This window comes from Marmota flaviventris, chromosome 19 (genome assembly GCF_047511675.1).
Source record: "Marmota flaviventris isolate mMarFla1 chromosome 19, mMarFla1.hap1, whole genome shotgun sequence".
Lineage (NCBI taxonomy): Eukaryota > Metazoa > Chordata > Mammalia > Rodentia > Sciuridae > Marmota > Marmota flaviventris.
The window spans coordinates 11,051,669-11,195,153 of NC_092516.1; the positions used below are offsets into that span (position 1 = coordinate 11,051,669).

Consider the following 143,485-nt stretch of genomic DNA (forward strand, 5'->3'; position numbering starts at 1 on the left):
GTGGTGCTGAGAATCAAACCCAGTGCCTTGCATGTGCTAGATGAGTGTTCTACCGCCAAGCCACAATCCAGCCCTGCAATTTAGTTTTAAGTGTGTCCCTCTCATTCTGCACCCCTACCTCCCTGGATCAAATCCAGGGCCTGTGCTACCACTAATCTAACTCCTCAATCCTATTTTAATTTTCCCCAATGTTATGTTCAGGGATATATATATATATATATATATATATATATATATATATATATACACACACACACATACACATAACAAACACACACACACATAGCAGCCTAGTCTTATCTGTGTTTGGAAGAATAAGCATGTATGATGAAGCTTAAGGAGAGGATATTTCTGGGAGTGTACAGCCACTTTGGAAAACTTTTTTGTATACTCAAGTAATGGAATGCATTATGACAAAATAAACCACAACTACATACAACAGGGATGTGAATTTTAGAAATATACTATTGAAAACATGTAGCAGTATGATATAGCATGGAAATAATTTTTAAAAATTTAAAGATAAGCAAAAATGAATAGTACATGGGTGGCTGGGTGTGTAGCTCAATGTTAGAGACTGTGCATGCTCTAGGTCCTAGGTTCAATCCCCACCATCAAAACCAACAAAACAAAAACCATTGTTTAGGAATATATGGGGTATTTACATAAAAAATGATTTTAAAAAATCAGGATAGTGATTACCTTTGAGAGAAAAGCATGGAGAAAATTATATTTAGGAGAAGTTTCAATAGTACAGATTAATCTGTTCTTACATTGTATGGCACATTCACAAGTGTTCTTTTTTAAATAACTTTCTTTTTCACACGTTCAACTTTTAAAACGAAATGATGAAATGAATTGCATGAGACTTTAGTTCCACTTCTACTGACATGAACTGTGCCCATGAACTGTATTTATTTCGCTTTTGTTTTGGGGGTGGAGTGGAAGAGATTTTGGGAAAACAGCTCTCTTGAAGTGCCCTTGTGAGCTAAAGGGCAGTTATTGTCTCTGTTCTTGGGACAGAGACAATATTTTCTAGTATTTTCCTGGAACTCCAAAGCATTGTCAACTGGAGACAGCAGAAAGTTAGTGATTTCACACTGTTGAAAACAGAACTAACTAGGCTTTATATTTAATAGGTTGCTGTAGCTGGTTTTATGCATTAATAGTTCTACACAGCTTCCCAAAGTCCTCTTTACCCCTCTTAGGTCCTGAGGGGAAGGGCAGTCCGCAGGCCTTGGCCTCTGCGGTTCCCTTCGCGTGGAAAAGCCTCTCCGGGCTCGGTGGGTCTGGATGACTGCGTTCCTCCTCTGGGCGCCCCTAAGGATGGTACGCGGCCAGGCTCCTGGGACTCGCGGTAGGGTTCCAATCCCCTTCCTCTGCGGGGTCTGGGTTGATTACAGGGCTGCAGTTTCTTCTGTTTAACTGAGGGAGGTTCTGACTCCGCAAAATTAATACGGGGGAGCCCCGCCACGGCTTAGCGCTCCTTTGGGTGTCTCGGCACTTTTTCTGGGGTCCTCAGATCCCTGCAGAGGCGGCCCTCCGGGTTTCCTTTCTGCCCAGAGCAAAGAGGCCGGGAACACGCCCACACTGCTGGGGCAGAGAAAGTCCTCCGAGGAGAAGGAGGGGCCTCGGGCGGGGCGGCGGCGCTCTAGCTCGGCGGCATCACTCTGCTTTCCCCACGTAGGGGCTCTGATTGGTCGAAAGCCGCCGCTCGCCAGAGCGACTTCCGGGACGGAGGCTCAGGGGAGGAGAGGTGCCTGGAAAGAGCACGATTTCCGGCGCGAAGCGCAGCAGTCGCGCAAGTTGGGCGCGATGGCGGCCCAGCTACTTCACACGCGGTTGCCGGGGGAAGGAGCCGCTTCAGCCTCAGCGGTCACGACGCGGACTGGGTAAGATTCGGGCCGCTTGCGTCTGTGACTGTGGGACCAAAGCTCAGGACCTGGGTTGGGGGAGCAGATCCGAAAGGATCAGGGAAGAAGCTAATGGAGCATGGTGGGAGCAGGGATAGAGGACCATTTCAGCTCCGCGAGAGTGAGCGTATTCCCGCCTCGTGGGTAATGGAGATGGGAGGGACAAACGAGTCCATTCTCTAGCCCGGTATCCCCCATTCATCCCTCTGGGCTCCCTCAGTGGGTCCCAGGCCTAAACACTGCCTTTGCTTCTGACCTCTTCCCTCAAGCGTTTTCTAGGTGGTGGGTTTTCAGCTGAATGCTGTCACTGATGACAGATCCTAAAAATTGATTTGAAATGTTTCAACACACCTATGTATATTAACAGTTTTATTTTGCTCGACTTTAAAAAAGTCCTTAACCCCTGTAAAACACCTGGGGTTTAACTTCAGAGTGAGTAGAATGCTGTGCTCCCCCTTGCTCTGTTTAAATAAGCAAACCTTGTAAAACATTTATCCTAATATTCATATTTATGTAATTATTTGTAGCACTGGTATTGAACCCAGGCGTGCTCTACCATTGAACTAAAACTCCAACCCTTTTTATTTTTTGAGACAAGGTCTTGCTAAATTGCCCAGGCTCGGCGACAACTTGCCATCTTCCTTGGCTCCGCCTAGAGTAGCTGGGATTACAAGTGTGCACCACTGGCACCCTCTCACCATCATTTAATGAGTGCAGACTTAAACTGTGCTCGACACTGGAAACAGTGGATATCCAGAGACTAAAGTTCTTGCTCTCAATAGTGCTTACAGTGTGCCAGTGGGACAGTAAATAGGCCAGTAAATAAATGAGTGAGATGATTTCAGATGGTGATCAATGTTGTGAAGAAGTACAACGGGAATGGGAGGTATAAGGGAGAGGTAGAGTACATTAGAGTTCTGATGGGGAAGGCCTCCAGTATTTGAGCTGCAGCTTGAATGACAAGTGTTTCTGATGTAGTGAATAGCAAGTGAAATGGAACCAGCTTGACAGGTTGGAAGAACAGAAAAGACGCTATGCCTACAGTAAAACAAGTGGTTGAAGATGAGGTCAGAGAGGTAGGCAGGGGCCAGATTGATATTTGATCTTGTAGGATTATTGTAGGAATTTGGATTCTTATTCCAAGTGCAGCAGGAAGACCATTTTCACTGAGTGAAGAATGGTTTTTTGGGGAATAAAAGTGGAGATCATTTAAGAAACCTTAGCATAGTCTTGCAAGAAAAGGTTGTTGGCTATTATTATTATTTTTTTTACAGTGCTGGGTATCTAACTCAGGGACTCATGTATGCTGGGCAGACACTACTGTTAAGCTGCATCTCTAGCTGTGCCTATTATAATTTTTATTTTTCTGTGTTATGAACTTAGTAGTGTGGTAATCTTGATTCTACAGGATTTCAGATATGCTTGCATTAGAGAACGATTTCTTCAATTCTCCTCCAAGAAAAACTGTTCGGTTTGGTGGAACAGTTTCAGAAGTGTTGCTGAAATATAAAAAGGTAAGAGGAGATGACATGTGAGGTTTGATTTTGTTGGTCACAAATACAGCAATAGCTTTAAAACTAAAGACCAATGTAAGGATGGGGATGTAGCTCAGTATTAGAGCAAATGCTTAGCATGAACAATGCCCTGGGTTCAATCCCCAGTGCCAATAAAAGAAAAGCCCTCTATACATTTAAAAATGAATTTTAGGTACCAATATTGCAATCAGATATTTAATAATGTGTATGATGCTTTTCAAAATTAGAGTAATAAAATCTTTGCTGAGGTTTTAAAGTTTCAAATGCTGTACTAGTATTTCTTGCAAACATTTATAAGGGTTAGAACATTTTATTTCTTAAGAAATTAATTACCTAAGCACTATTTTGGAACAATAAACCAAATAGAGATTTTTGTTTTTGTGTTAACTTTTCTTTACCAGTATTATTTTTTAAATGAATTGCTTTTTTTTTTTTTAAATATCATTTTTATTGTTGTTTATTTTTTACGTGGTGATGGGGATTGATCTCATGGTCTCATGCGTGCTAGGCAGGTGCTTTACCAATGAGCTATCTCCCTAGCCCCTTCTTTGCCAGTATTAGAGTTTTAACCCAGGGCCTTGTGAATGCTGGGCAAGTGCTCTATCACTAAGCTACATCCCTAGCCATTTCATTTTTTATTTTGAGACAGGGTCTTACTATGTTGTCCTGGCTTCCATCTTTCTATCCTCCTGCCTCAGTGTTATAAACAGTTGGTGTTTTTATGTTAGTTTACAGGTTATTCTACTAGGTCTCCACAGTAGAAACAAAACATAAATGACTGTAAATTTATATATAATATCCATACATTTGAATGTTTACTGTCTTAGTTCCCTTTGTGTTAGATCAGTATAGTGCTTCTCTCCCCTTTATTTTGAGAATTCTCAAGAATATCAACTGTAATATTCAAATGTCAGTACAAAGTGTAGCTAAATATGAATGGCTTCTGAATTACTTGTCATTTGCTTTTTTCTGATCCCCCTTTCCCACTAACATGAGTTTTTCCAAAAACAATTTTTTAAAATATTTTTGGTTGTAGATGGACATAATACCTTTATTTTGTTTATTTAGTTTTTTTACATGGTGCTGGGGATTGAACCGAGTGCTTCACACTTGCTAGGCAAGTGTTCTACCGCTGAGCCACAACCCCAGCCCCGAGTTTTCAAATTTTTGAAGTCGTGATTTTATAGTAACAAGGGATGTGAAAGTTATAAGGTCTATTTTTTTTGCAGTCCATCTCATGTTAAGGTATAGGTAAAAGTTCTATTTTACAAGAAACCATGAGTATAATGAATTTTTTCCCTTTCTCGTTTAGGGTGAAACAAATGACTTTGAGTTGTTGAAGAACCAGTTGTCAGATCCAAACATAAAGGTAACTTTCCTTTCGCCAATAGCAAAGTCATTGCCACTTTGACAGGCATTAGTTTGTACTTTCGGTGCTATTCTGTCCTCAGAACTTCTCTATAATCCCATCTTACTTTAACCCAGTAGTTTCTCAACTAGGCTTGACAGTTTGACCACCCAAAGGACAATTTAGCAAAGATTGGAGACATTTGTGGTTGTCATAATTGGGAGAGAGGGGTGTTGTTGGCATCTAGCTGGTGGATGACAGAGATACTGAAAAATCAGAATAATAGAGGTTTTTTTTTCAACATGGAGGTTTTAAAAGAGGATTCAATGAGTTAATATACAAGAAACACGTAGAACAGCCTCTGACCCAAAGTATGGACTTTGTAATATAATTGTTAGCTATTGCTTTGTTCCTGTTGACAACCTGTGCTTCCTCATTTCTCATTTACATCTCAATCCACTATTATCACTGGTGTAATTACCCTGACAGAGGTTACCAGTGATTTCTTAAGTGTGCTAATTTAAAGCCTCACACTAATTCTTCATAGAGTTGGCACTGTTGGGTGTCCACTTCTCAACAACTGACCTTCAGTACCTGTGTGGATCCTCTATTCTGATCACTTAGCTCAATTCACTCTTTTTTTCATATATATATATATATATATATATATATATATATAGTTTGTAGTTGTAGTTGGACACAATACCTTTATTTTATTTATTTATTTTTATGTGGTGGCTGAGGATCAAATCCAGGCGAGTGCTATACCTCTGAGCCACAAACTCAGCCCTCAGGTCACTCTTTTGACAGCTTGTTAACTTTGGTGTTGATTGAATTTCCAAAGTCCCTCCCTTTTCTCACTGCACACTCTTCCTGTTTGGTTGCCTTATGCCTCATGGCTTTGGAATCTGTGTCCTGGTAGCTCCCCAAAATTTGTTTCTGTAGCTCATAGTGCTCTTTCAGGCTCCAGACTTGTTTCTTAACTATATGTTGGATATATTTACTCAGAATTGTTATAGGTACTCCAAATTAGCAAGTTAAACTCATCTCCCTCCCAAACCTACTCTTCTGTAGCCACCCTCCCTCACCACCCCCAGTACTGCAGGCAGGGGTGCTTACTGATGAACTGCATCACCCCAAAGCTTTTATTTTTTCTTTTTCCTTGCCAGGGACCAAACTAAGGGTGTTGTGCATGTTAGGCAAGCGCTCTGCTACTGAGCTAAATATTCAACTCCTCTTAATGCTTTTTTACATTTTGAGATACGGTCTTGCTCCAAGGCTGGCCATGAATGTGTGGTCCTCCTGTCTCAGCTTCTGGATTCACTGAAGTTATAGGTGTCACCACCACACTAACTTTTTTTTTTTTTTTAAAACACGGATTACATCTAAGGGTGCATCCTCAGCCCTTTATAAGTTTCTTATTTTGAGGCAGGGTCTTACTAAGTGGCTTAGGGCCTTACTGAATTGCTGAAGTTGGCTTTGAACTTGGAATCCTCCTGCCTCAGCCTCTGGAGCTGCTGGGATTACAGGTGTGTATCACCACACCGACTTTTAAAAAAATATATTTTAGTTGTAGTTGGACACAATACCATCCATCCATTCATTCATTCATTCATTCAGTGGTGCTGAGGATTCAACACAGGGCCTCGAACGTGCTAAGCGAAAGCTCTTATGCTAAGCCACAATCCCAGCCCACCATGTTGACTGACTCTTAATGCTTTACTGTTTATTGCTTATCCAGTTCTTGAACTGGGAACTGTGGAGTCTTTCTGAACTTTCTCACCCCTCATATCAATGAAAAAAAAAAAAAATCAGATCTTTTGTTTTGTTTGTATTCTTTCACCTGGATTTTTCCTGTTACCTTTTACAAGAAATTTTTTTTTTTTAAATACTTATTTTTTAGTTCTCGGCGGACACAACATCTTTGTTTGTATGTGGTGCTGAGGATCGAACCCGGGCCGCACACATGCCAGGCGAGCGCGCTACCGCTTGAGCCACATCCCCAGCCCCTTTCCTGTTACCTTTTAGTGGTCTATAGGTCCTATCTCCTGTGTATCCCTCTTCCCCCCAGATTTATCCTTAGTAGTGAAGCCTGATTCTTCTCTCCAGAGCACATGTTTACGTTGCCATTCCCCTTTCTAAAGAACTTCAAGGCTATGGAAGAATAAAGGGCCAACTTCTTGGCACAGCCTGCAACATTTTTCTGTGTGCAGTTTCACGAGATGCTTTATTCCCTGAGGTTGCTGCTTTAATTTTTGTACCTTTTCATGTGACTTTTCTGGAAGAGCTCCTCTGTATCTGCTTCATTTGAGCAGGCTCTGGCTTGCCTCTCTTACTAGCTGTGTGATCAAGGGCAAGTTACTGCTCTTTGCTTCAGTGTCCTCATCCATAAAATGGGAATCAGAAGTAGTCCCTATTTCATGAGGTTGTTGTAATGTGTTAATATATGTTAAAGTCTTAGAACACTGCCTTGTACACAGTAAGTGCAGTATTAGTGTTTACTGTTGTTATCAACACCATTATTGTGATCTACAAAGCTACTCACTCTGTCAGACAGACTCAGTTGAATTGTTGGCTTCCTGACTGGAGCTTTTTCTGATTCTCGGTTTATCTTTTGGCTTGCTCATTATATTCTCCAGCCATACTGAAACGCTTCAGTTTTCTGAAAACATGCTTTTCCCTTTGTAAGGAATATTACCCTCAAAAAGTATTACCATTTAAAGACAACTGAAGCCTCACTTTCTCTTTTCAAATGTACAGAGGGTCAATTTTTGTGTGTGTGTATTTTCCACTGTGCTTTATATCAGCAGATTCTTGATATACCCCTTGTGTGTCTGCTACTTCAGCAGAGTGTTCCAAGTTGTTTGCTTCTAAACGTTTACTGTGAAAGCATTAAAGTCTGTGAATGGTTTATTTTTTATTTTTACTTTTAATTTTTTTGCAGTGCCAGGGATTGAACTCAGGGTCTCATGCATTCTAGGCAAGTGCTCTACCATTGAGCTACATCTCTAGTCCTTGTACCTTATTCCCCTCTAGTACTGAGGATTTCACTCAGGGGTACTTTATCATTCAGCTACACCTCCAAGCATTTTAACTTTTGACCCAAGTTCTCACTAAGTTGCCCAGGCTGGTCTCAGATTTGGAATCCTCCTACCTCAGCCTCCAAAGTTGCTAGGATTACAGGTGTGCGTCACGATGCCTAATCTTTGCACTTTTTTTGGTGGAAAGGAGTAGGATAGATATTTATTTATGTATTTATTTATTTACCTTTTCTTTTTTTTAATATTTATTTATTGTTTATTTTAGTTTTTGGTGGACACAACATCTTTGTTTGTATGTGGTGCTGAGGATCGAACCCGGGCCTCATGCATGCCAGGCGAGCGTGCTACCGCTTGAGCCACATCCCCAGCCCCTTTATTTACCTTTTCGTTGCTGGGTTGCAGTTGCCGTATACATGCTAGGCAAGTGCTCTACCACTGAGAGGTAGCCCCTCTGTTCAGTATTTGTGTTTATTTTTTTTGTGGTACTGTATGTTGAATTTATTCATCTTTGCACACAGCCTGGCTTGTCTTCTCTATGTCTCTGGTCTCAGTGAGCTGCCATTAGTGTTATTCACAGTGGTTGTGTTATATTATAAAATTATCACAATGTGAGTTGTGATTTACTTAATTTTCCTGCCAAGTTATTTGAGGAAATGAGGAAATTTTCTCATTTTGAGAAAATGCTCAAACGCTTGGTGTCACATGTTCATGGCATAGAAAGCACTGAGTAATTGGATGAAAGTTGGGGGAAAAGTGGCAGTTCCTTTGATTGATGGAGAAAGGCACTATGGGAGAGTGGGCTGAACTAGATTTGACCTCAGCAGGCAAGTTTGACCTGGTTTTTTATCGACTTCATGGTTGGGTAAGTTGCTTATCAATCTCTGTTAATCTCAGATTCCTCTACTGTAATATGGGACTAAATAATCAGCTTGCTGAGTTTTTAGAATTAGAAAAAGATATATTTACAATGTGAAGCACCATGTCTGTTTCTCATTAGATGGTACTTTCTTCTATTGAGTCTTAATAAGTATTAATTATTTTCTTTAACAAATTGGGGCTTTTCCTTATAATTTTTCCCTCTGCATGTTATATATATGTATAAATATAAATAATGTCTTTTGGGAGCTGGGAGTGTGGCTCGGTGGTAAACTGCATGCTTAACATGCACAAGTGTTCCAGCCGCAGCAGCAGCACCACCAACAAAAATAGTCCTATTTTCTATAATATGATCATTTAGCTGTTAAACATGGGTGGGTGTTCTTTTTTTTTTTAAGTAGTTTTCTTGTTGCTAAAAATTATTTTGGACAATAATTTTATTACCTGAAAAATGTTTTATTGGCAAAGTGGAATGGAACCTTTATTTGTACAAACACGTTCCAGTGCATTTTTAAAGCCAGCCTAATGGATTTAGAAAAAGTTATTATTTGATGACTCTAGTAAATCAGCTCATTCCTACTATCCACATACTTTACAGTCAGCTTAGATAGAGGAATAGAGGTAGATATTGGTCCTTTGTGGTCTTTTAGCATTTAAATCTGATAAAATTCCACAATTTAAAAAAGTCCCAGATGTCAGCATTTGAAGTGCTTTCACTGGTAAAGGGCAAACAATGTTCAAGGTGAAGTATTAAATTTAGTTCTTCTGTATTTTAGAGTTACTCTACTACCTTTTCTCTTTTTTAAAATATTTTTTTTAGTTGTTGATAGACCTTTATTTATTTATATGTGTTGCTGAGAATTGAACCCAGTGCCTCACACATGCCAGGCAAGTGTGCTACTGCTGAGACCGAGCCCCAGCCCTCTAATACCTTTTTTTAAAACAGTAAAGTTTATTGTGATTTTTTTTTTATCTGTTTTGATACTCAAATTTTGGCTTAATTGCAAATTTGTGACTTTTTTTCACCTAGTTTAAATATTATTTTTTAAATATTTTACTGTATTGGAATTAAATCCAGTTCCTGTGCATACTAGGGCCTGAGCTACACCCCCAGCCTTTTTAAATTTGAGATAGGGTCTCACTGAGTTGCCCATGCTAGCCTTGAACTTGCAATCCTCCTGTCTCAGCCTTCTGAGTCGCTGGCAGTACAGGCATGCACCACCATTCTCAGCTCTTCAGTCCCTAATTGAAATGTTATCAACAACTGACCAATACAAAGTAGATACATTTTCTGTTACTTAGAAGATTTGTGATTTTGAAAATACTTTTCTTTGTTTCATTAAAGGATGACCAGATTATTAACTGGCTGCTGGAATTCCGCTCCTCTATCATGTACTTGACAAAAGACTTCGAGCAGCTTATCAACATTCTTTTGGTAAGTTTACCATTTATTTTACTTATTGATTCACTACTTTGAAAATAGTAAGTACCAGTGAACTGTTTTCATTATCTTCACCCAACACCAGAGATTGCCTTGGTTGAATAGAAGTCAGACGGTGGTGGAGGAGTATTTGGCTTTTCTTGGTCACCTTGTTTCAGCACAGACAGTCTTCCTCAGACCATGTCTCAGCATGATTGCTTCTCATTTTGTACCCCGTAAGTGGTTACTCTTTTCTTCTCTCTCCCTTCTTCCCTTCTTTCTTTCCTCTCTTTTTCTATTTTGGCCCACAGTTCTGGCCCAAGGTCAAGGGGTTACATCTGCTGATGGCTGCCTTGCTGACAGTTCTGAGGTAGTATAGGATATCACCTGTAGGCAGTAAGCAGGCAGTGTGTGCACACATGTTTGTGTGTACGTGTGGGTTAGAAAAATAAAAACCCTCTTAATAAAAATATTTTCTTCTCTTTTCATACTGACATATTTTCACCATGGAAGATTCCAGGGTGCAAGTTAGCATTCTGATCATTTGTTCCCTTGGAGGCCTCTAGATTCATGTTGAGCTATGGTTTTGTTGAATTGAAATTTGCTTTAGTGAATCACTGACAGTCTTAGAACTCGATTAGGAATTTGTAGCTGTTTAAAAATGATCCAGGGCTAGGGTTGTGGCTCAGCGGTAGAGTGCTCGCCTAGCACATGCAAGGCCCTGGGTTCGATCCTCAATACCACATAAAAATAAATAAATAAAGGTATTAAAAAATGATTAAGCTGGGTGAGGTGGCACATACCTGTAAACCCAATGATTTTGGAGGCTGAGGCAGGAGGATCATCAGTTTGAGGCCATCCTAGGCAACTTAATGAGACCCTGTCTCAAGATAAAAAAGGTCTGGGGATATAGGTTATTGGTAGAGTGCTCCTGGGTTCAATTTCCAGTACTGCAAAAACAAAACAAAACTGTCAAGTTGCTTTACCTTTTTTTTTTTTTTCTTTTGGTTGTAAATGTAATCATTGTACTTAGTTTGGACTGTAGAGAAACAGCTTTTTTTTGGTATAGCTGATTATTGTCTAAGTCTGTGACATATTTTTTTTGTTGTTGTTTTAAAAGCCCGAGTGATCATTAAGGAAGGTGACATAGATGTTTCAGATTCTGATGATGAAGATGATAGTAAGTATAAAAAAGGATTAAAGCAAAAAATGCCTTCTTAGAGAATATATCCTTAGTGATAGAATATACTTGTACCTGTTCTATTAAGTAGATGGCAACAAATGATAACCTTTGGTAGAATCTTTTTGATACATTTAATACATTTAGCATTACTATGTAATTGGTTGGCATAAATTTATTGCTGATACAGTCTACTTAATCTTCATTGATAGTGAGTTGTAGAGAAAAATCTTGAAACAATTTATCTCATAAGATCTTTAGTTTGGGGGCTGGGTTGTAGCTCAGTGGTTGAGTGCTTACCTCACAGGCATGAGGCACTGGGTTCAATCCTCAGTACCACATAAAAATAAATAAATAAATAATTTTTTAAAAAGATCTTCAGTTTTGCTTAGCAAGTGCTTTCATCTTCCTAGTTTTAAGTATTGTGTTGATGTTCATGCTCTTGACTTTTTCTCCTTTTAGATCTTCCTGCAAATTTTGACACATGTCACAGAGCCTTGCAAATAATAGCAAGATATGTCCCATCGTGAGTATATTTTTCAATAGTAGTGTTTAATACTTAAGAAATTATGGTTAGACCAGAGACGTAGCTCAATAACAGGGTGCTTGCCTAGCATGTGCAAGGCCCTTGGGCCAATCCCCAGTGCTGTAAAGAGAAAGAAAGAAAATTATAATCAATTAGTAGGAAATTATAAAATGCACATTCGCACCAAAACTCAAGTGGTATGGTGTGGTTTTGTATTTTGTTGATGAAATCACATTTTTACAAAAAATGATTTTTCTTTTTTCTATTCATTATCTAATTATTTAAAAAACTTCTATACAGATTCTCCCCCAGTTTTTGTATAGTGGTTGGAATTTTGCTTTTATCTTCAACTGATGTGCTATCCAAATATTTTCAATAAGAAACCTCTGTATTTGTGTCATGCCATTATGAATAAAAATTGCAGTTCTAAGAAAAGCTTTGCAGGTTTGTGGGTTTCTTTTGGAGGGGTGGACTTCTAGTTTCCTCTGTAGGTTCATTGTTTAACTTATATGCAAGTTGATGATTTATTTTCCCTTTTTGAAAAGTGTGTGTGTGTGTATATATATATATTTTATATATATATATATATATATATATAAATAGGTAGACATAGATATATGTGTATAAATATATAAAAATATCATGTGGAATATTTTGATTTTTAAACTGAAGCTCTGTTAAAACTTGTAGAGGAAAAGCTTTCCCTTTGATTTGCTATCGATGTTAAAGTTAGTAAAGCTTATTTTTCCCTAAGTTAATTTAGATTTTCTCTGAAACTATGCATTCATTTTAACTTTGAATTGTTTGAGGTATAGGGGTTCTTTTTTCCCTTGTGATCTATCCATATTTGCTCTTAGAAGAAAAATGTTCCTTTCTAGAAAATTTAGTTAACATGGATTGATTATTATTTATTTTTTTTTAATAGGACACCATGGTTTCTTATGCCAATACTGGTGGAAAAATTTCCATTTGTTAGAAAATCAGAGAGAACATTGGTAAGAGATTTTTTTCATGGCAGAAATAATGGAAAGATTGTTTTATGTGGTGTTGTCTTTTTCTTAAAAATTGCTTTCTAAAGGTAATTCCTTTTCTTTTCTCTTTTTTTTTTGGGGGGGGAGGGTACCAGGGATTGAACCCAGGGGTGCTTAACCACTGAATCACATCCCCAGCCCTTTTTATATTTTATTTAGAGACGGGGTCTTGCTGAATTGCTGACGCTGGCTTTGGAGTGAGAATTTGATTCAGATTTTTTTCTTAGCAAGTATCTACTGAGGATTGCTCTTAAATGGTCAGAGTCCATTTGAGAAATATCTTTAGAGGCTTAATGTTTATATAGACAAGAATTACTAGAAGATAACAGTTTATATGTTACTAATTGTAAGCATGCCTTATTTGAATACGAAAGCAGAGCCTTGTGTAAATAAATTATGTGTAAGTAGATGGGCATGGTGGTGCCCATTTGTAATCACAGTGACTTAGGAGGCTAAGGTAGGAGGATCACAAGTTCAAGGCCAGCCTCAGCAATTTAATGAAGCCCTAAGCAACTTAGGGAGACCCTGTCTCTCTCTCTCTCTCTCTCTCTCTCTCTCTCTCTCTTTTTCTTTTTTTTTTTTTTTTTGGTACTGGGAATTGAACTCAGGGGCAGTTAACCACTGAGCCACATTCCCCAGCCCTTTTTATATTTTAATTTAGAGACAGGGTCTTGCTGAGTTGCTTAGGGCCTCACTAAATTGCTGATGCTGGCTTTGAACGTGATCCTCCTGTCCCAGCCTCTCAAGCTGCTGGGATTACAGGTGTGCGCCACCGTGCTTGGCTGAGACTCTGTCTCAAAAAACAAAAAGGGGTGGGGATGTGGCTCAATGGTAAAGCATCTCTGAATTTGATTCCCAGTAACCCCCCCACCCCCAAAATTTCTGCCTAAGTATTTGTGCAACTTTCTTTTTTCCTCCTGCAGTGCTGAGGATGGGGCTGAGGGTCTTGCACATGCTAGGCGAGTGGCTTACTATTGAGCTCTATTCCCACCCAGCCCTGTTCAATATTTATATATTGGTGTAGGTTTTGATAAATGACAGTGGTTACCTTTTAAGCATAGAGTTTTCCCTAAAGTATTAACATGTTAAATAAGTAGTTAATAACTTTTGTTAATATTTGTGATAGTGTGCTTCAAGTGAAACATTGTAAACTATCATATTGTTTGTGAAAATAGATGCAAAAATTCTCAAAAAATACTAGCAGACTGATTTTAGCAACTTAAGACAATTTATGTACCATAAGCAAATGAGGCTGATTTAATAAATTAACATACACTGTATCAGTAGAATAAAGAATAGAGGGGCTGGGATGGTGGCTCAGCATAGAGTGCTCATCTAGCACATGCGAGGCCCTGTGTTCCATCCTCAGCACCACATTAAAAAATAAATAAAATAAAGGTATTGTTTCTAACTACTTCCAAAAAATGTTAAAAAAAAATAAAATAAAACAATGGAAATCAGATGGTCCCCTCAGCAGATGCAGAAAAAGTATTTGACAAACACTCTAACCCTTTCAGGTCAAAAGCAGAAATGAATTTTCTTAATCTGATAAAGGTCATCTATGAAAAACCCACAGATTATCATCAGACTCAATGGTGCGAGACCAGTTTTCCCTAACATGAGGAACAGAACAAGGATATCTGCTTTTGTTTCTGTTTCGCAGTGGTGTCTCATTATGTTACCCAGACACAAGCCATCCTGCTACTTCAACTTTCTGAGAAGCTGTGACTATATACATGTACACCACAGGGTACCTATTCTTGCCATCTATCTAACCAGGGCATTTAGGCAAGAAAAGAATTGCAAAGAATCCAGATGGAAAGCAGGACATAAGGCGGTGGCTCAGCCTGTACATAGACAAGAATTACTGGAAGATAGCTACTTGGAAGACTGAGGCAGGAGGATCACAGGTTTGAGGCCAGCCTGTGCAACTTAACCCATTCTTAAAATACAAAAAGGATTGGGTGTGTGGGCTGGGGCTGTAACTCAGTGGCAGAGCACTTGTCTAGCATGTGTGAGGCATTGGGTTCGATCCTTAGCACCACATTAAAAGAAAAAAAAAGAAAGAAAATAAAGGCATGTTGTCTATCTACAACTACAAAAAAAAAAAAAAAAATTAAAAAAAGGGATGGATGTATAGCTCAGTGATAGGCCACCTCTATGTTCAATCCCCAGAATTGCCCCCCCCAAAAAAAAAGGGAAGGAAAAAAAGGGAAGAAATAAAACTTAAATATAACCTTTTTGTGGATTTTAAGGAATCCATTAAAAACCTACTAGAGCTAATGTACTTGGATATTCGTAAGCAAAAGAATGAAGTGTATGGATATCAGCATATAAAAAATCTCAAAATGGATAAGAGCCTAAAAATAACAAAACTGTAAAACTCTTGAAAGTTGGGTGGGTGGTGCAGGCCTCTAATCCCAGCTACTCTGGAATCTGAGTGAGGTAGGAGGATCCCAAGTTCGAGGTCAGCTTTAGCAACCCAGGGTGACCTTATCAAAATAAAAAGGCCTGGGGAGATAACTCAGTGGTAGAGCATCCCTGAGTTCAGTCTCTAGTTTTATAAAAAAACAAACAAAGCAAGAAAACCAAAACCTAGTCAGAAAGGCCTTAGAAGAAAACATACATGTATAAGTTTTCATGGCATTGAATCAGGCAATAGTTTCTGGATGTGATGTCTGAAGCATGAGCATCAAAGAAAAAATTCATCAATTAGACTTCAGAATTAAATGGTTTGCTTCATAGGATGCTTTCAAGAAAATAAGAAAACACTCCAGATAATGGGAGAAAATATTTGCAAATCAGGTATCTGATAAAGGATTTTTATCTATTAAAAACAAACAAACAAAACCCAACTTACAACATAGTGAAAAGAAGCTCATCTCAGGGAAATGTAGATCAGCACTGCTTCACGCCTACTAGCATGGCCATGATAAGATCACCACAGGAACAAGCGACGTTAAGGATAGGTAGAACCTGGAACTCCATTGCTAGAAAACTGAAATGGTGCAGTCCTGTGGAAAACAGTCTTGGTAATTTCTTCAGAAGGTTAAATGTAGAATTACTATATGGCTTCATTGTTTCCACTGTGTACCCAAGATAAATGAAAATAAGTCTACCAAAACTAAACTTATATGTGAATGTTCATAGCAACATTATATTCACAACAGCCTAAAAGTAGAAACAACTTTAATGTTTACAGACTCACAAAACAGGTTAGATCTGTACAACAAAATATTCAGCAAATAAATACAGGCTATAATATGAGTGAACCTTAAAAACATTACAGATGACCACATGAGTCCATTTATATGAAATATCTAGAATACACAAATTAATAGAAAGTAGCTGCTTAAGGATGGACTTCTAGGACATGGGGTTTCTGTTTAGGATGATGTTTCAAAATTGAACATGGTGATGATCACACAGCTCTGAGTATATTAAAACTGTTTTACACTTTATTTTTCATAGTATAGTTGGGTTTGAACTCAGGGTGCTTTACCACTGAGCTACATCCCCAGCCCTTTTTATTTTTTAGTTTGAGACAAGGTCTCACTAAATTGCTCAGTCTGACCTTGAACTTGTAATCTTCCTGCCTCAATCTCCTAAGTAGCTGGGTTCACAGGTGTGTGCCACCACACCTGCCCTGTGTGTACAATAAATGTATAAATTACATGAGATGCATTATAAAAAGGATAGCTTTTTAAAACACTGTGAAAGTATGTAAATTATAGATTCAGTTTAGTTGGAATAATTGGAGTGATTAAATTATGCTGAATGTAATATATAGAAACAGTAAAATTTTTGTATTGTTAGATAATCTTATTTGTGTTTAAACATATAAAGATATAATTTATGTTTTGCTTATATAATAAACATTCTGTTGAAATGTGTATTTTTTGTTTTATGCTTTTAGGAGTGTTATGTTCATAATTTACTAAGGATAAGTGTGTATTTTCCAACCTTGAGACATGAAATTCTGGAGCTTATTATTGAAAAACTGCTTAAGTTGGATGTAAGTGTTGAATAATCTACTTTTTCTTGATTTCTTGTATTGGATATATTTTGTTTGTTGGCAGCAGTGGAAAAGAATCTACAAATTTCACCATCCTTTGCTGCTTTGCTCTTGACATATGTGAACTCTGTGCTGGGAGTTCTGGACAGTGATGGGGGAAAGGCATTTACACAGTCACTCAAAGGGAAAAGTACATCAGAAGAAGCACACGTGTTAGGAGCTGGAGTACCTGATATGGAGGGGTGGCACCCAGCAGGGCCTTCCTGAGGAAGTAATGTTGAAATGGGGTTCTTTTTTTTTTTCATTTGAAGTTTTTTTAAAAAAGGCAAATTGCAATGCTAAACAAGTAAAAGTACTGTGAGGAGACCTGTAATAAGAGGCAGAAAATGTGAAAGGGGGTGGTGGATTCTAGTGGTATTGTGGAGGAAAGGTGAACTGGTCCTTGAGACCGAGTTGGAAGTGGGAAAGCAGAGGGTATGGGAAGGAAATCCTTCAGAGGACAGAATCTTGGTGTTACCATTAGTAGCAGAAAGAAACATCACGAGGAAGAAGTTGGAGGATCTATGTTCCCTTTTGGACAGGTGGAGCTGAGTGTCGGGGTGCTGGTGGACAACCTGTGGGGTGATGCAGTTAGGGCCAGGAGAGGAAGGCCATAGAAGCGGGGGAATGGATACCTGGGGTATCTGGAAGAAGGAAGGGTCCAGTTGGCACCATGATAATGCTGACCTTTGAAGAAGACTGAGCAAAGCAAGTGCTTGATTTGTGATAACAGGAGGTCTTTGCTGCCTTTTGGAGGGCCTCATCACTGAAGAGTGAGGACCGTTCCAGGAGAAAGTGGGTGGTTCGGAAGCAAGGCTGTGAGAAACCTCTGTGAGTGGGGGGAAGACAGCTGCCTTGGTGAGACAGAACAAAGTGAGTCTTCAGTGGTATAGAATAGAAGACAGACAGATACAGCCATTTGTAGTCACCTGATCCTTGACAAAGTTGCCAAATACGTATATTGGAGAAAAGAGCTTTTTAAATAAATGGTGCTGGGAAAACTGTTTATCCACATGTAGAAGAATGAGACTAGACCCCCATCTCTCTCTCTCTGCACAAAACCTAACCCTAACTCAAAAGGATTGAGGGGGTTGGGATTATGGCTCAGAGGTAGAGTACTTGCCTAGCATGTGTGAGGCACTGGGTTTGATTCTCAGTACTGTATATAAATAAATAAAATAAAGGTCCACTAACAGCTAAAAAAAAAAAAAAAAACAAAAAAAACTGGATTGAGGACCTAGGAATTAGACCAGAAACTATGCTAGAAGAAATATAGGGTCATCGCTCCAGCCTGTTACATAGGCAACAACTTCTCAGTAGGAGCCCTATAGCTCAGGAAATAGTGTGAATAAATGTTAACAAATGGATAGCATCAAATTAAGCTTCTGCACAACAAAGGGAGCAATTAGGAATGTGAAGAGAAGTTACAGAATTGGAGAAAATTTTTGGTAGCTCCTTTCTGACTGAGAATTACTGTCTAGAATATATAAATTATAGAACTCAACATCAAAAAATCAAATTACCCAATTAATAATAATAAATAATAAATGCTGGAGAGGATGTAGAGAAAAAGAAACGCTTTTGCACTATTGATGGTACTATAAATTAGTACAACCATTATGGAGATCAGTATGGAGCTTCCTCAAAAGACTAGGCCTGGAACCAGCATATGACCCAGCTCTACCACTCCTCAGTATGTATCCTGAAGAATTAAAATCATCTCACTGCAGTGATACATGCATACCATGTTTATAGTAGCACAATTCACAGTAGCCAAATCATGGAACCAGCCTGGGTGTCCATCAGTGGATGAATAGATAATGAAAATGTGGTGTATATAGTGAAGTTTTATTCAGCCATAAAGACAAAATAAATTATGTCATTTGCAGCAAAATGGATGGAACTTGAGAACATTATTTTGTCAAGCAAAGTAAGTTATTCAGAAGGACAACGGTGGTATATTTTCTCTTATACAGAAGCTAGATGGGAAGAAGGAAAAGAAAAGTGGGGTTAGATTTCATGAAAATTAAAGGGAGATCAGTAGAGGAAAGGGACTAAAGGGTACAAGGATGAGAGGGAGGGGAGAAATGTTGGGAAGTGATGTTAGTCAAATTACGTTGTTAACACTGTGCATGTGTGAATATTTAACAGCAAATCCATCATTATGTATAACTGTATTGTACCAATAGAAATAGTAGAAAAACAAAACCAAAGTAGGTCTTGCAAGAGCTGGCAGTTGTGCATGCTGGCAGCATTTCCTTGGGGTTACCTTACTGTTCAGCTGCATTTGGAATCTGTTGTCTTTTTCTAGTGTATTCTGAAGGAACATTCCGAAGGTTGTCTATAGGTATCAGGCAAAGATAATTGAAAAGGCATGATTTGGGTAGTATGCTGAACAGGATGTGTGAGGTGTGAAGAGTAATCATTCACTTGAGCTTGCAGCTTATCCTTTTTTGCTCAGGTGATTGACGACATGGTTCTGAAAGAATATGTGAGTGTCCAGAGCATAGAAAGAGATGCGTATGTTGATTTTGATGAGGCTGATTGAGTGCATGTGTCACATTGCAGTTCATGTTGATTTCATTCAAGTATGTAGTGAAAGAAGCTTGGATTATAATATTTAGTATTGGCATAATATTAGAGTATGACACTTAAATTCCTTCACAATCCAGATCAGTTCATGGATCTGTACCATAACTGTGGGTTTTTTAAAAATATTTTCAGTTGTAGCTGGACACAATACTTTTATTTATTTATTTTTATGTGGTGCTGAGGATCGAACCCAGAGCCTCGCATATGCTAGGCAAGCATTCTACCACTGAGCCACAACCCCAGCCCCATTATTGTGTTTTAACAATTTATCATACAGATACTTCTAAAGTATATGTAGCATAGGAACTTCAGCCCTCAGATGTATTTTGAATGCTTTCATTTTTTGTCTTTTGTGTTATAATGTAGGTGAATGCATCCCGGCAGGATATCGAAGATGCTGAGGAAATAGCAGCTCAAACTGGTGGTGCCACAGATTCCACAGAAGGATTGTTTAATATGGTCAGCATTTCTGTTAATGAGAACGGACATGGGAAGTTCACTGTTTCAGAATGTGGGAAGAGACAACTAGTAGTGTCTCACTTTTTCAAGGGTTAACATAATTTAGCAAAACTGAAAACAGTTCCTTCAGTGAGTAGTTTGTTACCATGTGTTTACTGCCTGGGGTAATTGGTTTGTTTCCAAGGATTTGAATTTGGATTTGGTGAAATAGGTTTCACATCCATCCATAAAATTTTTTTCATTGTGTTACTGTGAACCACACACTGTGAGGGAGTAATAAATAGAAGAGCAGGAGTCTGGGGTGGTGTTGAGGTGGGTTCAGGTCCTCTTGGGAAGTGTCAGGGAGCAGGACAGGGTGAGGATGGGGCTCCGTGAGGCCAGGCTCTCCCGGGAAGTGTCTGCAGCTCATCCTGCCAATTGCTCTGAAGAGGAATTGCTCCTGGAGTTTGGTCCCAGCTTGACACCAGGATCTGACCCTTTCCGACCGCCTATCAGTCAGTCAAGTATTGGTCCTCAGACATTGTCTTGGGCTACTTTTCTGCTGAAGAAGGGAAGCAGCTGTTAGTTTGGTAGACAACACGCCTACCAGCATGAGGTGGATACCCTGATTTGGGAAAGCGGACCCAGATATTAGCACCAGAAGTATGAGCTGGGGGAGTCGGATGTTTGCATGGCCAGTTCTTTGTGGTTGTTCCTGAGGCCTTGGGTTCCATCCCAACACCTAAATAAATAAATGGGATATAATCAGCTGCTGCTCTGGATCTGGGCTTCTGTTTTTTGACTTGCATCGCTGACTGAGAGCCCATGCCTGGGAAGGTGTCTGCATTTTCTCTCACAGGAAATAGTCGCTGTGAAGGTTTTCTAAGTAAAACCTTAATTTTTTAATGTCAATTTTTACTTCTAAGGATGAAGATGAAGAAACTCAACCTCAGACCAAGGCTGATCATCCAGAGCAGCTTGACCAGATGGTCCATCCTGTGGCTGAACGCTTGGACATCCTGCTGTCCTTGCTGTTGTCCTACATCAAGGATGTCTGCTATGTGGACGGTAACCACTGTGATAATTTCCATAGCTAATGTACCTGGCTCTGTGCTGGGTGTTTTCTATACATTTTCTGTAGTAATAAGAAAAATCTCTCAGGCTATCAGATAGGAAGGTTTTAGAGAGATCAGCTTACTTGCTAATGAATATAACTTGCTAATGAATTACTTGCTAATGAATATACCAAAAAATATGGCTTGAAAATGGCGGGACTGGTATTAAGACTTAGTTATAGGGCTGCAGCTATAGCTCAGTAGTACAGCGCTTGCCTAGCATATATGAGGTGCTGGTTCAATTGTCAGCACTACATATAAGTAAATAAAATAATGGTCTATTTGCAACTAAAAATATTTATTAAAAAACGTTACATTTGGGCTGGGGTTGTGGCTCTGCAGTAGAGTGCTTGCCTAGCATGTGTGAGTTGCTGCGTTCGATCCTTAGCACCACATAAAAATAAATAAAATAAATGTATTGTGTCCAATTACAACTAAAAAAATATTTAAACAAAAAACTTATATTTATCTTTGGAGGCTGTGGTCTTTTTACTAATGTGTTAAAAGATGATATATGGAATTTGGTCAATTTTAGTCAGAGGTCAGACAGCACTCAAGTTGCTCAAGATGTGTGAGAATGGTGTAGTAGCTATCACAGTGTGGTGCTTACATTACATTCTGAGTTTAGAGGGTCTTTGCTTGGTACCATTGTGCCAGGTTTTGGGACTGTACTGAACAAATCTCGTGCTGCTTGCCCTCGTGAAACAGCCTGGAGATTTTGCCAATGAAGAACAATTTTTGTCCCTGCGTTTTGCTAACATTTAAGAATAAGCTTACTTAACTGCGTAATCAGATTTGAATCTACTTAACTCTGCTACTAGTTTATTGCTGTTACTTTTTGGTACTGGGTATTGAACTCACAGGCACTCGACCACTGAGCCACATCCCCAGTTTTGTATTTTATTTAGAGATAGGGTCTTACTGAGTTGCTTAGGGCCTCGCTTTTGCTGAGGCTAGTTTGAACTCATGATCCTCCTGCCTCAGCCTCCAGGACTGCTGGGATTACAGCTTTGCCCCACCATGCCTGGATACAATGCTATATTTCTTATTGGTATCTTTAAAAAAAAAATATTTATTTTTTAAAATTGTAGTTGGACTCAGTACCTTTATTTTTTATTAATTTTTATGTGGTACTGAGAATTGAACCCAGGGCCTCACATGCTAGGCGAGTGCTCTACTGTTGAGCCACAACCCACCTCCCTTCCCTTTTAATTTGACAAATGAAACTGGTAGCTTGAAAATAGTTTTTATTCATGAAACTGAAATGCCAAATTTTCTTTGCAGGTAAGATTGATAACAACAAAACAAAGGATTTATATCGCGATCTTGTAACTATCTTTGACAAACTCCTCCTGCCTACTCATGCTTCCTGCCATGTACAGTTTTTCATGTTTTACCTCTGTAGCTTCAAATTGGTGAGTGAAAAAAGTCACTAACATTATTTTATTCTTGCCCACAATTTTTCCCTTTAAAATTGCGTACAGAAAGACCATGAGGGATTTCTTTTCCTTGAGTGCAGTTTAGTAGTACTTTTATTTATTTATTTATTTATTTATTATTTTAAAATATTTTTTAGTTGTAGATGGACACAATATCTTTATTTATTTTTATGTGGTGCTGAGGATTGAACCCAGTGCCTCACACATGCAAAGCAAGAGCTCTACCACTGAGCTACAGCCCCAGCCCTTACTAGTACTTTTAAATAAAATTGCATTCCCCTTTCAATATCTGGAAAGAAAAGGGAATTGGCTGCTGTCATCCTGAAGTTGTCATCCTTAGCTTGATCACTAGGTGGTGCCCTTCCCTTCAGTTCAGTCCGTTTTATTAAAATCTCATATGGGATATTGAATAACTATTTTCTTTATTCCCTCTTAGGATTGAGTCCTACCTACCTAGATCCAGCCAATTTTGTTTATGTGTGGGCGGAGGGGTGCTGGGGATTGACTCCAGGGGTGCAGTAATACTGCTCTCATAGCTACATGTATTGCCCATATAGCTACATAATATGTTCTAATAGCTGTATCTCCAGCTTTTATATTTTTTTATTTTGAGACAGGGTCTTACTAAGTTGCCTAGACTAGTCTTGCACTTTTGATTCTCCTGCCTCAGCCTCCCCAGTTGCTGGGATTATAGGCATACACTACCACACCTGGTTCCAATCAGCCAACCAGAATTTTTTAATCCAGAATTTTTTTGGCTTTCTTATTGGGAGGACAAAGGAAATGCAGGAGACTCTTGTAGTTGCTTACAAGAGTGTAAAATATGTAAGACTTTAAAAACAGTCTGTCCAAATCCGCCCAAATCCGAGTGTTACTAACTTTAGAAAAGAGCTATTTGCTATTTGGGAGAAGTTGGAGAAGTTGGAGGTTGTGCCCTTTGTTAAGAAGCTTAGTCAGTCTTTTTGTTGTTGTTGTTGTTTATTTTATGTGGTGTTGAGGGTTGAACCCAGTGCCTCACATGTGCATGGCAAGCACTCTGCCACTGAGCTATAGTCCCAGCACTAGTCAGTCTTTTTTTCCAAAATTAGCATGATTAATCAAACACCAGCTGTACTTGAATCCTTACTTCTGTGTATGATTAAGTCAATGTGGGCAGAGAGACGGGAAGGGTACTTTGCACGCTCAGGAGGAATTCCCATGGGGAATCCCAGGGAGTGTGGATCATCACTGGTTTCCAGGTCTGGCTGAGCATTTTAGATTCACTTGAAGAGTTTTCACAGTGTGCAGATTCCAAAACCCTGTCTCAAACCTACTGCATGTATACACTCAGAGTAGATCCCTTTTTCTTTCTTACTCGAGAGGCTGTTTGGCCTGGCCTTAATTACCTGGGTTCAAGTGATTTTTCCTGCCTCAGCCTCCCAGGTAGCTGGGTTGATAGGCATGGTGCAACCAGCACATCAGACACTTCAGTGTTGCTTTTGATGCTTAGCTAGGTGAGGGATCCATTAGATCAATAATACCAGGGTGCTTTTTAAGCTGTGTTAAATAGCATTAGCTTAAAACTTAGGAACCATGATCATTGTATTTATTATTTAGCAGTACAACTGAGATACCAGAACTTTCTTCCCACATTGGTGAAGTAAAAATCTGAGGATTCTGATAACCAAAGTATATTAAGCATTTAAAAAAGATAAGGTCAACACCTTTTCTTTTTATAGGGATTTGCAGAAGCATTTTTGGAACATCTTTGGAAAAAATTGCAGGATCCAAATAATCCTGCCATCATCAGGCAAGCTGCTGGAAATTATATTGGGAGCTTTTTGGCAAGAGCTAAATTTATTCCTCTTATGTAAGTAACCTAATTTTCCATGTACTTTTTAATACCATGTTTTAAAAAAGATTATAGCATTGTCTTGAGGCAAAAAAAAAAGGTCTCTTTTTTGGGGGGGTCTATATTTAAAATGAATAAAATCTGTTTTCCCCATTCTGTTCAAGATGTTTATGTTTTCAAAAGGCAAATTTCAGAGTAAAGTGTCTCCTGTTTTAGATGGCAACCCCATATTGCAAGGCTTTTGTTATCGGTTTTGTGTGTGGTTGCGTTGGAACGTGGAAATCCATTTGTCTTCATGGGTAGCATAGTGCCATATACTATTTTCACTCTTGTAGGTTTGTCTTTTTTTTTTTTAGTACCGGGGATTGAACCTAGGGGCACTGAGCCACATCCCTGACCCTTTCATTTTTTGTTCTGAGACAGGGTCTTACTAAGTTGCTTAGGGCCTCAGTCAGCTGTTGAGGCTGGCTTTGAACTTGGGATCCTCCTACCTCAGCCTCCTGAGCTGCTAGAATTACTGGAGTGCTCCACAACACCGGTTTTTTGTCATTTTTCATTTGCACTTCAACTCAGATTGTATCTGTTGAAGCTGAAGAAAAACCCTTTAGAAAGGCAATAGGAAGCGCTGGGGATGTAACTGAGCATGTGCTGAGCAAGGCAGTTGGGTGGGGCGGGGAGGAAAGGTTATACAAATACCTAACTAGGAGGCCAGTTTTTTCAAATAATCCATGAAAACATCCTTAGGCAAGGATGCTGCTAAAAATCTTTCCCCAACAAATTAAGAGCAATCTGGCTTAAATTGTTGATCTTAGGACTTAATCAGAATCCCATGGGCACCAGATTGTCTTCCTCTTATGAGATGTTGGTGCTTGAGCCAATTATTTGGCTATATCACCTTAGGGCCCTGTTTCTCCTCGAAGGTGGCTGCTGCTCTGCCTTGTGATTGGAGTGTTACCTTCCCCTGTCCTTTATCTTCTGCTTCTTTCTGCACATGGTGGTCTGTTTCCCCTGGTCCTGGGGATAGAACTGGGGATTTTATCATGCCAGGCAAGTGCTCTACCACTGACCTATGTCCCTGGCCTGTGGGAGGTAATGTACAGGAGTTTGTGACGTTTTCATGGTTTGTGATGAATGGCTGTTGTGTGGTTTTTGTCAGTCTAGTTTTCTTCTGAAATAAGTAAAGTTGACTTGAACTTTTCTTCTCTCCAGTACTGTAAAGTCGTGCCTGGACCTTTTGGTTAACTGGCTGCACATATACCTAAATAACCAGGATTCAGGAACAAAGGCCTTTTGTGACGTTGCTCTCCATGGACCATTTTATTCAGCCTGCCAAGCTGTGTTCTACACTTTTGTTTTTAGACACAAGCAGCTTTTAAGTGGAAACCTGAAGGAAGGTCAGTGATGTGGGATCGATGGTCTCAGACTGGATTTTCTTAGAAAACCAAATTTTGATTACTTAATTACTTAATCACTCTTTAGAATAATGATACTTTGCTTTTTGGAGATGTTGGTAAAAACTATGGGTTAGGAAAACTGCATGTGCACTCACATTGTTACAAATAATTTCAAGTTGCTCAAAGGACCCTAGAATCCCTTCAGTCTCCTTTTTTCTGTTAATGGACTTGAGGTTGAGATTCCTGCCTCGAAGACAGTGAAATGGGAAGTCATCTTCACAATTGGGGCTGCTTGGGATGGGCCAGTGCCCTGCACAAAACTTCTGACACCCCCTTTCCTTGTCCTCATAACAACCCAGTAAAGGGTGTGGCTTGCGAGTATGCATCATTGGCAGTAAATCAGTTTAGGCTGTTTTGTTTATTTTCATGAAAAAGTTAAATAGTTTTGGAGCTATTTTCTTTAAACCAGGGCTTCTCAGTCTTGGCATAATCCTTCATTGCGGGGGTTGTCCTGTGTGTTGTGTAGCAGCACCCCTTACCTCCACCTGCTGGGGTCAGTAACAACTCCCTGCACACCCCCAGGGTGACAGTTAAAACTACCTCTGGACACTGCACATGTCCTCTGGGCATAGTCTCCTTGGGTGGGAATCACCACTCGGCTGAAACTTGAATGTTGTTATGTTTGTCATATGTCTACTTAGACCCTGCCTGTTTTTAAAAGGATGTAGGGGTTAAAATTAGTTGTGAACTAGTAGAAAGTTAGGGTTTATTACAAGGTAATCAAAATTTGGTTTTCTTTGTATACATTTTTTTTTGTATAAATTTGTATAATTTTTTTTCTTTGCCAGGAATCTTGATTTGAGAGGAAATATTTCTTAAAAGCCATGATGTTATATATATGTAATTTTTTTTTTTGGTACTGGAGAGTGAACTCGGGCACTTGACTGAGCCACATCCCCAGTCGTATTTTGTATTTTATTTGGAGACAGGGTCTCACCCAGTTGCTTAGTGCCTCACTTTTGCTGAGGCTGGCTTTGAACTCTTGATCCTCGTGCCTCAGCCCCTAAGCTGCTGGGATTACAGGCATGCACCACCATGCTTGGCTTCTAATTTTTTTTTTTTAACCAAAATATATGTTGAAAAAATTCTGTTAAGGACCGAGGCAAGAGGATTGCAAAATATATAGTGTTTACATGTATTTTTTTAGGAGTTGATTATGGTTCAGATTTGGAATGTCCCACAAAGGCTCATGTGTTGAAGGCAGCAATGTTCTGATGTGGGGCTTTTAGGAAATGACTGGATCACCATCTTGTCACTGGATTAAGTTGCCTCAGCAACTTAGACTCTCTCAAAGTAAAAAATAATGACTGGGGTTATAGCTCAGTGATAAAGCACCCCAGATTCAATAGGGGTTTATTACAAGGTAATCAAAATTTGGTTTTCTTTGTATAAATAAATGCCAGGAATCTTGATTTGAAGGGGTGGGAACAAACCAAAACAGAACAAAAAATTGGGCATGGTTGTACATGTCTGTAATCCCAGTTACTCAAGATGCTGAGACAGGAGGCTCACAGGTTTGAGGTTAGTCTGGACAACTTGGTGAGATGCCATCTCAAAGTATGAAAGAGATTGAGCTCAGTGGTAGAGTTCCTCTGGGTTCAATTCCTAGTACCACCAAAAGGTGAGGGAAGGCTCTTAGTCAGCTTTTCAGTGCTGAGAAAATACCTGAGAAAAACAACCTAAACAAGGAAAGATTTATTTTAGGTCATAGTTTCAGAGGTTTCAGTTCAAGGTTGGCTGGTTCCATTGCTTGGGGTTGAGGAGGTAGAACATCATGGTGGAAGGCATGGTGGAAGAAAGCAGCTTACTTCATGGTAGCCGAGGAGCATAGAGAAACTAGGGACAATACATTCCCTTCCAGGGCATGTCCCCAATGACCTACTTCTACCAATTAGGCCCTACCATTCAAAATTTCTACCACCTCCCAGTAGTCTGTACAGATTATGAATCCATCAGTGATGAGATTAGAGCCCTTGTGATCCAGTCATTTCCTAAAACCCCCACATCAGAACATTGCTGCCTTCAACACATGAGCCTTTGTGGGACATTCCAGATCTGAACCATAATCAACTCCTAAGAAAATATATGTAAACACTAGTTGGTCTGCTTGCTTCTTAAATGCTACATGTGGAGTCTGAATTTTACTAAGCAGAAAGGTTTTTTGTTTTTCTTGAGATGAGGGTCTTGCTACGTGGTACTCTCACCTCTGCCTCCTGAGTGGCTGGGACTGCAGGCATGTGCCACCACCTATAATTATACTAATTCCAAGTCAAAAGAAATACCAACAACTAATGCATACTGAAAATGTTGTTCACCTTCACTGATAATTTAAGACATGCAATTGAAAACGAGGTTGCTGTTTTGTTTTGTTGCCCAACATGATTATAACTGCAGTCAGATCCCAAGGTCTTTTCCCTCCCTATGAACTCAGCACATGCTGAGCTTACAAATATGGTAAGTCCAGATTGCCCTGTTATCTCAGCCCACTAGGAGCAGGTGCTTAAAACTCCTGTTCAGAAAAGCGGCCTCAGGCACGAATGGATGCTATCAATCTGGTGTGTTCTTCTGAGCCACACATTGTGAGGCTGTCTACCTTTATTTCTGCAAATAACTAACTTGTTGAGATTGTTTTTTCTTGAGGTCTGCAGATTGAACCCAGGGCCTTGTTCATGCGAAGCACATGCTCTACCACTGAGCATGTGTGATGATTTGAGCTGTTAAAGTTCAGATTTTCTGTTATATTTGTATCTTAAATTTCTTTTTTTTTTTAAATCAAAGGTTTGAGGTATCTTCAAAGTCTCAATTTTGAACGTATAGTAATGAGTCAGCTAAACCCTCTGAAGATTTGCCTGCCATCAGTGGTTAACTTTTTTGCAGCCATTACAAAGTAAGTTAATTACACTCTCTTTTATGAAATTATTTAACAATAAATTTATGAGATTGACACAAGGTGTGAGAACCAAATTTATGTTCATATTAGTATTGTAAATTCCATTATATTTCTCAGAATTAGTAACAATAAAACATTGCAAAAACAACAACCCAGCTCTTGCAGGAAATATTGCATTGTAGCTATTGTTTTTCTATTTTGGTGCCATTGGTAGTTGCTACTACTTTTTATTCAGAGATAAACTCCACAGAAACATAGGCCTTTTTTTTTTTTTTTTTTTGTATTGGGGATTGCACTCAGGGGCAGTCAGCCACTGAGCCACATCCCCAGTCCTATTTTGTATTTTATTTAGAGACAGGGTCTCACTGAGTTGCTTAGCACCTCACTGTTGCTGATGCTGGCTTTGAACTCGTGATCTCCTGCCTCAGCCACCTGAGCCACTGGGATTACAGGTGTGCGCCACTGCACCTAACATCATAGGCATTTTGAAGTAATTAATGAAACCAGTAGGCAGAGAGGTACAAACCAAAGATGTCTGGTAGAGTGACAGCTGGAATAGTAATAAAAATAAACTGAACACAAGGTAAGTGTCCAGAAAAAGGAGGCGACTGTGAGAAAAGCACCTGCTATCTCAGGCCTAGTCACTCTGGCATCTCTGACTGTGTGCCAGACAAAGGTCCACGCACTTTACATAGGACTCATTTAGTCCTCCCATAACGCCCTGTGACTGTCTCACCAGCCCCCATTTGTAACTGGAGAGATGGGGGCATGGGGTAAATTCCTTGCCTGAAGTCATGTATCTAGATTGTGGAGCTGGGATGTCAGTGCAAGCTGTGGGGCTCAGTGGCAGAGTGCTTACCTAACGTGTGTAAAGCCCTGGTTTCATCCCCAGGACCAAAAAGAAAGAAAGAAAGTAATATGTAGGAAGCCTGTCTCCTCTGTCCACTCACTAAGTGACTCTGCTTCTGGGAGGAAGTGATTCAGACTTTTGGCATCTAGTGGGGGTATTCAGGCAGGGTGGAAGCTGAAAGTCTTCAACAGTGAGGACTCTTCTCTTGTCATTCCTCAGCCTCGTTCAAGGTCTCTTCTCTCCCCTGAGATGGCAAAGTGGTAGTGGGACTGGAGTGTGGCTGATGACAGAGTGTTCCATTCCCAGCACCACACACACACACACAAACATAGTGAAGGTTTAGAAAAGGAATAAAAAACCCAATTAGTAATAGCATTGAAAGGTTTCTGCACATTGCCGAAGCCAGGAAGCAGCTGGAAGGGTGTGGACTGAGGAAGTAAAGCAGAGGCAGCAGCCTCTGGAATGTTCTTGAGGTGGGGGTAGAGGGCTGCAGCTGATGGTGCAGCTGGTCAGAAGCTCTGGGTTTGGGGTTGGCACATGCAGCAAGGGTCAGGGGCAAGTGAACGTGAGCCTGAGAGCAGGGGTTGAAATACAGGCCGTGTCTGGGAGTCTGCACTGGTCCACAGCTGTCAAGAGATTTGAGCTGCTGTTCTGGTGATTGCTTTTTTATCAAGTTTTTGTTGAGATTTGTTAGTTTTTCAGTATTGGGAGTGACATAGGAACATTGTTGCATGTGTGTCCTGGTGTATGTGCTCATAGTTCTTGTCACACACCCCAAAATGTGGTGGCTGGGTCCAGGAGGGACAGAAGTCACCAAGTAGGGAGTGGAAGGTTATCCGTGGCTGATGGAATAGAAATAGGAGTGTGCTGCTTAAAGTCGCAGTGGCGCCCGGGAACCTGGGGTTATCTGAGTGAGCGCTGCGGGCGACAAGGTGGGAGTAGAATGGCCACAGTGAGCTAAGCCCGCCCTGGAGGAATGGCACGGATGCTAAGTCACTTAGAGATAACTTCCAGAAAAACTGACAGCGTATGGGCTTGTTGTTTTTCTGTTACCAGGTGGTTCTGTCTGTCCTCACTGTGCCTGTGCCCCTCTTACCAGTTTCTGAGACCATGACTCAATCCCATGGCCATCCCTCTTTCAGTCAAGCCAGCTCTGACTTTCCATTGCCAACTACTCTTCCTCAATGTACTGGAATCCCTCTTCAACAACCCCCTGATTTTTTTTGCCTTTTGGTACTGGGGATTGAACCTAGGGACACTTGACCTCTGAGCTATGCCCAGTACTTTTTATTTTAAAATTTGAGGTAGAATGTCACTTTGTTGCCATAGGTCTACCTGAATTGCTCAGACCAGCCTTGAACTTGGTGATCCTCCTGCCTCAGCCTCCCATGTGACTGGGGATTACAGATGTGCACCCCTTCACCCACAAATCTTCTTAGTTCTGTGCTACCAGGCCCAGCTTCAGTTCTTTCAAAATAATAGAAATAAAGGCATTTATCTAATGTAACTAATTGTGTAAACTAATTATATGAACTGTTTGCTTGCCAAACCTAGTACTACCTGTTAATCTAAGCCCAACTAATCATTCTAAGTGATGTTTACTATAGTCTCTTCCTTAGCATATGTGTCAATAATAGGCCTGAGAGCTGTATTCTGAAAGTATTATTATTATTATTTTATTATACTTGTTCTGTTCTGCATCTTGCTCTGGTCATTTTAATGGTCACACTCGTCACATCCATGCAAGAGTAATTCTAGCATGTCAGTGGTTTCTGGTTTTGTTGTTCACAGTAAATACCAGCTAGTTTTCTGCTACACTATCATTGAGAGGAACAATCGCCAGATGCTACCAATTATTAGAAGCACAGCTGGAGGGGACTCAGTGCAGACTTGCACAAACCCACTCGATACCTTCTTCCCCTTCGATCCTTGTGTGCTTAAGAGGTAAGTTCTCTCAGACAGAGACACTGGCAGTGGTGAATTTAAATGTTAGAGATGTTTGCTTTTCCCAAGGGTGGGATTTAGGGTTGCTTTGTCATTAGATGGTCCGATTTGGGTGTTAGGCTTCAGGGTCGCTTTACACATGTTCACAGGCCCAAAGTAGAGAATGCCTGCAGTGTTGGAGGGTTTCACAGGCTTCCCAGTGTCTGTAGCTCTTCACCTTGGTAGGGGCCCAGATGTAGACAGAGCCCAGGGGCTTTTTGTTTGTATTTTTTTAAAAAATGGTTAAGGGACTGGGGATCCCTTCCTGGATGAGATGCCAGGAAGGGAGGGGCTGCCTTTTCCTGGTTCATCTCTTCTGCTGACTACTTCCTTCCTCCAGAGACCACAGCTCATACTGCTGCTCAGGACAGAAGCCAAGTGGTGTGTCTAGATGGGCTGTCCTGGAAATCCTAGCCAGCCTTCACTTTGCGTTTGGATAAGGAAGCAAGACTTTTGCTTATTAAATAGTCCTAACTAGCAGCATGACCATCTGGAATTGTTTGGCCCCCCAAGTCTTGGTTGACTGCAATCAGATTAGTTGGTTTTCCTACTTGGTTTTCAGGTTACTATAGGAATCTAAAAAAGAATTTCAGAATATTAGTTTTGTTTTCATTTAGAGTTACTAAAACATAATTTTCCAGGGCTGGGGTTGTGGCTCAAGTGCCAGAGTGCTCACCTAGCATGTGTGGGGCACTGGGTTCTATCCTCAGCACCATGTAAAAGTAAAATCAAGATATTACATCCACCTAAAACTAAAAAGTAGGTAATTATTTAAAAAAATTGTCAGTATGGTTTAGAAACAATTTCACTTGAAATATAAGAAATAAGAGGTATAAAATTCCTTATGTAAGGATGAAGTTTAATATTATTTGAGCTATAATCTTTACTTCTTGGTTTTGGGGACTAGATCTTGTGAGAAAATGGCTGAACATCTTTTGACTTTTGCTGAAGTATTTAACTGGACTTTGGTGTGTGATCCTTATTAACAGATCAAAGAAATTCATTGATCCTATTTATCAGATATGGGAAGACATTAGTGCTGAGGAGCTACAGGAGCTTAAGAAACCCATTAGAAAGGTGAGTGTATGATACAGCACTCTTTCTGGGAATTTCCTTTGTGGTTATGGTCATAGTCACATGGTAAACAGCAGTTTATTTATTTATTTATTTTTTATTGGTTGTTCAAAACATTACAAAGCTCTTGACATATTGTAAACAGCAGTTTACACTTTACAAACACTACATTTGTTTTCATTCTGCCTTTATAAAAGTTCCAGGCCCAGGTTATGTTCTTCTGTAAAGAGAGTTGTTTTCTTGGCCAGATACTTCCATACACTAACTTTGAGAAGTAGTTAATGAAAATTAGCTGAACTGATTTAAATCTTTACCACTCATTAGCTATTACCAGTGAGTAAGAATTTGCAATTGCCGTGTTTTGAAATGATGCCAGAGGTTTATATTAATTGTGTGGACCTTGGTGAATGTGGGCTGACAGTGCTAATCTGGAGTACGTCCTCCAGTAACCATTAGGGGGAGCTGGTCAATTAATGCCAGACAAGAACATAGGTATTTAACAAGTAAAAAGTAAATAAAAATAAATGCAGCACATTTATTTCCATTAAAGACTGCTTTAATGTACCTATCTCCCTTGTAAAATTAATTATTTATTTTTGTCATACTGGGGATTGAATTCAGGGCCTGCTGCGTGTTGGGCAGGCTCTTGACCACTGAGCTATAACCCATTTATTTTTTCTTTATAGTTTGCAGTTGGGGGGTGGATCATTCATTCACATCGTGTTAGATGCGCGGTCTGTGACACTGAGCAAGAATGTCATGTCCTATTCCCCTGTCCTCATTGAGTGTAAAATGTTTGAAAGTCAACTTTAGACAAATAATTACAACATGTTCTGAGCACTTACGAGGGTAGTTTTTAATAAAGAAGTGTGCATCAGAGGAATCTTTTGGAATTATTTGTCTTCATCCTTACAGAAATAGCACATTCCTGAGAAAGCAGTTTGTTCTCTCCCTCCCTCCCTCCTCTCTCCCTCCCTCCTCTCTCCCTCCCTCCTCCTTCCCTCTCTCCTCTCTCCCTCTCTCCTTGACTCGGGGCCTTGCCATGTTGTCCAGGCTCGTCTCTAATTCCTGACTCAAGCCCTCCTTCTGCCTCCGTCACCCAAGTAGCTGGGGCTACAGGTGCATGCCACTGAACCTGGCAGGAAAGGAATTCTTTTTTTTTTTAAGAGAGAAAGAGAGAGAGAGAATTTATATATATATATATATATATTTTTTTTTTTTTTTTTTTTTTTTTTTTTTAGTTTTCGGGGACACAACATCTTTGTTTGTATGTGGTGCTGAGGATCAAACCCCGGGCCGCACGCATGCCAGGCGAGCGCGCTACCGCTTGAGCCACATCCCCAGCCCAGAAAGGAATTCTTGAAAGCTTGTCAGGGCCCCATTGGTGATCTTACTGATGGTGTGTTTTTCACATAGGAAATGGAGGAAGATGAAGATGATGATTTTTTGAAAGGCGAAGTGCCCCAGAATGATGCTGTGATTGGGATCACACCGAGCTCCCTTGATGCCCATTTCCGAAGTCCTTCTAGTAGCGTGGGCTCCCCTCCTGTGCTGTACATGCCAGGCCAGTCCCCTGTCACCTCAAGGATTTGCGATTGAGCTGCACTGCCTTCCCATGGTGTCCTCTGTGCCCAGGCTTGTCGCAGGGGGTCACCTTGGCTGGAGCACACGCTGCAGTATGGCACTTTGATTCCAGACTTCATTCATCATCTGAACAGAGGTGGCAGATTCTGTTCGCTGTCTTCACAGATGAAAGGAAAAGAATATCATGTGCAATATTTTACAGAGGGGTTAATGATAAACGGTGGAGACTGCTCGTTAGTGTAATGTGTACATTTTTGGGGTACCACAGCTTTTTGATGTAATTGTTGTGTAATTTTGTATTGGCCACAACCTGTTTTAACCAATAATTTCTTCACTTAAGTTTTTCTGAGGACTGCAGCCACAGGACTTCACTGGCTGCGCTGTTCACTTCCTTGTCATTGTATTGTTGAGTGGGGTCAGAGGAGACAGACAAAAAATGAGCGGTGCCAGAGTTGGGCTGGAATACTGAGTTGAGCTGCCACCACAGGAGATCTCCAGGGACATTGGAGACCCGTAATGGCTAGGAGTGGGTTTAGAAAAACAGAATCAGACATCATACTTGTGCAGTGCAGAAATTTGAGAGGAAAATGGAGGTTCAGGTAAGTATACAGTTCATGTTGACTGAAAGTGGCTTTGCCTTTTGTGAAGCACAGCATGCTATTTTACCCTTAGACTCCCCAACGTCCCTTCTGTAGCAGTTACACTGAGCTAGTTGTGACCAGCATCAGTCGGTTATTTTAGAGCTTTTTTTTTTTTTGGTCCAAATAGGAAAAAGTTTTTTCGTTGATTTTTTTTTTTTTTGAGTGGTTTGCTAGCTAGACTGAGTAGTAGACGGAGGTTACTCCTCTAGAACAGTGCACTTACCCTGTGTTGAGCCTCGGGGAAGCCCTTCCTTAGCAAACCTCTTTTTATATTTTTATAACTAAACCCTGAGAGGGAGTCTAAGACAGCCTTGCCTTGTGACAAACTTGTGCAAGCACCGCCAGGGTTGTTCGAAGCTCAAGTGTATTTTCCCATTGTTCCTTATATGTATATTTCTTTGTGTGATTGTGAAGATGGTCATTTTTAAGCATATTTATTTTTCTGCTACTTCTATTTATTTAAAGGCCAACAATATTTTCTTGATTACAAATGTTTTGTAACGAAATACTTCCTTTTTTCTAGGGCTTTCTATGCTCTTGTATAATTACATTGATAGCAATGTAGAGTTTGAATTTCTGTCTGTAAATATATTTTTAGAGAAGATTTTTATTGCTTTAAAAAGTTTTGGATATTGGTGATTTTCTTTTGGTGACTTGGTGGAAAATCATTTGAGAACCTTAAGGTTCTCTTTTTTTAAACTGCTGACAAGAAGGTGGATTTTTGTATACTGGATAAAATGAGTAAATAAAATTGTATTCACAGAAATTTATGGGAATTGGGGTCCTAGTGGTTTAGGAAGTAGTTATAATCTAGTAGGATATATTTACAGATATAAGTCTTGTTAAATGTCAAAGGGGTTTGAGAAGTCCATTGTGAAAATAAAATAATTACATGGTTAATCTGGAACTTTCATTCTTACGTCAATAAAGGGGAAGGTACCTTAATAAAAAGACTTCTCACATACGTTTTGATGTCTGTGTACATTTGTTTATAATAACTGATGTGTTAAAACGTCTTTTTTTTTGCACTGAAAAATTGCTCCTGAGACCTCACTTTTTTTTTTTCTTTTTTCTTCTACTGGGGATTGAATCTAGAGGTGCAGCGACATGCCCAGCCCTGCTGTTACTTGTTTGTTTGTTTTTTTTTTGAGACAGGGTCTAAGATGTTTAGGGCCTTGCTTAGTTGCTGAGGTTGGAACTGAACTTGCAGTCCTCCTGCTGCAGCCTCCCAAGCCACTGGGATTAAAGGTGTGCACCACTGTGCCCAGCAAGACCTCATATTAAAGAGAAAAATAATTGCCATTATGATTGGGAGTGTTCAGAAATAAATTGCACGTCCTAGTGAGGATGGCTTCCAGGTTCATAAGCATCAGTGGCTCTCTTGGGCACGCACAGCCGAGAGTGACAGGCTTGAGCAGGTTCAATGAAGCACTTTGGCATGTTACATGTAGCTGGTGTGAATGGACTAGTGACTATTATAAACTGTCATGTTGACCTGACTTCCCTTTCTAACCAGCCATTTGGCTTTAGCAAGTTACCTAGCCTATCTCCAAACTTCATGTTTAATAGGCTCTAAAGTAGGAATAGCTCAAGCCTGGCATGGTGGCTAGTGCCTGTCTTCCCAGCACTTGTGTGTCTGAGATGGGAGGATGAACTCAAGAGCAAATGTCCAGACCAGCCTGGACAACAGAGCAAGATCCTCTAAAAACAGGAAGGGACTAACTGATGACTGCTTTATGGTTGATGCATGTGAAAGTTAATCATAGGTGTTGTGGCTGTCTCATGAAAAGTATGGCTCTTAACGGAAAGGTCTTTTCAGGGCAAAGATGACTTCCATTTCTTCATGTCACTTCTGTGGTACCAACTTAAAAAAGATCTGAATGGGAGAGGATGGGCCAGAGTCTCCCTTTGCCAGGCATGCTTATAATGGTGGTTCTTAACTCTGCTTAGGCCCTAGTTTGCCCTCCGGAGCTTTGAAAAACTATTAGATTCAGGCAAATCCCACAAAGTATTGGCTGCAATTCCAAAATGCCTCACCTCCCCTGGTCCTGGCAATGGAACTCAGGATGTCACATATGCTAGGCAAATGCTCTACCACTAAGCTATATTCTGCAGACGTTATCTTATTTTTTAAGATAGTGTCTAAAGTTGCCCAGGCTGCCCTTGAACTTGTGATCCTCCTCCCTGCACCTCCCAACTAGCTGAGATAATAGGTCTGCCACTGGCCTGGCCCAAATGTCTCACTTTTCTTGTCTTCACTTTCCAATTCTGTAGTAAGTTATCACCAAGTTTAAATTATTTTTTATCTGTATGGTGTTTTTTAATTGGTGCATTATACATTGTACTTAAACATAATGGTGGGATTCGTTACATATTTGTATGTGCACATGATAAAACAATTTGGTCAATATCACTCCCTTGTATTTCCCCTTTCCCTATACTTTGCAATTCTGATAGTTATTTTCATTTTTTTTCTTTTACACTTGACCCCAGAGGTACTAGTCTCCAGTCCTTTTTATGTTTTATTTTGAAACAGGGTCTAAGTTGTTTTGAGCTTTGCCAAATTGCTGAAGTTGACCTCGAACTTGCAATTCTCCTGCCTCAGCCTCCCGGGATTACACTTGCGCACTACCACACCTGGCTGGGTAACACTTTATGATTCCTATCCTACAGATGAAGAAGCCAGTTAAAGAAGTATCTTGCTCAAAGTTACACTGCTGCTATTTAATTACGTTAGATTCAGATCTTCATTTTAGCCCAAAGCTTTCCACTTGGGTTTAATTTTACCTGCATTACAACAATTGCAGCAAGCCCTACTATTTAGGACTATATTAAGATGATAGAACTGGCTTTGAAATCACGCAAAGCCGCCTTTAACTTTAGCTCAACCACTTACTATTTGTATGACTTAGGGCTAATGCTATCTGTCAGAAGGCAGGTGTTGATGGTAAATGAGAAATACAGGTGATTCATAGAGAAGTGCTTGTCCGAAAGGGAAAATCGGTTCTGGGTAAGAAGTTGGGTAAGCTGGGGATGGGGCAGACACCTCCGGGCCGTCTCCTACCCGCATTTCTTTAAGTTTTAGGATCTTCGTTGAAGGGGCTTGGAAACTGAGTGAGAGGTGCTTGAAAGAAAGGGATGCAAAACAGCTGGTGAAATTCTAATGAAGTTCCCGCTCTGCATGAGGCGATTCTGCCCCAACACCTTTCGGAAAGTTAATCTCCCGTTAGTGTAGTTGGATCTCACTGAGTAATGCTCCCAGGTGTTGGAAGAGAGCCCCGCGGAGACGCCGCCCCGCAAGGCTGTCCCTGCCCGGGCTCCAAACAGCAAGTGTTGCCCACGGTTTCTGGGCGTGGGGGACCAGTACAGTTCGGGAATCTATTTTTCTCGGTAAATCGTGCCCTGAATACAGCCCCCAGGAGCTGCACAGCAGGGACTCAAGCTTGCGAAGGTCGCACACCTGAGGAGGGTGGGGCAGGGGAACGAAGCCGGCGGGCTCCAGCAGCTGGCCCCACTCGGAGCCGGGTGTCAGCGCCGCGCAGCCGCTGCCCTCGCCCCGCCCCCGCGGCCTGGCCCCGCCCCCGGCTCCCACGCTCTCAGAACTTCACTTCCCGGCGCCCCTTGTGGAGGAGGCCGCCGCGCTCGGACTACATTTCCCGTGAGGCCCTGCGGCCCCCTCCGTGGCTCTCTCCGGCTCTCCCTGGTTTCTGCAGGCGACGCCGCGCCCGTCCGGACTCCACCTCCCGGCAGCACCCGCAGGGTGGGCGGGTCGCGGCGGTCCGAGGGGCGGGGGCGGCGGCGGCGCCGGGGCTGGGGAGGCCGCCGCCTCCCTGGGCCTGCCCGGGCGGCAGCCTCCGCGATGCCGCTGCTGGTCGACGGGCGGCGAGTGCGGCTGCCGCAGTCCGCCGGGGAGCTGGTCCGAGCCCACCCGTCTCTGGAGGTGAGCGGGGCCCGGTGCGGGGGCTTCGGGGCGGGCCCGAGGGGAGCCGCCGGGCCAGGCTGCCCGGCGGGAGGAGCCCTCCTCCGCCCGCCGCCGCCACCGCCACCGCCGTCCCTCTCCTGACACGGAGTTGAAAGTTGGCGCTGCCGGCGCGTTCGGAGTCCGGCCGCCAACGCGGTTTCCTCTTGGGACTCCGCGGAGCTCTTCCTTCTTCAGACCTCAGAGGGCACTGCCCAGGCCCCTCTGTTACAGAGGAAGGGACGGGCCCAGAGAGGTTAGGTGACTGGACCCGGGTCGCACAGCGCCGGGCTTGAGGACACTCCGGGACCCCCGGATCCCAGCAGGGCGTTGCCTCCCCCCAGTGCGGACTTGCTGCTTTTAGGCAAATCTGGGCGCCCGCCCTTGCTCACTGGCTCTCGCAGGGGGTCCCCGCCCTGCGGGGAACCATGCTGCGTCCTTGTGCCCTCGGAAGCAAGGCTGTTGCCGGGTGGGCCGCCGACAGCGCCTGGGCAGAGGTGTCCCGGCGGGTTCCTTCTCCTTTCTCTCCTGCCCTCCTACCCCCGGATGTGGGGCGCCTGGTTATTTTTAGCCCGAGGAGAGGACCACGCCCTGATGGAAGGGTTTTTGTCTTTGTTTTTCCTGCTTTTGTCCCCGAGTGATTCTCTGAACCCTCAGTCCACGCGCGTGCAGGGACGTTGGGGAGAGTGCACGGTGTGAACCACAGCGGGGACTCGGATCCCGCTAAGGGGGCGTCACCCTGCGGGTTGAGGTGTGGAGCCCCCGCCGGGTGCGGGCGCCGTCCCGACCGCCGGGCGACCTCGGGGTGCCTCCGGGCGAGCGGGGAAGTGGGTTTTCATCACAGAAACGGCTCGGAGATCGCAGCGTTAAGTGCCGCGACGAGAAACGGGCGGGCATCGCTCTGGGACGGGAAGCAGAGGACCGGGGCTAGGTTCTAGAGGCTTCCCCGGCTGGACAGTCCGTGGCGTTGGGTTGGCTAACTTGGCCCCCCGGGTCCGTCCCCGCGATGTAAGCTTCCCAAGGTGGAGGGCGAGTGTCCACCTTTGTACCGGGGAGCCCAGGGCAGCCCCTGTCCTAGACTTTGTGCTCAGTAAATATTAGTGACATCGATGAATGAACAGATTGACCCTGAAAACCGTGTGCAGGTGCCAGAGCGAGCGACGGGGACCAGGCGGGCAGCTCGGTGTGCCTCTCAACTTGAATTTCAAGTCGTGATGTTACCAAATTCGTGCTGGGCTAAGCATTGTGCCCTGTCACTTCCTTGTGGGATGTATGACATCAGGAGTAGTACTCAACTCACCGAGGGAAGGAAATTTCAGCCAGCTAAAAAGTTTAGGTGACACTCTACTTTCATGTCTGTTTGAAAATGTCTATGATGGAAAGTGAGGTTGGTGTCCAGGGCAGCTCAGCGTTGGAGGCATGTGGTGACCTGCCAGGGCTGCGCCTCTCAAGGAAGGTTTTGGCCTATTTAGGGAGACTTGGCCCAGAGAGGCTGCATGGTGGGGACCGTGCCTATTACAGAAGCACAGAGGAGGGTGCCACTGGTGGGCAGCAGGGTACCAGCTGTGGGAGCAGACTGGGTTGTCTCCCTGGTCCTGGAGAGTGAGTTGGAGCACCCAGGAAATACACCTGGAGAGGCGGGTTGCACCTAGATGACTGAGCTGCTGTGGATCTGTCACCTAGTTAGCAGTGGGAAGATATGAAAGGTTTGATTAATTTTTTCCATAATGAGCAGTATATGCTCTTCATAGGAAATAGAAAGTATAAATATTAAAAAGAAAAATAATTGATCACAGCCATTCTTCATGTTTTGGTGAATATCTTAAGATTTTCCTTTTTTTTTGCACTGAGAATTGAACCCAGGGCACTTTACCACTGAATTAAATCTCCAGCCCTTTAAATTTTTAAATTTTGAGACAGGGTCTCACCAAGTTGCTTAGAGCCTCACTAAATTTCTGAGGCTGGCCTCAAACTTGCCATCCTTCTGCCAAGTCAGTGGGATTCTGGGAGTGTACCACCACATCTGGCATGTGAAGTGCTTTTCAAAATGATAGCATGGCTGAATGCAGTGGTGCATGCCTATAATTCCAAGCTCCGGAGGCTGAGGCAGGAGGATTGCAAGTTTGAGACCAGTGTCTGTCTCAAAATAAGTAAAAAGAGCCAGGGACGTGAGTCAGTGGTTAAGTGCCACCTTGGGTTCAATCCCTGGTAGCAGGGAGAAAAAAAAACAAAAGCAAACTCTGGGTCTTTTTGGTGTGATGGCTAAGTTGTAAGCATGCAGTACCAGCATTTATAGCCTGTGACAAGCACACAGGGCGTCCACCCTCATCTGCGGTTTTGCATCCTGTAGTTTATTACCTGGGTCAACCAGTCTGAAAATATTAAATGGAGAATTACAGAAATAAATAATCCTTAAGTTTTAAATAACTTTTATTGAAGTATATTGTTTGAATTGTTTGCTTTTTGTTCTTAGTTATTAATCTCTTTCCCTGTTTTTGGTATGGGGGATTGAATCCAGGGCACTTAACCACTGAGCCACATCCCCAGGTTTTTTTACTTTTTGAGACAAGGTCTCAAGAAGTTGCTTAGGGCCTCACTACATTGACTGGCCTTGAGTTTGTGAGCCTCCTGCCTCGGCCTTCCTTTTGACTTGCTGGGATTACAGGCGTGGCCAGCACACCTGGCCTAGCTGTTGTTAATATTACTGTGCCAAATTTATAAATTAAACTCATTATGTGTGTGTATGTATTGGTAAAAATATCTGTAGGGGTTAGTACCGTCCATGGTTCAGGCAGCCACGGGGGATCTGAAACATGCCCCGGAGGGTAAGGAGGGCTGCTGTAACAGCCCACTGTAGTAGCACCAGGGAACTTGCCACGCGCTGCCACTGCCCTGTGAAATAAGTGTAGTTACTATTCTTATTTTACAGATGAGGACCGAGGATCAGGAAAGTTGAGTGACCTGTGCAAGGTCCCAGATCCTCCAAGTGCTGAAGCCCGGCTGGAACCCTGGCAGTCTGCCCTTGTCTTTGGTGCTGAGTAATTCAATACAGTAGCCATTAGCTGCATGGCTATTTACATTAAAATTAAGATAAATAAAATCTAAATATCAGTTCCTCAGTCACACTAGCCGCGTTTCAAGTGCTCAACAGCCACAGGTGGCTGCTATATGAGACAGTGCAGATCCAAATCATTCCCACCCGGCTGAAAGTCCCTTTGCGCAATGCTTGAGCTCAGCAGTTTTCTTCCACTGAGTTACAACCTGGAAACCCTCACCCATTAAGAAAAAATTTGAAGCAGGGTCTTATTATGTCACCCAGGCTGGCCTTGAACTTGTGATCTTTCTACTTCAGCCTCCTGAGAAGCTGGGATTATAGGTGTGCGCCACCATGCTGGGCCAGCTTTCACTTTTTTTTGCACAGGGGATTGAGCCCAGGGTCACTTTAACTCTGAGTCACATTCTCATCCCTTTTTTATTTTTAATTTTGAGACAGAGTCTCACTAAGTTGCTTATGGCCTGCCTAAATTGCTGAGGTTAGCCTCAAACTTGTGATTCTCCTGCCTCAGCCTCCTGAGTGGCTGGGATGGCAGGAGTGCACCTTACTTAGTACCTGGCTCCGCTTACTCTTAATCATTCACTTGGGTTCAGTAACCATCCTGGAATGTCTTGTTTAATGGTTCTACAATATGAATGCACCATAACTTAATTTCTGCCTTTCTTTACTTATTTTGGTGGCTTTTATGTATTTATTATCTTTTTTACAAAATCCAAATGTGAATGGAACCCAGGGCCTCATGAATTCGAGGCAAGTATTTACCACTGAGCCATACCCCCAGCCTGTTTCTGCTTTTATTTTTTAATTTTTTACAAATTTTATTTATTTTGTGGGGCTAGGGATTGAACCAGGGGTGCTCTACCACTGTGCTCCACCCAAGCCCTTTTTATTTTTATTTTGAGAAGCTAAGTTGCTGAGGGTGGCCTTGAACTTGCAATCCTTCTGTCTCAGTCCCCAAGCCAAGTCATTGGGATTATGGTTGTGCACCACTGCACCTGAATCTACTTTTAAACATGGAGGTGTTTGTGAGATTTCACCAAAATGAACATTCTCAGAGCTACATCTTTATGAACAGGCTTAGATTTTGAGTAGAATTGATGTTACAGAATCAGTGTTTAGAAGCAGTGAGGCTGGCGGCCCCCTTAGATGGGATTGGCAGGGCAAGGGAGGAGACCTTGGGGCTGGGGGACAGAGGTGGGAAAGGGTGACAGCCACCCACTGGTGAGGGGCCAACACAGTGCAAGCCCAAAGCACGTCACGTCTTAGTGGATCCTCACCAACTAACAAGGTGGACGTCATCCTGCCATTTATCAGAGGGGGAAACGGGTACTGGGGAGGGCTTGCCCAGGATCTGCTGCTCATAGGGTGTGCTGCAGTAAGGTGTTCATGGTGGTCCCAGGGAGGAACCCAGGTGGCATTCGAGGCAAGTGCTCCGCCCATGGAGCTGCACACCCTGGCTTTAGTCATTTGGATGGGAGACAAGGAAAGGGTGAAGGCGTAGTTATGGGAAAGGAGGCTCGATTTGAGAACCATGTCTGTTGGCAGTGCCGCTGCCGCCGTGCCTCACGGCTCCCACGCTCAGGCCTGTGCAGGAAGCGTGGCGCCAGCTAAGGGAAGCAGGCTCGCTCCCGGTGCAGCTGGGTGAGGGCTCGGCCAGCCACTCTGCACACAGCCTGTGGGTCAGGAAGGGCTTTACATTTTTAAATAGTTGAAAAAATCAAAAGAATATTTTGTGTTGGGAACTTAGATGAAATTCAAATTTTGGTGTTTCCTATAAATAAAAGTTTTGCTGGAACACAGCCACGTCCCCTGGTCTGGTGTCTGTGGCTGCTTTGATGCTACAGCGACAGAGACTTGTGGCCTGCAAAGCCTCAAAGGTCCTCTTCTCAGGAAGAGTGGGCAACCCCTGGGTTGTAGTGGAGTTGGTGTCCAGGGAATGTCACAACTTGAGAGAACGGGGGCTTTGATTTCAGAATGTGACGAAGTTGAAGTCGGGCTGGGGTGTCCCCAAGAGAAGTTCCGCTGAAACGTCTCATTTCCCAGAGTGGAGACTGACCCACTCGCGCTCTCATGGGGCAGTGTCGTCCTGTCCCTCTGGCTTGTTCCTTTGGGAAACAAGAGTCGTGTTGAAGAGAGGATTGGGGTCTTTGGGACAGTGGTTTGCTTTTGTGGGTGACCTCGCCGGCACAGGCGCCCCTGGAACACCTGCCACATTTATTTCCTGCCGACAACGCAGCAGTTGCCTTGCCAGCCTCACTTCCCACCCCGCCTTGCTCGATGCCCCCTGCAGTGCTAGGTGGTAAAGCCAGAGCCTTACAGTTCATTTCTTGAATTGAAGGCTTGTTTCTTTTCTTTTTTTTTTGTTACCAGGGGTTGAATTCAGGGGCACTCGACCACTGAGCCACATCCCCAGCCCTATTTTGTATTTTATTTAGTGACAGGGTCTCACTGAGTTGCTTAGTGCTTCACAGCTGCTAAGGTTGGCTTTGAACTCATGATCCTCCTGTCTCAGCTTCCCAAATCGCTGGGATTACAGTGGTACAGCACTCAGCATCCCCACCCCACTTGTTTCTTTCTTTCTTTTTTTTTTTAGAGAGAGAGAGAGAGAGAAAAAAATTTTTTTAATATTTATTTTTTAGTTTTCGGCGGACACAACATCTTTGTTTGTATGTGGTGCTGAGGATCGAACCCGGGCCACACGCATGCCAGGCGAGCGCGCTACCGCTTGAGCCACATCCCCAGCCCCCCACTTGTTTCTTTTAAATTATTGTTTTGCTTCCAGCTAGTGGAAATTCCTTAACTGAAGAAAACGATGAACAACTAGTCAAACTTGTCATTTGCTACATCTTTTATTGATTCACCCCAAAACCTAAATTAGCAGAAGGTTTCAGAATGGCAAAAAGCTTATACAAGTCTGTAAATCAGCCAGGTGCTGTGACGCACACCTGAAATCTTAGCAACCCAGGAGGCCGAGGCAGGAGGATTGCAAGTTCTAGGCCAGCCTCAGCAACTTAGCAAGGTCATAAGCAACTTAGTGAAACCCAATCTCCAAATTAAAAAAAAAAATAGATCTGGGGATATAGCTCAGTTGGTGGAGCACTTGCCTTGAATTCACAAGGCCCTGGGTTCAATCCCCAGCACCACCAATAAATAAATAAATAAATACATAAATAAATAAAATTTTTTAAAAAATAATAAAATAATAAAAAAAAGAGGGCTGAGGATGTGGCTCAGTGGTTAAGTGCTCCTGGGTTCAATATACTCTCACACATTTTAGTAAGTGTTTTCATTGAGGTATTTATTTGTAAATAAAGAAGGAAATAATGCAGGTTAGTGTTTTATCAGTTTGACATTTAAAAATGTTTAATTCAGCTTTCATTAAAGAATTTAACACCTAAATTCTTTTTCAAAATTCTCTATCCTCGGGTTGGAAACTGGGGCCTCGTGCATGGTAGGTAGGCAAGTGCTCTAGCATAGATGACACCCTCAGCTCCTAAATTCTCTTTTTTAAAAATAGATTTACAGTATAAGAATTTATACAAATACCCAACTAGACAAATCTTTTGATGTGTAATGTTAGTATGTCCTTCATAAATTCTCATTTCTTTTTGTTTTTCTACTTTAATGACATCATAGCTGGGCACGGTGGTGCATGCCTGTAATCCCAGTGGCTCAGGAGGCTGAGGCAGGAGGATGCAGGTTCAAAGTCAGGCTCAGCAATTTAGGGAGGCTGTAAGCAATCTAGGGAGATCCTGTCTCAAAAAATAAAAAGGGCTGGGGATGTGGCTCAGTGGTTAAGTGTCCCTGGGTTCAGTCTCCAATACAAAAAAAAGACATCATAGAAGACAATAGCCACAGTAAAGTCCTTTGTGGTGGCGCAGCCCAACTGTGGTTTCGTTGGTGACTTTTTCCTGTGTGAATAAGCGTTTTACCCTTGTTGATGAATAGTGTATTTATAGCTCTTTAAAAAACTGTCCAGTTTTGCCTTTCACTTAACACTCAAAACTCCTCCCATGTCCTTCCTAATTCCTGATTGCAGTTAGTGGGTGAGCTCGTCCCACGTAACTGACTGCTGTCCACGTAAGCCTCCTGCTGTCCGCGGCTCTCTGCTGCTCTAAATAACACAGCCATGGCCCTCAGTACAGAGTTCTGCAAGTGGGGTGAGTAGATGAGGGGACAGGGAAGTCCTAGCCTGCTCTTAGAGGAAGAGAAGGAGGGCCATGGCCTCGGAGCCACTACTGTTAACACAGTCAGGAGTCACTCCCTCTTGAGTGAAGAACTGTGATCGAGGATTCTTGACTCTTGTAGGTAAAATGGCTTCCTCGTCTCCTGGGCATATTCCAGATGAATGCTATGCTGCTTCTCATCTCAGCCTGTCACATGACACACCAGATACGCCAGCGTGCTTCCCACGCAGAGCACACTTCGGCTCTCTCCACTTATTTAGTTATTCAATCCTCACTAATTCACATCACTATTTTATTTTTTTTAATTAAACAGGAAAGAGCCAGACTTCTCAGAGGTCAGTCTGTTCAACAAGTGGGACCCCAGGGCCTTCTGTATGTTCAGCAAAGAGAGCTTGCAGTGACCTCCCCAAAGGATGGTAGGTTAGGAAGCAGTGAATTGGGCGTTATCCCAAAAGGCTACTGGATATTTTATTTTATTTCTTTTTCAAACAGGCTCCATCTCCATTCTGGGTTCTGATGATGCCACTACTTGTCACATTGTGGTCCTGAGGCACACAGGTATGATGAGAGAGGTGGAGGACACCATTGCTTAAACCGGCCCAGCAGTGTGGGACCATTTCCCTTCTCACCTTGAGCTTCCTGGTACCTGTTTGAAAGCTGACTTGGCTTACCTTCTCTCTCGTCGTCTGCATGGTACCTCCCTGTTGCCCTGGTCAGAATGGGTTGGCTGGGCAGCACGGACTTTTCTATTTTTTTTTTTAAACAGGACATTCAAAGATGAGGCAGCTGAGTGGACAGGAGTAGTCCTGGCTTGCTTCCTGAATTCCCCAGGGAATAACCTGAGTCATTTCACCCTTGTTCTTCAGGTAATGGGGCTACCTGCCTGACACATTGTGATGGAACTGACACCAAAGCTGAGGTCCCCTTGATCATGAACTCCATAAAATCCTTTTCTGACCACGCTCAAAGTGGAAGGTGAGCTCCATGCTACTCTTTCGTGAATTGGGAACTTTGTGGCATCGTGACACTACCGTGGCTTGCTTGCTCCCCTGAGAATGCAGCCCGCCTTGGCACTGCTGCAGCAGTGAGTGAGTGAGTGGACGGGTCACAGGTGCAGGCAGGTAGTCAGTGCTGGGTTCTCCACAGGTGGGACCCTGAACCTGTCGTTCCACTTTTAGAGATGTGCTGTTAGGTCTGGGCCCTTCACATGCTGCTGGTACTGCAGCTGTGGCCTCTCTCGCTCAGCAACTGCTTGTTGAAATGCTTCCTCTGAGCAGCAGCTGGCCACAGAGCCAAGCACGTGCTGCCCCATGGTGCTCTCTCAAGGGAGGAGTGGGCCCAGGAAACCACAGGGGTGTCTGGTGTGTGTGTGGGGGGACAAGGCAGGGAAGCAGCGTGTGGAGGCTGGGGCGAGGGGCAGTTTGACATCCCAGTCCAGTGGTGGCTTGGGTGTGGATTGCTGGGTAGAACCGGCCCCTGACCTGGCAGTCCCCCAACACCATCTGTTCCTCTCAGCCCCCGCGCTCCCTCCATTTGACAGGCGCACAGAGGAAGTATACTGGAGTCACACGGCTAGAGGCTAGATCAGTGCTGGGCCTCCCACTCAGGCCACCATCACACCTCTGCTCACACCTGTGCCCCTCCTTCCTGTCACTGCACAGGCTTGACTCATTCTGTTGGTGGCCATAGAGTGAGCTAGTCCAGTGATAAGCAAGTGCTTAGAATCCCAGGGAAGCTCCGTCAGTTTCACTCATTAACTCAAAGCAACACAAACATTTTTTCTTCCTCCTTTGGTCCCCAGGACTGAACCCAGGGCCTCCTCACACACGCCAAGTGTGTACTGAACTGACAGCCCCAGCCCCCAATTTTAAATGTAATTGTCTTCTGGCTGGGTCCGCCACAGGCTGGCAGGCCTCATTGCTGTGACCTGCGCAGTTGTGAAACAGCAGGTTCATTTTATACTGGCTCCAGCAGGTTATGTCCTAGACCTGACGCTGGGCCTGGACTCCGTGGTTCTCAGAACATGGTCATCAGCTATTCCTGGTCTGTTCCTAGGGGAACTGATTTGGTTACTGTGGAAGCCCAGAGCCTAGTCTGGTAGTCCAGTGGTCACAGCCCTTCTTGCTATTTAACATCTCTTATGAGGCCACTTGATGCCACACCCTGTACAGGGTACATAGCAGTTCTGGTTCATTCCTTAGGAAGGTCGTGTGTCTTGGTGGACATCAGTGCAATATGGCAGCACCTCTCCCCTCCCCCAGCACGAGTCTCCCAGGTTGTTATAGGCTATGGAGAAGGTCAAGTATGAGAAATGGGGTCAGACAAAATTAGTTTGGGTGTTGTAGTTGTATCACTTGTCAGAGCTTTACTGTACTCTGTGCATGGGGACTCCCAGGGAGAGGTCACAAAAGGCACAGTTTCTCAAACTACCCCTTGTTCCCATCTCATGGGGCCGTGTTTTGTGCTCACACTGTGGGAAGGTCTGGTGTCCTGGGTCTTAGGCTTGTGCTTTAGAAATGCAGATGAGAACCCCTCAGGAGGCAGCACCCACCTAGTGTCTACTTGCCAGGGAGCCCTCTCTTACATCACCCAGCTCCTCCTGGGTGAGGACCTCAAGAAATTTTAGAAGTGTCTCACTTGGGTGGGTGGATGACGAAGCAGTTGTGTTCCTCTAGAGCAGTTTCTCACCTCTGCACAGGTGGCACTGCATTTGTGTTCAGATGGCCATCCCCTCCGTCATCAGGGAGCTGGGCAGGGTCCTCAGAAGACTGCCAGTGGCCTTGGCAGCGCCACCCACATTCCCAGTGTGCCCCAAATTTGTGTGTTGTGAATGAAAAAGGCCAGAAGCATCCTGGAGCAGGGGTTCGTGGAAGCTCAGAACTAAAATCAAAGCAGAACCAGCGTGCCCTGCCGCGTGCCGTCCTGGCTCTGACCACCGTGCCGTCTCTTTGCCAGGCTGGAAGTGCACCTCGTGGGAGGCTTCAGTGATGACAGGCAGTTGTCACAAAAACTTACTCACCAGCTTCTTAGTAAGTTCATTATTTCTTTCTCTAGTTTGATAAAGATTTCCACCTATTTTTTGCTTGAGTTAAAAATCCCAACTAGAATGAAGCCTAAGAGGGCAGACTTGGAGTAGATGAAGAAATGGTCATGCTCAGCTGGAACTGAACACAGAGGTAGAACAGCACGGAGCGAAATTTGGAGGGGCTAACAGAATGGAGACAAGATTTTCAACTGGCACATTCTAGTATAGTAAATGATCCAAATTATATAAAGAACAGAACCATTCTGGTGGGCATGTCCATTTTAACCTGCAGAATCTAAAACACTTATATTTTTATCCCTATTAGCAAAAAAAACCAACAACAAAAAAACACTGTCCTGTCTTAAAGCACAGCAGTGAGGCAGTGAGGTTGGCACACACACAGGCCAGAATACACATGGGGCAGCCGTCAGAAGATGATGCGACTTGGCATCATGGCTTAAGTTTTTAAAAGGTTTGACCTATCATTCTCCTTTTGGGAATCTTAAGCAAGTAATCTGGAATGCACACAGATTTATGCCCAGAGATGAGCAATAGAACATTATTTACAAGAAACAATAATCTGATAACTATCAGTAAGTTATGCAGTCACTAAAAGTTAAAGAACTTTGAATTACAAACTCTTAAGCTTATACATGTGTATTTTCCCATGTGTATGAGAGGATATAAAATTGTCTACATGGTGTGAGTGGGTATGAAATTGACTCTATGCTTGGGCTCAACTGTCCACAGAAAAAGAGGGAAGGAGAGAGACTGAGTATTGACACAGCTAGGATAGTTACTTCATTATGCCCCCTTGTATTTTCCACGATGACCATATTTTCTTGTATACATGTGTGCAGTGCTGGACATGGAACCCAGGGAGGGCCCTGGGAATGCTGGGCAAGCGCTCTGCAACTGAGCTTCACCACCAGCCTCACCAGATTTTTTATGACCCTGATAATCAAGGGGACAAAAGGTGATCAGAAGAAGAGTTATTAAAATCTACTCTTAGGGGTCTGTGTCCCCCAAAAGCTCTGAGAAGGAAGATAAAGATGGAAAGGCTTAGTTGTCTCTCCGTTGGGCTTGAGGCTAAGCATGTGTCTGGCCTCAGCCCAGGTGGTGGCTGTAAGGAGGGCGAGGCAAGCGCTCAGCTGGCTTCTGCCTCTGCCCCTGTCTTGACTTGCTCAGCAGTGTGTTCTGCCCAGAGGAACTTGTTTGACATCCAATTTTAAAATTCTAATTATAGGTGAATTTGACAAACAAGAAGATGACATTCACTTGGTGACATTATGTGTGACAGGTAAGTTTTGCCAAAACAAGCTGCAGGGTTCAGGTACGTTTTGCCCACAACTTTCCTGCAGGACTAGCACCAGGACCCAAGTCGGAAAAGACACACAGAGGTTGTCCCAGCTTTGTTGGCCGTCTCTAGCCACCACCGCCCACCCCACCCATGTCAGACCCTAGTGCAGGTGCTGGACTCTTCTCTCCACATGCACTGCATCTCCCTCCTCAGGACTGTCAGAGCCTGCCTCTCCTCTCTGGGAGGGGAGGCCCTGACCAGAGGAACTGCCCCCTGCTTGGCAGATGCCTGGGAAGCACCAGGGTCCTCTACTCAGCAGGGAAACTGCTATTATCTGGTTTTCTGATGTCTGCCCCTTGTGCAGTGAGGGCTCCTCCTCTGTTATTACACATAGTGAAAACAATTGTTTATAGCTTCTTAATGATTATATCTTAAACCTTTTTTTCTTAATTTCTTAGAATTAAATGACCGAGAAGAAAATGAAAACCACTTTCCAATAATTTATGGCATTGGTAAGTAGTGTGTTTACTTATGGATTGGAGGATTGGGTTCTTGTTGAGAAGGCGGACTCAGATCAGAATCTGACAGAGGATCCCTACTGCCGTCAGTGCACGGCAGGCTGGACTCCTCTTTTTACTGTGAGACCCTGGGCATGCAATTTGACCTCTCTAACCTTTAATTGTGGAACTGCCACAACGTCCATAACCTGAGACTCTGGGGAGCAAAAGACAGCAATGCACAGCATACACTGCCCACCTGCACAGGACCCAATAGGGCCAACACAGGCCTGCGTGTGAGCAGGTGCCCTGTGGGGAGGGAATGGGGCATCTGGATCTGTGCGTATTTTGGGAACAAGGTAAGGTCTTTATTGAGAAAAAAGTGTATACCTCTCAGGCTATCCAGAACCTTTCTCCCTCCTGTGACAGTGCCTAGGATTCTCGGGGATGTGGTCTGTGATGGTCTGTATTTGCAAAGGGGTTCTGCTGTACCCTCGTATTTATTTAGCTGGATGGTGAATATGCAGGTGCTCATCATCTTACTCTCTGTAACTCTGTGTCTAAAACTCTTAAAAGTTCAAGTTAAGAACACTATGATAGCATGTGGACATAGGGCTGACCAGATGGCTTTGCCATGTGCTTGCTGAGCATCTGCCAGGCACGGCTGGGGCAGGACATGTCTTACCTGGCCCGGCTCAGGCCTCGGCTGTTTTCAAGGCACAGAGACTGTGCTGTCCCTTTCCAGAGTGGGGAGGCTATAGACACCAGTCACTGTTTAGTTCCCAATCTTTTCTCTCAACTTCTGGCTCTTACATGATGGTAGAAATGTAAGACTGTGTAAGTCTTTTGTCAATTCAGACTCATCCTGTTGTCCCTCACAGCTGTCAACATTAAAACAGCAGAGATATACAGAGCCACATTTCAAGATCGAGGCCCCGAGGAGGAGCTGCGAGCTGCCCGAGCTTTAGCTGGAGGCCCCGTGAGTGGGAATGCGTCTTTGTGTTATGGGGGTGAGGAGGGAAAATGAATGAAACACCAAAGGCTTGAGTTTTAAAGAACTTAGAAAAGCTCATGTCTGCCTCTTTAAAGCTCAAGACTGATTTTGGGTTATAACCCAGATCCCAGGTTCTCTGCCTTTTCAAGTGCAGGAGGATGTAAGTATGAATCCACAATGTCTAGATCCAAAGAGAATGAACCTCTTTTCATTTTAACGACTTTCCATGTACCTTTCCTACAAAGGGAGAGGGGAGCTTCTCTCCTCTGCACTTGGGATCTTGCATTCTTTTGGACCAAGTCACTGAAAAGCAGTGTCCTGGAATGATTTAATTAACCCCCCAAAATGATCAGATCAATTTAAAACATTAATTTCCTTTAGGGTACTCTCCCCTCCCCCATTTTGGTAGTGTTGGGAATGAGCCCCAGAGCCTGGTGCACGCTAGGCAGATGCTCTACAACTAATTTACATTCCCCAGCCCCTAGGATGCATTTAAAAAAAAAAAGAAAAAACTGGTGCTTAGGATGCTTTTTAATTCTAAAAATTATGGTGGTGTACACCTGTAATCCCAGACAAGTGAGAGACAAGTTTAAAGATAGGGTCTCACTCAGTTGCCCAAGCTGTCTCTAAAAGGGATGGGGATATATCTCAGTAGTAGAGCACCCAGCATTCAACTCCAAGTACTGTTAAGAAAAATACAAACTCAAGACTTACACGTCCCATTTGAGGGATGGCTTGAACTAGTCTTTAAAAGTACTCAAAAAAATCAGAAGTTTGCTTGTTTGTGAAATGCTGACATTTTCATAGGAAAACATGTTTGGAGTCGGGGTGATTTGTTTGGCCAATCTTGTTTAGGATTCATTTTTATTCAAGGTAGCATAATAATCCTAATTTGGTTAATATCCAGAACACATTTCAGTTTTAGTAACCAAAACTGACTCTTGTTGATTAAGCTGAAAATTATCTTTTTTTTTTTACACCAAGGATTGAACTCAGGGGCACTCAGCCACTGAGCCCTATTTTGTATTTTATTTAGAGACAGGGTCTCGCTGAGTTGCTTAGTGCCTCCCTTTTACTGAAGCTGGGTTTGAACTCATGATCCTTCTGTCTCAGCCTCCTGAGTTGGTGGGATTACAGGCATGTACCACCACATCTGGCTCTGAAAATTATCATTGACAAATTTTGGGAATTCAGGGCTGGGGATGTGGCTCAAGCGGTGGCGCGCTCGCCTGGCATGCGTGCGGCCCGGGTTCGATCCTCAGCACCACATACAAAGATGTTGTGTCCGCCGAAAACTAAAAAAAATAAATATTAAAAAAAATTTTTTGGGGGGAATTCAGGGGATAGATCTCTTGATAAATCAGCTTTTATAAGCTGATGTTTCCTTTCTTTTGATGGGGCATCAAGCATTGAGAGCTTCTTTTTTTTTTTTTTGGTGATGCTGAGGATTGAACCAAGGGCCTTGTGCATGCGAGGCAAGCACTCTACCAACTGAGCTATATTCCCAGCCTGTATTGTGAGCTTTTTAAGTTGCAACGTGATCAGTTGCTTGGGGGTATGAATGATAAGACAAAGTTTTGTGCAGCCCTGGGAGTATAGACTTCGGTCAGACACACCTGGTTGTGAGGCCCAGCTCTGATGCTCACTGGACAGGTGACTTGCCACCTGAGTCTCCAGTTTTCATCCAAAGTGGGAAGACTGCCATCTCCTTGCAGGACTACTGTCAGAACTAAACACAGCTAAAAACATTTCCCCACAAAGTGCAGCACCAAACACACTTCAGTAGGTGGCAACTTTGTTATTATGTGAAACACAATTTTTAAGCAGCTTATCATCTGGAAGGGTGCCTTTGAACTAGACTACACTGGAGCTTAGGTAACGGTAGGGTTTGAGAAGTGGGTAACATTCCTGATGGCCTATCCTTGAACTGTTCCCTTTTAGATGATTAGCATTTATGATGCAAAGACTGAGCAACTTCGGATAGGCCCGTATTCCTGGATGCCATTTCCACATGTGGATTTCTGGTTGCAGCAAGATGATAAGCAAATACTAGAGGTGAGAATTTACAGGTTGGGTAAATCTTAGATCTCTGGACCCTGGTTTTCTCATCTGTAAGAAAAAAAACGGTTTAGACTAGATAATAGCTGCTTTTCCTTCAGCGGTGATATTTACTTTCTTGAAGTCATTGGAAGACCCGGGTAACTATACAGGTGAAGCAATAAGGAATCTACTGTATTTACTGTACAAGATATGTACATAGAGAACTAGCTATCAATATGAGAATGTCCTGATTAATGATTACAGAACACAAAGATATTCTGACATCTTTATCAAAACAAGGCATAGAGCCACGTTCCTCTTCTCTCAAGCCCACAATCTTGTTTTTCAGAACCTTTCCACTTCCCCTTTGGCTGAGCCCCCCCACTTTGTTCAACATATCAGATCTACCTTGATGTTTTTAAAGAAATACCCCTCTCCAATGAATATGCTGTTTCCTGGAAATAAAGCTCTCCTCTACAAGAAAAACAAAGATGGCTTATGGGAAAAGATCTCTCCTCCAGGAAGCTAAATGTAGGAATTACCAAAGAAAGCTACTTTTTTGGCATGACAAAGACCATCCATGGGGTTTGGAAAGAAGATAAATTTGGAATGTACACCATTGAGTCTTAGGTTTCCTTCCTTCCTCAGTGTCTCTCAAATGACTTTCAAAATAAAATCTTATTTTGGCAAAGGCATTTGTTTAGATTTACTTTTTGCTTTACTAAAAAGGTCTTTTTTTTGCCAGTAACAAGGGACACAGGAAAAATTACCTGTCCCACTGGTGTATAAATGGCTATTTCAGACACATGCATACGTCTTCCTAATTCTGCTGCATTAGTCAAGTAAAATCAATAATTTTGTCTGAAAAACAGCATTTAAATGCAGTAAAATTCATTGTAGATTTATATATAGTTCAGAGTTTTCTAACCTAAGATTATTTTAGAAGCTTCATATCCAAAATTGCTCTACTAGAAAAAAAGTTTCATCTTGTTGTTCTCCAATATAACAACCTCTAAAATAGTCTCCTATCAGACTAAATTTGATCGGAGAATTATACCAAATCACTGTTCTTTAAGTATAAGGTCATTAAAATCAATGCCCAAACTTTGGTTATTATACAATTTATATTTTTAGAAACCTTTCATGTTTCTAAAGTTACCATCCAAAAGGAAGTCACCGTGCCTACTTAGTGGTAAGATTTATAAACTGAGTTCAGTGGTAACAATTTCAAGAACCTTTATTGAAACCAACATTCAAATAGTATCTCAAGGATGAAATTCTGTTTCAGCAAAACCAATTTAACAATTCCAAATATATATATAAAAACATTTAAAAATTAATCTTGTTAAAGGTGATAATTTACCCCTCCCCCTGGTTATCTGCTATACTTCATTGCACCAAATAAACAGGGAAGACTGTTTGATCATCTGCACCCCTCCCCCAAAAAAAGTAAAAAAAAGGAAAATTGCATTTTAACAAGTGCCAAATGTCAAAAATCACATCAAATCAGTATAATTATAGGCTTAATGTGGCATAACTAAGGCTCCAACACTGCAATCCACAGATCCATTGTGAATTCCTCCCCATCTATGCTCTCCCATTGCTTGACTTTGTGAGGCTAAAAAAAGGCACAGGGGCCCGATTGGAAGGAATGCGGTGCTTTGGGATAGTAGAAATGGGCAGGAATGAGGAGCTTACTTCAGTAATTGTAGCAGTCTGGCCTGGTCAGACTGGGAGAGATGACTTCTCTGGCTCTCCTTTCTGAGCTGGGCCCAGGGTGAGCTACAAGTGGAAGAGAAGCTGAAGGTGCTCCAGAGTGACAGGTCAAAGGTACTTACTTGAGAATTCCACCTAAGGAGCGCTGCACAGCATACTTAGTGTCAGACTCTTCGGAGCAGCCTCTTTCGGGCTTTCAGATATTAAACAGAAACGAGCTCAGTCTGATTTAAAAGCTTTACCAGTATTTAAAAATATACATATATACATATGTATATGTGTGTGTATACACACACACATATACATATATATATATACACACACACACATGGTCAGGAAGAGATATTAGAGTTACTCTTAATAGATGAGTCCTTAAATTTGTTTATAAAGAGTATATAAAGGGAGAAAAGGAATTGTGGCAGAGGACAGTTCCAGACAGAAGCCTTGCCACAGCTTGGTGGACACAGTCCTTACTCAATCTCCAGGAAAAGCAGCAGTTGGAGACAGCAGGAGGCAGCTTCTTACACTCTCACTGTCCCGCTGAGACATGTTCTCCTTGAAGCCAACCAATCCAACTCGATCATACTAGAGACCCTTGAACCAGATGGACGAATGCTGTGGTCTCCCTCTACGGAAGCCCAGCAGAGAACCTGTGGAGTCCTAATGAAGGCTGCTTTGCCACAAAGTCACTATGTGCAACCTAACAACTTACGCTTATATTCAGAAAGATGAAAGTGTTTCAAATGGCAGGCACCCGAAATTTTAAATATTCTTTCTGAATAAAAAGTGTTTATGATAACTTGGGGGAAATGGGATTACTATAGTTGGGTGTGCCAGAAACAGTAGTAGTTGGCTGTTTTACATACATATAAAATCATTGATTGCCCTCCTAGAAAGCCTGGCTTTCAGGTATGTGTTTGTGCAAAAAAAAAAAAAAAAAAAAAAAAAAAAAATTGTTTAGCACAAATAAGTCACTCCTGTCGTGTGAGCATGTGGCACAGTTCGCATTTTCAACACAACTCCCCTCCCGGGACAGCAGTCAGTCCGCCCTCCACCCAGCTGCGTTTTATCTTAAGCTCTCTGGCTCTTCTACCTGTGGGTGGTTATCTTCAGGGTGCTGGGCCCTGTTCTGGAGGGCCTCGGGATGGCTAACTGGAGGGACGGAATCCCCAGGGGGTTGCTCAGGGCCATGGGCCATCTCTTGGGTATTTTGCTCGGGTCCAGTGGATAGGTGCTCCATCCTTTCCAAGTCTTCAATGTGACTGACAGAGCTGGTCTCACTCACAGCATCTGAACCTCTCAGGGACCTTTTGAAAGGCTTTTGGCCTAGAGAAAGACGGGGTGGGTGGTGCTGAGCGAAGATGCCTGCCCGAGGCCTTCTGCAGCCAGCACAGCTTTACCTCACAGTAACTGCTTCATCAGGAACCCTGCAGTTCCTGCCTCTGAACCACCTTAAGAGGTGAGGGGGAACCCAGAATTGCTACTGTGACATTAACATACTCCCCAAGCTGCAACCTTTGAGGTTCTCTTAATAAAAGCTCAGAAGAGTAAGCACCTTGGTGAAAATACTGCCAGCTCCCCAGACCTTATGTGTCCCTTGGAATGCCACTGAGGCATTCTTTAAGGTTAAATCTCAAGACTACTTAATGGTTAGTGACAGGGATAGTTGGTCTTTAGAGAAATAGGACTTTGGATTCAAGAACCAGGAAACCACAGGAATGCAGCAAACAGGGAAAAACTATTATTCGTGATGCCAAGGTCTATTTTCCCAAGAGAAATACAACCAATTTTATTCCTTGTTAACGAACTCAAAACATGGAGATGTGAGGTACCTGGAAGTCTCTGTTTGATTCGAGTGCCTGAGGGGGTTGGAGGTGGTGTCACTCCTGTACCTTGTGCTTTGTAGACATATGTGTGTTCTGTGGACTCCAGAGAGCCTGCCAGGAAAAAAAAGGACAGGAGTGGGTGGAAGCTCCTGGCAGAGGCTGTCCTGGGAGATGCCACCTGCCCTTAATCAGCCTGGTGCCTTAATAAGCTGTGACTAGCCATTCAGCTTCCCAGACTGGTGGAGACACTGTATTGCTGAAATGTGCTGAGAACTAGGAAAAGCTGTGCTGCAGCTGGCTCACTTGGCCACCCTGCTGAGTGTCCTATCCTCTCCTGTCTCCTGAGTCCCTGGGAATGTGTGGCCAGTGGTGTGCACAAACACCCCTAGGGAGCCAGGCCCAGCTGCGGAACTCACTTTAGCAAGAAGAAACAGACACCTCTTTGCTAAAGGCCGAGGCTTGGCAGATTAGAAATCAGATTATCTTTTGCTGTTATGACAATGCAGTCATCATTTCCTGAGGAAGGAACAAAGGAGGGACCTAGGGGTTGGGAATATTATTTCCTTCACAGAGCAGCAAAGAAGTCATAGGCTTTACTATTTTCCCCAAATTCCAGCGACTGGTTACACTGCTGGCTGCCTGCCTGGCGTTAAACAAGATGTCCTAGCGCTGCGTGCTGTGGCCTTGGCTGCCCACTTTTTAGAGTAGCTTCTGCTGGGAACTACAAGGAACAGTAACCCTGAGCTCAGGTGCCCAACCCCCGTTGCCTTAAGGTTCTGAACAAACATGTCTCCACTGCTTCAAGGCACCAAAGCCTGCCTTGTAGGGCTGTGTCAGCTGTCTGGGGAGAAGGAAGGTGGTAACAGTAGGGGCAGACATGCTTCACCTGCTCAGGTGCCTGGCAGAGAACCCAGGGATAGAGAATGGGAATGGAAGAGACTTCTTAGCAGAAGGGGAGTTGGAAACTCAAGGTGTTTGGTTAAAACTCTCAGGTAAGTGAGAACAGAGTCCTACCTGCTGTTAAGTTAAAAGTTCTTCCCTTTTGTGAAGCTTGCACTGGAGAAAACCAATTCAGCACGGATCCTACTACAGGTATCTGCCGCAGCACTCCCTGTAAAACATAACGATTGCTCAGAATGGCCTTGCTGAGCCCCCTCCCAGCCCATGGCAGCTGGGGGTCCTTGTGGAGGCCTCACCTCTTCCAGAAGTCGCTCCTCATTCGCCTTCTGCAGCTGGACCTGAGCTTCCTGAATTCCTTTCCGAACAACTTCCGTCATGTTTTCCAGAAGCTGTGTAAGACCAAGAAAGGCATTATTTGCCTACGTCTCTTGCCTAGAGCCTAGAAGAACTATGAGCACAGCATTTGGGACATTTTTCAAAAATATATCAGTAGATTTTGCATTAAAACACCGGTAAAAATGAAAGTAGAAAATCAAATAAGAGTATAAAATGCTCATGGAGGCCCAGACACACATATCTTGGCGACTGCCCCCATTTGCCAGGCAACAGAGGAGAAATAACTACTTACAACCCGAATGTTGCATCAATGGAAAACACGCTGTTCAACATTTATGGAGAAAGTCAGAAGTAATGTAGAAGCCCACCCCACAGAGAATGCAGCTAGTATCTAGCCTTATTTTAAACTCCCTTCTCTTCCCACACTACCCAAAGGAATTACATAACACACGTCTGCTTCCTCTCAGACATGCCTGGTTTGGAGAGTGTGTCCTCATCCTTGTACCCTCAACCTCCATGCCAAGTGGCCAACAGGGGCAGGTCTGTTTCTGGTGGGAAGTCCGTTATCAGAAACACCTGCCTCATCCACTCAAGCCCAGCTAGCTCCTTTTTGAGAGGGAGGCGTCTTCCAGTGCTCAGTCACTACCATCCATAGTCTGCACCGCACCGCGCTTCTTGGCTGAATGTGCCTCTCCCCACTGCCTGGTGAGCTCACCAGGGCAGGGACTATGTCACACCCACTTGGCATTCCTGATGCCTGGCACCACGCCTAGCAACAATGACAAGCTTTTTGGGAAAGAACTCAGAGTAGACATTTTTGAGGGTAGCCTTTTTCTTCAGGACCCCAACTAGCTGGCCAACCAAGACCTAGAAAAGGTATTAAACACTGACTGGTCTTACAGACCCTGGAGTTCTCCTCGATCTCCCGGGCTGTGACTGCAATGGTCTCCACTAGTTCGGAAACATCTGTGTCGTCACTTGCCATGCCAATGTAGATGCAGCTCTTCATACTTTTGTATTCAGGGCCTGTGGAAACAACAGACAAGCTTGGCTCCCAAGTCCTCTGATGAGGGTGAGCCCTGGGCCACTTTCCTTTATAATAACCAGGACCATGCAGAAGGAGCCTCCTTCACAGAGTGAGGAAGACACCGCTCAACAGGGAAAGGTGCGGAAGGCTATTGAGGAGGAGGGAGGACTCGCCCTAGGAGCCGCACTTCCATCTGCACTGAGCCAAAGCTTCCTCCCAAGAGGAAACCTGTTTTCTTCTAACCATTATAGAAAATGTCCCTCCAAAGATCTTTACTTATAAAAGCAGTAATTACCCATTTTAAATGTAAGATCAGATTCCAGTTCATTTAACTTTTTCAGGAGTGCAGCATGGATATTTTCCCCCTCTGGGTCTGATTTCAAACTGTTCTTATCATCATTAGCATGTTCATACCTAAAAACAATATCAAACAACAGCACTTCAATCTAAGACAACAAATGTCTCTTCAGACACAGGATTGTAAGTGGAATATGAGCTACTAGAGATTAACATGGATGTGAAGTGAGACAAGGGAAAGGAGCCACTGTTGTGTCTTAAGATCAAAAACTTACAAGAATATTCTAAGTCTTTGGTCCATGAAAAATCAGGAAGAAACAAGGTCTGGAGGTCTCTTACATGCCTTGAAAAACAGGAGATGGGCCTCCTTAGAGGAAAGCAGCCACAGAAGGACTGTAGAGGCTTCATGTAGAGGCCAGTGGAGAGCTCTCTTCCTTAGACCTGGGTTCTTTTGCTTATTGATTTGCAGTTCTTATATACCCAGGAGGGTAACCATATCTCAGGGTCTCCCCCTGGAACTTGCACATTGGCACATACAGACAGAGCTCACGTGGCTGCCTGCTTCACAGAACGCAATGGGGACCAAACCACCTGTGTGTGCTGGGCCTTAATACATGTCCAGAATGCCTAGGTGAGTTTTCAATAGATAACTATGCTATGACTTATATTCATCTTGGATTTCTAAGCTGGTTCACAAAATGTCCCACCCTTGTGCTTGACACAGCCAGGTCATCTTCATCACGTGGCCAGCCAGACCTTTACCTGACAACCCCGATTCCAGGCCAGTTGGGGTCATCAACATATAGGAGACCTGCCATCCCTTCTACTTCCTGCTTGAACTCTTCACGCAGCTGTAGGGTACAGGTCAGGACTGGCAGTTTGCTTTCAATACAGGCTACTAGTTGATCCACATCCTCTCCTCGAGTTCCTAAAACTGAAAACATTCACAGGATGTATAAGAAATGCTTAAGGAATGGTTAACAGTGAGAAGAAGGGCTCCCCTTCTACTCTTAGCAAGGTCAAAGGCTCTAGGTACATCCAACTGGCTGCAGCTGAGGAGTTTAAAAAAAAAAAAAAAAGCCACTCAGCTAGATATGAAAGAATCACATTAAAGATTAACATAGCCAGCTGTTTCAGGTGTAAATATGTTCTCCTCCCATACAAGATTATTTATTTATTTATTTTTGGTACCAGGGATTGAGCCCAGGGCTACTTAACCCCTGAGCCACATCCCCAGCCCTTTTTATGTTGAGACCGGGTCTCATGAAGTTGCTTAGGATCTTGATAAATTTATGAGTCTGGTTTTAAATTTGCAATCCTCCTTCCTCAGCCTCCCAAGCCACTGGGATTACAGGTATGTGCCACTGTGCCCAGCTCATAGGTAATTTTAATACACAATCAAATTCTCTAATGTAGAAACCAGATTCTTCTCACAGAAAGACTGCTTTGATTAGGTCATAAATATCCTTTCACAGGTTAAACACAAAAAGGAACCACAGGTCCTCTCTCCACATTACTACAAATGGAGTGAAAGTAAAGTGTTTTGGTGGATTTGTCTGAGATGCCAGGAAGGGCAGGGGATGGTGCCAATACCATCATTTCAAGGCAAGTGCTAAGAGGTGTTAGGGCTTTGGGTGTAAGTGTCTTGGGATGCTACTCCCCCATCCTTCCCTCCATTCAGCCACGAATCCCAGCAAGCTCAGGATGTCCTCAGCTGGCTTCTCCAGCCTCAGAGACTCAGCCTCCAGGGCCAGTCGTGAGGCCATCAGCAATCTCCATAATAACGGATTTTTCTTTTTTTTAAGTATTTTTTTAGTTGTAGATAGACACAATCCTTTAGTTACTTTTTATGTGGTGCTGAGAATTGAACCCAGTGCCTTATATATGCTAGGCAAGCACTCTACCACTGAGCCACAACCCCAGCCCCAATGGCCTTTTTTTTTGCAGGACAAATGCCTGCATTTTCTTGCTTTCATGACTTTGAGAAAATATCATCCCCCAAAAGTTGAACACATCTCATGAAAAACCACCAAACATTTTCTGAAAATATTTAGATCATCTCTCAAAAAAAGCACCACCACATTTTTACTTTCTTCCAGATGATTTTTAAAAAACTGACACATAAAAATTGTACATATTCATAGGGTACCAGGTGATATTTTGATACATGTACACACTGTAGTGTACAAATCAGGGTAAGCATCTCTTATCTTCTCACACACTTACCACTCACGGGTGGGAAAGCATTCAAAGACCTTCTACTAGTTATGAAATGTATAGAACATTATTGTCATCAGAGGTCACCCTACTGTGCAACAGGACACCACAGTTATTTCTCCTGTTGTTTAGTCTTCATTTCGCTACCGTGAGGTAATGGGGAATGTCTGGAGAGCAAGAATCTTGCTCAAGGTCCCACAGGCACTTAGTGGCTGAGAAGGAAGATACATGTCCCCAGGGCTTTGTCATGAAACACATTTTGAACTACACTGCTTTCTGAAAAGTCTAAAATGGTGGCTCTCAACCTTCACTGGCCTACTGGAATCTGTGGGGAATCTTCTGGATAGTGGGACACATGGAAGCATCAGGAGAGGGCATGGGAGCTCTGTGCCCTTTCTTTATACCTTGCCTTGTATTAGGTCTTCACCTCTGAGTACCAAAACATATTGTTGTACAACTTAAATACATACAGCAACAACAAAATGCAACTGAAAAAAAAAATACTGATGTCCAAGCTCCACTCCTGGACCTAAGAAATCAGATTCTCTGTTGATGGCCCAGCTGCTGGTAGTTGTTAAGTCCTGCAGGTGATTCAAACATGCAGTTGGGAGTAAGAATCATTGAAACAGAAAAACCAGGGTCACAGAATATCAGAGCATAGGAATTTGTGATTTCAGAAGTCTCATTCTATTTTTGAGATGTTACACTAGAATGTTAATCTACCTAAATGTAGTCCAAAAGAAAAGTTAAAGCCCTTCCAAAAAGAATGTTGGAGCTGGGTGCGGTGGTGCACCACTGTAGTACCAGTGACTCGGGAGACTGAGATAGGAGGATCCCAAGTTCAAGGCTAGCCTCAGCAACTTAGTGAGAGCAAAGCACTCCTGGATTTGATCCCCAGTTACCATCTCCACCCCCCAAACAGACAGACTGATGGAAACCACAGAACCAATCAGCAGCAGCGTGGACTTTAATGGACTTGGAACCACTCCCTCTGGAATAAAAATGAGGGAAATCCACAAGACTGTTTACCTGCAGCTGTCATTAAAGGGCTGAATCGTATACACGTGCCCTCGACTTCCAGGTCCATGACAGTGAGGCCACTCGCAGGTACCAGCTGTTTCAGTTGCTCTCCCAGCTGTGGGACAAGGACAGCGCATCAGCTCCTACCACATAGGACTCGAGTGTCCCCCACCTCCCCTCACCCACTCAGCCCAGATCACAGGCTCATAGAGCTGGTGTCCTTTCATATTCAGACTGTCTCTAAATACTTATGAGTTACTTGTTTTTAAAAATGGCACATTTTACATTTTTTTCTTATTAATACAAGTTAACTGTAGAAAAAAATGTGAGATGCAGGTAACCCAACACCACAAAGTAAAAATTACCCATAACACACCACTCAAAAACACCAATTGTTGATATTTGGATCTTTTCTGAGTGGAGTGTTTGTCATAAAACATGATATTCTAGAACATGACTGAGACTGTGATCCTAGTAGTACTGCAGTATCCAAAAAGCAGCTGAGCATGTAGCCTTGGACTGGCACTGTCAGCCTGCCACAGGCACACATGGACTTGGCCTGGTGCTTCTGATATGGCTTGGACCTCACCCCACACCCAAGCAGCAGCACTGCAGCCCGTATCTGCTGTTTTACAGGCGCAGACAGCAACAGTGGTCATGTGAGGAAAGTAAGGAAAGGAGGCCCAAGACTTGCCAGAGGTCACAGCATGGGAGGTGGGGATCCGATTCAGAGCAGAGCCCAGAACAAGCCCAGTGCCTTCCGAGGAGACTCCCTGCCTGTGAGTCAGATTTCTCATGCGTGACCTTGTGCTGTCTCAGCTAGGAGGCCAGGTGGTGATGCTCTGGGATGTACAAGGGAGCAGCCTGGTGGTTTCCTTACCCAGCGATTCAGTGCATCGCAGGAGTGCCTCTCCCGGTTGACTGCTGAAGGTGCCGTGTTGGGTTCTGGGACAGCTTTAAGCACTGAATCTGAGGCCAAAACACAGGAGGATTCACTCTCAGAAACATGGCTAGCTAAAAGAAACATCATAGTGAAACCCCACTTCACTTAGATCACAATATGAAAACAGTCTCATATTATTGAAATCAAATGTGTCTGACAGAAGATTTAATGTTCCACACCTTTTTTCCCCTCATGAACTATGTAACAGCTGAATACAGTCACAGAAACCGAATTATTTCATTTTAAAAAATGGCTGTTTTCAAGAAATTTTGAAAGGCAATCCCAAAAAGCAAAACAAAAACAACAACAACAAAAAAAATTGAAGGTTAACAACCAGTCTAACCAGCATCATGCAAGGTCAGAGTTCCCAACAGCATCCACATTAGGTTTCACAAAAATTACCCTTCAGCTCTTAAATGGTTTGGGAACTTATTCATGCCTAAGAATGTGCCACACAGGCACATTCATCTTGGAGCTTACATTCTCGTTGAGGAAATGTACCATAAAGAAAACGAAAACCACGAGCTGGGGTTGTGGCTCAGAGGTAGAGTGCTTGCCTAGCATGCATGAGGCACTGGGGTTCGATCCTCAGCACATTAAAAAAAAGTAAAATAAAGGTATCGTGTCCACCTGTAACTAAAAACAAATGGATAAATATTAAAAAAAAAAAAACAACCACTATGTCATTGCTAGTGCCATGAAAGAAGGCAGGGACTCTAATACGATGGAATCATTTCAGACAGGACAGACGGAGGAGGTGGGCAGCTAGTGGAGACCTAAATGGTAAGGAACCAGTCCCTAGAAGAGCAAGAGGAAATGTGTTTGAAGTAGAGGGAAGAGCAAGTGCCATGGCCACATGCTAGCAAAGAGCATTGTAGGAATGTGGAGAAGACCAGTCTGTCTGAGGCACAATGACAAGAGGTGTCAGAGGAAGTCGGGGAAGAACATGACAGCCTCACATGGCATGGGACAGAGCCTGGGCTTCATTCAGCTGAAACATACTGATGGCTCTGGAGGGCACATACGCTGTGATTTCCACTTACAACGCTCACTCACTGCCCCGTGGAGCATGGTCTGGAAGGGGCTATGTAGAAAGGAGGAAGTCAGAGATCAGCTAGATGGGGACTGTGGCCACCGAGGTAAAAAACAGTGATGCCCTGGACTAGGTTGGTGGCAGTTGGGATTTCTTTTTTTTGGTTCTGGGGATTGAACCCAAGGGCGCTTAACAATGGAGCCACATTCCCAGCCCTTTTAAATATTTTATTTAGAGACAGGCTACTGCTGAGTTGCTTAGGGCCTTGCTAAGTTGCTGAGGCTGACTTTGAACTTCTTATCCTCCTGACTCAGCCTCCTGAGCCACTAGGATTGTAGACACGTGTTACCATGCCCAGCTGGGACTTATTTAAAAATAAAGATTCCTAGGTCTAACCTACCAAATCAAAATATCTAGGATATAGGACCCAAGAATCTTTATTTTCAAGTGACTCTTCTTAGCCAATCTAGGACTGGTCCAGAAACTGGCATTTAGTAACCACTGGTTTAATCATAACTATAATTTTTTTAAAAATTTTATTAGTTTTTTAGTGGTACTGAGGATTAGACCAGTACTAAGCAAGTGCTCTATCACGGAACTATATCCCCAGCTCAAAAATATTTTTGATTATTTAACTTGAAATAGTATCAAATTTAAAGCCCTTAAATACATATATGAAAATAACCCTCTATTAAAAATGACCTACCTGAGTCTGGTAATTCCTGGAAAAATCTGAATACCACTACTGGAGAACTGAGCTCATCTTCTACCTGCAAAAACAGAAGTCTGGGATTACCAAGTGATGGCAAATTCCAAAAACCCACAGAATGAAACACTGAGTTTGGAAAATAGGCTAGAGATCTCCATTTTGTAACCAAAAGCAAAGATTTGATAAAATTTTTAGGTGTACCTATGAACCAGCCTGACAGTACTCTGTGGATTCTAGGATTAGCCTCTAACAATGTACACTGACATTAAATCAGGAAGAAATCTGAATATTAATAGATAAACATAGTTCTACCATTAAAGATCCAAAAAGTAAGGGAAAAGTAGAGCTAGAATCATCCTACAAATGCTTTCAAGAATTCCAGAAATTATTCAGGATTTATTAAAACTTTTTATACCCTCAGTGGCAGGGAGAACAAGTACTTTCTCTGCACCTTGTAAAATTTCCAGAGCAGAATGCGAGACCTGCAGGCAATATAGACACCCACAATCTAGAACTGTATATGTATTTTCTAAATATACTTACTTATATTTAGTACTCAGAATCACTACTTATACAGAACAGGCATCAATTGACCACATTAATGGATTTCATAATAGATGAAAACATTCACTGGATTATGAAAATATGGCAGAAGTTCCTGCTCTCCACTGAACAAACAAGCGGTCAGCCATCAGCTTCGCCATGGGGTCAGGGTACAGTGAGCAGCAATGTCCTTGGCAGCCTCTGTGGGTGACTGAAGGTGGGGGGGCGGTGCATCTCTGGGGGAGAAGTTCTCTGAGCATTCAACAATAGCAGCACTATAACTCTAGTCATGAAACTCATGCTCCAAGGCAGAGTATGATGACTCACCCGTAGGGCCACAACAGGAAATGCTAACTCGGAAGAGACAGGAAGTAGCTGACCCCAAAACTTTTCATAAGGCCTTGTGAATATAATTCTGATTAAGATTTATATTCAAATCTGCCAATTATTTAATGAGCTAGTTCCTATGCTAATATGCTCTCAGATTCTGTTACCTCCTTTAACTTTTACATAAATAAAATTGTTAATACTTTTAAAGAAACGGGGGCTCAATATTTAAATATATCAGTGTGGTAAGCCCAATAAGCAAGTAGGAACAAAAAAGGCAGTAATTCATCTGTTCCCAATCTTCAGTTAAGGAAGAATATAATTTTTTTTTTTTTTTTTTTTCGAGAGAGAATTTTTTAACATTTATTTTTTAGTTTTTCGGCGGGCACAACATCTTTGTTTTTTTGTGTGTGGTGCTGAGGATTGAACCCGGACCGCACGCATGCCTGGCGACCGCGCTACCGCTTGAGCCACATCCCCAGCCCCAAGGAAGAATAATTTGAGTGCTATGACTTCTATGTATATTACGACCGACTGCTTTCCTTGAACTCCAGACTCAAGTGTTGATAAGCCTAAGGAAGACGGCACAAGGCTATATACATAAACTTCTAGTTCTAGCAACATGGCAGACTGGGCTAACGCTGAAGTTATCAATTCTAAATATCTGAGATACTGGATTAAATATAACTACAATGATAAAAAGTTTAAACTACTGCTGGGCTCCCAACAAAGGTTAATTCAGAAAGAAGACTGTAAGCTGAGCTGCAGGGAAGGAGAAGCATGGATGGCCGGGGCCTGGCTCTCACGGCCAGGGCTGTGGGTTTTAAGGCACACATGAGGGATAGTAGTGAGTTTGCATGAAGTGTTCAAGAGCTTCTGCAGGAAAAAAGTCAATGAACAGATACATGATTTCAGAGAGTAATAAGTACACCCTAGAAGGAAAAAAACCTAGGGATAGAATGATAGATGGCAGTGGGAGGTTATCTTAGGGTGGTCAGGAAAAGCCTTTCTAAAAAGTTGATATTTGAAGTAAGATATGAAAGCTAAGAAAGCAGTCACGAGAAGAACTGGGAGCAATGGGTGTTTCTAGGCAGAGGGAGGCCGCTGCAACGGTAAACTAGGTGGTGCAGGCAGGTACTCAGGACCACACACGGTGCTCAGGAAGCATATCCCAAGGAGCAACTGCGATGGTGATAATGAGGACGACTGACAGGACCACAGTGCTTTGTGATGTTTGCCAGTTATTGTATCCTCTATGAAAAAAACAGCCGCTGGAAGAAGGGATGGAGCAGGGTTATGTCTGGGCTGTGTGTGGCCTTATAAAGATGCTCCAAAAGAACTGGTCATTGGTTAGGTGCAGGGGTGCACAACTGTAATCCCAGCTACTTAGGTGGCTGATGCAAGAGGATGACAAATTCTAGGCCAGACTGGGCAACTTAGAGAGACCCTATCTCAAAATTTTTTAAAGGGGGCAGTGCTGGGGATGTAGCTCAGTGGTAGAGTGCTTGCCTAGCATGTGCAAGGCCCTGAGTTTAATCTCCAATCCCCCCTCACCCCGCAAACAAACAACACAAAACCCCCAAAACCAAACCAAGAAACTGGTGATTAATTAATACCACTAAACTCCTCTTACTCAGAGGACTTGAGGAAATACTGGAGTGGGTTTGTAAAGCAGGACCAGAAAAGAATCCAGGCTCTGCATTGCCTTGATTCCCAACAGCTTTCTCAGTCTGATCCATACTTTGGGTCTTTCTCTTTGCAGTCAGTAGAATCTAACATACTTTGATTTAACAGCTGAGATCACAAGCTCAGAAGATTAAGAAAATGACTCAGTGTCATAGGGCTACCCAATGGCACTACTGAGAACAGAACTTAAAAGTCTCCTGACTTGGAATCATCCCTGTTCCTTCTCCAGTGTGATATTTGAAGTAAGGTTCCCCCATCTAGAATTCAGGTCAAGTGGATCCACGCAGAGAGTCTCCCCACCCAGCCTTGCTCTAAAGAATAAATGCACTATACCAAGTTGAGCCCCAAATAAATTCAAATATATAATCCCAGCAACTTAGGAGTTTTAAATTGAACTGTACTCTGAAGAATTATCAAAGAAACAGTCTTTTAATAAATATCTAAAATATAATGAAATTCTGAAATATAAAATAAAACATGAAAACATTCCCACCTGAACTGATACATTCTTGGTTTTTAGGACTGCAAAATTTCTCATTTCCTTGTCTCAGGATAGAGGGAGCAATCTCTGAGAGATTGATTGTAGGAAGACACAAGGAGAAGAGCAGGTCCATTTGCTTTTCTCCTCATTCTCCTTCATGCAAATGAAAACTCTGGTGTCAGAAGACTTCAGAAAAAGTAGCCCAAAGCATTCTGAGACACAGAAGGCTTTCTCATTTCAGAAGATGGGTGTTCTAGTGTTCTTGGATAGGTGAAGACGTTGGTGCTTGTAAGACCTTTGTGCAATTCTAAATCATAACAGGATAAATGGATGATATGAAAGCACTATAGGAATTTAAAAATTGCATGGTATACATTTCTCCTCTTGAGCTATCTGTGTAATGAGGTTATTAACTCACACATGTATCTCTCCAAAGATTCTGGTTTTATTTACTTGGAGCTGTTATAACTCAACTGATATATATTACATCTGTAGAAAATCATTCTATTGCTGAAGTTAAAAAAAAAAAAAGTTACTTATTTCAAAAACAGAGGCAATTATATACTATACCAAGATTTTGATGTGGTTCACTTTCTTCAAACTTTCCTGCAACCGTTGGCTCTGCAAATGACAAACAACAATTTGTGTAATTTCATTAGATTGATACAACATATTAGCAAATTTTCATGAGGGTCATTGAGGGTCTGCTAATAAGGATCTCAGGCAAACAAAGGAATCTGTAATTTGGTGATTTCTAAATTCTGACTGCCAATTTTTGCAATTCAAAATCTGCAAATATTCTTCAATCTTTCAGTTAAAATTTACATGCCCGGATTTAAAAAAAGCTCTTTCAAATGAGACATGTGAATCTGTCCTATTAGCAATGTAAGTAATTTATTTTAAAAAACTATAAAGTTTAGCTGTATGTGGTGGTGCACACCTATAATCCCAGCTACTTGGGAGGCTGATGCAGGAAAATCACAAGTTTGAGGCAGCTTGGAGAACTCAACAGACCCTGTCTCAAAATAAAAAATAAGGGCTCAGGGTGTAGCTCAATGGCAGGGTGTTTGCGTAGCGTGCACAAGGCCCTGAGTTGGATTCCCAGTTCCAGGGGAAAAGACAAAACAAAGCAAAAGCCACTTGAGTACAAACATGAGCAAGGCATGGCACTGACTGTTGGTGGAGGAGACAAGGACAACCAAGGGAACACATCATGCTTGTGTACTAGTTGGGGCATGGCTCTATCACTTGCCATCTGAGGACCAGGATAAGTCACCCAGCCTGGTGCTTACTAGCTATGACCTTGGATACATTATTTAAGCCTCTGTGCTCCAGTTCCCTCAACTTTAAGATGGCATCTTACTGGATTGTGAAAATCAAATATGCACCAATATGCATTATGTGCTCAGGAACAATGTCTAGAACATAGCGTGCACTATGGAAATGATGACCACCATCATCACCACTGCAGAATGTCTCAACTCCAGTTCCCTTGTCACCAGGCTGGGATAACAGCAGTATGGATGCCTTAGTTCAACAGGTATTCATTGAGCATTGACTCTGGACAGCCCCTCATGAAACCTAATTTGGGGGGGGGGACTCTGGGAATTGAATCCAGGGGCACTCTACCACTGAGCTATAACCCCAGCCCTTTCTTTTATTTTTTGAGACAGGGTCTTGCTAAGTTGCCCAGATGGGGCTCAAACATGCCATCCTCCTGCCTCAGTCTCATGGGGTTACAGGCACACACCACTATGCTCAGCCTAATACCTTATTTTTAATATGCTGTTATCAATGGAACTTACACCCTAGAGTAGTTTTGGGGGGTCAAATGAGTGGATGCATGTGAAGTGCTTCATCAGTGCTTGGCACTGTAAACACTCTGTAACTGCTTCCCATGAAGATGCTGCTGCTGCTGTTAAGGAGGCGGGGGAGAAGATTGCTTTCTGCCCCCAGGGAAAGTATGAGAAAAATGGACTGTAAAGCATGAAATGACACAGAAGACCATACTGCTGAAGTCCATGCAGTTTAATGTGTGGACTTGGAACAGTGAGTCAGCAGCAGGGGATCAGTGAAATCCTCATGAGTATCTGAGATCAGCCACAGGTTTTGCTTTCAGGAAGATGCCAGAGCTGTAGTGATCTCAAGGGTTAGGTAGTTAGTGTCATCATTATTTTCCTGCACCCCACAGGCCAAAGGGAATTGAAAAACTCTCCCGAGAGCCCAAGCCTTCCCTAAATTGACTAAGTTACTAGGGCAATAAAGGCTCCTTTTTCATAAGAACCAAACCGAGACATGAGCTAATAGCACAAGAATACTATTTTAAAAATATGTTGCTTTTATAAACATAAATCTTAAAATTATTTTTTAGGGAACTATCCTATAGAATCAAAGGGCCACTGTCAGAGAAATAAGAAAATGTTAGTTTTTCTTAAAATATAAAAATAACACTCGAGGAAGTACCGATTCCCTAAGAATGAATACACACATACGTGCATGCATACACACACACACATTACATATAATATTCAAGAGGCAGCTGCTTGCAAGGATGCTCAATATTACATATGTAATACACACACACAAGTACATATATAAGTGCTGTGAAGCAAACCTTTGTGCAAGCTATATATATATGTGTTCTACCAATGAGCTCTATTGCCAATCCAAGAAAATATTTAAAACAATGATTTAAACATATATTTATAACTTACTGTGTGATCAGGCACTTTCATACATTAATTCATTAGGTCCTCATATAATAATCTTTGGTAAAATTATATCCCTATCTCACAGGAGAGAAAATGGAGGTGTTGAAGGTGACACCATGCTTCTGAATTTGAGTAGAGTTCAATTTTCATACCGTACAAATGCTACTTGTTTGTTTTCTAAAAGTTATAGCCTGAATGTCTGTATCACCCACAATTCCTATATTGAACTAAAACCCCAATATAATGGTATTAAAAGGTAGGGTCTTCTGGAATCTCATGAATGGAATTAGTGAAGGTATATATAAAAGGGACTGGAGTCTGTTCTCCCCTTTTGCCATGTGAAGACAGACAGAGGCACCATATATAATGAAGAGGCCCTCATCAGACACTCAATCTCTTGGTATCAGAGACTTCTCTGCCTCTAGAACTGTAAGAAATAAATTTATGGTGTTAAGTTACCTAGCTTAAGATATTTTGGTATAGCAACCAAATGGATTGGATACTTAACTACAGCATTAATTATATACTTTTCAAAATTAGAACACTTCAAATGCAAGGAGAATTAGAACTGACCCCAGAACCCTGCAATTTGGGAACCAATGCCAGGGTGTTAAAAATATGCATGTCATCCATATTCTACCTTTAACCTTCACATTCTGTCACCCTGAAGGATCAACCAAAGGGAGTGTTTGTTCTTCTGCATCCTCTCTCTCCCTGGAAGTTATTCTGTGACTTCTTTTCTCATTCTAAGATGACAGTGGTTTTCTTTTTAATCTTTTTTTTTTTTTTTTTTCCCCTCATACTGGGAATTAAACCCAGGGGTGCTCTACCACTAAGCTACACATCCAGCCCTTTCTTTTGAGACAGGGTCTCTGAAAAGTTGTCCACACTTGCCTTTAACTAGTGATCTTCCTGCCTCAATCCACTAAGTGGCTGGGGTTACAGGTGTGTGCCAGCAGGCCTATCTTCTTTTAATCTGATTTTATCCAGCTCAAAATTCTGAGTCAATGCCAGCAGCTGCTCCCAGATCTTCCAACAAGAAACATATACATACAGGGCAGGAAGTCTGATAGTTTATGAGATGGTAAATTCAGATGATGAGGTCCTGGATGGCAGGTACACAAATGCATAATTTTTCTGTCTCTGCTTTTGTCAAGGAGATTTTGTGATTCATTTAAACTTCAGGTTTCTACTCACCAGTTGACAGGCATGTTTTATCCTCTCCACAATCCCATCAAGTCCCAAGTATTGTAAAGATAACCACAGAGGCAGGGCACGAAGTTTGTCTGCTGGATTATTTGATGTAAGACCAGCAACTAATGTCTGAAAAAGCCAATATGGGTGCATTAATCCAAGACACTGGAACCTCAGAATTATACAGTTACCATTTACACACACTTACTATGTGACAGATGCTACTACATGCTTTGTTTTCTTTAACCATTTGACCTCCCCACAACTCCACAAGGAATTCATTCCAGGTAGTTTAGTTCACAGTCCTGGTTTTATCCATAGGTTTAGAGGTGAGTGGTGGCAAAGCCAGGAAGAGAATCCAGATGGGTCATATGCCTGAGCCAGAGCTCTCGGCCATTCAAGAGGCAGCCACTTGCAAGGGTGCTCTGAGCATCCTTGAATACCCGGTCATTATCAAATGAGCAAGACATCAACTATTTTAGCAATAATCACTTAACATGTAGTTTGTATATGCCTGCCATTAACCTACTATCAGAAACAACTTCTGATTTTTAAAAAAATATCATGTTCCATCCTTCTAGACAATGTGGATCAGAGGCCTTAAAATACTTACAACTCAGTAATTCTACTTCTGGGAACCTATTCTAAGGAACAATTTGAAATACAGAAAGATGTTCATTGTCTCATTATTTCAGTAACAAAAACCTGAAAACATCCAACAAGTTCACAAGATATGATCATGATAAAAAAAACTGTGATACTTGAGTGGCTGATTATTATGCAGTCATAAAATGTCATAAAAAAATTCTTCCTATACATAGGGAAGTATGAGGTGCATAATAGAAAAATCTGTATGATATGGATCACCTGTGTGGAAAAAAAAAGTAAAATCAAGAAAACTTTCACTCTTTTATTCTATATTTTGTCCCTAGTCAGGCACTATGGAGCATGCCTATAATCCCAGCGATTTAGGAGGCTGGGCAGGAGGAGCACAAGTCTGAGGCTAGCCGGATTGGGAATGTATCTCAGCGGTAGCGTGCCCCTGGAATCAATCCCCAGTATTAAAAAGAAACAACCACCATCACCACCACCAACAACAAAAAAAACAAGCAGACCAGAGAGAGCCACTTATCTGGATTTTTAGCCTCCAAAATTGTCCCTAAAGCCAATAATGAGTATCAGCCACTCCCCACTCCAGAGAGGACAAGCTCACCAAGGCAGGATCATCATGCTTGTAGAGAGTCACTGCAGGAACAGCTGGCAAACCCAGCCACGGTCCAGGAGTCAGTGTCATGCTATCACATTTGGTTGTAGCCTACCAAGAAGAGAAGGAATTTTCATTAGATTATCAGAACACACTAAACCCAACTCCCTCTTCCATTTAAAAACACTTTGAAAAAAAAAAAAAAAGCCACCAAGAATTTAAAGATTTTAAGTTCCTTCTTAAAAATATTAATATTTAGTAAATCAAGAACATACCAGCACTGACGAGGAGACATAACCTAGAGCCAATGTTGCCAGATTCACACTGGAAGAAAAAACACCAATCTAAGAACTAATCATGTAATGTTACTGATTCATTAAATATGCACTTTCCAAAAAAGTGGAGGCTTTTTTGCAGGGTGACATGTAAATGTCTTTCAGTTGCCGTTAGCTTATATGACAGCAAAGGAACAGGTAGATGATATAAATTCCAAGAAAACCTTGAAAATGCCTCAGGGCATATCCCTGTTTACTGAGTCAGGCGTAACCATTCTGCATCTTTCACAGCTACTCTTTCTCAGACATTGTTCTTTTGGAGATGAAAAAGAAACCTACCATGGATGATGTGGTGGGCACGATCACCACTCTGGTTGTCCTGCATCTGCTTCCCACTTTTCCCTTAAAGGCACTCCAATGGCCTTCTGAGACACACCCCAATTTCCTCTACCAGAACATGAGCTTTAGGTGGAGACATCGCCTGCTCCTGAAGTGGGCATGTAGCCTAGACTGTGCGAGCACTCCACTTCAGGAGGTCTCTGCCCTGCTAGAAGGAAGGCTGCAGTCTGTGCAGTTATCATGCACTATCGTAGGAAAGTCCCTTCACTCAGCCCACACACAGGACACCGAGCCAAGGGACTGTGACTGGGGAAACACAGGTGGGAGGAAGACACTGAATTCTGGTTACAGTATATCTGAAGTCAATCCTAGTACTGGTCTTTTAAATTAAATCTCTTTTGCTTTAGTCAATTTGGGTTATTTTGTTATCTGTAACCAAAAGAACCCTTAATGATGTCACTACAGAGAGGCCTGGATGTCCATGCTTCTTCTGCTTGTTTGTGGCGTTAGGGATGCCCTGGAGGTCTGTGTTCATGAAGACTATGTACAGGCCCAACAAGGAGCCATACAACCTCCTATCCACCTACCCCTCCACGTGAAGCCATATACCATACTGCTCACAGAACTCTTTCAAACGTCCAATCTTGTCTGTGTGTCCTACTGCTGCAGTTCCTAGAATAAAAGAAATAAACAGGGATATTAGAAAGAACAAATATCTCCTGAGTGTTCAAAGCTAGGAGTTTTTACATACAGTATCTCCTTAAGAGGGAAGAAACTTATTATATCCCTATTTTATTAAGATTTTCTTTGTAGACTGACTTAAAATCAATTTCTACAAGTTGATTTGTAAGCTTATGTGTACTCTCCATTATATTCATCTAATTATATTATTGATTTTCTATCCACTAGACCTAATGATTTATGAGAAATAAGTCTCCCATGAAGACAGCTATGGGTTTGTCAACGGCTCGACTGTAATGTGTAAGTTTTTTTCTTTATATATTTCAAATTTCTATCCATAAGCATTCAGGACTGATCTTTTAGTAAATTATCATGTCTTTCAGGCATCTGAAGTCTATTTTACCCCACACTAATGCTCTATAGTACTTTTGTCAGCATTTGCCTAAAATATTCCTTGTCATCCTATTGTCATGTTCTGGGTTATTTTGACTCAGGTGTATCCTTTTTTTTTTTTTTTAACAGCTATATTTATTATTTGTTCTCATTAGTTATGCATGACAGTAGAATGTATTTTGACATGTTATACATTATATATAGAGAGTACAACTTCCCATTCTTCTGGTTGTACATGATGTAGAATTACATTGGTCATTATATTCATATGTGCACATAGGAGAGTAATGTCTGATTCATTCTCTTTCCTATTCCCATTTCAGGTGTATCCTTTAGAAACAGAAATACACACACACACACACACACACACACACACACACACGAACTTGGGCTTTTTTCCCCACCCAGGTTCTTTGTTAATATAGAACATACAATCTGACGCCTATTTAAACATTAAACACTTTGAGCCACTCCCTTGGTGATATGATTGCCCTACAGATTTTGTTGGACAGGTTCTTTTTCAGATGGACTTTAAATAAGACATAGAGCCATGTATTTTCCCAGCTGTCCCAAATTTCCAGTTAGTAGAGTTCCAACTAGTAAGATTTCATGCCCCTACCAATGCCAAACAAATCCTACTAAAGAAATGGCTTCCCCCTCAAAGTCTATGCCAGGAAAAGGGGTAAAATCTTTTTCTTTTTCTCATACAAATCTCAAAATTTTAAAAATATCTCAACTGACACGCTTAATTTGGTTGAACCAAGGTCACACACCAACACATGACTCTTCCATCACAGTGCAGTGTTAGTGACTGGACCACATTCAGACTCCTTTTCACTTTTTATGGTAGTTGTCTACTGACTAACCCCTGGGATGTGTCTTCTGGTGACTATAATAAGGTCTCAGTGGAAAGTCACTCAGTCAGGTGCCAGTGGCAGTCCCTTCAGTCTATCAAGTGATTGAATATGGGCAGATCTGTGTTTGTCTTTATACAATAAGTCAGACAGGAAGTGGTGGTTTCCTTCCGCAATAATAGTTAAGTATTTTCTTTTTTAAAAAATAATTACTGAAGCATAATTCACAGGCAATAAAACCCAATCATTTATGTTTTATTCTTCTTGTTTTTGGCTAAGTTGCTTGGGGATTGACCCGGGTCACCCTACCACCCAGCTACATCCCCAGCCCTTTTTTTATTTTTTGTTTTGAGATAGAGCCTAAGTTGCTGAGACTGATCTCAAACTTGTGAGCCTCCTGCCTTAGCTCCCTGAGTCACTGGCATAGGCTTGTGCCACATGTCTGACATGTTCAATGAGTGTTTTTTTTCAAGGTTTTATATTTTTTAGTTGTCAATGGATCTTTTATTTATTTATATGTGGTGCTGAGGATTGAAAACAGGGCCTCCCACATGCCAGGCAAGCACTCTAGCACTGAGTGACGACTCCAGCCCAACGTTCAATGAATTTTGGCCAATGTATCTATAGTGTATAACCATCGTGATCAAGATACAGAACATTTCCATCACCTCTGAAACTCCGTTTCCCACTTCACTTGCTCTTCTCCCCAACTCCTCACTGACCCCAGACAACCCTGATCTGATTCTGTCACTATAATTTTGTCTTTTCTAGAATTTCATATCAGTGGAACCACACACTGTGTACCTTTTTGTGTCTGGCTTTTTATACTTAGCATACTTTTGAAGTTGTTCTGCTTTGTTAGGATATCTAGGTTGTTTTGTTTATGAATATCTGCATACAAGTCTATGTGGAGGTATTTCTTTATTTCTCTGAAAGTACATGGAAGTGAGACTGATGGTTTACATGGTAATATTATGTTTTGCTCTTGAGGCACCGTCCTACTCTTTTCCAGATGGCTACAACATTTTGAACCCCTACCAACAACATATGAGAGCTCTAGTTACTCTGCTCACAAGCATTTGCCACTGTATTTTTAAATTCCCTCCACTCTATCAGAAATAGTAATATCTCATCTTGGGGTATTTTTTGTGGTGCTAAGGATAGAACCCAGGGCCTCACACATCCTAGGCAAGCATAAAAACCACACAGCTACACCCTCAGCCCTGTGATTTAAAAATTGCACTTTTCTAGTGTAATAATGTTAACCATCTTTTCAAGTGCAAGTATTTTCTTTGGTAAGTGTCTATTCAAATCTTTTCATCTTAGGTGATTTCCTCCCTGCTCCCCTCTCTGCAGTGCAGGGGATAGAACCCAGGGACCAGTGCATGCCAGGAACTCTACCACTGAGCTATATCCTCAATCCTCTTTTATTGGTTGTAAAAACTGTACTGGCTTCTTACTGTTGAGTTGCAGGAGTTCTTTACATATTTTGGATACAAGATATATTTCTCTGAAAAACATTTTATAAATATTTCTCCATCTATAATTTGCTTTCATTTTCTTAGTAGGATCTTTTGAAGAGTAAAAGCTTTTAATTTTCTTGCCTTCTTTTTAGTGCTGGGATTGAACAAAAGACCTGGTAGATGCTAAGCATGCACTCTGCTACCGAGTTACACCCTAGCCAAGCTCTTAATTTTCAATAAAGTATAATTCATGGTTCTTATTTTTTATGCCTTAATGAATTTTTTTTCTTTTTTGAGACATTCCCAAGGATACCCCTAAATTTGTGATCCTCCTTCCTCAGTCCCCTGTGTGGCTGGAATTAAAGGCATGAAGCATCATGCCCAGTTCTAAGAAATCTTTGCCTAATCCAAGGTCACAAGACCCTTCCTGTATTTTCTTCTAGAAGTTTTTTTTAGTTAGCTTATCTTTTATATTTATGTCATTTTTATTTATTTGTTTTACTTTTTAATATTTATTTTTTAGTTTTTGGCGGACACAACATCTTTGTTCGTATGTGGTGCTGAGGATCGAACCCATGCCGCAAGCATGCCAGGCGAGCGCGCTACCGCTTGAGCCACATCCCCAGCCCTTATATTTAGACCTATGAACCATTTATAATTAATTTTTATATACAAAGTGAGGTGAAGGTTTGAGGTTCAGTTTTTTCCACATGGAAATCCAATTTTTCCAAGACCACTGGTAGAAAACACCTTTCTCCTTTGAATTATCTTGGGTCTTTGTTAAAAATGAAGTGACCATGAGTGTATTTCTGAACTCTCCATTCTCTTCAATTAATCTCACATTCTTAATCTCTTATTTGTAGCTGTGTGTGTGTGTGTGTGTGAGTGAGAGAGAGAGAGAGAGAGAGAGAGAGAGAGAGAGAGAGAGATGGGAATTGAACCAAGGACCTCAGACATGCTCAGTGTGTCCCCTACCACTGAGCTTCACTCCCAGCCCTTATCTGTAGCTTTATAGGAAGTCTTGAAGTCAGACAGGGTAAATCTTCAAATTGTGTTCTTTTTCAAAATTATTTTGGCTATTCTCAGGTCCTTTAAATTTCCATATACACTTTTAGAATCAGCTAATGTATACCTAACTAAGAAACTGAAAAGAGAAGGAGAGATTTTATTATTATTTTTTAGTACTGGAGATTGAATGCAGGAATGCTTTACCACTAAACTATATCCCCAGTCCTTTTTTAAAATTTTTATTTTGAAGCAGGGTCTTGCTTAGTTGCTGAGGCTGGCCTTGAACCTGTGATCCCTACACCAGCCTCCCCGGTTGCTGGGATTATAATTAGGTGCCACTGCACCTAATAAGAAGCCAAGATTTTGATAGGAATTGAACTGAATCTACAGATTAGTTTGGAAAGAAGGGACTTAACAATATTGAGTCTTCCAATCTATGTGCATGGCATATCAGTTCACTTATTTAGGACTCTTGAATTTCTTTCAGCAATATTCTGTATTTCTTGGTGCTCTGTATACGCTTAGTTAAATTTATCCATAAAGTTTTCATGTTTTCTGATGCTATTACAAATGACTTTTTAAATTTCACTTTCTAGTTGTGCACTGCTAGGAGGCAGAAATCAAAAAACTTTGCTAGGTTCACTAATTAGTTCCAGTAGCTTTAATTTAGTTTCCTTTGGACTTTCTATCAATATAATCATGCCATCTACAAATAAAGACCGCTTTACTTCTTCCCTTCTAATCCATATTTTTTAAAATATTTTTCTTGCCTTACTTCACTATCTAGGACTTGAGGCACAATGTTGAATTCAATACAATAAGTGAAGCAGAAAATGGTAGTTGACCTGTTACCCTCTGAGATGGATATTCAAGAGTGATGTTTAAAAACTTAATTTAGAGAAAGGAAGCACATGAAGGAAATGAAGAAGTGTTGACAACCTAAATGAAAAAAGCATGGGCATGCACATGCGTGGGAAACACACACATTCCCAAAACAGACCGACAACTGAAAATTAAAAAAAAAAATTTTTTTTAAGTTGTTAATGGACACAATACCATTTTTTATTTATTTTTATGTGGTGCTGAGGCTCGAACCCAGTGCCTCACACATGCCCTCTGCCACTGAACCACAACCCCAACAACTGAAAATCTAAGAGCTAAAATTAATATTATAGTTCTCACTGTCATGTGGATACAGATTGTATTATGTAATGGATCTATATTATGTAATGTATCATTAACGTATTACATTACAATTATGTAATATAATGTATATTAAACATTTCTTAAGACTTTTCAGGAAAGCATTTAAGGTCCCTCTTGCATATTCATAATTGAAGATGCAGGTTTATGATACCTACCAGCATTTGCAACAAGCAGCAGGGGCAGTCTTCCTCGTTCTATGTCGTCTTTAATCATTTTTTCCAGGAAGGCAACATCCTGGGACCAAATAACAAACCATGAAACAGGATGCAATGAGCATAAAAACTATATAGTGAAAAATTACGACTTCCAAAAGCAGCAGATGACTCTCAAAAGTTAATCACTCAAATCTATTTACTCTTGACATTTCTATTTTCCTTAATCAGATATGAAAACCAAAATTTTTCTTGAAGGCTAATAGAAAAATCAGCTAAATGAGATAAAAGGTAAAAACTGTACATATGCAGAATATTTTTCTAGTTTTAAACACTTCAGGAAAATGTTCTCTCAACCCTCCCCAAAGAATCAACAAAATACCTATACTAATACTAAAATTAGTATAAAATTTAAAAAATGAAACTATCTTAAAAAAAGGAATGCAGAACCCTATAATCTGTCGTTTTTCCTCTGGCTTCAGTATAGAGAGGTTTATCATTTGCATGTCTAAAAATAAGCAGAAATCAACCCCAAGATTACAATAAAGAACCTCATTTTCAAAATCTGCCTATTCATAAATCCAGGCAACAGTGGTAATTCGTTAAAAGAATGAGTATCAGAAGGAATTTCTGGTGCTTATTTTGGTTGTTGTATTTCAATTTAAAGTGATAGGGCTGAGTAGAGTTCGTGCTTAGCACGCACAGGCCCTGGGTTTAATGCCCAATATCCCCCCAAAATAGGGGGAAAAATGGGCAGCAGCAACAGGTGATATAGTGATTAATGATTGTAAGATTTCTTAAGAGCTAGATGCTCCTGACCTATATACTGGCCAAACTTCATGCACATATAAACAGAAGCACGTATTATAGAAATACCAAAACAATAAACAAATAAGCTAATAATTATCTGCGGGTCAGCAAACAACTTCAGGTGAAAGAAAGACAAAACTTAACTCCATATTATTTAATAAACCAAAACCAGAACTTACCATCTGATGCTGGGATCCAAACATAGTGTTACAGGGCACACGGCACAAGCAGGGGAAGGGCAGGCCAAGCTACAAGAAGAGATGTATGACTTTAGAACAAAGTTCTCTGTCACTATTCATTTATGATTGTGAAAGATGAAAGGTTGATTTTTCTTTAGAAAAATCTTTCCCCTTAGGAACTCTTAATATGTAAGTAGATATTAAAGTATCTACTTGGAAAGTCAAGCCAAACCCCCAACCAAACAAAACAGTGAATTGCCAGATGTTGTTTAAGAGGATATAATGTAAAATTTTCTAAATTAATTAATAACTGTCTTAGTACATTCTACCATATATCAAAAAACAAACACTTTTCCAAACAAAAGAAATAGTGGGCATTCTGAATGGTAATTTAGGATTCTTTCTCCAAGCATTACTGGTAAATAACACCAGCTAAAGGCATTCAAAGAACAATATCTTATTTGTGGGTCCACCCACACTTAAACAGTAATAAATATGGATCAACAGATCTTTCTTTCTTTCCTTCCTTCCTTCTCCCCAAATTTCTTTTCCTTCTCTCTGTTTCTTTCTACCAAGGATTGACGCTTAACTGCTGAGCCACATCCCAAGCCCTTTTTATTTTGAGACAGGGTTTTCTCACTAAGTTGCTTAGGGTCTCACTAAGTTGCTAAGGCAGACTTTGAATTTGTAATCCTCCTGCTTCAGCCTCCTGAATTGCTGGGATTACAGGCATGTACCACTGCTCCTGGCCAAACCTACATTTCTTAAGTGAAGTCAGTGTTAAGAATGGAGACAGGAGGGGGGTGGGCCTGGGGTTCAGCGGTAGACCGCTTGCCTAGCGCGGGCGGGACCCGGAAGCGATCCTCAGCACCACATAAAAATAAAGGCATTGTGTTGTGTCCATCTATACCTAAAAAATAAATATTAAAAAAAAATATGGAGACAATCTCATCAGTTTTTTAAAAAATATTTTTAGTTGTAGATGGACACAATACCTTTATTCTATTTATTTATCTTTATGCAGTGCTAAGGATTGAACCCAGTGCTAGGCAAGCACTCTACCACTGAGCTATAGCCCTAATCAAATTAATTTTATACTCAATTTTTAGTTTCCAAATCCTCAAGTGTTTATAGTTTTAGGAATTGTAAATAGTTGTAGCATATTATTCTGTGTAATTAAGACTTGGCTTAATTAAAGATAAAAAATTTAATGAGTACTTTATTCACATTTTCCTCCTTAATGGATTTTTTTTTTTCCTTAATGGATTTTTAAAAGAATTTAAAAGTGAACCAGATGGGTTGGCGCACTCCTGTGATCCCAGCAACTCAGGAGGCTGAGGCAGGAGGATCACAAGCTCAAGGCCAGCCTCAGCAGTTTAGCAAGGCCCTAACGCAAGTTAGTGAGACCTGTCTCAATATCTCAAAAAATAAAAAGGGCTGGGGATGTGGCTTAGTGGCAAAGAACCCCTGGCTTCAATACCTGGTACCAAAAGAAAAAAATAATTACAAAAGTGATGCCCAAGTAAAACAAAACATCAAAAGAGTACAAGCGAAAAAACTCCCTCATAAGCCACCAATCCACCACTGTTTTTAGCATATAACTTTCCAGACATTTTCTGGGGGATGTGTGTCTGTATTTAGACATACCTATTTTTCTAGGTATAAAACTACCTATATGAGCATGTGCATGTTTTTAAAAGCATGAGCATGGCCATTTCATATACATTCTTCTTCCACTTGCTTGTGTCTCTTAATAGAACACTCTCATAAATCTCATACTTTTGGAGACTGGATTGTTACTAATCTACAAGAACCTGGCTTGCAGTAGGTTCTCAAGTGATTTGTCTAATTTGTCTAGAGGAAGATAGAAACACCCTAAAGAAGAGGACATAATTTCTTGCCATCAGCCATCACAGTTCAGAACCAGCTCTAGTCCCCGAGTTGCCTCTACACATCTCTCAGGGCCCCTTCCCTCATCAACTCTCCAACCCTCTGGGTTTTTCGTTAAACATTCTTGGCTAAGAGGGTTTACAATCTTTTGATCTCAAGGTAGTCCTCCTGATTGGGCTTTAAAAATAGTAATGCTCTTTGAGTAATTCTAGATTGATTCTGAAAACCTATGAGAGGAATATAACACTAAAGTTAAACAGAGCTTTTTTTTAATATATATTTTTTTAGTTGGACACAATACCTTTTATTTATTTTTATGTGGTGCTGAGGATCGAACCCAGGGCCTCGCATGTGCTAGTCGAGAGCTCTACCGCTGAGCCACAATCCCAGCCCCGAGACAAAGCTTTTTTAAAAAATATTTATTTTTTAGTTGTAGTTGGACACAATACCTTTATTTTATTTATGTTTATGTGGTGCTGAGGATCAAACCCAGCGCCTCGAACGTGCTAGGCGAGTGCTCTACTGCTGAGCCACACCCCAGCCCCTTAGACAAAGCTTTATATATAAATATGTGCAAAAGATATATAAATATCTACAAAAAGAGTGCTACCTGAAAGCGGTCATAAAAAGAGAATGGAAATGTTCTTTTTGTCCAAAGGGGAAATAGTCAATTAAATTTCTGTACATTCACTTGAAGAACTGCCAAGACATTAAACATGTATGACATACTTCTATTAGAACAGTAAATGAAAAAAGCAAAATACATATGTGTACCATTTGATTAGAGTATGGGAAGAAATAAGGTAAAACTTTTGACTATAGTTGATTGAGCAATTAAATACATAAATGTATCCATCACACATAATTTCTAAATTCAATAATATATGCTTTGTTTTTTCATTATTAGGAAATAAACACATAAGATCATCTTTCTTTCAACTTGAACACAGCAGCTAATGAAATAAGCCTTCACAATTTAAAAGCTTCAGGACAAACTTTGTGTGGCCGTACACATTGGGTAGTCCCAAGTTTTAGGAGGCAAAGGCAAGAGGATCACTTGAACCTAGAAGTCGGGGGCCAGCCTGGGCAATACAGCGAATGAAACCATTTTTTTTTTTTAAAGCTTCATGACAAAACATGGCACTGTTTCTTCAAAACAGCTGCCTTATACCACATTACCTGATTACAAAGATACTGGCCCAGGCCAGGTCTAGCAGCAGCACTGAGATAGACAACAGGTTTTTTGTTATACAACACGTTGAATCCATCCACCACAAAGTCTTCATATCGGGAATGAATGGCAAGTCTACAGATCTTTGCAAGTCCTTCTCTTTCCTCTTCATGGAAATAAGCACAACCATTTTCATACCTATTAAGAGACATCCATATATTAATGTACTTCTATTTCTGATTAATTCTGACTATATATGTTAATCTTATAATCATGGAAGCAATTACAGAGAGGATAAGAATGTGAAACACTGTAATCTTAGATAGTTGACAACTCACTGTAGCTGAAGACTATACAGGAGAGCAGTAACAACCCTTCATCTGTACTTAAGTCCAGAGAGAGGAGAAACTATGGAAAACAAATAGAAATTTGGAGTCTCCCAGATAGAAAAAGCCTAAAGAGGGGCTGGGGCTGTAGCTCAGTGGTAGAGCACTTGCCTTCCACCTGTGAGGATAGATTACACACACACACACACACACACACACACACACACACCCTGAAAAACATGGTTCTGGCTTATTCTACAAGGCGGCCAGCTGGTTGTTAGCACAGATTTAGCCCTAAAACATTCAGAATAAATAAAATTGCTAAAAATGTTGGTTAGGCTAACTTTTTCTTTTATTATAATCTGCTTGGGGCTTTTCATTTTCAATATTCTAGAGAAGGAAGAAAAATGTGAATAAAAATATTTCATCCAGATCATTGCTCTTCTATCACTAGGTACAAACTAGGAAAATAAATAACTAGAAATAAATAATTGTTGACACTATCAAACATTTATGTGCTTATGTTCTCAGTTCTTTACATATATTAATCCATTAGCTCATCCTCACAATAATTCCATGACAGCTATTAATGTTATCCACACTTAGCAGACAATGAAGCTGAGGCATGGAGAGAGGAAGCAACCTTTCCAAGAGAGGCCAGGGTAGAGCTCCAGAAGAAAGCTCACTCACATGAGACTCAGAAATAACTTTACAGAAACTAAAAACTCTTAATAATGTCTTTACCTGAAAATTCTGCATAGCCACAAGGTAGTATCTGAAAGTATCCTAGTTGTAAGTTTTCTCAGCTTCTCTTTGTCTAGAGTTGAAATAAAAGCTCCCAGACTATGCCCCAACAAAGCCATGTGACCTTGTTCTCCTATATTCTGGATTCTGTTAATAAAATTAGATTAAACAAGTATTAGAGTCAAAGCACAAAAACAAAATTAGAATTTAGAGAAATCTGTTAGACTTGAAATCCACATAATGTCCTAGAAGGCAGAAGTTCAGAAAAGTCAATGCATGTATGGTACTGCAAGTTTGGAGGGAAAAATATTTTAAAAATGAGTTCTAAGAAATAAATATCCCTCTTTTTATTGAGCAGGTACAAACTGTTTTTGAGTAATTTACTTTTATAGTATTTTAAAAATTAAATATCAACCTTAAGAACTATAGGAGGGGCTAGGGATGGAGCTCAATAATAGAGCTTTTGTCTATTAAGCACAAGGCCCTGGATTCCATCCCCCAAAATCGGGGAAAAGAAGAACTACAGAGGATAGAACTAAGATAAAAATGAATGGAAAACATTTTAAAAAGAATTGTTAAAGAACAATTTCTTGCATTAAACAGCTATTGAAAATAGTACAGTAAATCCAAGGGGAACTAGGTTTGTTTTGTTTTACATGTAACTAAAATAGATGGGTTAATTTCCCTTATAAAGAATAAACTAGGGGGTTGTGGTTGTGGCTCAGTGGTAGAGCGCTTGCCTGGCATGTGTGAGGCACTGGGTTTGATCCCCAGCACCACATAAACAAACTTAAAATAAACAAAATAAAGGTATTGTGTCCGGGGCTGGGATTGTGGCTCAGCAGTAGAGCGCTCGCCTCGCACAGGTGGGACCTGGGTTCGATCCTCAGCACCACATGAAAATAAAGGCATTGTGTTGTGTCCATCTACACCTAAAAAATAAATATTAAAAAAAAAAAAAAGGTATTGAGTCCAACTAAAAAGAAAAAGAACTAGGGCTGGGGACACAGCTCAGTTGGTATAGTGCTTGCCTCGAATACACAATTATAATTGTTAACTGTAGGGACTGGGGTTGTGGCTCAGCGGTAGAACGCTTGTTTAGCACAAGTGAGGCCTTGGGTTCGATCTCAGTACCACATAAAAATAAAGGTATTGTGTCCAACTACAACTAAATTAAAATATTAAAAAGAAAATAACTGTTAACTGTAAACATAAGAAAAAGATAAAGAACCAAATAGGATCGTGGACAAAGGGAAATAAAATATGTGTTAAAACATAAAGATATTTAACCTGGTTCCTTAAAAAAAAAGTAAATTTAAATTATGCTAAAATATCTCACATCAGATTTCTCTTGTCAAAAACATCACTTAACAAAAGATCCTTAAATGTGACAATATCCTTGTAGGCAGAGGTATGAGAAAAGAAGTATTCTCATACATTGCAGGTAGGACAATGAACTGGCTCAACTCTAAATAAAAAAAAAAACTTTGGCACTACTTATTACAGTTCCTAAAGCACATCTGACCTAGCAGTCCCATTTCTCAGACCCCTCCAAACACTTCAGCCTCTAGAACAAATGACAAATATCCAAAGTTATTGGCTGCAACATTTGTTCCAGTAAAACATGAGGAGGAGACTAGTTAAAGAAAACACTTCATCCAAACTAAAGAGCTCTTAACAAAAAGAAACCTCCTTAATTACGACTGTAGAAGACAAAGCAGAAAAGAGCAAGGCACAGAACAAGTACATGGTCTTTATGTACCAGAAAGGGTGGGCAGGGCCACTCTATAACATAGCTATGGAAGAAGATGTAAGAAACCAGTAATTGTCTCTCTCTAGGGAAGACAACAGGTAGGGAGGCAGAAATAAGAAGGAAAACTGTCTTGGCACACTCATTTTTACCTTCTGATTTTTGAATAAGGAGAATGTATTACTTATTACAAAAAAAATTAAATAGTGAAAGACAAAGTGAAGCTAAATAGATGAATAAATAAAACAAATGGGCAATATCCAGACAATGTAGACCAATATTTTCAGCTGCAGTAATTCTTAGGAAGAAGAGGGAGAAAAGCACACAGCATTTATTCTTCAGTACTACTGGTCCCTTTTGTAAGACCCCAAACCATAAAAACTACAGTATCTAATTTTATTAAATGCCTCCTTTTTACAAAATATATTACCCAAGTTTTTTTTTTTAAAAAGAGAAAATGAACATTATTTGAATGTTACATGTAACTCAATGAAAAATAATTCCTTATTTGAGCCACTTGTCAGACTGTGATCACTACAGAAATCAAGAACACACAGACTTTCAAAGGGAAGCTGCCAATCATTCTCCATTACCGGGTACTCTGGGGCTCCTCATCTTCATCTCCGTGCATCAGATTCTGAACTAACTGGAGGATGCTCACCATATCTTGTCCACTGCAGAATAAAAAGAGCTGATGGGCTGGTGGGAAGAGCGCACACACACACACACACACACACACACTCTCTCTCTCTCTCTCCCCCAACTATTTCTCTCATTCACACCAGCTTTGATCATTTTTTTTCTTATTGGGAAGCTATAAGAGAAATAATATGCTTTGATATGCAGTTCATACTTTTTAAAAAATAAACCTCAGGTTATAAACTGATTTCCAAATATTACCTTACTTGTGATTAACTCTTTACTTAAATATGAGTTTGATTTTTAAGAATTTGATCAGTCTTGCTCTGGCAATACTGACTGGTTCATCCTGGAGTAGAGACAGAATAGTTAATGAACATGTTAGAAGAGCCAAAAGTCCTTCTAAGATGCTAGGAGGTCACAAAAGCAGCAAGAACACACTAACACAAAGACCCTTGGATTACCAAGCCACAAAGACCCTTGGATTACCTAGTTTTCTTTCATGTAGCAGGCTAGTCCACTTGGACTGGCAGCCTTAAATATGTAATGCACACATCATTTACCACCACCTCTTCCCCAAGTTGGGAAACTTGAGATCTGCTTCAAGTGAGAATAGATTTACTGCCATCTAAGCAATGACAGCAACTGTTCATTACATGAGGGGTGGAAACAATACAAACGGCTAAAGTCATAAGCAATGGCAAGGCAATGTGTGATGCACAGACATAAAAGTACTATTTCTATTAATTAGAATATGACTGATAAAATTTTTCTCTTTCAAAAAAGCAGCACTGTCAAAACAATGCTTAAAACTCCACCCTCCCCAGGGTGCTCACCCTCTAGTCCTCTGATGGGGAGGGAAACTTGAGGCCCATGGAGGTTAGCCTTGTGACCTTGAGTAACCTATCCCCACTGGACAAGCCCTTTCATTACAGAATAGTGAGGACACAGTTGACAGTGCTGGTAAAGCACATGACACTATGTCTGCCATCTTGCTTGTCTCAAAGACGATGTCATTGTTACCAAGTGTGAATATTCCTGACTCATGGTGTTAATGTGCTGTCATTCTGAGAATTACAGATGTCCTTGGAAGTATCTCCTCTAAGGAAACTTCTGTGGAATCAGGAGAACAGACAAAACTTAAACCTTTTTATTCCCTTTAGGCCTGGAACAAAGAGACTCACTGGATTTGCTTCCTATTCTCCTTCCTGAGTTGTAGAAAGTACTTCATGCCTAGAGATTTTAAAAATCTGCACAACCTATGCTACGGTAGGAGTGCATATTTTAAAATATTAGCATCCGGGTATGTTAAATACGACATTTACTGGCACACTGTGAGCCTTCCTCTATGCTTTTCTTTTGCAATCTTGTACAATTTACATTCAGGTTAAGGAACAATTTAAGGGAGTTGTACTGTTGACCTACCTGGAGTTTCCTGGTTATAAAAAAAAAAAATAATAAATTTGTCTCAGGGAAGTTGGGCTGGGACTTTTAATTCTAGACTAACGAGCACCTTTTGAAAACTGAAGTCAGCTACTTATTTTTCTGATTTTTTTCCGCCACTAGTTCAAGCCACAAAGACTTGATAAGAGTTACTTCAGTTGTGAAGAACTAAATCACTCTGCTAATCACTGATTAAAGTTGACCTTTTCTTTTCATTTAGGATATTATAAGAATGACAAATCTTAGCAAATTAAAATATCTCTAAAAATAAAATTCAGTCCACTGAATAGATCAGTTTTTAAGAATGAACTAAGTATGATACTTCAGTTATAATTACTAATTCATGAATGGCTCTGAGTCATGAGGTTGTATTAAGATCTGAAAGAAGCTGGTAAGCTCAGCATTATATCTGACCATCCAATGGCATTTCAGTTTTTTAATGTTATACTGCATATAAATCCCTTTAAATTCTAAGCTGGGCACAATGGCATACACCTGTAACCCCAGCAGCTCAGGAGGCTGAGGCAAGATGACCACAAGTTCAAAGCCAGCCTCAGTAACTTAGCCTTAAGCAACTCAGCCTTAAGACCCTATCGGTGAGATCCTATCTTCAAATAAAACACAAAAAAGGGGTGGAGATATGGCTCAGTGGTTAAGTGCCCTGGGTTCAACTCTGACACCAAAAAATCAAACAAATAAGTAAGTAAAATTTTAAAAGGGCTGGAGATGTAGCTCGGTGTTAGAGCACCCCTGGGCTCAATTTCCAGTACTGCAGGACATTTTTTTTTTCCCCTTTGGGCTCAAACTAAAATTGTAGGACTAATGATTTAGCCCAATGGTAGAGCACTTAGCCTGGAGTTCAATCCCCAGCACCATGAAGGGAAAAAAAAAAAAAAAAAAAACTTAGACACAAACTAAAATTGTCAGTCAAACTGTAATTAAACAATGGAAAATTTGGGTAAGAAACATTTACACCCTATCTAAAAGTACTAAACTTTATTGCCACCTACCTTCCCTGGAGTGGCCCTGGAATATCCTCTGACATGAGCTTCTTCCCATTTTCATCTTCTACTCTTCTACTTTAAAGGAAAGAAAAAAATGTTTTATCATACCAAATTTTTAACATTTGAACATGCAGAATGGCCATTTAACCAGAATTTCTTCATAAATGATGTAGGATTTGAAACATAATTATCACATCTTTCTAGGTCCCAGTTTGGAGTACAGTTTGAGTTTCAGGAAAAGAACATGACCCTCCCACCACCACCAGCAACAAAACATTTCAGAACCCATTTCCTTGTAGTGATGCCCTCTCTGACCTGAATCTACAGTAAGAAGTATTTAGAGACTCAAATCAATGTATCATCACCCTAAAACTCTTAACAGACAAAACTGAAAATTATGCCCTCCCCCGCAAAGTCCTTTAATTACAAAGCAACTTCAACCCAAGACAAATATCAATTTTAAAGTCAGCAGAAGCTATGTGTGGCATTCTGGAGTTAAGAGGTGTTTTAACATAAGGAAACCAAAGCCACCAGAAAACAGGTTGGACACGCCAAGCAGGGTGGCCTCTGTCCTGCACACACTCACCTCTGACTCTCCTCCAGCATCTTCATGGCCTCCTTCAAGTTCCTCCCCATTTCAGCTAATGTAGGGTCTGCTATCTGGGAAACAAACCAACAAGATTAGAGATTAACACTCCTCTATCAGTTCTGTCATAATTCACCCAGAAAAATCAAATGCAAGTCCACTTTCTTCTGGCTTTCTTATAAAATTTGTAAATCTATTATACTGTACATGTAAACTTCCAATAATACTTATATGGTTCCATGTCAGTATGCTCACTTCATTCTTCTTAGTGGTTATACCTGATTCCATGCTCTGTATGTACCATGGTTGATTTAACTAGTTCCAAATTAATGGACTCCAAGTTATTCCAGTTTTTCACTAAGTCCATAAGAAGTATGTATGGTGTGCTACTTGTTTTATTGCTGTAATAGGCTGAAAATGCTTACCTCCCCCGACTTCCCTAAGAGCCTAACCCCTGGGACCTGTAATGTTATTTTATATGGCAGTCTTTGTAGATGTAATTAATAAGGATCTTGAGATGGTGCCCTAAATAAATACAGTCACACGTATCCCTCTAAAGGAGCAGGCAGAGGGAGACTATTCACAAACAGGGTCATATGAAGACAAGAGAAATCTGAAGATGTTGGCTTTGAAAATTGGAATGATATGGCCATGAGCTGAGGAATACCAGCAAATGTCATAAGCTGGACAGGCAAAGGAAGACCTCTTCCTCTGAGTGCAGCCTGCCCAGTCTTGATCGCAGCCCAGGGACAAGAATTGCAAACTCTTCTTTCTCTTTTGAGATGTGTTCTTGCTATGTTGCCCCAGGCTGACCTCAAACTCCTGTACTCAAGTAATTTTCCTGCTTCTGCCTTCAGGGTAGCTGGGAAACAGACATGCACCACCATGCCTGGCTTCATTTCAGTTGTTTTAAACCGCACAGTTTGTGATAAGTTGTTAGAGCAGCCATAGGAAACTAATAAACCCATAAGTCTAGTCTGCAAGAGCTTCCGTAACAGCATGTTTCTGGAGGAAGCTGCAGCAATGATGGTATCCAGAGGGTGAATCAAGTTCTCTCTTTTTCCTTTCTTCTCAATCTCCACAGCCTAGTGCCTTGGATCACTATGTAGTGTGAATTGTGTTATAAAAAGTTGCAGAAACTGTCTTTTTCCTTTCTCACCAAGTGTCTGCTTGAAGGAGGATCCAGATTTCTGTTTCTATTCACATTGCTTATTATACCTGGTAATATCTTCTACAGCACAGATGTGCAGTAAAGTGTGTGTTCCATTTAGTTTTATATTACCTCTTCATATTTGTTCAAGAAATTCTAATAAGTTTACCAATATAAGAATCAGAAAATGTCAAATTCTGGAAGGGACTTTAGGGGCGATCTTGGGGAGAATGGGTTGGATAAAAAGTTGGGGCTTCTACAGGAGGCATGACAATACTAGACCTTAAATTATACCACAGAGCTAGAATAACAAAAATGGCATGGTATTGGCACCAAAACAGACATGAAGACCAATGGTAGAGAACAGAGACAAACCCACTTAAATGTAGTTATCTCATACTAGACAACAGCACCAATAAACACATGGAAGAAAAGATAGCCTCTTCAACAAATTGAGCTTGGAAAACTGGAAATCCACACGTACTAAAATGAAATCAGATCCCTATTTCTCACCCTGCACAAAACTCAATTCTAAGTGGATCAAGACCGGAGAACCTGTACCTACTAGAAGAAAAAGCAGGCTCAAATCTCCACCATGTTGGCTTAAGAACTGAATTCCTCAACAAAACTTTTAAAGTGCAAGAAGTAAAATCAAGAATCAATTTTCAAACTAAAAAACTTCTTCACAGCAAAGGAAACAATTGAGAACATGAAGAGAGAGAAAATCTTTGGACAGGCAAAGGAAGACCTCTGACATGAATGGGAGAAAATCTCTGCCACCTGCAACTCAGATAGAGGATTAACCTCCAGGATATATAAAGAACTCAAGAAACTTAAAAAGACAAATAGAAATTCAAGAAACAAATAGAAACTCAACAAACTGAAACTTAAAAAGACAAATAACCCAATGAATAAATGGGCAAAGGAACTGAACAGAGATATTTCACAGAAAAAAGAAATATGAATGGTCAACAAATATAGGAAAAAATGTTTAACATCAATAGCAATTTGAGAAATGCAAATTAAAACTACAATGAGATTTCATCTCACTCCAGTCAGAATGGCAATTATCAAAAATACAAGCAACAGGGCTGGGGTTGTGGCTCAGCGGTAGAGCACTTGCCTAGCACATTCGAGGCCCTGGGTTTGATCCTCAGCACTACATAAAAATAAATAAAGATATTGTGTCCAACTAAAAAAATAAATATTTTTTAAAAAATACAGCTCAGTTGGTAGAGTGCTTGCCTTGCATGCACAAGGCCCTGGGCTCAATCCCCAGCACCACAAAGAGAAAGAAAAAAAATACAAGTAACAATAAATGTTGGCACATACATTGCTGCCGGACTGGAAAGCAGTACTGAGAGTCCTTAGAAAACTGGGAATGGAACCACTATTTTACTCAGTTATCCCACTCCTTGGCACATATTCAAAGGACTTAAAATCAGTGTACTAGAGTGACATCAATGTTCACAGCAACTCAGTTCACAATGGAACCAATCTTAGGTGCCCTTCAATAGAGGAATGGATAAAGAAAATATGGTACATATACACAATGGAATATTACTCAGCCATAAAGAATGAAATTGTGGCCTTTGCTGGTCAGTGGATGGAAATGGAGACTATCATGTTAAGTGAAATAAGCCAGTTTCAAAAAAAAAACCCAAAGGCCGAATGTGCTCTCTGATATGTGGATGCTGACTCTCAAAAGGTGGGGGAGAGAGGGAGGAGTGGAGGTTCACTAGGTTGGACAGGTGGGAATGGGGGAAGGGATGGGAATGGGAAAGACAGTAGAATGAATTGGAAATAACTTTCTTCTGTTCAAATATGAATACATGACCAGTGTAACTCCACATCAAGAACCACGAGAATGGGAAGTTATACTCCATGTATGTACGATATAAATACATTCTATTGGCATGTATAACTGAAAACAACAACAAAAGTTGGAGCTTCCAGCTCTCTAACAACCATTAATCTAATCAGCTTTGTTTTATATATAGGGTTCTGAATAAAGTTTCATTTCTAAAAACTCTTATTAAGAAGAAAAATGTATAACATAAAAATCTCTGATTCTGGCCTAACATTTTAGAGGTTAGAAATTAATACAGAGTGGTGAAGTGATTTATCAGAGGTCATGGAGCTAATAAATGACAGCACAGTGCTAGAGCCCTGAGTCCCTCGGTCCTGACTCCTATTCCTAGCCTCTGTTACATCACACTGACTCCACAAGGGCTTACAAAATAATCAGAGCCACATCTATTCTGATTTTTAAACAAATCAGAAAAATCATTTTCAAATAGATTTTTAATAAAATCCACAACTTAAATGTAACCATGAGACAGGTTGGAAAGCAATAAAAAGTATCTCAGTGCTCCGATTATGAAGAGGAGGAACAGAGACAATGGTCAAGAGAACACATCTTAACTCCTAAGTCTACTGTTATGTTCTCCATTATCCTCCTCTCTTGTGACTCCAATCTGTGTCCCCTACCTTCTGGCCCAATGAAAAGATAAGCAGTTTTGCTTGGCTGATCGTTCAGACCTCCATACCTCATGCTTCTAACACTTGCCTCAGCTGAACATCCCTGGGCCTTTTATCTTCCTCTAGCTACCTATTCAATCACAATCCAGTACTGTACTTCCAATAAACCCCCTGTGGGTAGAAGCACTCACTCTTTAACATCTCCTCTAATGATACTGATGAAGTTTTTCTTTAAATCAAATGTGAAACCTCTTTTCCTGACAAAAATGATTATAGTAACAATGGACCAGAACCCTTGAAATTAGGGCATTCTGATATGCAACTGCCATTTATTCTCATGATTCCTTATATCCCTTTACTGTGAATTGTTTTAGGGATGTTCTTTCCAGCACAGATATATTCCCCAAGTAGACCCCGAGGGCTTTTCTTTTTCTCTTTTTCTCTCTCAGTGCTGGGAACTGAACCCAGGGCCTGTGTATGCTAGGCAAGTGCTCCACCACTGTGCTATAGCCCCAGCCCTTTTAATTTATTATTATTATTATTATTTTTTTTTTTTTTTTTGTGGTGTTGAGGATTGAACCCAGGGCCTTGTGCATATGAGGCAAGCACTCTACCAACTGAGCTACATCCCTAGTCCTTAATTTTATTTTTTGAGACAAGGTCTTGCTGAGTTGCCCAGGTTGGCCTCAAACTTGCAATCCTCCTGTCTCAGACTCCTGAGCTGCTGGGATTACAGGCATGTGCCATCACATACCAGCTTAGATCAAGAGCTGCTGCTTCTTCTTTTTTTTAAGAGAGAGAGAAGGAGGGAGGGAGGGAGGGAGGGAGGAAGAGAGAGAGAGAGAGAGAGAGAGAGGAGAGAGAATTTTTTAATATTTATTTTTGGTGGACACAACAACCCCATTTTTATGTGGTGCTGAGGATCGAACCCTGCGCTTCTTGAAAACAAGGATTCACACTCCCACAAATTTTGACTTCTTTTATAGGACCAAAGGTCCAAAGTTTGCTCTACTCTCAGCACTGGATAGCAACATACTATCTCTTTAACACAGCTAAATTTTCCTATAGAATTTGAACAAATTTTGCAGTTAAGAACAGAAAAAAGATGACATTTAAAAGCCACTGTATATAAACATTTGAATCTATAAACGTTAGAATCACAGGCAATGACAAGATGCTCACACTGAGAAAGGCAAAAGGATCACCTCACTTCTGAGCCCCCCTCATTAGCACACATTCAAACTTCTCCCTCCTACTTGCTTTAGCGGGGTGAGCCAAGGGTGGGGGGAATGGATGGATAGGGAAAGCAGTGTTTATAATTATAATGGAGTAAATTAAATATAAATACAACTCCAAAGCTTGTTGCATTAACTGGATAACCCAAGGCAACAAAATGTTACCAGTTGGATCATGGTTCTAAGCCAAGAAATGCTCAAAGAAAAGTTGTATATGTATTAATGGATCCCCGAAAACTAAAAACCATGCCTACATAAGCTTCTACAAAGGGCATTCACTACTTTTTGTTCACATTACGTATGTTCTGTATCTGTTACAGTGCCAGATAAGGTAGCCATGGGATAAATGTTACTATACAACATCAGGGCAATAGCCAGACACAAACCTAAATGAATAAAGAATTAAACCGCATATAGATGCCAATTTTCAGCACATAGAAAGAGATTGCTTTATGATATTGAGAGGCAAAATAGTTCTATGTCAGGTTCTTAGGAAGAATGCCATATTTCCTTATCTTTCAATACCAAGCACAGAGTCTGCCATAGAATTTAAGTATTCAGTAAGATTTATTTTCCTTAATAATCACTAACATTTATTGGGTTGCTTACTATTATTCAGGCATGATGCTAATTAACCCCTTTACATACACTATACTTCCTAATTAACACAAAATCAGAGTATGTTTTAGAGCCAGAGTTTAAGTCTTTATTACTCTAAACCAGTACTCTTAACCACTAATCAGTACTGCTTCTTTATCTTCTGACCTAAGTAAACAAAGCGACTCTCACTCTGAAAAAGTTCTTGTACTCTAAGGCATAATTTAAAAAATAACCTTTGCTTGATTACCATTTCACTTAGAAAAAAACAATGATTCTCTGTACAGGGAAAATTTCTATTCCATAACAGTCTGTACTATAAGGCTATAAACTTGTCATTCAAACTGGGGCATTTTCAAGAGTGAAAGGGGATACTATTAATAATTAAACCAGGACTAAAGGTATAAACTGGGATGGTCCTGGGCAAACCAGGATGTGTAGTTACCCTACCCTTAACTAAATGTTTACTTCAGATCTTACACCATTATTCAGCAAAGCCCACGGAAGTTTATGTGATGGTGGCCGTTTATATGATGGTGGCCATTTATGAGTTGGTTAAAAGGTTTAAAAAAAGGGTGGGTGTGGTGGTGCACACTTATAATCTCAGAGGCTTGGGAGGCTGAGGCAGGAGGACCTCAAATTCAAGACCAGCCTCAGCAACTTAGTGAGGCCCTGTCTCAAAATACAAAATAAAAAGGTGAGGTGTGAAATGGCTCAGTGGTTAAGAGCACCTGGGTTCAAAAAAGAAAAGAAGATAAAAGACAACATGAAACTGAACAGTGGCACACCTGCAGGCAGGGGCTGCCAGTGACATCAGTATCTAGGACTCACTGCTCCTACGGACGACTTTTCGTACCTATGAACATGTTTGAATACATTTTCCCTTGAGGAAACTCACATGACTAAAAATCTGGATTCTAATAGAAACAATTTCAGAAAAAAGGTGCCTTTAAAAACAGACAAGGCAGTCATTTCCAACCACACCTGAGGCCGAAGGGTGGTTGGTCTGCTTCCCACCAACCTCAAGCAAGCCCACTGTGAATGTGCCATTTTAGAGGCTTTTCCAGAAAAGAGCACTGTAAGCCACAGGCAGATTCCTTGCACCTCCTGTGACCCTGGGTCCTTAAGCCTTAAAGAGGCTTGTAGCAATTGCACCATTAGAAAAAACTAAAAAGCATGCAACAGAGCACTTACAAAGTGTGACCATCCACACACAAATTAATCACAACACTGATGGGTGGCATTGCTGAGAATTCAGAAAGTTACACTTCTCATCTGGCTGCAAGTTTACAAATTATATTTCAGCTATGGGTGATTCTGCTGTGTAACTAAGTGAATTCAGTATTCCTGCTACAATTATGTCTAACACAGATGCATAGAGGGACTTAATTGAATTTTAGTACTCCCAAGGGGAAACCATTCAATTGTATGCTATCATAGAACTAAGACTTTATAAAAGACTTAGGTAAAACAAGCCCTCCTCTGCATGTGATCCTTTATGAGCCTCTTTAAAAATCACTTTCATACTAAATGATTTTCATCACTTTCAGTCAGCACAGGATATTAAGATACCTCACCACTAGCAGAAGAAATATTACACATATAATGTTAAATTTTGAAAATCCTCACAATTTAAATGTTTTTTGGGGGAATTTGTCAAGGGTCAAATGTAAGGTAAAATAATAAAAGTAGTTAGGGAATAATTTTCAATTATCCAAAAAAACTAGAAGAAAATTATAAATTTGGAATATGGCTGCACAGATTAATGATGACACTCACATTTGCTTTTAGCTAGAATTATATCAACTCAGTAAGGCATAACACTGGGCAACTCCTTTCATTATTCGGAATACATCTTTTTTCTATTTTGTTCTGTTCCATCATTTGAAAACCGCTAGTCATAAATTGCCAAAGTAATTTAGCACCCCGTATACAGGATGCAACCTACAACTTGGAAAAAAACACCACTTCGATGGATGTTTGCAATTACTAATAGTGGGATGAACATCTCTTTTTAAAAATATTGTTTTAGTTTTCAGTGAACCTTTATTTATTTGTACTTGGTGCAGGGAATTGAAGCCAGTGCCTCACACATGCTGGGCAAGTAAGTGCTCTGCTACTGAGCCACAACCCCAGCCTCTAAACATCACTTTTTCCTAAATATTTATTTTTTAATTTTAGGTGAAATATTTCTATTTTTACATTTATGTGGTGCTGAGGATCGAATCCAATGCCTTGTGCATGCTAGGCAAGCACTCTACCAGTGAACCACAACCCCAGCCCCTAAACATCATTTTTAAATAAATAAAGTTTACTGGGCCGGGATTGTGGCTCAGGGCTAGAGTGCTGGCCTGGCATGTGTGAAGCACTGGGTTCAACCCTCAGAACCACATAAAAATAAATAAATAACATAAAGGTATTGTTTCCATCTACAACTAAAAAAATAATAATAAGTTTATTAACTAAGAAGATGCTTATCATAACCTTTCAAAATTGGAAACTACAGTAAAAAATTATAAAGGGAGGTCTCTAGGACTTAAAATTTGGAAATTATTGCATACTGTCACTTTAAAAATTTCTTAGCTTTTAAGCTTGATTAGTTAAACTCTTATATATACTTTCTTCACTTAAACCAGTTTGCCAAAGTGTGACTTTAAAAAAGTACACATTTACTTTTGCATGTATTGGAAAGAAGATAACACTTTGAATCCCCGATTCAGAGACATAAGTGTTTAGCCTAAACCTAAGTTAACAACAACAAAAAGGTGAGGGTGTGTAGGTGGAGAGGGTTAACCTAGAATGACAGAAAGCAGGACAGGGAAATTGCAAAGGGATGCAAGGGAAATTTTTTTAAGGAGATAGAAATGCTCAATATCTGTGTTGGTGGTAGTGTGGTGCTGGGGCTGGAACCCAGGAACTTGTGTGAGCTAGGCAAAAAATTTACCACTGGGCCATACCCCCAGTCCACTCCTTATCTTGATCATGCTGGTGGTTATATGACTCTAAACAATTTTCAAAACCAATTTCATCATATGTAAATGCCCTTCAATTTAAACAACAACAAAAAAAGGTGAACTGGTTTAAAGTCAAAAGAAAATTTTCAGCCAATTATGGTACAAGTGTCAAAATTTATTAAGATGGTATGTGAATATCTGCTCCTTGAGAAACAGAGTGTGGACTGGGGTAGAGTGCTTGCCTAGCATGTGCAAGGCCCTAGATTTGATCCTTAGCACTGAAATTAAAAAAGAAAGAAAAAAAGAAGAAAGAAAGAAAGAGTGAAAAGGGGTGGAAAGGAAAGTCCAAATTGTAATTTTAAAAATATACAAAATCTTAACATTCATCATTCATAGAAGTTTAGAGGCTAGGAGTATAACTGAGTGGTAGCACGCCTGCTGTGCATGCAGAAGGACTCAAATTCCAAAGTAGTATATAATACTGTAGGTTCAATAAACTGTTCTGATGACTAGAGGAATGTTCACTTGTGGGGGCTCCAGAGCCACTGAGAGAAAAATATATAAATAAAGAGAAACCTGCTGTTCGTATTAGACAGACTTTGTTGTTATCAAAGGCAAATTTACACCAAAGCATTAGATGTATAAAAATCATTTTCTTTCTTCAACTAATCAAAGCAATGAGATAAGTCTCCAGATTGCTTTTTCTAACATTTCTAACATTCTATTCCTGTCTTTCATCACTTTCCAAACAAGGCCAGTCCTGAATAGTGATAATCATTCAACCTTCATGTCTCCAAAAATCGTGTATTTTCTTTCCAAGTGGAAACAAACATTGTCTGCCATCTAGCATTAGTTGAAGAATTACTTTGAATACCACCTGTCCACTACATCTGAAAAGCCCTAAGAACACAACTGTTCCTTATGGGTCAGCGATGGGAGAAAAGGAGGGGAATTCTCCAAGTTGATATAGTGACTTGTAAATTTACCTTGCTGGAGTCTCAATTTCTATATTTTCAAAAGCATTTTTGCCTGATTTCAACAGTAGAGTATTTAATTAGGAACCAAGCACTCCTATTTCCATATTCTAAGAATTGGGTGCCCTCTGAAGACATTTTTAACTATCATTCACTCTATGCCTGTGTGTGTCTGTGAGGATAGGAAGACATACTGTAATTATTGGTTCATTAAGCATCATAATGTTCCTAGTTGAAAAGGGATGTGCCAGTGCTGTTAAAGTGTGCCTAGTAGTATTTAAACTTGCTAATTCCTTAAGAAGAGAAGCCGAAAAAAGGTGGGGTAAAAATACACAACAGAGTGGTAAAAAATCTGGTAGAGTTAAAGAGGCAACAAAATTAAAACATCAGACATCAAACCCCAGTCCCAGAGAGCAGTATATGGAGGCAGAAGGAAAGGAATTCAAGTCACTTGTCTTAGATTCATACTGAGAATGCCAGAGATCCAAGTTAAAAAAAAAAAAAAAAAAAAAGCCTTAAGAAAGACCACTGCTTCTGAACAGTCAGTTCACTTAGAAATAACATATCCTGAGTAAACGCTTCCAAATAACTACACAAAGGGAAAAACACTACATGACAGGCCTTTACTTCTAAAATCTTTCTAGTTTATCTGGAATCACACATTCATTTTGGGGCAAAAAAGAAAATCACTACATAGTAACTATTATAACTCTTTCACTGATAAGAACACTTTAAAGAAGACTAGGATTTGTCAACAGGTGATCAAATCTGAAAGATAAAGGTCACCGGTTATCCTTGGGCTGGGGGCACAACCTAGTGGTAAAGCACTTACCTAGCTTGTCTGGGTTTCATCCCCAACACCAAAAATAAGAAAAAAAAATTACCCTTATTACTATCATGACTTCCAAAACGGAACTGGAATTATGTAGGATTAATGATAGTTATCTCATCTTAAAAATACTAGGATAAATTCTGATACATGCCTTCAGACTTTTAAGGCTGAACTATGTGAAGTTGCCAATATTCAAGAGTTTCCAGTGTACATACAAAACCAGCAACTTCCTAGTGAAGGCATTATTTTGCTGTTTTTGCTGTTCTGCAACAACAACAACAAAAAAAAGGTTACAGGAAAAGTTGACTCTGTCATTTAAAATAAAACAAAAAACTTTTTTAATTGTCAAGGGACTTTTTAAAAAATAATTCTTTAGTTGTGGATGGACTTTATTTTATTCATTTATTTATATGTGGTGCTGAGAATTGAACCCAGTGCCTCACACATGTTAGGCAAGCGCTCTGCTACTGAGCCACAACCCCAGCCCCTCTCAGTCATTTTTAACTCAGAATGCATTTTCCACAAAAATTAAAAGTAAATGGGGCCCAAGTCTGGATTCCAGAGACTATCTAACCTTCAGGCAGCTTGATACGTATCATTTGCAGCAATACAAAACAAACAAAAAACCTATTGTACATCAATGTTTATAGTAGCACAATTCATAATAGCCAAACTATTGGAACCAACCTACATGTACAACAATAGATGAATGGATAAAGAAAATGTGGCACATGTATACAACAAAGTATTACTCAGCCATAAAGAATGAAATTATGACATTTGCCGGTAAATGGACTGGAAACCATCAGCTACATGAAAAAAGCTAGACTCAGAAAGTCAAAGGTTGAATGTTTTCTCTGATGTAGAAGCTAGACCAAAATAAGTGGGGAAGGACTACGGGGGATTCCACGAAAACGAGAGAGAGATCAATGGAGTAGAGGGAAGGAAACAGGGAGGGAGAAAGAGGAAGGGAAGAAGTACTGGGAACTGAATTAGAGCAAATTATATTCCATGCTTGTATAATTATGTCAAAATGAACCCTAATATAATGCATAACTAAAATGAACTAAAAAACCCTACCGCAATGCTACTAGCAAATAAACTGAAAGTCCGGAATATTTTATGGCCCTTGAAAACTGCTTGAAGAAGATGGATTTAATTTTAGTTCAGTAAATCAAATTTCAGAAAGAAATTTCTGGAAATTTTCAACTGTCTAAAGGTGGCGGTTCTTTTTTTTTTAACAGTTGATTTAACTTCCAAAAGATAAAATGGGCTGGTCATGGAGGCACATGCCTGTAATCCCAGTGACTGGGGAGGCTAAAGCAGAGGATCTCAAGTTTAAGGCCAGTTTCAACAACTGAGAGAGACCCTCAGCAACTTATCAAGACCTTGTCTCAAAACAATTAAAAGGGGTGTGGATGTGGCTCAATGGTAAAGTGCCCCTGGGTTCAATACTGAAATTAAAAGAGAGAGAGATGACCCAGTTATCTCACTCCTCAGCATATACCCAAAGGACTTAAAATCTGCATACCATAGTGATGTGGCCACATCAACATTCATAGCAGCTCACTTCACAATAGCTAAGCTACAGAACCAACCTAGGTGCCCTTTAATAGATGAATGGATAAAGAAAATGTGGTACATATACACAATGGAATATTACTCAGCCATAAATAAGAATGAAATTATATTTTTGCTGGTAAATGGATGGAACAGGAGGCTATCATGCTAAGTGAAATAAGCCAATCCCAAAAAATCAAAGACCGAATGTTCTGATATATGGATACTGACTCTCAATAGGCAGGAAGTTGGAGGGGGGTCAGACATAACTTTCCTCTGTTCAAATATGAATACATGACCAGTGAAACTTCACATCATGTACAATCCCAAGAATGGGAAGTTAAATTCCATGTATGTGTATGTCAAAATACATTCTACTGTCATATATAACTAAAAAGAATAAAAAACTTGGAAAAAAAAGAAGTGAAATGGCTTTTCTGTCTCGATTCATATTTTGCCAACAATAATATGAGGACAGTTATATCATAAGATAAAAATGTATGCATTTACAATTAAAGCAAACTCTAGAAAAAGTGTAACTCCAAACTAAATATTCTACTTAAACAATCTCTTCCACAAAAATCTCCATGCACACCTGCTTGTTTCTTAAGTCATGCTAGTTTTACCTCTCCTTGCTATTCAAGAATTTGTCTTAAAATGTGTATACTCCTTACAAACATTGCTTCCTGGAGGCATCATGTCTTAATCATCTGGAGTCTCAGTGCCTAGCACTGGGGTTTTGACCATAGCTGACCTTCAGCGAATAAAAAAGTGTGAATTAAAACAGCTTTCTGCTTTTGGTGAAGTCAGACACAACTAAGGTCAATCAACTCCTACCTATAATTAGAACTCAAAATCTTGGATATAATAGAGCACACATGGGACTGGGAACCAGCTCTGTAATCCTGAATAAATCAAGAATCACCAAGGTTTTAAGTTTTTAGGAGGAGGAACTTTGTGTCACAGTAAAGTCCCATCAGTTTGCTCCAATGCCCAGCCATTAGGTAATCATTACTGACACAGCCACCCTGTACCTGTATGCAAAACCCTCACTTCATAATGATGCAGAGATCCACTTTAAACAAAAGTCAAAATCAGGGGCTGGGGATGTAGCCCAAGCGGTAGCGCGCTCGCCTGGCATGCGTGCGGCCTTGGTTTGATCCTCAGCACCACATACAAAGTTGTGTCCGCTGAAAACTAAAAAAATAAATATTAAAAAATTTAAAAAAAAAAGTCAAAATTAGAGTTTGTCAGGTCTGCCTACAACACCTCCCATTCTACACAGAGAAGTGGACTCTGCAAAGGCACACAAGGAAACTGATCTTTGCAAGCTTGCCTAATAGGGGCTCTTCTCTCATACTTTTAAGAGCAGGGATAGGAATTCTGGCAGGCCTTATCAGCAAGTAAAGATTGGGAATGTTCCATTCATGCTGCTCCTTCAAAATTTCTAGCATAACAGCAAGGTGATAAAATATTTTCCAAAATCAGACCCAAAGGAAGGAGGGTAAAAAAAAACCCAAACAACTTAGTTTATGATGAAAACAAGAAACAAAAATGGGTTGAGTTGTAATTATTATTATTATGGTACCAGGGGTCGAACCCATGGGTACTTAACCACTGAGCCATATCCCAGCTTTTTAAAAAATATTTATTTAGAGACAGGGTCTCACTGAGTTGCTTAGGACCTTGCTAAGTTGCTGAGACTGGCTTTGAACTCATGATCCTCCTGCCTCAGCCTCCCAAGCCTCTGGGATTACAGGTGTAAACTATAATTATGTAAGTAAAAAACAGTTCAAGTTGCCTCTTGAGACAAGAATTAAATATAACAAATTGTCCAGCTCGATAGTGCTATTCAGTAGATTTTTCTTTGGTGGCACACAATACCTGTGCCACCTGGTAAGGCAGCCACAAGAAACGTGGCTCTTGAGCATTTGGAACATGGTTAGTATAAGTGAGAAAATGAGTTTAAAACTTTATCAAAATTTAATTAATCTAGAATCAAGTTGGTCACAGGGCCTACTGGCTCTGCAAAGCACAGCTCAGCTCTAGATTCTCTCAGTGATTTTCAACCAGAGGCAATTCTTTCCATCCATAGTGGACAATGGCCTCCACCAGAAACCATTTTTAGTTGCCACAACTCCGGGGAGAGAGTACTACTAGCATCTGGACAGTGGGAAGTCAAGGATGCTGCTAAACATGTTGCAATACACTGGACAGCCCCCACAACAAGGAATCACCTAGCCCAAAAGGTCAGGAATGCTGAAGTTGGCAAACTTTGTCCAACGTTTGCTCAAGGATGGAATTAAAGTAAATTCAAGGGTCGGGTGTGGTAGCATGTCTGTACTCTCAGCTACTTACGAGGCTGAGGAAGGAATATCACAAGTTCAAGGCTAGTCTTGGCCATTAGTGAGATATAGATCTTGTCTCAAAATAGAAAATAAAAAGGGTAAAGATGTAGCTCAGAGGTAAAATGCCCTGGATTCAAATCCCCAGTATTGCAAAAAATAAAGTAAACCCAAGGCAAACTGCAGTACACCTTGTTTAAACACAATACCCAGGAAGAGATTTTTCAAGTAACAGGAAAAGGTATAAAGTTGCAGACCTTACTGGAAAGTGTACTATGTGTTATGTGGTGAATAATTTATTAAGATTGTCAACCATTAGTAATTACTTCCTGTGGCATTTTTTCACTTGAATATTAACATAAGTAAACACTGAGATTATTCTACAGGGCCCTGTTTTAAGTTGGACATAGAGTACTGAAGGCTCAAGACCCCAGCCCTACTCCTACTCTCCTGCTTGAATCCCTTGCCCTCTCAATCAAGCTACATGGTTTCTTAAGACATCCCTCATTTCAGATACAAGAAAGCTGATACTCTTATGAAAGAAAAACATATCAATATAAGAAAGTGGTTCTGTCATGGCAGGGCTGCACGTTTACATACTACCCCAAGAAAGAGCAAGGGTACAGAATTATATTTGAACCAAAGGAAATGTAAGGAGTGATTCTACTAAATGATGACAGCATACCCCCTCTCTGAGATAGTACTTGAAACTTTAGATGGTGAGTATGAAATAACACTGTGGTTTCTACAGCCATATAAATTATGCACAGATCAATTTAAATGGGATCATTCAGAACTGTTGAGATAGCTCTCAAATTTATGTTAGCAGTTCAGAAATTAACCCAGAATAGTCTATTCCTCAAAGAAACGGGAATAATGGACACAATTCAATGTTTCACTTTGATTCAAATTATTTTTCAGAACACAAGGCATTAGAATTCATAATATGGCAATACCTTTTCTTTTCTACCCACTGAGCATTAACAGAAATTGTTCATTATAAGTTAAATTTCCTATTATTTCATTAAATTAAAAAAAAAAGAAACACAATCTTAGCTCTAAAAAACTTACATTCAGAATTTTCACACTGGCCTAAGGCAAAAACTTCCAGTCTACATATTCTGAATTCCTAAGTTTTGTGCAATTTTTGTGACAACCCCACCTTTAACCATGCTGGAGTTCAGGTACCTCTTCAGGTCTTCATTTGGAGAGTTTAAGATCTTTTATCATCAATTAACATTTAGGGAGTATCCACCATAATCTACTAATCAAATGTCAGAAAAGTAATATTTAAAGCAGGATTCCAACCCACTCTGTTTTGCAGATTTGCTTATGAAGAGCTATTTTTGGAGAAAAAAATCACCCCATTTCTTTCAGGTTTCTAACTGAAAGACACAAAGCCCACCTCACCTTCTTATGAAATTGGAAGCAACACAGAAGAGACATTTTTAGCATCATTTTATATTCAACTACTATGTTACACACATAATCTTGACCAGGGTTTCTCTGGCTCAGTACTACTGACATCTTGAGTCAGATAATTCTCCGGTGTGGGTGGTTGTTCTGCGCAGTGGAGAAGTTTAGCATCATCCCACCCCCACCTTGTGACCATCTAAAATATCTTCATTTGTTGCCACTGACCCTCAGGGAACAAAATTGCTCATGGTTGAGAACCACTGATCTTGAATGAAATTCGAAGTTCTAACAGGTAGGCATTGTGCTAATCAGAATACTTAAGAAAAAGATACTCTTTTCCTTTTCTTGTCTTCCATCCAATTTATGTTAAACAACCAAGGAATAGGCTATACCACTGTGTGCCTGTGAAGCTATTTGGCTCAACTTCTACAAATTTCTGCCTTCAATTCTCAGTGACAAATGAACAAATCTATGGCAGCTGCTGCTTTGAAAACAAAGTATGTTATTTCTGTCCACTCAACATTAAAAGGAAGCAATCTTAAAACACCAGAATTGCTCCTGAATTCCACATGTAAGAAAAACTTGTCTGCATCAAACTGGACAAACAGAATCCCAAGCTGGAAAGAATAGGGCTCTGAGGAAAGACAATGTCAGGCACCGAAGGCAGGGCTCCATTAAGAAACCCAAGCACCTGTTCTCATTTACAAGCCCTAGATCGGGACAATTAGAGACCATTTCAACCGCCAGAGCAATCAGCCTGGTACATCACGCTGCTGTTCTCTCCAAGGGAAATCAGGGTAAAGAGCTGGTGGATGGGGGGGGTTGACGCCAAGGTCTCTTCTGGACACCAGAAGGGAGGAGCCAAGAAGTTGTGGAGCAGCTGCAATCCCCGAAAGTAAATTCACTATGAAATACCCACCCCTTTTTAGACCCCCGAGGTCCCTTCCCGGGGTTCAAAAATCAGAATCACGTGGGGGAACTTGTTAACCATGCAAATACGAGTCCAACCCCCCAGAGGTTCACACCCTAGGGCTGAAATTTTGTGTTTTTACTAAGGGCCCTGTGCACGCTGAAGTTGCAAGGCCACTGCTCTTAACAATTTTCTTCCGAACTTGGAAATCACAGAAAACCTTGCAATTGGCTTCGAAACCACTGGGGCTTCTTTCTTGGCGCTTGTGGGGTCCAAACTGGTAGCCGCCGTCACCCGAAGGGGCCTGCCCAGGCTCAGGCCGGCCCCTCGCGGAACCTCGGCAGGCCCTGAGGTCGGCCGCAGCAGAACCCGGCCGTGACGTGGCCAGGCCCGGCCGCACGCCCTCGCGGCCAGACCTCCTCGGCGGCCGGTTAGCCCCCGGCCCCTCCCGGGTCACAGAGGCAGCTCGCGGGGAAACAGTAACCCCGGAGGCGGGGGCCTGGGCCACAGCGCCGTCCTACCCGCCCGACGGACCTTCTCTAGGGACGCGTCCATGGCTGAGGCGGCCGGCGGAGTCCGGTGGGTGGCCCGGCAGTCCCGGGCGCTACTTCCGCCTCCCGCGCCCGGCGGTGGTTTCCACGCTGGCAGCGCTGACGTCCCCCGCGCCCGCGGCCGGCGGGGCGGAGACGAGGAGGAGCTGCCGGGCGGCGCTGCCGGGTGGGGAACTTGCCGGGTGCGGGAGGCGAGGCGGGGCGGGGCCCCGTCGAGGTGGGCGTGGCCCTCTAGGCTTCCGTACCTGGCCGTCACGCCAGCCAGCCCTAACGCTCCCAGGTGAGAGGGGGAGACTAGTTGGTGGAACCGTAACAAATTCACTTTGTTCAGAAGTCTGTCGCAATCATCGAGGTTGAAGTAAAATAATCACAAATTATCATTCGTGTAGTTAAGGTCTGTAAATAACTAGTGACGTACCTGCAGTTTCCGGTCCAGGCTTCCAAGTCTCTCCCACCCTCAGCATCCCTCAGGAATGGGATAGGCCATTCACCTCGGGAGGGTGGGGCGGGCGAGCATCCTCGCGCATGCGCAGGATCGCCGGCGTCCAGAGAGCTCTAGGATGTTTTTAACGAATTCTGTTCCGAGGGCGCTGGTCAGAGCCCCGGTGATTGTCTCAGATCTTCCCACGGTACTCTAGACCGAGGAGATTTTGAGGCAGCTGGCCCAGCTTCCTCCTTCATGTCACAATTAAGACTGTCGGGTGAGGGGTAATAAATCTGCTGCGGCTCTTCCCTGTTATATCACAACAGCCCCCAGATGTAGGAAGCCTCGGGAACCTCGTCTCGCAGGTCAGTTGTGGCCAGGGTTCTTCCCAGTCTCCCTCACTACTGTGATGCCCCCGTCATCGCTCCGCTCAGCCGCAGGAGCGTCCGGTTTCTGACGAGTGGGCGGCGTGATTTGCGAGCACCGGTCTCTCCAGTTAGGGAGGCCGAGGTTCTCAGCCCTCGTGCAGCTGCAGGCAGTAGCCCTGGCCCGCTCGGAGACGACGACGGTCCAGTCGCAAAACCATTCCTTTTCTCTCCTGTTCATACACTTCTCTTCCGAAATCTGTGTAAATGGTCGCTTTTTCCACGTAACAATTACATATTTTGAGCTTTCTTGTATTTTAGTTAATTGCTCCATTAATTACATTATTTTCTAGCAAAGGAAACCTGCGTGCTCGTTTACAGTGTACAATAGAAAATTTGTGACTCTCCAAAGAGCTCTGCAAGACGAAAGTAATGATCAAGTTTATATCCTCCAAGAGCTAAAAACTGTGCCCATGTTTGAGTAAGGCAAGTCACTTTCCCTGTGAAATTATGAAAATTTTCAAATACTGAGAAAAGGTCAAAAGAATTGTACAATGAACAACCCACGTTTCCACTACCTTGATTCTACGGTTAACTCCGCCCCGCTCCTTCCGGTCAGAACTGGTGGTGGAGGGATTGAACCCTGTGCCTTGTCCATGGTAGGCCACATCCCCAACCATACAATTAACACTTTAATTTATCTGCCTTATCACTTACAGTATCCATATACTCATCCTTCCACACATGTTTTGGAACATTTAATCTTTGATCACCCAGGTGTAATTAAAGACTAATGTTATATGGCCAGTGGCACACGCCCTTAATCTCAGCTACTCAGAGCCTGAGGCAGGAGAATCCTATCACCAGTATGGGCATTTTAGCAAGACCCTGACTCAAAATAAACTTTAAAAAAAAGGACTGGGGACATGTTTCAGTGGTAGAGTATACCTGGGTTCAATCCGTAGTACCAAACAAGAAAAAAACCTGATAACTTTAAAAGCCACTTCCAATTATCTTTGGATTCCTTTACAAAGTATATTCTACAAAACATGCTGTAAAGATAAAAGTTTATTGTTTTAAAAGTAGACTTTGAAACCCCAACAGGATAAATGGGAAAATTTGGTTCATTTAAAATTTTGCCAAATATTGATAGCCAAACAGGACAGTTAGGTGTTAGAAATGTATACTAAACCAGATCCCTCCCCTTAAGGGAAACTATTTGGGGCAGAGGTCTTTTAATCTTGGGCCAGGTGGTCTGTGAGACTATACCCAAAATGTTGTGTGTAAGTACATTTTTTTCTGGGGAATGTAAAATGTCCATAGCTTTGATTTAATACTCTCCCTCTTCCACTCCAACTGATAAACTATAATGCAGCATTCTTTGGGGCATTAAAGAGTTATGAATACAATATTATGGGAATCCAGAACAGTAAACCACTAATTGTGGGCAAGTTTAATCTCCATTGATATATGTCTTATATGTGTTGTTAATAGACCTTTCTTGATTAATGGGCAAAAAGGAAACCAAGAATTACGTGACTATTTTTCCATTTGGATCCATTCACATGATTTTATTGTGACCTAGGTAATAATTTCAACCATACTGTAGATGAATATTTTAGTCTTTAAGTTTTAAAATCAACCAACTGATACATATGAATGATTTAATTATTAATTCACCATTGCAGTGCAAAATTTTTAAATTACCAAAGAATGGCAAGTGAGTAATGGTGTAAGTGGAATCACCGATGTCTTCAACTTCATCCCAGGGAGTAAGTAGATATTTCTAGAAAGGCTAAATGAAGACAAAGAGTTTTAAATACAATATTTGGACATAAAGAAAACCTCTAGAAGAAATAAAATTAACAGAAATCGGGCATTGCAGCTGGTAAGAGAAATAATGTAAATGGCAATAAATTTCTTATTTTGACAGTATGGAGTCAGTAGGTTCTAAAGAAACTTACAAGGTTTTGTTTTTTACATAAGTGAAAGTGTTTATAACATGGGGTTAGAGGATGAAGATGAGGAAAAAGAAATGGCAATGTTAAATTTTATATTATTCTGCACTGTTTGGATTTACATTATCTGTATGCTTTTCTCTTCTGGATTAGATTTTTTTTTTTTTTTTTTAAGTAAATAGCTTGGAAGAAGAAGCCAATTTCAATCATTTTTGAATCACCTGAGCTACTTCAGAAAAGTCTACAATTCCTAACAGCAACTCAAGGTGGCAGCCTTGAGATGGATTGTCTTATCTTGTTTCATTAGTGACAGTTGTTGCTATAAAGAATATACATGGTTAAAAAAAAAAGAAAAAAGAATATATATGGTTGTTTATATTTCAATTTCATGTTTTATTTATATTTTTATTAATTTTTAATAAAAATATTTTTTATTAATTTGGCCAATATCACTCCCCAACATTTACCCCCTCCCTCCTCTCCTTCCTCCGGCTGGTGCCTTTCCTCTCTTCTACTGATCTCATTTTGATGTTCATGAGATGCCCCCCTCTTGCCTTTCTTTTCCCTTTTCTTCTGTAGCTTCCACATATGAGAGAAAACATATGATCTTTGACCTTCTGACTTTGGCTTATTTCAATTAACATAATGTTCTCAAGTTTTCCTGTAAATGACATAATTTTATTTTTCTTTATGGCTGAATAAAACTCCATTGGTGTATATGTACCGCATTTTCTTTATTCATTCATCCATTGATGGATACCTAGAATGGTTCCATAGCTGTTATAAACATGGGTATTTGTGTATCACTGTTGTATGCTGACTTTAATTTTTCAGGATAAATATAAAGGAGTAGTATAGCTGGGTCATATGGTGGTTCCATGCCTGATCTTTTGAGGAACCTCCATACTGATTTCCAGAGTGGTTGTACTAATTTACACTCCCACCAACAGTGTAGAAGTTCCTTTTTTCTCCACATCCTCTCTAGCATTAGTGTTTGTATTTTTTTTTCTTCCCCTTACTGGGAACTGAATCCAGGGGTGGTTTACTCCCAGCCCATTTAAAAAATATATTTTTAAATTATTGATGGGCACTTATTTAAATATTTATATGAGATGCTGAGAATCAAACCCAGTGCCTCAAACATGCTAGGGAAGCACTGTACCACTGAGCTACAACCCCAGTCTCCATAACCCGTTTATTTTTATTTTTTTTAATTGTGAGACAGGGTCTCACTAAATTGCTTAGGGTCTTGCTAAGTTGCTGAGTCTGGTCTCAAACTTGCCACCCTTCTGCCTCAGCATATCCAATCACTGGGTGTGTGTCCCATTGTGCCCAGCTATTTTGTGATCTTGATGGCTGCCACTCTAACAGGAGATGAAATCTCAGTGTAGTGTTGATTTGCATTTCCCTAATTGCTAAAGATTTTGAACATTTTTTGAAATATTTTAGCCATTTTTATTTATTGTGAGAAGTGTCTGTTTAGTTCATTTACCCATGTATCGATTGGGTTATTTGTTTTTTGGTGGTAAATTTTTTGTATTCTTTATGTAATCTGGATATTAATCCTCTGTCAGAAGAGCAATTAGCAAAGATTTTCTTCTGTAGGTTCTCTCGTCAAATTCTTGTTTCCTTTGCTGTGTAGATGCTTTTAAATTTGATGCCATCCTATTTACTAATTCTTGGTGTTTTCTCAGCTTTAGGAGTCCTATTAGGGAAGTTATTGCCTGTGCCTATATATTGGAGTGTTGACCTATTTTTTTTTCCTAGGAATTGCAAAATTTCTGGCCTAAATTCCTAGGTCCTTGAGCCATTTTGAATTGATTTTTGTGCAAGCTGAGAGATAAAGGTGTATTTTTGTTCTTCTACATATAGATAACCAGTTTTCCTAGTATATCTTTTCTCTAGTATATGTTTTTGGCACCTTTGTCAAGGATCAGACAACTGTGTATAGGGGTCTGTCTGTGTCTTCTATTCTGTACCATTGGTCTATGTGTCTGTTTTTATACCAGTACCATGCAGTTTTTTTTCTTTTTTTTTAAATTTGTTGATGGACCTTTATTTTATTATTTGTATGTGGTGCTGAGAATCGAACCCAGTGCCTCATGCATGCTAGGCAAGCGCACTACCACTGAGCCACAACCCCAGCCCGCAGTTTTGGTTAGTATAATTTGAAGTCAGGTATTGTGATGTCTCCCGCATTGCTTTTTTCCTTCTTTAGAATTGCTTTGGCTATTCTGGGTCTTTTGTTCTTCCAAATGAATTGGAAGACTGTTTTTTTCTAGTTCTGTGAAGAAAGTGATTGGTATTTTGATGTAGATTGCATTGAATCTTATATTGTTTTTGGTAGTATGAATATTTTAACAATATTAAATCTGCCTATCCATGAACATGGACAGTATTTCCTTCTTCTGAGGTCTTCTTCAATTTCTTTCTTCACTATTCTATAGTTTTCATTGTAGAAGTCTTTTCACCTCCTTGGTTAGATTTATTCTAAGGTATTTAATTTTTCTGAGGCTATTGTGAATGGGATTGTTTTTCTTATTTCTTTCTCAATGAATTCATCATTGGTGTATAGGAAAGGTACTGACTTTTGTATGTTGATTTTATATCCTGTCACTAAGATAGTGTTAAGGGAAAAATTTGTATTCAGATATGCATAAAAGATTTGGGCTGTTGATGCATGCGTGTAATCTCAGCCATTTGAGAAGCTGAGGCAGGAGGATCACAAGTTTGTTACCAGTCTGGGAAACTTAGCAAGACCCTGTCTCAAAATTTAATAAATTTAAAATGGGTGGGTAATGTAGCTCAGTGGTAGAGCAGATCTGGGAGTGATCCCCAGTGCTGCAAAAATAAATGAATGAAAGAAACTAGTTATCATTGACTGACCTATAACCTGCCCCCATGAAAGGAAACCACTAAAAAAACCCTATAAACCTAATAGAGTCCCCTCCCAAGTCCAGGTCCCTTCACCCTAGAAAGAATACTAACCGCTAACTTGATAGCACTCCTTCCTATGTTTCCTGTGTAGTTTTTCACCTAAACAAGCTTCCCTAAACACTAGCTTTGCTTTTTCAAAAAGATAGCTTTTCCATACCTTTTAACTCTAGGTTTTCCTTACCCCCTCTCTTTTTCTCCCTTGCAATGGATTTATTGAAGATTCCAGATTATTGTTCTAGAATTTCCCTTGGTCAGGATATTTCTGTGGTCTCTGTATTTTCTGCACTTTGGTAGTTTGATCTAGGCTTAATTGGACTCAGGTTTGAAGTTTTAGGGAAATATTCAGGGATATCACTATGTTGTTGATCAAGAGGTGTATAGTATCTGCTTGTTTATTTGGGTTGCTAGCATCCATGAATCTTTTTATTTATTTTGCAGTGCTGGGGATAAAACTTAGGCCTTTGTGCATACTAGGCAAACACTCTACCACTGAGCTGCATACCCATTCCACTAATTTTTTATATACTTTTTTGGTTCTGGGGATTGAACTCAGGGGCACTTTATTGAGTTATGTTCCCAGCCCTTTTTATTTATTTAGTTTTGAGACAGGGTCTCACAAAGTTGCTGAGGGTCTTGCTAAGTTGCTGTCTCACATAGAACTTATAATCTTTTGCCACAGCTTCCTGAGTTGCTGGGGTTATAGGCCTGCGCCAGGGCACCCAGCTCCCACTAATCTTTTTAAGTTTATACCATTTCCAGCCTTAATGAGACGAGTTGTGACTTTTCTTATGATACATACATTTTTGATCCAAGAGAGGTTTCTGAGAGCATAAGATTTCAGAATATTATTTTATTTCTCCCTACTTTCATTTAAAAAAAAATTTGTAATTGTAGATGGACAGAATGCCTTTATTTTATTTGTTTATGTGGTGCTCAGAATCAAACCCAGTGCCTCTCACCTGCTAGGCAAACGCTCTGCCACTAAGCTACAGCCTCAGCCCCTTACTTTCATTTTTATTTTGACGTAATTTCAGACTTGCAGAAAAGTTGCAAGAAAAGAATTTTCTTAAACTTTTCACCCAGATTCCCCAAATGCTGACATTTTGTCATCTTTCTTTATTGTTCTCCACATGCATACATACGCACAAAATAATAATCTGAATCACTTCAATTGGTTGCATATGCCCATTCATCCCTAAATGACTTAATGTGTTATTTTCCCCCCAATAAGAACACTGTCCTCCACAGCCACAGTACAATCAGTAAAACCAGGTTAATTTCCTTAATACAACACTGTTTTCTAATCAGTAGACTCAATTTAGATTTTGACAGTTGTTCCAGCAAAGCCTTTTATAGGAATAAAATAATCTCGAATAGGGTATGCTAGAATGGTTCTTTGGTCTTTGTGTTTTACCACTTTAGACCTTTAAATCAAAACATAAAAACTAGATTATGCTTTTTCCTGGTTGATATTGTACCCTACTGATAGGGACTCAGATTGCAGCTCCAGGTGGAGCTGGGCTTGTTTGTGTTTCCCCTTCTAAAGACTACTTGGGCAAATTACTTAACCTCTTGGTGTTTTAGTTTCCTTATCTGAAAAATTTTGGTCATGCTTACTTGCTTTTTTTGTCATTTTGTTTTCGTTTTTGTTTTAGTCCAACATTTAATTGTCAGGTTTCCCCAGCACTCAGCCCTTTAATACAAGCCCTTTCCTTATTCTACGTGTTCCCATCCTCTATTACTACAGTTAATGTCCTTACCATTTTTTTTTAAACTGAGAGTCACCTCATTAAGGGGTTATAAAATCAATTTAGTAGGTTATGACTAGCAATATTTAAAAAACAAAACAAGGATAGAAACATGAGGGCACATCAAATGGAATAAGGTTCACTAGGAAACAACCCAAATGTCAAACCCAAATTTGAAAAAGCAAACTGGAGTCTATTCCTATAATGAAATAGAATATTATAAAGAAATAAAAGGAACAAACTACTGAACTATGTAGATTAGGATTTGGCAGACTTTTTAGTTTGGTTTAGTTTTTTTTTTTTTTTTGGTAAAGGATGTAAATATTTTAGGCTCTGTAGATTATCTCCACCTTAGACACCTTCAGCTGTTTATATAGAGTAATGGGCACATCCTTTACATGGCCCTCAGGTACGTTTTGGCCCCTGTCTACCTCTTGATCTCGACTGTTAACAAAAGCCTTCACCACAAGTTGTTTCCTTTAATGGGACTGTTCTTCTTTTCTTTCCTTTTTGGCTTCTATAATTTCTAAATCCTTTCGTAGGAGTTTTAATATCACTTTCTCAGGGGAATGTCATAAGTGCTTAGAGGCACCTAGACCTCTTCAGTGTGCTTAGCAAAACTGCAAATAATTTAGGATGGTTTTTTGTTTGTTTGGTACTGGGGATTGAACCCAAGGGCACTTAACCACTGAACCATAGCCTTAGCCCTTTATTTATTTATTTACTTATTTATTTTTTGGTGGTGCTGGGGATTGAACCCAGGGCCTTGTGCATGCAAGGCAAGCACTGTGCCATCTGAGCTATATCCCCAGCCCACCCTCAGCCCTTTTTTGTATTTCGGGTTGAGACAGGGTCTTGATAAGTTGCTTACGGCCTCGCTAAGTTGCTGAGGCTGCTTTTGAACTTGTGATCCTCCTGCCTCAGCCTCCTGAGTTGTTGGAATTACAGGTGTGCAACACCGGTGCCTGGCAAAAGTAATTAGTTGCTAATGTCTGTCTTCTTTGGTGTAAATGCCATTTCTGCAGGCCGAGAGGAGGTTGTGTTTAATATTATTTTAATTGTCTTTAGTATTATTTAATATTATTCTATTCCCAATGACTAGCAAATAGATGAGTCAAAAAATTAGTCATTGAATGTATGAATAAAGAATATATACTGGCACAAGGAGTAAATTTCATTTTCCAAATATTTCCATTGTTTTCAGTCTGCGTATCATGAGTATCGTATTTTAAAGACACTCTATGGGCAGAGAGGCAATTTACCTCCCCAGTGTAGCTAGCCAACTGTGTGGCATGCAATTATGGTTCCATGAATAATTATTGAATACATTGGTTAGACAAATGTTTTCCGAGGGTCCATTTTAGTCCAGGGAGTATTGTAGAAATTAGGGATTCAATGGTGATTAAAAGAGGTTAAATCTTTGCCTTTTTTGATTCTTAGATTCTATTGAAATAGATAACAAATATCAGTATAATGTGTTAATTACTTGTAAATTTAAGGGAAATAACGTAGGATAAAAGATAATAAATTATGAATGAATCCATCCCTCAGCTATCAAGTTGAAATCTTATGTTCTAAATACTGAAAATGTTTGTTCAGTGGTAATCTGCTAGACATAGAAGAAAAGTAAGCAAAACTAACCACTGCCATCAAGATGTAATGATTTATTAATATTAAAGACTGTGGAAAACATTTCCATAGATATTTTTCTGGTACTCAAAGGACTTTTTTTTTAAATATTAGAAAGTTTTCCGCCATCATCTAGTTATCACAGAAGCAGAGTTGAGTATTAAGTCTTGGAAAATCTGAAGCAGATACATTAGGATTGATGTGGTCATGTGAAATCAAGAATTTAAAAAGTTTTTTTCAAAACTACAATTTAATTTTAATTTGCTTCAGTTTTATTTACATTTTATGAAAGTACCCAGATTTTTCTAAAATGGTGTGCCCAAAAGGTAAATGAGCAATGACAATATAAGAAGGAAAAACATGTACAAATAGCCAATAAACATGAATAAAAGTTCACCATTACTTGTTATAGAAGAAATGCAAGTCTGGCCAATGGCCCTTGCCTGTAATCCTACAGGCAGTAGGGTTGCAAATTTGAGATCAGTTTGGACAATTTAGTGAGACCCAGTCTCAAAAAAAAAAAAAAAGACTAGGGACGTAGCTCAGTGGTAGAGTGCCCCTGGGTCCAATCCTTAGTACTGGGGGGAAAAAAAAGTTTGCTGTAAGAATGTCTATAGTAGCATTGTTTATAATGGTGTAAAATCGAAAATAGGGGCTAGGGTTGTGGCTCAGTGATAGAGCACCTAGCCCGTGTGGAGTGCTGGGTTTGATCCTCAGCACCACATAAAAATAAAATAAAGGTATTCTGTCCAACTACAAACTAAAAAATATTTTTAAAAATAGAAAACAACCATCAAATAATGTAATACAAAGTAATCGCCACACTGGGAACAAAAACCTTGTGCTTGCGGGACACACTCACCTCCAAATTAAAAGCAGTCTTCCTACCATTCAGGTCAAGAAATTCTAGAGCCAACATGAAGAATGTTCTGGAATACACAGTTTTCCTCTGCTGTCACACCACAATCCACACAGATGACTTCTGTGACCTCAGAAGGTGTTGGGGTTTCTTCTCCCCAACAGCACACCATTCTGCAGCAGACACCAGTGTGAGTGTCCTCTAGTTGAATTCAATTCTGACATCATCTACCTGGAGATAGCATTAGATCCCACGGGTTGACATTTCAGTCCCCAAGACTGCCCTCACATCAAAGCCAGTCTTAAGTCTGGGCCTCAGGAACTACTGACCAAGGGGCTATAAACTGGGGTACCCACACCTCCTGCTCAGGTTCATTTAATTTTCTAGAGCAGGTCACAGAACTCAGGGTGGAGTGTTGGCCTCTGAGATCGAAGGTCACCCACTGGACACTTGCATGGGCCCAAGTGAAGAGTCAGTTGTTTCAATAGGCTCCAGGTCACAAAAGCAGCCATTAAGTTTCTGAAAAAGAACTCAGGCTGCCATTACCATTGTGACCCAGAGGCGTCATCCCCAGTGAAGCTCATGGGAGCATATTGCTGAACTAGGTGACCTCTCAAATTGCTGATAAAAGCAAGTAACTAAAATCAACTGAAGCAAGAGGACTTATTCAGGTTTCCCCTCAGTTCCACTACCTTTCCTGGAAGGGTGGACCATTGGTCTTAAAGCTTTTAGGCATAGAAGTCTTTCAGTTGTCAGAAACTTTAGGGTTGGAAGAGAACGAGTTTAGACATTATGGGCCAATCGGTGGTTCTTATTAAGCCCCAATTTATTTTTACAAAATGAAATAATAGCAGCTACAATAAGTATCATTGTGATTGTGTGTGTGAATGTTTAATATGATCCTCAATTGTAAATTGAAGCTCAGTCCCCCACTTATTCCCTGCTGAAAGAGCTCCTAACAGAACTCTCCTTTTACATTTTAATACAGTGCTCTGTTCCCCAGTCCTCCCCACTGTTCAGGGATCTTAATACCACATGAATGTGTTATCTCATTATTGCTGGAGGGCTCTGAATCACAGCTTCCACAGATGACAAAGCATCACTGTAATTAATTAATGAATCTGAGAACATCTTTTGTTTGAAGGCTATGCTAGTCTTAGCATTTGCTTGATTAATAGGTTTTCTGTAGTTACTGAATTTTTAAAAATCGCTTTTAAGAAAGAACAAGTATACGGCAATGCATGTAAAACCATCCAAGCCTTCTAACATTCCTTTCAGCTCTCATTAAGTAAATATGTTGAGCTGCTCAATAAAGACCTCCCTGGATTTTGGCTGACTCTCTGTGGAGAGTAATGAGACAATGTACAGAACTGACACATGCAATAGGCTCCCAGTTAACATCAGTCCCATGCCCCTGGGGTTGCCAGATTTAGCAAAATAAAAATTAAATACAGGGTATCCAATTAACTTTTAATTTCAGATGAATAATGAAGACGTTTTCAATTCAACTATGCCCCAAACTTTGTATGGGATATACTTATCCTAAAAAAGTTATTCTTTGTTTATCTGATCTCCATAGGTAACTGGGCACCTGGGCACCTTCTATTTTACTTGGCAACCCTAACCATAACCCACCCCACTTCCAGCTCCAGGTCTCCTTTTCTAAGAACCGAATTTTTCTTTTTATTCCTTTCAACAAATTTGGTTAAGAGAATTGTGTAGGAATCATTAGGGAGAGTTTCCTTTTCTCATAGATCATATGAATTTCTTCTAATTTAGACAGGAATTGGATTTTTTAAAAAAACATAGAAAATACAAATCCCTGGATTTGGAGACATAGCTCAATGGCAGAACACTTGCCTAGCATTCACAAGCCCCTGGGTTGAATCCTCAGTCCTGGGAAGAAAAAGAAGCAGCAGCAATTATAAGTCCTTTCTAAGCCTCCAGTTTATTGCCTGACACATAATGATGCTCAATGAATTATTTTTTCAACTCTTTTTGTAATTCTGGAATTATTTAAAAAATTTAAAGTTAAAAATCAGGCCACAAAGCAACTCTTAGCAAATACACACAAAAAGGTATAATTCCTTGCATCTTATTAGATTGCATGAAATTAGAAATCAAAATGACAAGACCCTATAGAAATTATAAAAACACAGGAAGATTGAAAAATACACTTTTGAATGATGAATGGGTGAATCAGGGAAGAAATTAATTTTTTTTTTTTTTTTTTTTTGCTGAAATGGGAACAGTTAAAAAAACAGAACATCTGGGACATTATAAAGACAGTTCTAAGAGGAAAGTTTATAGTTATGAGTGCCTACACTAGAAAATCAGAAAGATCCCAAATACACAACCCAATGGTGAATCTCAAGTCCCTTGAAAAAAGAACAACAAACCAATCCCAAAACCAGTAGAAGGAAAGAAATAAGATCAGAGCTGAAATCAATGAACTTGAGAATAAAAAAAAAAATACAAAGAATCAGTGAAACAAAGTTGGTTCTTTGAAAAGATAAACAAGATCTATAAGCCCTTAGCCAAACTAACCAAAAGAAAAGGAGAGAAATTCCAAGTTAATAAAATTAGAGGAGAGGAAAGGAGAAAATACTACAGACATCACAGAAACCCAGAGCTCATTAGGGACTATTTTGAAAATTTATAGTCCAATAAATTGGAAAATCTAGAAGAAATGGATACATTTCTAGACACATATAATCTAACAAAATTGAATCAAGAGGACAGAGGAAACAAACAGACCAATAACTTGTAATAAGACAGAAGCAGTAAAAAAAAAAAAAAAAAAAGCCTCCCTACAAAGAAAAGCCCAGGACCAGATGGATTCTCAGTCAAATTCTACCAGACATTTAAAGAACTAATGTCAATATTCCTCAAATTATTCCATGAAGTAGAAGGGGAAAGAACACTTCCAAATTCATTCTATGAAATCAATATCATACTAAAACTAGATAAGGATGCATTAAGGAATGAGAACTACAGACCAATATTTTGGATGAACTTAGGTGCAAAAATTCTTAATAAAATATTAGTGTTCAACAAAATATTATGAAGATTGTACATCATGAATAAAACATTGGTTTTATTCCAGAGATACAAGGATGGTTTAACATGCAATAAATGTAATTCAGCACCCATGCATGATAAAAACACTGAAGAAATTAGGGATAGAAGGAAGCTACCTCAACACTATTTATGAAAAACCCAAAGCCAATCTCATAATAAATGGGGAAAAACTGAAAGCATTTCCTTTAAAATCTGGAACAAGACAAGGATGTCCACTCTCACCCTTCCTATTTATTATAGTGCTAGATATTTTAGCCAGCACCATTAGGCAAAAGAAGGGAATTTAAAAAGGAATAAAAATAGCAAAGGAAGAAGACAAACTATCACTGCAGTTAATGATCCTATATTTAGAATGTCAAAAAAACCCTATTTTATTCACAATAGTCTCAAAAACAAAAAACCCTAGGAATAAATCTAGAAGGCTAAAGACTTCTACGATGAAAACTACAGAACACTGAAGAAAGAAATTGAAGAAGACCTCATAAGATGGAAAGACCTCCCATGTTCATGGATAGGCATAATTAATATCATTAAAATGGCCACACTACCAAAGGCAATATACAGATTCAAAGCAATCCCCATCAAAATACCAATGACTTAGAAAAAACAGTCCTAAAATTCATTTGGAAGAATAAAAGACCCAAAATAGACAAAGCAATCCTAAGACAAAAAAGCAATGCTGGAGGTATCAAAATACCTGCCTTCAAATTATACTATAGTAACAAAAACTACATGATTCTGACATAAGAAACGACACATATACCAGTGGTACAGAATAGAAGACACAAAGACAAACCCACAGAGATATAGTCATCCGATCCTTGACAAAGGAGCCAAAAAACGTACATTGAAGAAAAAGCAGCCTTTTAAACAAATGGTTCTGGGAAAATTGGTTATCTACATGTACAATAAGGAAACTAGACCTTTATCTCTCATGCTGTACAAAAATCAACTCAAAATGGATGAAGGACCTAGGAATTAGACCAGAAACTAGGCAACTCCTAGAAGAAAATGTAAAGCCAATGCTTCCAACATATAGGCACAAGCAATGACTATCTCAATAGGACCCCTAAAGCTCAGGAAATAATGTGAAGATTTAATATATGGGATGTTATCAAATTGAAAAGACTTCTGCATAGCAAAGGAAACAATTAGGAATGAGAACCTACAGAATGGGAGAAAATCTTTGTTAACTATTCTTCTGTTATGGTTTAGGTATTAGGTCTCTCCCAAAAGCTCATACATGAGACAATTCAAGAAAGTTCAGGAGTGAAATGATCGGGTTATGAGAGCCTTAACCTAAACTGGGTTAGTATTAACTAGGTGGTAACTGTAGACAGGTAGAATCTGTTGAAGGAGGAGGGTCATGGGGGGCATATTTTGTGGTATATATTTGTCCCTGGTCTGCAGTGTCTCTCTTTACTTCCTGGTAGCCATGTCCTGAGCCACTTTCCTACACATTCTCTGCCATGATGTTCTGCCACACATTAGGCCCAGAAAAATGGAGCTGGCTGTCTATGGACTGAGACCTGTGAAGTTGTGAACCCCCAAATTAACTTTTCCTCCTCTAAAATTGTTCTTCGCAGATTTTTTTTTGTTGTTGTTGTTATAGTGGCAACAAAGCTGAATAAAACATCTTCTGATAGAGGATTAATGTTTAAAATATGTAAGAACTAAAAAAAAAACTTATCACTAAAAAAATAATCCAATTAAATGGACAAACAAACTAAACAGATGCTTTATAAAAGAAGAAATTCAATGATCCACAAATATATGAAAAAATATTCATCATTAGCAATTAGGGAAATGCAAATAAAAACTACACTGAGATTTCATCTCACATCAGTCATCAAGAATATAAACAGGGCTAGGGTTGTGGCTCAGTGGCAGAGAGCTTGCCTAGTACATGTGAGGCACTGGGTTCAGTCCTCAGCAGCACATAAAAATAAATAAAATAAAGGCATTGTGTCCAATTACAGCTAAAAAATTTTAAAATAAAGGCATTGTGTCTATCTACAACTAAAAAGTATTAAAAAAATATAAAGAGTAGTAAATGCTAGAGAGGATGGGGAGAAAAAAGAACACCTTTAAACTGTTGGTGAGATTGAAAATTAGTATAGCCACTGTGGAAATCAGTATGGAGGTTCCTCAAAAGACTAGGCTTAGAACCACCTTATGACCTGCAATACCACTCCTCAGTATTTATCCTAAAGAATTGAAGTCAGCATACTACAGTGACACATGCAGACCCATGTTTATTGCAGCACAATTCACAATAGCCAAACTATGGAACCAGCCTAGGTGACCATCAACAGATGAATGGATAAAGAAAATGTGATACATATACACAATGCAGTTTTATTCAGCCATAAAGACAGTGAAATTATGTCATTGGCAGAAAAATAGATAAAACTTGAGAACATATGTTAAGGGAAATAAGTCAAACCCAGAAGGTCAAAAATCATGTGTTTTCTCTCATACGTGGAAGCCACAGAGGAAAATGGAGAAGAGAAGAGAGGCAGGGATCTCATTAAAATCAAAGGAAAATCAATAGAGTAGAAGCTAGGAACCAAGAGGTGGGAAGAGTGGAGGGGGAAGTGCCATATAGAAAAATAAATGAATAAATTAATTTTTTTTAACGTGGAAGAAAAAGTTTAAAAATACACATTTAAAAATTAAGTAAAATAGGATAAACAGAAAATGTGGAAAGAACAGGAAAAGAAGTAAGGAAAAAATGAGTTCCACGAGGGCAGAGCTTCTACCTGTTCTGGTGTCCACTGACCCCTGCTCACGGGACAATACCCGGGAACTCAGGCTGTTGTGGGGAGGCAGTGACCAAAGAGGGCCAACTGAAGAGAAGACAGTAAGCACACTGGCCCTTCTCACATTCACGAAAAGTCTCGGATTTTAACCTTTGTTTTTCTCCAAAAGAAGCGACACTGTCAGTGTATTCTGTGTGCTGAATGAATTCCTTGCCCGCAAGCATTTAGAATACATTGCCTTTTTTTTTGAGCCCGAATCTTTTATTTTGTGAGATAGAATTCACAAAATTCATCCTTTTAAAGTACGGTTAAATGTCTTTTAGCATATTCACACAGTCCTGCAAACCATCGCCCGGGTCTGATTACAAAACGTGTTGGTCACTCTTAAAAAGAACCCCAAGCCCCGGTAGCAGTCCCTTTTTGTTCTCACATGGCCCAGCCCTGACCACGACTAATCTACCTTCTGTCAGTCTGGATTTGCCTATTCTGGAGATTTCATGCAAATGGACTCTAGCGCTGCGCAGACCAGGCGCTTTCCAAATGCTCAGCCCCCACGATGGCCAGCGGCCTCGGGATTGGACGCGAGGGCTGGGCGTGCGCGGGGCGTCCAATCGCTCTCGAGCATCCGGAGGAGGCAGGTGGAGGTGGAGGTGGAGGTGGAGGTGGAGGTGCTGAGCTCGCGGGCGGCGGCCGAGGCGGTGCAGTTAGGCGGCTGGGCGGGTGCCCAGGCACCGGCATGGCTGGATGGTGGCGGGCGCTGCCGCGCGCGGCCCAGCGCTACCCGTGGCCCACCAACGTCCTGCTCTACGCCGGGCTCTTCTCGGCCGGCGACGCGCTCCAGCAGCGGCTGCGGGGCGGCCCGGCAGACTGGCGCCAGACGCGGCGCGTGGCCACCCTGGCAGTGACCTTCCACGCCAACTTCAACTACGTGTGGCTGCGCCTGCTGGAGCGCGCGCTACCCGGCCGCGCGCCGCGCGTGGTCCTGACCAAGGTGCTGTGCGACCAGCTGTTCGGAGGGCCCATCGCCCTCTCGGCCTTCTACGTCGGTGAGGGGCCAGGGCAGGGTCCAGGGGACCGGGGTACTAGCGGGCCTGAGTGCCGAGATTAGGGTACTGGAGGCCCAGAAGGAGGTTAAAGGACTGAGGGGGCGGAGGATCGTTGCGCACTGTTGCAGGGACGGAGCACTGAGGCAGAAGCGGGTTGCTCTGGAGGTGGGGACCAGGTTTGAAAGCCCTGGGGTGAGGACTGGAGGCTGGGAACCCGGGCTGAGGTGCCTGGGACTGGAAGTTGAGGTTTCTCAGAGAGAGGAATTAGGGAAGCCTGGGAGCTGGGGAGTCCAGTGGGCCAGGGATCAGAGCAGAGGCGGTTTGGGCAGAGTTCAAGAGTGGGGCATAGGTTTGAGGTCCTTTCCTTAAACCCCAGCAACTGCACTCCCTGGAGGCTGCTGGAAAATTCATGCTCTGGGTCCAACACACCATCAAAGTGCTAGAGGACCCAGAACTGTGGGAAGCAGAGCAGGTGGAACCTGTAGCTGGGCCTAGTTGCCCAGAAAATCCACGCCCAGGGTCCTAGTCCTGCTTTGGTAACAAGATTTTCCATGGGGGTCTCACTCAGAATTTAAGGGGACTCTATACCTGCAAGGAAGCCTTCTCTTCAGAAAATGTGCCAGCAGGTGGAAGGTCTGACTTTGGCGACCCTTGCCTGACCACCAAGAAATACAGAAGGGGTGGGTGGGTAGCTTATGTAGCCTCCATCCGGGCAGGTAACTGGGGAGGGACACTCATTTCTGAAGAAAATCTCTACAGTTTGCAACCTAACCTTGGTACTGGGAGTCACAAATTCCCTCCCAGATTGGGAGGGGACCTCTCTCAGTGGCTCAGTGACTCTTAAAACTGGTTGAGAGCAGGGAGCCACCAACTTGAGGAAACATCCCTGCCCCAAGGTCTTATTTAGGGAGGCCAACAGTAAAAACAGAACATAATCTTCTTTCAAAAACCAGATAAATTGCAGCCCAGCTTGGTGGCTACAGTCCCTACAGACGGCACAGGAATCATCAAAGACCTGGTTGCCTGTTGGAGTCTCAGCAAACCTCTGGTGGATGGGGTCAGTGGGATGGGGAGACTAGACAGCCTGAGAGCAGGGGCCTCCTGATTTTATTGGACGATCTGTGCCTGGTCCCACAGTGGGCCTTCCCAACCAAGTTTGCAAATAGGTTCCTGTGCCTGTGAGTACAGTGGCCTTACACTGGTGAAGGGGGGGTGGGTGGGTCAGGATTTGATTTAATCTTCAACCAATGAAGCAGGTACTCTCCTTATTCTCATCTTACAAATAGTGATTCACCCCAGAGACCACATCTTTGGGCTGTCAATCATGTTCTTGATCTTGAGACCCTGATGGTGAGCTGTTGTCTGTCTGAGGTCAGAAAAAGCTAAGTCTCAGTGGTTTTGGTCTTTTGTGATTGAGGCCTGAGGGCCCTGGTAGAGACTCCTGCTCAGATTGCTGCTTTGCTTTGGTTTTTGATTTCTCCTCCATTTTCCCTCTCTTCATGTTACAACAAAGAGGGAAGGCAGGAGGGGTGAGTTGGATGCTTGTTGAAGGTGTTACTTGGAAATTGCCTAAGTCTGATGATGTTTTGTGCCAGGACCACCTTGGGGAGGCAGAGTACTGACGGTTTTGAGGTCTGGCTTGGAATTGGACAGCTAGGTTGGACTCCACCGTTATTAGCCTCCCTAATCTTTTTTCCTTCTTTTAGCCTTACCTACTTTGGAGAATTGTTAGGAGGGTCAGGTGAAATGGTACACAGGAAGTGCATAGCATTTAACTAATGCTGGGCAAGTGGAACACAGTATTACCAATATTTTTTTGCTGGGTTTTCTTTTGATTCTTGTTCTAAGAATCTCCTGCAGTTGAATAATAAGTCTCTGATTTCCCCTCCTTGGTAATCAGGGTTGGGGGAGAATTTTTAAATCACACTGATTTTTATACCCTTCCTAAGAGAGTCTTCCCATCCCCAAATTTCTTTCCAGGGATGATGAAGTAGTTTTCAGGAAGGTTAAATTGATACCCTGCATTAAATAATACCCTGATTAGAATAATACTAATGGGAAATTTGTAGTTGCTAGAATATCCAGAGTCTACCAGCCTTTTTAAAATGAATAACATTAGGGTAGTGATGTAGCTCAGTGGTAGAGCATGTGTTTAGCATGCATTAAAAAAAAAGAAAAAAAAAAGGAGGAGCTGGGGTTGTGGCTCAGTGGTAGTGCGCTTGCCTAGCATGTGTGAGCCACTGGGTTTGATTCTCAGAACTGCATATAAATAAATAAAATAAAGGTCCATCGACAACTAAAAAATATTTTTTTAAAAAAAGGAAATTTAAAAATTTTCAGCATTTCACAAAATGTTTGAAAACCTCACTGACAGGTTCATTATATTAATGCTACTTTGTATGTGTGTGTGGATTCTTACCATTTTTTTATTGAAAAAAATTTGTTCTGCTATAAACTGTTATTCTAACAACTGTTATTCTAACTTTGTATTTGCCATTACTTTAAAATTTATCTAGTTTTTTTTTTGTACATGGGATTGAACCTGGGGCCTAGAACATATTGGGCAATCGTTGAGCTAATCCCCACACCTTTTTATTTCAAGACAGGATCTTGCTAAATTGCCCAGGCTAGCCTCAAACTTGAGATCCTCCTGCCTCAGGCTCCCTAGTGGCTGGTAGTATAGGAGTGTGCCACGGGGCTGGGCCACCATTTATCTAGTTTTGAAATGAAGATTATGTTCTGTTTTCACTGTTGGATCAAAAGGAATATATTGAGTGAGTGATTATGGCTGGTTACTTTGAATATGGGAATGGAAAACTTGAATAAGAACTGTTTTACAGTAATATTTTACCTGGATCTGTAAAAAAAAAAAATTAAAAAAAATTTTTTGTACCATGGGTTGAACTCAGGGGCACTCAAACATTGAGCCACATCACTAGCCCTATTTTGTATTTTATTTAGAGACAGGGTCTCACTGAGTTGCTTAGTGCCTCACTTTTGCTGAGGCTGGCTTTGAACTTGTGCTTCTCTGCACCTGGCTAAAAAAAAAAAAGTTTTTTTTCCAGTGCTGGGGATCACAGCCAGGGCCTTGTACACAGTAGTCCAGAAACATTCCATTCAGGATTGGAGCAGAATTTTTAAATTACACTGATTTTTATACCCTTCCTAAGAGAGTCCCCCCATCCCCAAATTTCTTTCCAGGGATGATGAAGTAATTTTCAGGAAGGCTAAATTGATACCCTACATTTAAATTTTGATTAGAATAATACTGAGGTACACCCCATCCCTAAAATTCTTTCTGTGTGTGCTTCTGTACATAGGTATGAGCATTCTTCAGGAAAAGGATGACGTACTTTTGGACCTGAAACAGAAATTTTGGAATACGTATAAGGTAAGACAGGTTTTTGAAATTGTATTTGCAGATTTTTAACATTAAGTACGTTTTAGTAAAACTATTTTTAAATTAGGGTTCCAATTTGATTGGTCCAGTATCTCTATCAATACTTTGACAGAAGTCTTGAATTTTTTTTTCTTTCTCTTTTTTTTCCCCAGGACTAAGGATTTTGAACCCAGGCCCTTGTGTATGCTAGGCAAGTGCTCTTCTGCTGAGCTACGTCCCCAGCCCTTTTGATTTTTTACTGGGAAACCAGATCTCTCTAAGTTGCTGGGGATAGCCTCAAACTTATGATCCCCCTGCCTCAGCCTCCCTAGTTGCTGGGATTAAGGCACACATTAAATATTTTCAAATTGTTGTTTATATTTTATTTTTTCTTTCTTTATCTTTTCGTGGTGCTGGGGATCAAACCTAGGACCTTGTGCCTGTGAGGCAATATATCCCCAGCCCTATGTTTTCTTTCTTTCTTTCTTCCTTACTTTCTTTCTCTTTTTTTTTTTTTCCTGCAATGGGGTCTGGCTGTGTTGCTCCAGCTGGTCTCAGACTCCTGGGCTCAAGTGATCCTCCTGTTAGCTGGGACTACAGCCGTGCACCACTGTACCTGATGGGAATTTGTTCTGACAGCTGACTGGGAAGAGACTTAGGGCTGTCTTTGCTTCTCATGGGTAGAAAAGAATCTCTTTAATTTAGTTAACATTCATGATGATCGGGGGCTTTATCATATTTCTGATCATGAGTGATCACAATTTATTTTGTAAATTTCAGAGGCTATCTGCAAAGTAGAAATTGGAGAATGTGAGTGGCTTTAATGAAATTGTTCCCACATTCAGAGCCAGTGTTTCCAGTTGTGCCTTCTGCTGAGTCCTTGTGAAAAGAACCTTCTTAATGCCACAGAGGTATTTACAGAGAAGGATGATGTTTCCCAGGTTTCTCCCTAGGCTTGGAGCAAGTCTCCTGCTGTGCTGTTTGCTCAGTACAAATGCATACAATCCAGCCCCGCACACATTTCATTCATTTATTCAATAAAAATCCTAAGGCTTGGCAAAATCAGGGATATTTTTCATCTCTTGCCCAGAGCAGGTTTGATTCTATTAATAACAATAAGATAAAATTTCAGAATTCCAGAATATATGCAGACGGGCCTCATGTTTCAGATGTATTTAGTTCTCCATCAAAAGCAGTGTCAAGGGGTGAGGGATGGAGCAGGTTTCTGGCTGGAGCAACCGTATGTGTAGTGTGTCTTCATATGACATAGGACATGGAGGAAGGGGAGCCAATCAGAGAAAATAAGATAGGTTCAGTTTGGGAAATGTTGAATTTCAGATACTTTGGTCTATTGTGAGGTTTCTACTACACAGAAGAGAGTTCAGAGCTAGTGGTATTAGACATGGGAGAAATTGGCTGCAAACTGGGCTCTTGATTCGAGTTTGATCAATGAAACTAATAGTACAAAGTGTTTGCAGTCAGAAGTATTCACAAAGAATCCGCCACAAAGGGCTATCTTGACTCCAAGTGGTAGTGTGAGTATTGGTTGTAAAGAAGCCACTTCTCTGCCCAATCCATGCTCTTTCTTTCTATATTTTTTGGTGCTGGGGACAAAACCCAGGGGCACTTTACCACTGAACCACATCCCCTGCTCTTTTTATTTTGGGACAGGGCCTTGCTAAGTTGCTGAGGCTGGTCTTGAACTTGTGATCCCTTGCCTCAGCCTCCCCCCTCATGGGGATAATAAAGGGGGATGCCACCACACCCCACTCCAGTCTGTGTTCTTTAGATGGAAATGGGAAGGATGTGACTACTATATTTGTTGTTCATGTATAAGTAGTCCTTGAGCCTTTTGGTTTGTTTTTTCACTTTGTGCACAGAGGGCATGCAATTTCAGTCTCCTTTCACTGGCTGCAGTATTGGGGCTCAAATGTATTCTCTCTTAGAAGTCAATCTGAGCTGGGCACAGTGGTGCACACCTGTAATCCCAGCAGCTTGGGAGCCTGAGGCAGGAGGATCAAGAATTCAAACCCAGCCTCAACAAAAGTAAGGCACTAAGCAACTCAGTGAGACCCTGTCTCCAAATAAAATACAAAATAGGGCTGGGGACGAGGCTCAGTGGTTGAGTGCCCCTGAGTTCAGTTGTTGGCACCAAAAACAAAACAAGTCAATTTGATATTACATTCTTCTCTTGTGTAGTTTATAGTTTTTGTATAGTTGCTAAGTTGCTGAGGCTGACACTTTGAACTTGTGATTCTCCTGCCTCACCCTTGCCCATGCCTGCTGGGATTAGAGGCATGCACCTTCATGCCCTGTTGGACACTGATTTTCTTTCTTTCTTTTTTGGTACTGGGGAGTGAATCCAGGAGCGCTCAACCACTGAGCCACACCCCCAGCCTTTTTTTGTATTTTTAAATTTAGAGACAGGGTCTCACTCACTGAGTTACTTAGGGCCTCATTAAGTTGCTGAGGTTGACTTTGAACTTGAGATTCTCCTCCAGAGCAGCTGGGATTATGGGCATATACCACCACACCCATCTGCCACTGATTTTATTGACATAACATGGTGCCATCAGTGCTCAAACTTTGGTGTCTAACATCATTCCTTATAAAAAAAAGAATGAATGAGGACTCCTTAAAGAAATGACTGGTTCCAAGACTAGGGAAGGGCATGTACAGGGTACAAGGTATTAGTTAAGCCTGGAACATCTCGTTATACCAGAATGTAAGGAAGTTTTGTTTTTTGTTTTTTTAAAATTTAGGATTGAACCCAGAAGTGCTTAACCACATCCCCATTCATCAGGGACATTTCCTATTTTCTGAGCCTTTTGTTTTTCAATCTATTATGACCTTGCTATCTCTGAAGAATTCTTCAGGACTGTAGAATACAGGACTGTATTCTTCCCCAGCCCTTTTTATTTTGAGACAGGGTCTCACTAAGTTGCTGAGGCTGGCCCCAAACTTGGGATCCTCCTACCTCAGCCTCCCAAGTTGCTGGACTTACAGGCATGCATCACCTTACCTGTCAGGAAGTAGATTTTTCAAAAAGAAAAAAAAGGTGCAGCACAGCACAAGGACATAGGAGCCAGCTTGAAGGGCCTCCCACTGGCTAAATCTGGGGCACTTGAGCACCAAAAATAATTAATCAGAGTAATGGATTATAAAACATAGAAAGAAGTAGGAAATCCTGAGTCCATACGGATAATAAAGAGAGAAATACCTGGGAGAGCAGAATGCTGAGCAGCAGCGGGTCAAATGGGGGACTACTGCTGGGGGTGGAAGCTTACCATGTGGCAGCCCATCACAACAGGACAGTGGGTCAGACAGAATCAACTGGAGGCAGAGAATCCACCCATAGGGAGGAGGATATCCTGAAGGGGAGGGGCTCCTGTTTGAATGGTCTTTGGTGCCTCCCTACAGGTTACATTATTGCTACCCATGATAGTGTCAAGGGTAAAAGAAGGGCAACTGTACAGTGGCAAAACTGGACACCACGAGCAGTGATCAAAATGAACATCTCTGATCAGTGGCAGGTGGGCATCATGCGCCTTCTGATGGGATAACTCGAGGACATGACACCACCCACATGCAGTGTTCCAGCCAGGAATTATAACCCAAATCTAATCATGAGGAAACACAGACAAACCTCCCCATATTAAAATATTTGTTTTTATTCTAAGAGAAGGCAAGACTTTACTCTTCAGAGATAGCAATGTCATAATAGTTTTTTTTAATGTCCCTAATCAATGGAACTAATGGGACACGGCAAGTACATGCAATTCCTCATCCTAAACTAGATCACGTACCATAAGGAAAAGAAATGACATGAAGGGACTGGGGTTGTAGCTCAGTGGTAGGTCACTTGCCTTGCATGTGTGAGGCACTGGGTTTGAATCTCAGTGCCACATAAAAATAAATAAACAAAGATATTGTGTCCCTGAAGGCCCTTACATGGCCAATTGGAAAAATGGGATATGGACTGCCACCCCCATCCAGTGCGGGCAGCTGAACTAAAGTCACTCGTGTGAATTCGGGGTGTTGCAAAATACCACACAGACACAGAATACCTTTTATAAGCTTCAGGACGGCTTTCTCTGGCTCCTGGCCTCAGGCTCCACCAAAGGGGGACAAGAGAAGGTCACGAGAGGCTGCCAGAGAGAGAGAAAGAGAGAGAGAGAGAGAGAGAGAGCACACACTTTGGAAGTGGGCTTTTATTTGGGGGGACACTGTTTCTTAGAACATTCTATCCAAAAAAGGTAGAAGGGGTAGGATTACAAAGGAACAGGTGAGTGTAACTTAGCCCCCGTGGGTGACACCTACTCCTGGAGCCACTCCTTGTTATCCGAGCTGGGGTAATGCCCAAGTTACTGTGACCTGGCACTACTGTGCCCGACTGAAAGCAATAATTCTCAGAATCCCGTACATCAGGACTTAAAGGCACGTCATCCAGGGCGGCTCCCACAATGGACAATATATAAAGCATGGTCATTGGTAACTTTATTGAAATTGATAACTATATAACCTATAGAATTGTGGTGATATAAAAGAACATCCTAATTCTAAGGAAATAGATACTTAAGTATCCAGGGGTAAGGGGCAATTCTGTGTACAGCGTCCTCTCAGATGATCCACAAAACCATATCAGACAGATGCATGCATGCAAGTAGCCTGGAGAGGGGCGTGCATGGGTGGGGGCACGGAGGGATGGAGGCATGGAGCAGCAATTAATAAAGCAAATGGGACAAAGTATTAAAAAAACTAGGTGAATTTGGGTAAAGAATACAGGAATGTTCTTTACACTATTCTTTCCTTCCTTTCTTTTCTTTTCTTTCTTTCTACCAGGGATTGAACTCAAGGACACTCAACCACTGAGCCTCGTCCCCAGCCCTATTTTGTATTTTATTTAGAAACAGGGCCTCACTGAGTTGCTTAGTGCCTCACTGTTGCTGAGGCTGGCTTTGAACTCTTAATCTTCCTGCCTCAGCCTCCCTAGCTGCTGGGATTACAGGTGTGTACCACTAAGCCCAGCTTACTTAGACTATTCTTGTTAGTTTTTGTAAGTTTGAAATTATTTCCATATATATATATATATATATATATATATATATATATATATATATATATATATTTAACTATAAAAGGTGAGCCAGGAGGCTGAGGTTGTAGCTCAGTGGTAGAGCACTTGCCTGGTGTGTGAGAGGCATTGGGTTCAATTCTCAACACTGCATATAAATAAATAAATAAACAAACAAACAAATAAATAAATAAAATAGAGGTCCATCAACATCTAAAAAAAAATTAAAAAAAGATGATCCGGTGCAGTGGCTCAGACTTTTAATCCAGGTGACACAGGAGGCTGAGGCAGGAAGATCACACAAGTTCAAGGTCAGCCTCAGCAACTTAGTGAGGCCCTAAGCAACTTAGTGAGATTGTTTCAAAATAAAAAAAATAAAAAGGGCTGGGGATGTGGCTCAGTGGTTAAGCACCCTTGGGTTCAATCCCTGGTACCCTCTCCCCCCCCCCCCCAAAAAAAAAAAGAAAAAGAAAGAAGTCAAGCCATATTTGAATGGGTTTAGCCTTCGAGAATTATTTTTTGCTACTTTACAAAAATACTTTGTTAAATTCTCAAATGGACATATACTTTAAATATAAAATATGTATTACATGTAATATATATTAATGTAAAAGTACATAGTATATCTTTGGTTTGCAACTGTTTAGTTTAGAAACTTCAGAAAATATAAACAAGTAAAAAAAGAAAGTACGCCTGAAATGGGAACAGTCAAGGGGCTGGGGATGTGGCTCAAGCGGTAGCGCGCTCGCCTGGCATGCGTGTGCGGCCTGGGTTCGATCCTCAGCACCACATACAGACAAAGATGTTGTGTCCGCCGAAAATTAAAAAATAAATATTAAAAAAAAAAAAAAGCTTCATGGAGAAGTACAATTTAAAAAAAAATGGGAACAGTCAAGAAAGAAAGAAAGAAGCGAATAGAGAAAGAAAGAAAAAAGGAAGAAAAGAGTAATCTGAATTTAATCGGCTTAGTCTGATACAGTGTACCACCTGGGCATTTTGTCTTCCTCATATTTCTTGTTCTTTTATAGAATTGTGTGTGTGAGATTGAAACAGCATTGTAATCAGGTTTTTCCTTATTCCAGACAGGTCTGATGTACTGGCCTTTTGTACAGGTGAGTTTCAAACTCCTTGGAACCTCGGGCTGGGGTGTAGCTCCGTGGGAGGGGGCTTGCCTGGCATGTCTGAGGTCTGGGGTTTGATCCCTAGCTCTGCCAAAACAAAACCCCAAATAGACAAATAAACAAAACCACTCAGAATGCGAACCCTGCCTCTGACTTGTGGAGCCCTTACAGACTCTCTCTGTTCCAGCTAACCAACTTCGGCCTGGTTCCCGTCCACTGGAGGACAGCTTACACTGGACTCTGTGGTTTCCTCTGGGCCACCTTCCTCTGCTTTTCCCAGCAGAGCGGCGATGGCACCTTGCAGTCGGCATTCGCCTTCCTTCACAGAAAAGAGGCCGATGTGGGAGGAAGGCGCCCAGGGAAGTGAGGAGGCAGGGCCCCCCTTAATGGGACTACCTTTTGTTCCCAAAGTGCACTGAATTCCCTGCAGAGAAAGCATTTCATTCATCAGGTCTGAGCTCCATTTTGAAGAATCGCACTTCTGTAGACCCAATTGCTTTTAAATGATCCATGGTTCCTTTAAATTTCATCCAGAACTTCTCTCCCAGTTCTACTCTGAAAATCCTACTTCTCTAAAGCTTTTGCTTTCCTGGTATTTTGGCTAAAATTGACTACAGTGGCAAAAGGGCATTTTAGAATTATTAATATTTCTGTTCTAATATTTTAGTCCTGTTGAGTTCAGAGACCCCAGTGCTACTTGTTTATATCTCTATTTTAAAATCTCAGGTTGTCTCCTAAACACTTTTGGATCAGATTACTTTTTATATCAAATATAGTCCTGACAGTGCATTTCTCCTTACATAGAACTCAATCAAGGAGAAGACTGAATAATCAGATTTCCCCTCTGAAATACTCTAGAATAATTATTATGCTGATGTTTAAATTCTATAAGTACACTTTTATCATCAAAAAAGAATAGAGTATGATGAGCATTCCAAACAATATTTTATTGATGTATTCTACTTTTATATCATAACATCTAAGTATATTTTTAGTTAATGTTTTTTACTTTTGAGCATATTCAATTGACTAAAACACCCCTTTTCCTAGTATGTGAAATAAAATATTTGTCTTCTTAGTGAACTATATTGAATGAAAGTTCTAAAAAAACTAATAATTTTTCTTCTCTGAGAGGAGAAACTTGAGTCCATACTGTACCAGGGAAAATAGTTACCCCAAATCTCACACAGGTGTTTTGTTTTTTCTTCTTGAAAGCTCCCTGGGTCAAATTCAAGGTCTTGCTCATGCTAACAAGCACTGCTGAGCTACACCCAGCTCACTGATGTATTTTTAAGATTCAGTGCTTTAAAATTAATATGTATACTTTAAAATAGGTGTGAGAAACTTGAGCCTGTCTTTCAAATTTATCCAGTATGTCTAACCTCAACACCAGCAGGTTTAAAAATTATGCGAATAACTGGGTATAGTCATGTGGACCGGTGTCCCAGTTATTCAGGAAGCTGAGGCAGGAGGACTCCTTGAGCCCAGTTTCAGCCACTTTCACTCAAGAGTTACCCCACAATTCTGTTGCTTCCAAAGGCCTGTTTCCCAATTTTCTAGATGTGAAGCCCTGAACTCTTTTTTTCTTTCTTTTTATTTTTGGTACTGGAGATTTAACCCAAGGTGTTTTACCACTGAGCCACATTCCCATCCATTTTTGTTTGTTTGTTTTCTATTGAGAGACAGGGTTTCACTAAGTTGCTTAGGGCCTTGCTAAGTTGCCCAGGCTGACCTTGAACTTGTGATTCTCCTGTCTTAGCTGCCTGAGTTGCTGGGATTACAGGGTCTGCACCACCACACCTTGCCCCTGAACTCTTTTTTTTTTCCCCCTTAAAACTCCTAATTTATCTTGAGAATTTATATTTAAGATCAATTTAAGAATGTATTTGTAAATTTTTAAGCCTGTGATTTGTACAACTTGTAATATGTTTACATAATTCTTAAACATGTAACTTTTAAATATATATACTTTATTTGAATTAATAGATGTTGATATATTTTACATTTGGACAATACTAAGAAAGTTTCTAGATGGTTGAATTCTAAAACAATTTGTTATTTGCATTATTTCAAAAGTAGTTAATACAACAGAAAAGCCATTTGTTAACACAAAGCAAATCGTGTCATCAAAAAAGTGTATCCAGGATAATTATAATTAAGTACTACTCGTCAAAATTTTTGGACATCTAGTTTCCATCTGCAGTCTCCAGAGATCTGACCCTTTCCATAAAATTGAAAAATGGAGTCTTGGTGCGGGGCTTGGGGTGTGGGGGGTGGTAGCTTTCTTTCTCTGTGAATGGAGATGGGGTCTTGAAGGAGAAAGTATAGAGAAATAAGTATTTAGGGGCTGGGAGTGGGACTTGATGGTAGAGCATTTGCCCAGCATTTGGCTGGGTTCGATCCCTAGCACTGCAAAAATAAAAAAAGAAAGGAAAGGCAAGAGGAAAAAATATACGTAGTGTCTAGTGCAGAGAGAAATTTCCACTGACCATTTCTCAACTTTCAAAAAAATGTAGGTGCTTTCATCCAGCTCACCTGTAGTTAAAAGTCATTCATAATTTGCACCTTATCAGTCTTTTTTGTAGGCAAATTAATAGAAGTCACAGGAGAGGTTGGGTATGTTTAAAATCTTCTAGCAAGTGTGACCGGCTTATCCTGCGACTTCCATATTTTTTCTCAAAATCTGTTCAGTTGGGTAATTTGGTGGATAGAGTAACTGATTATTTGTCTGCTGTAATGTCAGTAAATTTGGTAGTTATGGATCACACTGAATTTACTTCAGGGGAAGGAAGCTTTGGGAAGATTTAATTATTACTAGATGTGCAATGATGCTGTTTGGGCCAGAATAAGAAACTGTTTAATGAATGAAAGAAATGAAACCTACTAAAAGTTAGGGTTCAAAGGGGGAACATTTTCATTAATGGCTGTAATTTTGGTTTTTAGTGAATCGAGGAAAAAATTATTCTATCTCTTTCGGATTAAAACCCTAAAAAGAAATTTTACTTTGGCATTTTGGGTTGTGTCTCAATAGGGCCTTCACGTTCACTGTGTAGCTACACTTGACCAAATTAAATGTGGATAGTCTCCTTAATAGAGACAGATTACCGGGAATAATTTCTAACCCATGTGCCATCACTACATATTTTATTTGATTACTGTTTTTCTTCCAAAGTCCATCATCTTTTAGTATTCATTTGCAGCTATCCAAAAATATTTTTTGCTACATGGGTAATTTACTTGTAGTTCATTGAAATTTCATGTGAATTTCTTCAGAGTGTTTGCCAAAACAAATTATGGTCTAGAACAACCATAATATAGTTTAAGAGGCAGCTTTCATTTAAAATTAGGTTCATCTTCTGAGAGTATTAAAAGTTAATGGATTTCTGTGCCTGAAGTTTTTGACTTTGGATTGACTTCATTTAATCCATTGTTACTCATGAGCTTTAGAACTAAATTGCCGAAAATGCAAACTATTGAAATATTTTCATTTAATATCGTTGGCAGCCCATAAGTGAAAAGGGAAATCTGGAGTTTAAAGATAAAGAGCATATGAAGAGATGTGAACAGAAGAGAATAATTAATAATATTTTTGGTTCACATTCATTGAAAGCTTGTCTTTTTCTATTTTTGGTGTGTCTATCTTTCCTTAACTGAATATATATTTTTAAGAATTTTATTTTCCTTAACTGAATCTTTATTCATGCATCTCTTCCTTGCTCTGGGTGGACTCTCCACCAAAGCCCCCCTCTCCAGGGCTGGAGGTGCGGCTCAGCATGTGTGAGCCCTGGTTCTGTCCCCAGCACCCGCAAAGAAAACGCCCCAAACAAAAACAAAATCTGGATTGCACACCTGTCTCTGTTGCCAGTACTTGGACCATTCGAACACTCCAGGGTGGTAGAATAATGTCCCTAAGGTCAGGGGTCAGTACCCTAGTGATGGGGACAACCATGCATTAGAGAAGGTGGTACCCCCCTCCCCTCTCCTTCCTCTGGGTGCCCCCTATCTCTGGCTGTAGTGCTCTCTCTTTCAAATTAGTCCTCGCTTCTTTTCCTTGCTCTCAAAACTCCTGTTCTCTTTCCTTTGGCTGATTTCAGCTACATGTTCCAAAAGTAGTCTTATTAAACTATTTTACTGTGATGTGTAGAAAAGCCTTTCTATATTATTTTTTTAATTTGTTCTTTTTAAATATTTATGATAGTAGAGTATATTTTGACACATACATGCATGGAATATAACTTATTCTAACGAGGATCTCATCCTTGTGGTTAGATTTTATTTTGTTATTGCTAATACAAACTTATCTTTGGATGGCTTTTCAGGAACTCATTCTTTGGGGAGAGGGGAGTTTATATTTTTTTGGCAGAAGACTCCTGGTACACTTTACATGATGCCATCCAATTTCTGTTGGATGAAAACCAGCCTGGCAAAGATCATTGCCATCATTGTGAATTTTTAGCAAAGTCTAGTCATTCTCTGTTTGAGTATCTGTCTTCCCTACCAGACCATGAGCTTGGAGGAAGAATATATTTCTTATTCATATTTGTATTTGAGAGGTTCTGCACAGGGTGGGCAGAGAGCAGAAACTCAGCAAGATTGTGAATGAATTTATGTAGTTTGTGGATTGTTTTTTCTGTCTAAAACTGAACGGATCACCCTTTCACTTTCATCTCCATATGCAGACAGCTATACTGTGTTAATCGCTGTACAGCCCTGACTTTCTCCAGCTGTAGCTCCCAGGGCCAGACAGTTGTTCTCTTGGAGGTGGAAATGGCTTGTGGGATTTGGATCTACAGCCCTGCTTGCATGTAACCCTCAGAAGAGCAACTTTTCATGTCTCTCCCCATCTCTACAAGACCAGGGTGTTGGTCTTTAAAAGTTGAATGGAAGCTGGTTGCAGTGGCACATGCCTATAATCCCAGTGGCTCAGGAGGCTGAGACAGGAGGATCACAAGTTCAAAGCCAGCCTCAGCAGCTTAGGGAGGTCCTGTCTCAAAAAAAAAAAAAAAAAAAAAGTGGGGGGCGGGGGGCCCTGGGATGTAGCCCAGTTGTTAAGCATCCCTGGGTTCAATCCTCAAAAAGAAGAGTTGAATGGAGCCGAGAATGGGGAATGTAGATCAGTGGTCGAGCCCTTGTTAGCATGCACACGGGCCTGGGTTCCATCCCCATCATTCCAAAAATAAATAAAAACTAAAAGTTGGATGGAATGGTAATGGGGTCTTCCCCAAACCACTAAATAGCCCTTGTGCATGTCTATTACTATTTAATAGTTCATGGTGCATACTAGGGCTTGTCTGAGTGATGACTGACAGATCACACCTGTTACACAATTGCAGGAACATTCCTTCCTGCGACCTCTGAAATCACAATAGTAGGTGCCTGCTTGTTCTTCCTCTTCTGCATTCACTCCATAGGACAAGAAAGTCCACATGACCTGAAAATGGAAATTGAGCCAGATAGCCAGACAGTGGCCAAATAATAGAATTGACTGCATTTCCACATTGGGTTGCTAATGGATGGAGTGTGTGCGCTATGAATTTGTGCCTGTTGGGGACTGAGAACTGGTTCCTGTTAAGTGGCAAACCTTCTACTACCACTGGAAGGCTACTGCAGGCTACCACAGTGCTATTCTTTACTTCTATACCAAGGTCAAATGCTTGGTATTTGACCTTGGTTCCTGCCATGTTGAATATTACCATTTAGTATTCATGATGAATGTTCTATATGCTTACTTTCTAATACTTGTATCAGTGTCCTGTTCCTCTGAGCCACGTGGCCAGAACGTTCTTTTCCTATTTCAAGTGGGAAGCATTGTAAAAGCAACACTAGTTGCTTCATTTTCGAGTTTAAATTTTATGTATCACTTATGGATATTAAAATGTTGATGTAGTATGACTGTGTATATAAAAAGTAAATGAATTTTAAGCAAATGATTGACTATTTTGTGTTATTGGTGATATATATGAGAAATATATAAGGGTAATGAGATGTATAATCCATAATCTTTCCTAATAGTCTTTATTGCATATATAAGATCTTTTTGTTTTGCTTCTTTTTGTGAGATAGGGTCTCATTGTGTTGCCCAGGATAGTTTCAAACTCATGCCACTGTGTCCAGCTTGCAATTTACAAGATTTATACCTTTCCTTTGGATTGAGATGTAAGTTGTCCTAATCTTTCTGTGTTTCTTCATCACTTAGTGAATTCTTCCACATTTTCCAGTAGGTATGGTCATAGAACTGAAAATTTTGACTTGAAATCATTTCCAGGGGGCTGGGGATGTGGCTCAAGCGGTAGCGCGCTCGCCTGGCATGCGTGCGGCCCGGGTTCGATCCTCAGCACCACATACAAACAAAGATGTTGTGTCCGCCAAATACTAAAAAATAAATATTAAAATTCTCTCTCTCTCTAAAAAAAAAAAAAAAAAATCATTTCCGAATGTGTTCTCATTCTATTTGTACCATAAGTAGAAAAAAAATGCAGTCTTAAGATACCTTTTAGGGCTGGGGTTGTGACTCAGTGGTAGAGCTCTTCCCTAGCATGCGTGAGGCACTGGGTTTGATCCTCAGCACCACATAAAAATAAAATATAAGTATTGTGTCCACCTACAACTAAAAAAATAAATGTTTAAAGAAAGATACATTGTAGCTGTGTTTGGTGGTGCACAGCTGTAATCCCAGCAAACTGGGAGGCTGAGGCATGAGAAGCGTAAGTTTGAGGCCAGCCTCAGCAACTTAGTGAGGCCCTAAGCAACTTAAAGAGAACCTGTCTCTAAATAAAAAATTTTTAAAAAGGGCTGGGGGTGCTGGGGTTGTAGCTCAGTGGCAGAGCGCTTGCCTAGAGCGCTTGTGCAAGGTCCTGGGTTGGATCCTCAGCACCACATAAAAATAAACAAATGAAATAAAGGCATGCTGTCCATCTACAACTACAAAAAAATAAAAAATAAATTTAAAAAAAAAGGGCTGGGGATCAGGCTCATTGTTCAATGCTGGTACCAAAGGGGAGGGAAAAAACATAAGTACCAAGAGGCACACTTGAGTCTCAACTTCAGGTTATTGAAGTCGCATTTTCCACTATTTTCATGTGGCTTCATTTGATCCAGAGTCAGTTGTCAGGTCGATGGAGGTGGTTGAGGAACAAAGCACTAAGCAATCCAAGCCCAAGAAAGAAACACCAATCAGGCGTTGAAGGAACCGCCTGTCAATCAGCGGGGTCTCCTGGCCAATCCTGAATCTTAGCCAGCTCCCCTGACCAACCCCAGTAGGACAAGGGACTCTAAAAACCCCCTTTCCTGTTCCAAGCCCTCCTTAAGCCCAATAAAAATTCCAGTCTGGTTCAGCCCTGCAGGCTTCTCCCCGACCCACCCTGTTGGTCTGAGGGTCTCGCCCAGGAATGCAATCTCAATAAAGACTCATCCAGCAGCCTTTTTAAACTGCCTGACCTTACTTCAGTCATTTCTTCTGTGATTCAGACTCATTCCTTCTATCTTGACTGAGCACACTCAATGAAGGAACTGAGACGGTGCATTTGAAAAACATATTGAATTGTTCTGCAGCCGAGTTTCGCAACATATACGTTTATCCTGCTCAAGAATGTTCAGTCACCCGTCTGTCACCCAGTGTACGCCCTACGAGGCCTGGCTGCATTTCCAGCCTGCTCTATCCTGCCTGTCTTTGAGGTCAGGGTGTCAAAAGTTCCTCTTCAGGTAGGCTATCCCCAAGCTGGCTGGATCTGAGATGGCTGCCAGGGATGACCTCGAGCTTCCTGAGAATCTAATTCCCATGCTAAGTGACACACCTACCAGCTGCCAGGAGAGCAAGCCCCAGACCATAAAAGGTGCAGGGAAAAACAGGTGAATTGAACTCCAGGAAACAGCTGCCTATGCAAAGACATGAATAGCCCCCCACAACTTTATTAGCCTATCCTTCCCTTTTATTTCTTTTACTCTAAATCTATGATTTCTCCACTGAAACAGATTGAGAAGTTCATTTGCCAGCCAGGCTCCCATTTCTCCATTCATTGGTCACTGAATAAACATGTGCTCTTGGGGCTCAGCCTCACTCTTGAATTTGCAACATCCAACATACCCTTTTTGGGGAGTTCCTCCTCTTAGGAGAGGAAACGAGATTATTGGTAACAGCTTAACAACAGGGATACATTCAGAGAAATGTGTGGTTGGGCGATTTTGTTGTGCGAACGTCTCAGAGTGTGCTACACAACCCCAGATGGTCTAGCCTACTGTGCACTAGGCTGTGTGACATGGGTGTCCCGTTGCTCCCGGGGCCACAATGAACAAGACCACACAAGGCCCAATCAAGCACAGGAGATGCAGAGACATGGTAGAGTGCATGCTTAGCATGCAGAGGCCCTGGGTTCAAACCCAACACCAGGATGATGATGGTGATGATGATGATGATGATGATGATGATGATGAGAGAGAGATGCTTCCCACACATCTGCTGGCCCCACATGGCATACTATTTTACACTAAAAAATTGTTTTTTTTAATAGTACTAGGTATCAAACCTAGGGCCATGCACATGCTAGGCAAATGCTCTTCCCCAGCCACAATTAACTTTTTTTGTGAGTAGGAGTTTACTCTGAAATAATGATCAGAGTACATAGCAGAGCAAACGCATAAACCAGTAATGGTTGTTTATTATCAAGTATTATATACTGTGTATAATTTTCTGTGCTTTATTTTCCATGACTGGCAGCACACCAGGTCTGTTCACACCAGCACCAACACAAACCCAGGAGGAGCGCATTGTGACATGGTGATAGCAATGACATCACAAGATGATGGGAATTTTTCAGCTCCTTTGTGATCTTATAGGGCCACCGGCACAAATGTGGTCCGTCATTGACCTAAATGTCAGGATGCAGCCAGGGACTATGTACTCACAGGCCTACAGGTCACGTAGATCTTTCTGAGTCTCAGGGATGGGAACCAATTTGCTTGCTACCCTTTCCATTGTTCTAACAGTTTATTATAACTGAACTTTTGTGGGTATCATGGGAATAGTAAGTAGTTGTCAGGAAATCAATTCAGGGGTTGGAGATGAGGTTGTCTTCCCTGGGCACAACACTTAGTTTTCAGTTCTGTAATTTGAACACGGACGGAGTGCAATAAAGCTACGTGCACAG

At 41.0% G+C, this 143,485-nt stretch overlaps 4 protein-coding genes and 1 long non-coding RNA gene across 11 annotated transcripts; 4 read left to right on the top strand and 1 right to left on the bottom strand.

The window, feature by feature from the left end:
- The first annotated feature begins 1,761 nt into the window (after positions 1 to 1,761).
- On the top strand, positions 1,762 to 35,779 carry Rrn3 (RRN3 homolog, RNA polymerase I transcription factor). Its single transcript, XM_027940846.2, has 18 exons — positions 1,762 to 1,892; positions 3,322 to 3,427; positions 4,761 to 4,817; positions 10,059 to 10,148; positions 10,240 to 10,369; positions 11,254 to 11,313; positions 11,776 to 11,839; positions 12,765 to 12,834; positions 16,787 to 16,885; positions 19,883 to 19,975; positions 20,881 to 21,022; positions 22,354 to 22,484; positions 24,227 to 24,357; positions 25,549 to 25,733; positions 28,572 to 28,680; positions 31,325 to 31,477; positions 32,506 to 32,593; positions 34,007 to 35,779. Exons 1-18 carry the CDS (start codon positions 1,816 to 1,818, stop codon positions 34,187 to 34,189), a joined length of 1,968 nt encoding a protein of 655 aa, XP_027796647.1. The 5' UTR covers positions 1,762 to 1,815; the 3' UTR covers positions 34,190 to 35,779.
- Positions 35,780 to 38,623: 2,844 nt separating this feature from the next.
- Positions 38,624 to 54,566, top strand: Ntan1 (N-terminal asparagine amidase). Of its 3 annotated transcripts, none has more exons than XM_027940793.3 (10): positions 38,624 to 38,755; positions 46,329 to 46,431; positions 46,508 to 46,573; positions 46,882 to 46,990; positions 48,971 to 49,044; positions 50,287 to 50,340; positions 50,799 to 50,852; positions 51,719 to 51,816; positions 53,773 to 53,886; positions 54,201 to 54,485. In XM_027940793.3, exons 1-10 carry the CDS (start codon positions 38,675 to 38,677, stop codon positions 54,282 to 54,284), a joined length of 837 nt encoding a protein of 278 aa, XP_027796594.1. In that variant the 5' UTR covers positions 38,624 to 38,674; the 3' UTR covers positions 54,285 to 54,485. The 3 variants fall into 3 exon arrangements, with proteins under 3 accessions (XP_027796594.1, XP_027796593.1, XP_027796597.1); XM_027940792.2 differs by having other exon boundaries at positions 38,632 to 38,755; positions 54,221 to 54,566; XM_027940796.2 differs by lacking the exons at positions 46,329 to 46,431; positions 46,508 to 46,573 and having other exon boundaries at positions 38,637 to 38,755; positions 54,221 to 54,566.
- On the top strand, positions 39,531 to 41,805 carry LOC139702861 (uncharacterized). Its single transcript, XR_011705431.1, has 2 exons — positions 39,531 to 40,109; positions 41,703 to 41,805. It is a non-coding gene; the product is annotated as an uncharacterized lncRNA (long non-coding RNA).
- Positions 53,615 to 108,124, bottom strand: Pdxdc1 (pyridoxal dependent decarboxylase domain containing 1). 4 transcript variants are annotated; one of them, XM_071605332.1, is made up of 25 exons: positions 107,943 to 108,124; positions 90,955 to 91,028; positions 90,375 to 90,443; positions 87,876 to 87,956; positions 85,533 to 85,679; positions 84,471 to 84,660; positions 81,402 to 81,470; positions 80,416 to 80,494; positions 75,243 to 75,327; positions 74,317 to 74,365; positions 74,051 to 74,152; positions 72,841 to 72,966; positions 69,503 to 69,553; positions 65,893 to 65,956; positions 64,091 to 64,179; positions 63,220 to 63,325; positions 60,736 to 60,907; positions 59,972 to 60,090; positions 59,554 to 59,675; positions 58,610 to 58,702; positions 58,428 to 58,524; positions 57,420 to 57,524; positions 56,681 to 56,913; positions 55,710 to 55,780; positions 53,615 to 53,940 (listed from the first exon to the last, which is right to left on the bottom strand). In XM_071605332.1, exons 1-25 carry the CDS (start codon positions 107,961 to 107,963, stop codon positions 53,937 to 53,939), a joined length of 2,418 nt encoding a protein of 805 aa, XP_071461433.1. In that variant the 5' UTR covers positions 107,964 to 108,124; the 3' UTR covers positions 53,615 to 53,936. The 4 variants fall into 4 exon arrangements, with proteins under 4 accessions (XP_071461433.1, XP_027796588.2, XP_027796587.2 ...); XM_027940787.3 differs by lacking the exon at positions 55,710 to 55,780 and adding an exon at positions 55,570 to 55,653 and having other exon boundaries at positions 64,091 to 64,224; positions 107,943 to 108,122; XM_027940786.2 differs by lacking the exon at positions 55,710 to 55,780 and having other exon boundaries at positions 64,091 to 64,224; positions 107,943 to 108,122.
- A 16,334-nt stretch (positions 108,125 to 124,458) lies between these two features.
- On the top strand, positions 124,459 to 134,887 carry Mpv17l (MPV17 mitochondrial inner membrane protein like). 2 transcript variants are annotated; one of them, XM_071605333.1, is made up of 4 exons: positions 124,459 to 124,768; positions 128,089 to 128,159; positions 134,304 to 134,333; positions 134,530 to 134,887. In XM_071605333.1, exons 1-4 carry the CDS (start codon positions 124,459 to 124,461, stop codon positions 134,707 to 134,709), a joined length of 591 nt encoding a protein of 196 aa, XP_071461434.1. In that variant the 3' UTR covers positions 134,710 to 134,887. The 2 variants fall into 2 exon arrangements, with proteins under 2 accessions (XP_071461434.1, XP_071461435.1); XM_071605334.1 differs by lacking the exon at positions 128,089 to 128,159.
- Positions 134,888 to 143,485: the final 8,598 nt, after the last annotated feature.

Excerpts from the sequence above, each read along its gene's own strand:
- Rrn3 (XM_027940846.2), top strand. The coding sequence starts at position 1,816 with ATGGCGGCCCAGCTACTTCACACGCGGTTGCCGGGGGAAGGAGCCGCT. Across the intron at positions 1,893-3,321 it reads GCGGTCACGACGCGGACTGG|GATTTCAGATATGCTTGCAT; the intron begins GTAAGATTCGGG and ends TTGATTCTACAG. Across the intron at positions 12,835-16,786 it reads GAAAATCAGAGAGAACATTG|GAGTGTTATGTTCATAATTT; the intron begins GTAAGAGATTTT and ends TTATGCTTTTAG.
- Ntan1 (XM_027940792.2), top strand. The coding sequence starts at position 38,675 with ATGCCGCTGCTGGTCGACGGGCGGCGAGTGCGGCTGCCGCAGTCCGCC. Across the intron at positions 46,991-48,970 it reads GACCACGCTCAAAGTGGAAG|GCTGGAAGTGCACCTCGTGG; the intron begins GTGAGCTCCATG and ends TCTCTTTGCCAG. Across the intron at positions 50,853-51,718 it reads TCCAATAATTTATGGCATTG|CTGTCAACATTAAAACAGCA; the intron begins GTAAGTAGTGTG and ends TGTCCCTCACAG.
- Pdxdc1 (XM_027940786.2), bottom strand. The coding sequence starts at position 107,963 with ATGGACGCGTCCCTAGAGAAG. Across the intron at positions 91,029-107,942 it reads TGGACGCGTCCCTAGAGAAG|ATAGCAGACCCTACATTAGC; the intron begins GTCCGTCGGGCG and ends TTTGTTTCCCAG. Across the intron at positions 72,967-74,050 it reads AGCATGATGATCCTGCCTTG|ACATTAGTTGCTGGTCTTAC; the intron begins GTGAGCTTGTCC and ends TGGCTTTTTCAG.
- Mpv17l (XM_071605333.1), top strand. The coding sequence starts at position 124,459 with ATGGCTGGATGGTGGCGGGCGCTGCCGCGCGCGGCCCAGCGCTACCCG. Across the intron at positions 124,769-128,088 it reads CCTCTCGGCCTTCTACGTCG|GTATGAGCATTCTTCAGGAA; the intron begins GTGAGGGGCCAG and ends TTCTGTACATAG. Across the intron at positions 134,334-134,529 it reads TGTACTGGCCTTTTGTACAG|CTAACCAACTTCGGCCTGGT; the intron begins GTGAGTTTCAAA and ends TCTCTGTTCCAG.